Consider the following 144179-nt stretch of genomic DNA (forward strand, 5'->3'; position numbering starts at 1 on the left):
CATCGCAAATTTGAACCATATTCTGTTGTAGTCACTGTCACCTAAATGCTTACAATTTTCCATATCAAACCATTGTTACTCTCTTTTCCTCAGAACCCGATCCAGTGTGCCAGCCTCGTTGGAACTTCTATGTAATGATACAAGACAAAAACTCACCAGATACATTGCAAGAAATCCACAGCTCTAAACCCTTAGCACTATGAATATCCCAATTTGTGTTCAGAAGTTGAAGTATCCCTGGGATAGTTATCCGATTATTACTCTTAATCAATGATGCAAACTGTGTACATATTTGTTCTGCTATTTCTGATTGTTCTTTCGGGGCTGTAATACGTTCCCAGTAAATTGGCTGCCCCTTTGACATCTCAAATTTGTTCACACAAATCCTTGTTTGAGGATCTTTCCAAGATGTTATCTCTCCTTATTGCAGTAGTTGATTCCTTAGTCTACAGAGGCACATGACCACACTTTCCACACACTCCTCGGTCTCCCTTAAAGATCCTTTTCCTCTAAAAGATTGAGATGACAGTCTAGCCTTCCTTCAACCATATTTCTGTGATGATAACAACATTACATTTCCGAGTGTAAATCCATGCCTTTAACTCATCAGTCTTAACTACTACACTCCTAGCATTGAAGACTATCCAGCATTACCTTACTTATTGGCTTTTAACACAGTTAAATTCACTCTGATTTTCAACTTTTGTTATAACATGAAGTGTCGCTATTTCATCAATATTTCGTGTTCTTTCCCTCTACTGGACAAGTTTTAGAAGTTGCTCGGATATTAAGAAATAACTGACAACCTCTTTATGTGGTCCTGTACCCTCCATTCCTGTTTAAATCTATTGCTGTCAAAATGTCTCTTAAATGTTGCCATTGTATCAACATTCACCCACTCTTCTGGCAGCACAGTCAAGGCCCTTACCACGCTCTGTGGAAAAGCGTGGCTCTGAAAACTCCCTTGTCTTAAACCCCTTTTACATTAAATCTATCTCCCAGAGAAGTCGACAGTTTTAATATGGGGGAAAAAAATCTCTGTCTCTCCCTTCCTCTCACAATTTTGTAACCTTTTATCAGGACACTCTTCATCTTTTGACATTCAAATGAAAAACAAAGTAGTAGGCACTCACAGAATTATAAGCACGCGTGGCTACAGATTTCACTCATGCAACAAAATAGCAGTTTATTTCACACGATGAATGAAGCTTTTTTTTAAAAAAATGCATTGAACACAGTTTGTAAGCTTCAAAGTCCATCGCAGAGCAAAACTCGATCTATTCCCTAACACCATCATTGTACTATTGAAGAAAATCAGAACACAGTATCTTTCCCTGTCCAGTTGGATAGTTTGACTTAACACCTTCTTTTCATTTTCTGTCCTACGAGCTGGGAACTTTTTTCGCTTGATTACATGCAAAGTTGAGAACTTAAGCTTCCTCAGTCTTCAATAATTCTGACCAAAAAACTTGGTTTCTGCAATTTTCACAACCGACACACTTTCTCCTGGGTATTGATTAGCTTGACCGCTCTGACAGCTGCCGTGTTTCCACAGAGGCTGTATTTGGTCTGACCTCAAAGAGGTTTCATTCAGACTGAATCTGTGAAAGGTTTTAAACTGAATGAATAATTACATAGCTCCTTATCACTTCCTTTACCCTCTGGAAAAATCCAGTGCATAAATAGACCCCTGAGGTTCCTTGCTGTTACGCATTCTCTGACAGATACAACTTACAAGGCCTGCTTCGAGGAAAGGCTGAACTACGTCAATTCTATGCATTTCCGAAAAATAGAACGACATCTTTGTGATTATTGAAGCAGTGATTATCACGGAGATCATGAAGTAAATACACCTGAGTAATTTCACATGTTGAGCAAGCAGAAGCATGTGGTACGCGGCGGATTAGAAACCAACAGAACTTATCATTCTGCTTTTAAAATAAAATTTAACACAGACACACACACACACGCACACACACACACACACACACACACACACACACACACATATATGGAAATAAAGAACAAAAAGCAAAATAACATGACAGATTGATCAAGATAAATTTGTTAAGGGAATTTGGGTCTATCAGGCATTGATATGCTCATTTGCTCATGGCCCAATGAGTAATATTCAGACAATTGAAAGCGAATAAAAAGAAATAGAATCGTCTAAAAGTAAAGTCACTCTCATCAACAGACATATTAATTTCATTAGTTTCATGTGCACTTTTCTCTTCTTTACTGCTTCAGTTAAATTATTTTTTAAACTACTAGTGATCTTTGCCCGTTACTATCTGTGATCTTTTACAGTCTGTTAATAAATATACGTACAGTTATCAGTATCCTAAAATTCAGGATTAAAGCTTAGCACTGCTTACAGGCGTGTAGCAATTTGCCTCGCGCTCAATGGCAAATGGAAGTAAAAAAATGGCATTTAGCTAGTTTGGCTTTTGCTTCAGTTGTTACTAACTTGGGGTCGCCTGGCTGAAGGTCATCTTTATAACCACATTGCTGACTTTTATGCTATTTAATGATTAATCTTTACTCGAAGTATGCAGTGCAAAGAGATGAACATTGTTGCTCCTGGTAATGTGCGATGTTAATCATAGAAAAGATTGGAAGTCATGAAACAAGAATCACATTGCAGCAGTAGCAAAACGGTAACCCAAACATCATGTTAGAATGAAACCTTAACATCGGAATTTTGAAGGAATTAAACAGTACTTTTTTTGTGTGTGCTGACTGGTAATCTTACATTTCATTCAATGGAATGAAGCGAAGACTGCCCAATCAGCATATTCTGATTATCAATTGGTGCATAATAGTTGCATAGAAAGGGGTCCTGCTTGTTTATCCACACACATGTACAAATACATATATGGAAATAAAGAACAAAAAGCAAAATAACATGACAGATTGATCAAGATAAATTTGTTAAGGGAATTTGGGTCTATCAGGCATTGATATGCTCGTTCGCTCACGGTACAATGAGTAAAATATTCAGACGATTGAAAGCGACTTAAAAGAAATGGAATTATCTAAAAGTCATTCTAATCAACGAACATATTAATTTCATTGGTTTCATGTGTACTTTTCTCTTCTTTATTGCTTCAGTTAAGTCATTATTTTAAACTACTAGTGATCTTTGCCCCTTGCTATCTGTGATCTTTGACAGTCTGTTAATAAATATACGTACAGTTATCAGTACCCTAAAATTCAGGATTAAAGCTTAGCACTGCTTACAGGCATGTAGCAATTTGCCTCACGCTCAATGGCAAATGGAAGTAAAAAAATGGCATTTAGCCAGTTTGGCTTTTGTTTCAGTTGTTACTAACTTGGGGTCGCCTGGCTGAAGGTCATCTTTATAACCACATTGCTGACTTTTATGCTATTTAATGATTAATCTTTACTCGAAGTATGCAGTGCAAAGAGATGAACGTTGTTGCTTCTTATAATGTGAGAAAAGACTAGAATTCATGAAGCAAGAACCACATTGCAGCAGTAACATTTATCAGTCAAAACAATAATCCAAACATCAGGTCAGATGTTAGAATGAAACCTTTACATTGGGATTTTGAGGGAATTAAGTATTACTTTAATGTGTGCTGACTGGTATTCTTACATTTCATTCAATGGAATGAAGCGAAGACTGCCCAATCAGCATATTCTGATTATCAGTTGGTGCATAATAGTTGCAAAGAAAGGGGTCCTGCTTGTTTATCAGTGGTAGTGTCCCTCCCCTACGACTAGTTGGTCTGGGTTCAATTCTTACGTGTTACCGAGGTGTGTAATGCCATCTATGAACAGGTTGTTGAGAAAAATGAGTTAAACAAGCTGTAAACAAAAGTTGCAGCCATCGAGCAAATAGTCAAGCTATGAAGATGCCACATAAAAAGGCATTTTATTTTTTGCTAACGTTAATGCAATGCAAACAGAAAGGCAGTGGAATCCAATTGCATTTGTCAGAGTTGAGGTGGCCCTTGGCTTCCAGTACCTAAAGTTGCTTCTTTGATAACTAGGATTACAGAAATCCTAATAAAGGATGGCATTTGTTACATATTAACAAAGCAGTGTGAGTTAGGGTGTTGAATGTTCTACCCATATGCTCTAAAAGAACATGACTGCGCAATGGCAGACAGACTGTGTACCATGTGCATGTGCAGGCAGCCTAAGAGAGTTGTGTGGAGGAAATAGCAATCTAGGTCTCCACTCAAATCTTCTGGCAACAAGGTTCCAAATTACTCAATAGTGAAAAACAAAATGAATTAAATGAATTCTCATTAACCTTTTTTGAAAAGAAATTGAGGATAATAATGAGCATGGTCGAATTTTGTGAAACTATCTCAATAATGTCCCTAAATGAAATACATCTGCAAACCTTACTTGCTGTTGCCAATATATCACTAGCGACAAAAATGATGAGACTGCATCTGTTGTGTCAAACATCTACAAAGTCGAATGAAAATAATTAAACAAAATGGATCAAGTGTCATCAACCGAGGCACCCGGATCTACACTGATAATCCTTCATTATCGAGGTCCAGGACATTTGTTAATATCGGGAGACCTGTCTCACAGACTCTTACTGAATAGCCTGCTACATCCATTAACTCTGAATCCTATCTGACAGCCTTCTTAGCAGAACCCACCATTCCTGAGTATGTTTATGCCCAGTAACAGGACTTACCCTCCAGAGGTGATGCCAACCCACTGTACAATCAGGAATCAGGTGCCCAGCGAATCCTCTTTGTCAACTTGGAGACCTATGAAATCTCACGGGCAAGGAAGCCTTTGCTGACTACCTGCCCAAACCCCAATCCATATTTTTCTGTGTTGTTAACCAGCTGGAGGAAGGGCTGGGGGTTATTGGAAGGGACTCAACACCCATCAGCAGACGTAGTTAGGGTAGCACTGCAATGGAACGATCTGTCCAGTTTCCAGGCTGTACAAGATTTTTCATTGGAGAAAAGGAGGAGGAGAGGGGACCCAACTGAGGTATACAAGATAATGAGAGGCATAGATAGAGTGATAGCCAGAGACTATTTCCCAGGGCAGAAATGGCTAACACGAGAGGTCATAGTTTTAAGCTGGTTGGAGGAAAGTATAGAGGGGATGTCAGAGGCGGGTTCTTTACACAGAGAGTTGTGAGAGCATGGAATGCGTTGCCAGCAGCAGTTGTGGAAGCAAGGTCATTGGGCTCATTTAAGAGACTGCTGGACATGCATATGGTCACAGAAATTTGAGGGTGCATACATGAGGATCAATGGTTGGCATAACATTGTGGGCTGAAGGGCCTGTTCTGTGCTGTACTGTTCTATGTTCTATGTTCTATGTTCTAAGATAACAGTGGAATTTGTTGAGTGTCGAGAATCAAGAAGATGAAATTGAGTTGACTCAGCACTCAACAGTTTAGCTGCCAATGAGACATTCTGGACAGTATTTGGAGGTGTGGAGAGTGGTACAGTCCTTGTTAAGATGGCAGCAAGTATTCATATTGACCATCCACTCTGGAAAGTAGTGCTCCCACCATGATAACTTGACCATACTTACAATAGAATCCATCAACTTGAGACTAGAGAGTGAGCAAGCAGACGTCGAGAGACTATAATGTGGATAAACTGAGATGTTATTCACTTTGCTTGGGAAAAAAATGAATCAGCAGAGTATTTATGAAATGATGACAAATTAGAAAATGTAGATGTCGTAAATTCTTCTTGTTTAGAACTCACAGGAAGCTGGTTTGCCAGGTTGAGCAATGAATTAGAAAGTCAAAATTAGGTTCTCCTTTCTTGATTCTCCTTCAGATTTGAGAACTGAAGCAAAGAAATCATGCTTCAATTTTATAAAACACCGCTGGAGCCACATCACGAATGCTATGTGCAGTGTTACTCCCCTTATCTCGGAAAGAACACACTTGCCAAAGAGGGAATGAGCTGAACCATGCCGATTCCTGGGATGGCGGAATGATCTTATTACGTGGGATCAAGGAGACGGAGTCTCTATTGTTTGGAAAGTTCAGAAGAATGTGAGGCGATCTCATATAAATTTACCAAGTTGGGAGTAGTGCAAAGAGTGTAGAAGGTATGTTTTGGCAGTCTTTGTGGTCCACAACTAGGGAAAGAGCCTCACAATGAAATGCAAGCGACTTATCATTGAGCTGAACACACATAGACGGCGGTGAACCTTTAAAATTCTCTCTTCCAGAAATCTGTAGAACCTGTGTCATTAAATAAGTCCAAGAGAGATTATTTTCCTGTGACAGGGCATACGGAGCTGCGAAGGTGCTCCAGAAGAGGACTGACCAATGTCCTGCACAACCTCAACAAATCATGAGGGGCACAGATAAGGTGAATGGACAATGTATTTTTCCCAGGGTGGGGGCGTCCAAAACTATGGAATATCGATATGAGGTGGGAAGGGAAAAGTTCTAAAGAGAACTGATGGGCTTGATAGTGGCTCAGTGGTTAGCACTGCTACCTTACAGCACCATGGTCCTGGGTCCTGGGTTCGATTCCACCCTCAGGCAACTGTCTCTGTGGAATTTGCACATTCTCCCCGTGTCTGTGTGGGTTTCCTTCAGGTGCTTCAGTTTCCTCCCACAGTTTAAAGATGTGCAGGTTAGGTGAATTGGCCATGTTAAGTTGCCAATAATGTTCAGGGAGGAGTGGGTTGTAGGGGGAATGGGCCTGGGTGTGATGCTATGTGAGTCTGTCTGGAAGAGTTGGGCCAAAGAGCCTGTATCCACGCTGTAGGGATTCTATGAACCATGAATTGTCTGTGTGGAGTTATTGCATTCTCCTGATGGATTTCCTCCACGTGCTCTGGTTTCCTCCCACAGTCCAAAGATATGCACGTTGGGTGAACTGACCATGCTAAGTTGCCCATACTCTCCAGGAATATGCGTAGGGTGGATCAGCCATGGGAAATGCAGGTTTACAGGGATAGGGAATGGGAATGTCAATTGGAGGGATGCTTTTTGGAGGATTGTTGTGGACTTGAAGGGCCAAATGGCTAGTTCCCCTACTGCAAGGATTCTTTGATTCACAAAGAGGGTGGGATGGATATGGAAAGAGCTGCAGAGGATGTGGGGGTGTCTGGCATAACTTCGTAATTTTAAAGACATTTGGACAGGTACATGAATAGGAAAGATTTAGAGGATTTGTGAACCAAAAGCAGAGAAATGTGACCAGTTCAATTTGGGAAACTTGTTTGGCATGGATTAATTTGGCAAAAGGATTTGTTTCCACGCTGTACAATTCTGTGAACTTTATCAACGAGTGATCTGTTTCTGACCTCCGTAAAGACATTGCAGGCCCGAAGGGCTGAATGGCCTACTTTTGCTCCTTTGTTACCCACCAGGCTTACTGACTGCCTCTTTATCACTGTTTTGTAGTCTTCTGTTGATTTTGTTTTGACACAAATGCAAATCCCAGTTTGCTATTTGTACATTTTTTAAAAAATGCGATGCTATCCTTAACTTATCTAGTTAGTTCGAACCCTCATTGGGTTATATTAATGTAATTAACTATAAAACATCTACTATCGGTTCTGTCTTTCAAACTGTCTTTTGTGTTAAATTCCTTTCCCAATCTAACTTATCTTACTCCATCATTGTTCCTTTGTAATTACACTCGATAAGGATTAGTATCGTTATTTCTAAAACTCATTTCTCGCCCTGGAACTGAATGCTAAATTTGAACCATTTTACAGTGACTGCATTCGGGTCTGTTTCATGGCACAATCATTTACTAAATGTATCTTATTGCTCAGTACTAGATACAAAGTAGCCTGATTCCCGCATCAGAGGGACGTAGGTAATTTTCTCTGCTCTGTTTGCTGTGTTGGAAATTGAGATGATTAAAATGGCGCCAGTGATTTTCATAATGTACTTCTGTTCCATAGAATCAATGCTTAATTTGTGTTATATTGAGGTGTGTAAGATCCAGATAAATCTCAGAATCAGGAAGCGGGTGTTGCAGAGTTAACTGATCTGGTTAAAGGTCATCTTTGTGACCGCATTGTTACATGTGCTGTTTAAGCCACGGGAAATGGTGAGAGGGGATAGTTTAGAAGAAATCAGAAACTTCAACGTAAGGTAAGTCCTGGATTGTGTTCAGCCGAGTTACTTTGCTTAAATATACGTTGTAGAGGCAGTAATGTTTATTAATGCTGCCATTCTCAAAATGTGGCAGGCTCAGGTGTTTATCGTACACTTGAATCGAGAATTATTGAGATTTATTTTACAAGAAAGTGCATTGATGATATAACCGAATAACAGGTGAAGGGGGGCCAAGATGGATTCAAGATTATGGTGTGAATTTTTGAAAATAATTCACTCACGCATAAAACGACCGAAGCACCCGGACACTTATGGGAGACAGGACACGTTCCTCTTCCAACCGGGTTTTGTCAACCCTGTAGCGCTAGAATGTCATTTGGGACGCCTGAAATACACATTGTTTCCTCTTCTAAGGTGTACAGTAACTTGGGGGGGAAAATGTCTAGGCCCGATGTCTAAGTTCTTCAAATGTTTTTTTTTATCGGTCTTCCTTTTCATTAGCACATCATCCAGGTAAATACCGATCTGGTGTAGCTATTGTAAAATGCTCTCCATTGTCCGCTGGAAAGCGCGCAGGGCGATCATACTCTCATAAAAGTGACCTCTGTAAAGACAGGCAGAGACTCGGAATCAGCAAAGTAAATCAGCATTTGAGAACTTCGTTCAAGTGTTGGTGCAGGGCGAGGGTGTCCAGGACTCACTCCGGAGTTTGAACTCTTTCCAAATACAACGGTAAGAAAGTACTTATTTTATACCATTACACAAACAGGCTGAGGCAATTCTGAAACGATATGAATTACTACCCACATCTAGCATGAGTAGTAAATCTAACAACACCATACAGTTTACTGTCAGTGGTATGTGGCTCCTACATTACCACGTTGGCTGGGTATTGTCCATTGAAACTTTAATCAAAAATACACATAGTCATTCATCATGCCTAGATTTCACCCCTTGCCACGACCATCTGCAGACACATACGCACACATGCATATAGTCTCTCTCTCTCTCTCTCTCACACACACACACACAGACACACACACACACACACACACACACACACACACACACACACACACACAGAGTTGGGGACTGTAAATATTACACACATTTGTGGGTTTTGCTGGCAGTTAGTCCCTCATGCAATATTTGAGAATATTGAATCACATTCTTTGAACGTTGGAAGGTTTCACTTTCAGTGAAAACAAACGATGCGATATTGAAGGGAATAGGCAGGGTGAATGACAATGAGATGTTCAAACTCTTTGAGTAGCTGAAGTTGTGATAAACTCAATCATACAGTATAAAATTGGAAGAGGTATTTTTCAAAACAATGGATGCTGGGTCTTGGAAAATGCTCAAGGCTTTGCAGTGTTTATGTATCTGAACGGAAAATTAGTCAAATAATTTGGGAAATGGAGCTTGATAAGATAATAATATCAGCTATGGCCTTTCTGAATAGAACATAGAACATAGAACATTACAGAACAGTACAGGCCCTTCGGCCCTCGATGTTGTGCCGACCTGTCAAACTGATCTCAAGCCCATCTAACCTACACTATTCCATGGATGTCCATATGCTTGTCCACTCTCTTGATCTTGATGTGGCAGATTGAAAAACCAATGTTGTGAGGCGAATGGGAAAAGAATACATACTGATGTTGTGGGAGAAACTAAATTAATGGAACATTGATTTCGAACACAATGATACACCAGTAACATTTGGGAAATGCTCGGTATATTAATATGTGAATACCATCTTTGAGATCTCGTTTTATACTTTACAGTAATCAAAAGAACGAAGAGCGAAATTAAAGCTTTCTTCTGACTCACGTTAGTAGTACATTCGTACAGAGGAACAACAGCAGCTCCTGGGACTTCATACAGTGAAAAAGGTAAATCACTTTTATGATGAAGTAAATGGGGTATACTTCAAACCATCCAAAACTGCATATGATCAAAATCATGAACATGATTGCAATGCTATGAAATCTCTTTTCTTAATAAAAGATTCTATCTTTAAACTAATTTGGACAGCATGTCTTTTCATCCCGAGTGCATTGTTTGCAGAAACTAATATACAAGCGAAAATCTCCACTACTGAGTTTCTCATTATCTAATTCAGTTTTAAAATATGTGGGCTGTAAACCAGATTAAAATTTCTATGTAAATCTCTTTTTTTTGCTTTGATGTCAAATTTCTGTACAAGTGTTTAATGATGCATGACCTTCATAGTAAGAAGATATGTGCCTGTCTCTACATGCGTGTGATTATGTTTGGGAAATTTATGTGGTGAAAGCATTTGAGCACCGTCTATGTGTATGGATGTTTCTACGAATGTCATGGTTTTCTCAATACCACAGATTTGATTCTTACAAATTTTGTTCTGAAATGTGAAGGAACGTATGCCTCATAATCCATACATGAACGTGTACATCAGCTGGAAAGTGACTCTGAGCCACTACATAAAATCAAGACACTGATCTCAGCCAAAACCCTGAACAAATTGAAAGAAAAAATGAACGAGTCTGAAATAAATGCAAAATTAAATAAACTACGTGGATGACGACTGATCGAAGTATGTTCCTTTTTTTAACAGGACATGAAGTTGTTGAAGGAAAGGATGAAGGAGACATCACTTTATTCATCGCTGCCATATTAATTTTATTAATTTGCATTCGTTACTATTTAAAGTCAAGTACAAATCACAGACCAACTTCTGAAAATCAGCCATTCCAACGTTCGTCGCAAGGTAATAGTCCTGAAGGGACAAGCTATGAAATAAAAGCAGCATTACCCTTTCGCAACCTGTTTACGGTCATAAGCAGCCTTTAGGTAATGAATTGACACCTTAAATATGGTCAATTTTGAGTACTTGTCGTATAATTATTCCCAAATTCTCCTTTGCTCTTTCATTTTTCAGAAGCTATCGACTTTTGTCTCAAAACAAATGAGGCACCCAGTTAGATTTTTGTATTCTTTTCAAGTTACATATAAAGACAAGTCAGTGTTGACTGGCTTTGTTTCGTACATCTTTTCTATTCGATATTAGTGAAAAAGAAGCAGAGCATGTTTTAGCTTTGAAGTTGCACTTTTACGAATTGTGAACTTCTTCAAGCCAAATGACATTTTGCAAACATTTTTGTTAGCAGCTTCTGAAGAACTGAAGCGCCTTTGAGTGATTCGAATACAGGCGAGAAAGATATTGTGACGGCTAAAGTGATAAAGTGTAGATTGCTGAACATCCTTTTACCGTTCAAAGAAAAAAGCTTAGACGCTGATTAGATTTGTTTTAAAAAATAATGACGACAGTCAGCAGACGAAGTTTTACAAACAAAAATACAATGAATGCGCTGGAATTGTGATGCATAAGAAAAATTACGGCTGGATTGATTACTTACTATTGTTTCAGAAACTATCGAAAGTCGAAATTTTCACGAAATTACGAACGAAACCTATTGATGTGTTATGACTAATTTTCGATAAATGTGAGCAATGACACGTAAAGTTTGTAATTCAATTCCTTGGATTTCTTTCTTCACTCTAACCAGGGAATGGGAGCAGGAATGAAAATTGTAGGAATGCCAATCAATTTGAAATGTTCAGGCTGCATATGCAGAAAAAAAACCACAGAGGCTGATAATTGGGGCATACGCTCACACGTAATTATGCAGTGATTCCCTTCTGCTCTCAATATCACACACATTTGAGGGCTATGCGTTGTGCTGCCTATTACTCACATGAGAAACGTTGGAGAACATTGAGTCACATCCATTGAATGTCGGGAGGTTCCAACTTCAGTCGTACTAAAATAACATGATTCTGCAGGGAATAGACTAGGTGAATGATAATAAGACGTTTAAACTATTTAAGGAAGCTGGAATTGAGTTAAATATGAGGATGCAATGTAATATTTTCTTTGAGAATATAGGATTTTCATTTCCAGCGTAAAGTGGATTTTCTGTCATGGAATACGTTCAGGGTTTTCTGAAGAAGGGTCCTGACCAGAAACGTCAGCTTTCCTGCTTCTCTGATGCTGCTTGGCCTGTTGTGTTCATCCAGCTCTACACCTTGTTATCTCAGGGCTTTGCTGAGTTCACTTATCTGAACAGAAAACTAGTCAAGCGATTTGGGAAATGGAGGTTCAGAAAACAATAATGTCAGCAATGGTCGTTTTGAGTAGTCCTGTCTTGATTTTGATCTGACAGATGTAAAATCCATGCTAAGAGGCCAGCGGTAGTAAAATGCAAACTGACATTGAGCGAGAAACAAAATCAATGGGATTTCATACGCTAGTAACATTTGAAAAAATGCTGAGCTTATAAATATTTGAATGCAAATGTTCATGTCATGCTCTATAATTTACAGACATCAAAAGAATGAGGTGGCTAATTACATCTGCCCTCTGGTTCGCGTTTATGACATCGTTTGAGCGAAGAACAGAAATTGATGTTGCAACCGCAAACGATGAGAAAGGTAAAATCTCTCTTTTGAAAAAAGACCTAGATGAGATATTTCACAAGCTACACACTACTGCAAGAATTCAGAATCATGAGGGTGACTCCAATGATAAGCAATACCTTTTCATCCTGGATTCTTACTTTAAGTCAACACACCTCTTCACCCCGTGTGTTTTTGCTTATGGAAACTGACATTCACAGAAATGTTTCTCACATCCGAAATTGTCGTTGCATTATTCAATTTTAAAGTATGTAGAATGTGAACCAGATTAAAATTTACTTCAAAATTTCATGCAACTTTGGGATTTGATATTAGATTTTACTTTCACATGTTTAACACTTTTTCTTCATCAAAAGTAAAAACGTTTGTGCCTCTCTCTACATTTGCGGGTTGTCCTTTCGTTAGGAACGTTGCATGTTGAAGATATATGAAAACAGTCTCTGTGTGTATGGCTATTGTGTGAACTCCATGGTTTTCTCGATTTGCTTTCTGCAAATGCTGTTCTGAAATGTAAAGGGACATATTCCTCCAGATCCATCAATGATTGTGTATAATAGAAGGAACAGGATTCTGACGCACTAAATCGAAACTGGAATCTGAGCATGCTCATTTCTCGGCGCGGCGGGGAGGGGGGGGGGGGATGAATCAGTCTGAATTAATTGCAAAATTAAAATGAATAAGACGAATGGCGGCTGATGGATGAATGTCCCAATTTTTTTTTTAAACAGGACATGAAGCTACTGCAGGAATGAATGTAGCAAACATTTTCTTGATTGTTATCATCGTACCTTCCATTCAAGGAAATATTCTCCTTAATTTTCGTCACTACGCAAAGCAAAAAGAAAATCAGAGAAACAGTTCTGAAGAAGGGTCTTTCAAGCAATCGACGTCAAGAAATGAAGTTGAAGGTACCAGCAGTGAAATAACAGCAGCATTACCCTTTCTCAACCCGTTTACAGTCATTAGCAGCCCTTCCACAAATGACTGGAACGTCAAAGGTCCATTCTGAGTATATATGGTAGAATTATTCCCGAACGCTCCATTGCTCTCCTGTTTGACACAAGGTATATATTTTTGCCTCATGACAAATCCAGTGTTTTTTTTTCTCATTAAATTTACACATAAAGGCAACGAAGAGTTGCTTACCTTTTTTCAGCAAACAATTTCCATTCTATGCGAGTGAGAAAGTAGCACAATATGAATTCACTTTGAAGTTGTAATTTTATGAGGCCGTAAGTAATTTTACAAACATATATGTTGACAGCTTCCGAGGTAAGGACTGAAACAGCTTTGAGTGTTTTGAGTACAGGCGTAAAAAAAATCCAGAAGGTAAGTGTCAAAATACAAATTTCTGAAAATCTTTAGACATTCCAAAAAAAAGACCAATTAGCGCATTTTTCGTAACAAAGATGACAGTCCGCATGCTACTTTCTGGGGGGGGGGGGGGGGGGAAGTATTGCAATTAGTTCGCTGCAACCGTAAGAAAAAGTACAAACTTTCCGAACTCATTGCAGACAAAGTATTCGGGAACCATTGAAATTAGAAACTTTTAAGTCAGTGTTGTCAAATTTTTTGCGGTGGGATGACTAATTTTGGACACGTGAGCAATGACTGCTGGGCCACAAAAAGTCTGAAATTCAATTCCTTCGTGTTTATTCTTCACTTTCTAACCAGAGAATGAGAGCAGGAAAGAAAGAAGTCACAGTGAAAATCAATTTCATATGTTCAGGCTAAATATGCAAAAAAAACCCTCATGATTTGGAAAAGATACAAAGAACAGTAAAAAGACTTAAAGTAGCCTATATAAGAGCGAGTAAAGAATATTGTGATAGAAATGTGCTGCAGATATCAAAATGATAAGAAGGGAGAAGTGGCAGCAGCTTTTCACTAAATGCTATTTATTTTGGGTTCCATGGTTATCAGTTTTTATTCACATTATTTTAAGCTATTTATAAAGTTTGAGATAATAGTGAGGGAAGGTTTGAAGGGTAGTGGGAGTGGAATCATCAATAAATGAAAGAGTTGAAAGTTTTAAAAGGACCGAGCAATCTCAGTGTGAAGGTACCATCATCACTGTCCTGCTGTCAGAGTTAGGAGCATTGGCGGGTGGTAGTGTGACCAGAGGGTAATTACACCTCAGACAGGGGGACAGTTTGTGAAAGTGAGCCCTGCAATTGTAATCTGTGCTGGTGGAAGAATTGAATGTTAGTATCAACAACTGGTCTCCAATCCACCTGAGGTAACTCATTATATCAGATATTAATTTGATAGATTGGCCAGGTGGTCATAATTTTAGGGAGAAAAAGAAATCAAAATCATAAGCATAAATTGCCGGAAAAGCTAAGCAGGTCTGCCTGCATCTCTAGAGTGTTATCAGAGCTAACATTTTAAGTTGAGCGATCCTTCCCCAGAACTGAACAAGCAAATTACTTTGCAAAGACCAAAAGGGATGTAGGGTTATGTATTCTGTTTTCCACAATGTTCAAGGAAGGACTGTATGAGATCGGGTGAATAAATGTACATCTCATAGGCAGCAGAATATTATGCATGCCAACAGATAGAACAGTCTTTGTTCAGTGAAATGATCACTTTGTAGTACTGGACGATGAGTTAATAATGAATACAGTGTTTGCAAAATTAACAAGGCACTGGATATTGTGGTATAGTTAAAAAAGAATCATGTATAAGTGATGAGAAAACATACTTAGAAAATCATCTAAACGGCAAGTGTACAATTATATATGATTAAATGAATTCGCAACATTCAGGAGTAAAAAAAAGACCTGTTTAAATTGCTTTGCCTCAATATTCAGAGCCAAAGGTGCTGTTTTGTGAAATATTAATGACCTCCTTCCCACCTTTAATCATTATTTTACGACAAAGAATGGCCAAACTGAAGAAGTAGACAAAATTGCAGAATTTAACAACACATTTGGAGAGGCGTGTGTGCAAGAAATGTTCAGAGGGTTTTGGGTCAAACGCAGGCGAATAGGACTGGTTTAATTATTGAAACACTTTGTAGAGAAGTGTCTGTTTCTGCGCGTTATGGCTGCATGACTCCAGCTGTTAATGAAGGGTCAGGTCGATGTAACAATTTATTATTTCCCTTTCTAACGCCATGTGAGAAAATCTCATTGACGATACTTCATTTTATACATTGCATATAAATTTGAGTAAAGCTTTGCTTTGGTCTGATCCGGCATCAGGTCGTCAAATGTCAAATACAGAGGATACGAACAATGTGACAGAAAAGATCAAAAATTATCACACTGACAGGAGAGCAAGTACAACAAATATTGCCTGCTTTTTTTCATAAAATATGATTTACTGTTGGGTTTCATGGCAGTCAGTTTTTATTCCCATTATTTTTAAGTTATCTACGTAATGTCGAAAGTGCTGGACTGAACTTGGTCATTTGAAAGCTGTGTTGAAAATTGAAAAAGAAAGTCTTGTTAGTTTATACCGAGGGAGAATTTTTTTTTTTGTCTGGTTGAGCCACTTCAATGGGACAGTGCCAAGTGTAGCAGAGCCTGAATGGTGTGAGTTCATACGTAAGGGATGTCTTGAAGGAAGCTGGTATAATCAGTAAGTGACTGGATTTTGACTGTTTTACAGAGACCAAGGTAAGGTAAAGTAGCCACAGTCCTCCTCCGTCAGCTGAGAGCATTGCCTGGTTGTAGTCTGACCAGAGGGTCATTGTACCTTAAGCAAAGTGAGAGTCTGAAATAGAGAGCCTTTCATTGGTAAACCGAGTTGGTGGAAGAATTGGTTGCCAAGCCACTTGAGCTGTCTATTTACATCACACATCCAATTGATTGATAGGTCATGTTGTCACAAAGTCATGGATAAGATTTGGTGAAATAAATCAGAAATTGCTAGCAAAGCTCAGGAGGTCTTGACGCATCTGTGGAGAGAAATCAGAGTTAATGTTTCCTGTTGACTGACCCTTCCTCAAAAGTGAACGAACACAGGGCATTGGTAACTTAAGCATAGAATAAAGGAGTGCATAGTCATGTTAGAATTCTATAAAGTAACAATGGACCATTGTGTTCTTATCTCAGCAATGTGAATACATGTTTCTTTCATAGGCAGCAGAATATTATGCATGCAAATAGATTTGACAGTATTTATTAAGTGAGATGTCCGTCCTTTAATTTTGGACGATGAAATTACATCTAAATACGATGCTTGAAAAACTTTCACGGCACCAATTATTGCAGAATAAAAGAAATACATCACCTCAGTGTGATTCGAATACATAGAAAGAAGATAATCTGAAAGTTGGGCATACAATAATAATTTACTTAACAGCTTCTCAAGGTTCAGAAAAAATAAACCCTTTTTCTGAGTAGTAATTTTTTTAAGGAAAACATTCAGCACAGATTGTTGTTCAAAAAACCCAATGTGATGGGCGTGCTTGAAGCTTAAGGCAAGAGGAAGTATCACAAGCTACGCTTATTGTTTACAAATGCTTAAACAAAGAACTAAAATAATATGTTTGTAACAACCAGTTAACTGGATCCACTGATATGTGGTCATAATTTTCAATATATATATACTCATAGTTGCAATAACATGAATAGTCTGCAACTCAATTCCTTTAAGTTCATTCTTCCCTTTCAAACTAGAGAATGAATTCAGGATAAATAAAGTTCAGAATGGCAAGCAATTTCACATTTTTATACTGCGTTAGCGCTTCATTTCAAAGTTTCCTCCATCACAAATGCAATTTACAGTCCTTTGGTGCAAAGAAACACAAGTGTGTTCGCTAAAATTAGGACTGACACTCCCTGTCCCAGTCGAGTGCTGGAATCTAGGAACAGGCTCAGGCCATTGAGCCTGTTGAGAATGTCATTTAGCTTTGAAGCTGCAATTTTATGATTATTGCAATTCTTCAGACATAATTTTGCAAACATACATGTTAACAGGTTCCGAAATAAGAACTGAAACACCTTTGAGTGATTAAAATACTGGTGTAAAAAGTAGTCTGGAAGGTAAGTATCAACATATAAATTGCTGAAAATCTTCTCAAAATTCCAAAAAAACCCCTCCAATCAGAGCATTTCTTACAATAAAACAAAGATACCTGTCAGCGCATAATTTTCTGCAAAAAGTTAATTCGTTTGTAAAGCAAAATAAAAATACCGCCTGAATAAGTTGCTTAAAAGTATTTCAGTGACTATTGAGACTTCTGCGACATTGTTAACTAAAGGTATTATTAACTAAATCTACTGAAGTAGGATGACTAATTTTGGATGAATGTGAGCAATGACTGCAGGGACATTTTAAGTTTGTAATTCAATTCCTTGGATTTCTTTCTTCACTCTAACAAGGGAACATAGACAATAGAATGATAAGGCGCTGAATAGGCCCTTCGGCCCTCGATGTTGCGCTGTCCTGTGAACTAATCTAAACCCCTCCCCCTACGCTATCCCATCATTATCCATATGTTTATCCAAGGACTGTTTAAATGACCCAAATGTGGCTGAGTTAACTACATTGGCAGGCAGGGCGTTCCACGCCCTTACCACACTCTGAGGCAAAAAACCTGCCTCTGAAATCTGTCTTAAATCTATCACCCCTCAATTTGCAGCTATGCCACCTTGTACAAGCTGAAGTCATCATCCTCGGAAAAAGACTCTCACTGTCCACCCTATCTAATCTTCTGATCATCTTGTATGTCTCTATTAAATCCCCTCTTAACCTCCTTCTCTCCAATGAGAACAGACCCAAGTCCCTCAGCCTTTCTTCATAGGTCCTGCCCGACAGACAGGCCAACATCCTGGTAAATCTCCTCTGCACCTTTTCCAATGCTTCCACATCCTTCCTGTAATGGGGCGACCAGAACTGCACGCAACATTCCAAGTGAGGCCGCACGAGCGTTTTATACATTTGCAGCATGAATGGGAGCAAGAATGAAAATTGTAGGAATGCCAATCAATTTGAAATGTTCAGGCTGCGTATGCAGAAAAAAACCCACAAAGGCTGGTAATTGGGACATACGCTCACATGTAATTCTGGAGAGATTTCCTTCTGCTCTCGATATCACACAGATTTGGGGCCTACGCATTGTGTTGCCTGTTACTCCCTTGAGAAACGTTGGAGAACATTGAGTCGCATTCATTGAATGTTGGGAGGTCCCTCTGTCAGTCGTTCTAAAACTACATGATTCTGCAGGGAATAGGCTAGTTGAATGATAATAAGACGTTAAAACCATTCAGGGAAGCTGGAGTTGCGATAAGCACGACGATGCGGTATAAAGTTTTCTTTGAGAATATAGAATTTTCATTCCCAGCGTAAAGTGGATTTTCTGTCATGGAATACATTCAGGGTTTTCTGAAGAAGGGTCCTGACCAGAAACGTCAGCTTTCCTGCTTCTCTGATGCTGCTTGGCCTGTTGTGTTCATCCAGCTCTACACCTTGTTATCTCAGGGCTTTGCTGTGTTCACTTATCTGAACAGAAAACTAGTCAAGCGATTTGGGAAATGGAGCTTCAGAAAACAATAATGTCAGCAATGGTCTTTTTGAGTAGTCCTGTCTTGATTTTGATCTGACAGATGTAAAATCCATGCTAAGAGGCCAGAGGTCGTAAAATGTAAGCTGACATTGAGCGAGAAACAAAATCAATGAAATTTCATACGCCAGTAACATTTGAAAAAATGCTGAGCTTATAAATATTTGAATGCAAATGTTCATGTCATGCTCTATAATTTACAGAGATCAAAAGAATGATGCGGCTAATTACAACTGCCCTCTGGTTCGCGTTTACGACATTGTTAGAGCGAGGAACAGAAATGGATGTTGCAACCGCAAACGATGAGAAAGGTAAAATCTCTCTTTTGAAAAAAGACCTAGATGAGATATTTCACAAGCTACACACTACTGCAAGAATTCAGAATCATGAGGGTGACTCCAATGATAAGCAATATCTTTTTATCCTGGATTCTTACTTTAAGTCAACACATCTCTTCACCCCGTATGTTTTTGCTTATGGAAACTGACATTCACATAAACGTTTCTCACATCCGAAATTGTCGTTGCATTATTCAATTTTAAAGTATGTAGAATGTGAACCAGATTAAAATTTACTTCAAAATTTCATGCAACTTTGGGATTTGATATTAGATTTTACTTTCACATGTTTAACACTTTTTCTTCATCAAAAGTAAAAACGTTTGTGCCTCTCTCTACATTTGCGGGTTGTCCTTTCGTTAGGAACGATGCATGTTGAAGATATATGAAAACAGTCTCTGTGTGTATGGCTATTGTGTGAACTCCATGGTTTTCTCGATTTGCTTTCTGCAAATGCTGTTCTGAAATGTAAAGGGACATATTCCTCCAGATCCATCAATGATTGTGTATAATAGAAGGAACAGGATTCTGACGCACTAAATCGAACCTGGAATCTGAGCATGCTCATTTCTCGGGGCGGCGGGGGGGTGGGGGGGGGGATGAATCAGTCTGAATTAATTGCAAAATTAAAATGAATAAGACGAATGGCGGCTGATGGACGAATGTCCCAATTTTTTTTTAACAGGACATGAAGCTACTGCAGGAATGAATACAGCAAACATCATTTTCTTGATTGTTATCATCGTACCTTCCATTCAAGGAAATATTCTCCTTAATTTTCGTCACTACGCAAAGCAAAACGAAAATCAGAGAAACGTTTCTGAAGAAGGGTCTTTCAAGCAATCGTCGTCAAGAAATAATGCTGAAGGTACAAGCAGTGAAATAACAGCAGCATTACCCTTTCTCAACCCGTTTACAGTCATTAGCAGCCCTTCCACAAATGACTGGAACGTCAAAGGGGTTCCATTTTGAGTATATGTGATAGAATTATTCCACAACGCTCCATTGCTCTTCTGTTTGACAGAAGGTATCTATTTTTGCCTCATGACAAATCCAGTGATTTTTTCTCATTAAATTTACACATAAAGGCAACGAAGAGTTGCTTACCTTTTTTTTAGCAAACAATTTCCATTCTATGCGAGTGAGAAAGTAGCACAATATGAATTCACTTTGAAGTTGTAATTTTATGAGGCTGTAAGTAATTTTACAAATATATATGTTGACAGCTTCCGGGGTAAGGACTGAAACAGCTTTGAGTGTTCTGAATACAGGCGTAAAAAATAATCCAGAAGGTAAGTGTCAAAATTTAAATTGCTGAAAATCTTTAGACATTCCAAAAAAAAGTACAATTAGCGCATTTTTCGAAACAAAGATGACAGCATGCTAGTTTCTGGGAGAAAAAAAGTATTGCTATTAGTTCGCTGCAACCGTAAGAAAAAATGCAAACTTTCCGAACTCATTGCTGACAAAGACTTCGGGAACCATTGAAATTAGAAACTTTTAAGTCAGTGTTGTCAAAATGTTTGCGGTGGGATGACTAATTTTGGACACGTGAGCAATGACTGCTGGGCCACAAAAAGTCTGAAATTCAATTCCTTCGTGTTTATTCTTCACTTTCTAACCAGAGAATGAGAGCTGGAAAGAAAGAAGTCACAGTGAAAATCAATTTCATACGTTCAGGCTAAATATTCAAAAAAAGCCTCATGATTTGGGAAAGATACAAAGAACAGTAAAAAGACTTAAAGTAGCCTATATAAGAGCGAGTAATGAGTATTGTGATAGAAATGTGCCGCAGATATGAAAATGATAAGAAGGGAGAAGTGGCAGCAGCTTTTCACTGAATGCTATTTATTGTGGGTTCCATGGTAATCAGTTTTTATTCACATTATTTTAAGCTATTTATAAAGTTTGAGATAATACAGTGAGGGAATGTTTGAAGTGTTGTGGGAGTGGAATCATCAATAAATGAAAGAGTTGAAAGTTTTAAAAGGACCGAGCAATCTCAGTGTGAAGGTACCATCATCACTGTTCTGCTGTCAGAGTTAGCAGCATTGGCGGGTGGTAGTGTGACCAGAGGGTAATTACACCTCAGACAGGGGGAGAGTTTGTGAAAGTGAGCCCTGCAATTGTAATCTGTGCTGGTCGAAGAATTGAATGTTAGTATCAATAACTGGTCTCCAATCCACCTGAGGTAACTCATTATATCAGATCTTAATTTGATAGATTGGCCAGGTGGTCATAATTTTAGGGAGAAAAAGAAATCAAAATCATAAACAGAAATTACTGGAAAAGCTTAGCAGGTCTGCCTGCATCTCTAGAGTGTTATCAGAGCTAACATTTTAAGTTGAGCGATCCTTCCCCAGAACTGAACAAGCAAATTACTTTGCAAAGACCAAAAGTGATGTAGCGTAACGTATTCTGTTTTCCGCAATGTTCAAGGAAGGACTGTATGTGATCGGGTGAATAAATGTACATCTCATAGGCAGCAGAATATTATGCATGCCAACAGATAGAACAGTCTTTGTTCAGTGAAATGATCACTTTGTAGTACTGGACGATGAATTAATACTGAACACAGTGTTTGCAAAATTAACAAGGCATTGGATATTGTGGTAAAAGTAAGAAAGGAATCATGTATAAGTAATGAGAAAACATACTTAGAAGATCATCTAAAAGGCAAGTGTGCAATTATAAATGATTAAATGAATTCTCAACACTCAAGAGTAAAAACAAAACAGACCTGTTTAAATTGCTTTGCCTCAATATTCACAGCCAAAGGTGCTGTTTTGTAAAATATTAATGACCTCCTTCCCACCTTTAATCATTATAGAGACAAAGATTGGCCAAACTGAAGAAGTAGACAAAATTGCAGAATTTAACAACAGACTTGGAGAGGTGTATGAACAAGAAATGTTCAGAGGGTTTTGGGTCAAGCGCATGCGAATAGGATTGGTTTAGTTTGTGAAACAGGTTGGACAGAAGTGTCTGTTTCTGCGCGTTATGGTTGCATGACTCCAGCTGTTAATGAAGGGTCAGGTCGATGTAACAATTTATTATTTCCCTTTCTAACGCCATGTGAGAAAATCTCATTGACGCTACTTCATTTTATACATTGCATATAAATTTGAGTAAAGCTTCGTTTTGGTCTGATCCAGCATCAGGTCGTCAAATGTCAAATACAGAGGATACGAACAACGTGACAGAAAAGATCAAAAATGATCACAATGTCAGGAGAGGAAGTATAACAAATATTGCCTGTTTTTTTCACAAAATATGATTTACTGTTGGGTTCCATGTCAACCAGTTTTTATTCCCATTATTTTAAAGTTATCTACGAGTTTTAAAGTTATCTATTATGAGCAATGACTGCAGGGTCATGTTAAGTTTTTAATTCAATTCCTTGGATTTCTTTCTTCACTCTAACAAGGGAACATAGACAATAGAACAATACAGCGCAGAACAGGCCCTTCGGCCCTCGATGTTGCGCTGACATGTGAACTAATCTAAACCCCTCCCCCTACGCTATCCCATCATTATCCATATGTTTATCCAAGGACTGTTTAAATGACCCAAATGTGGCTGAGTTAACTACATTGGCAGGCAGGGCGTTCCACGCCGTTACCACTCTCTGATGCAAAAACCTGCCTCTGAAATTTGTCTTAAATCTATCACCCCTCAATTTGCAGCTATGCCACCTTGTACAAGCTGAAGTCATCATCCTCGGAAAAAGACTCTCACTGTCCACCCTATCTAATCATCTGATCATCTTGTATTTCTGTATTAAATCCCCTCTTAGGTTCCTTCTCTCCAATGAGAACAGACCCAAATCCCTCAGCCTTTCTTCATAGGGCCTGCCCGACAGACAGGCCAACATCCTGGTAAATCTCCTCTGCACCTTTTCCAATGCTTCCACATCCTTCCCGTAATGGGGCGACCAGAACTGCACGCAATATTCCAAGTGAGGCCGCACGAGCGTTTTGTACAGTTGCAGCATGAATGGGAGCAAGAATGAAAATTGTAGGAATGCCAATCAATTTGAAATGTTCAGGCAGCATATGCAGAAAAAAGACCACAAATGCTGGTAATTGGGACATACGCTCTCATGTAATTATGGAGAGATTTCCTTCTGCTCTCGATATCACACAGTTTTGGGTCCTACGCTTTGTGCTGCCTATTACTCACATGAGAAACGTTGGAGAACATTGAGTCGCATTCATTGAATGTCGGGAGGTTCCACCATCAGTCGTTCTAAAACTACATGATTCTGCAGGGGTTAGACTAGTTGAATGATAATAAGACATTAAAACCATCCAGGGAAGCTGGAGTTGCGATAAGCACGACGATGCGATATAACGTTTTCTTTGAGAATATAGAATTTTCATTCCCAGCGTAAAGTGGATCTTCTGTCCTGGAATACGTTCAGGGTTTTCTGAAGAAGGATCCTGACCAGAAACGTCAGCTTTCCTGCTTCTCTGATGCTGCTTGGCCTGTTGTGTTCATCCAGCTCTACACCTTGTTATCTCAGGGCTTTGCTGTGTTCACTTATCTGAACAGAAAACTAGTCAAGCGATTTGGAAGATGGAGCTTCAGAAAACAATAATGTCAGCAATGGTCTTTTTGAGTAGTCCTGTCTTGATTTTGATCTGACAGATGTAAAATCCATGCTAAGAGGCTCGTGGTATTAAAATGCAAACTGACATTGAGCGAGAAACAAAATCAATGGAATTTCATACGCCAGTAACATTTGAAAAAATGCTGAGCTTATAAATATTTCAATGCAAATGTTCATGTCATGCTCTATAATTTACAGAGATCAAAAGAATGATGTGGCTAATTACAATTGATCTCTGCTTCGTGTTTGCAACATTGGTATGTCTCGGAACACAAATGGATGTTGCAACCGCAAACAATGAGAAAGGTAAAATCTCTCTTTTGAAAAAAGACCTAGATGAGATATTTCACAAGCTACACACTACTGCAAGAATTCAGAATCATGAGGGTGACTCCAATGATAAGCAATATCTTTTTATCCTGGATTCTTACTTTAAGTCAACACATCTCTTCACCCCGTATGTTTTTGCTTATGGAAACTGACATTCACATAAACGTTTCTCACATCCGAAATTGTCGTTGCATTATTCAATTTTAAAGTATGTAGAATGTGAACCAGATTAAAATTTACTTCAAAATTTCATGCAACTTTGGGATTTGATATTATATTTTACTTTCACATGTTTAACACTTTTTCTTCATCAAAAGTAAAAACGTTTGTGCCTCTCTCTACATTTGCGGGTTGTCCTTTCGTTAGGAACGTTGCATGTTGAAGATATATGAAAACAGTCTCTGTGTGTATGGCTATTTGTGTGAACTCCATGGTTTTCTCGATTTGCTTTCTGCAAATGCTGTTCTGAAATGTAAAGGGACATATTCCTCCAGATCCATCATTGATTGTGTATAATAGAAGGAACAGGATTCTGACGCACTAAATCGAACCTGGAATCTGAGCATGCTCATTTCTCGGGGCGGCGGGGCGGGGGGGTGGGGGGTCGAGATGAATCAGTCTGAATTAATTGCAAAATTAAAATGAATAAGACGAATGGCAGCTGATGGATGAATGTCCCAATTTTTTTTAAACAGGACATGAAGCTACTGCAGGAATGAATGTAGCAAACATTTTCTTGATTGTTATCATCGTACCTTCCATTCAAGGAAATATTCTCCTTAATTTTCGTCACTATGCAAAGCAAAAAGAAAAGCAGAGAAACGTTTCTGAAGAAGGGTCTTTCAAGCAATCGTCGTCTAGAAATGATGCTGAAGGTACAAGCAGTGAAATAACAGCACCATTACCCTTTCTCGACCCGTTTACAGTCATTAGCAGCCCTTCCACAACTAACTGGAACGTCAAAGGCGGTCCATTTTGAGTATATGTGATAGAATTATTCCGCAAAGCTCCATAGCTCACCTGTTTGACAGAAGGTATATATTTTTGCCTCATGACAAATCCAGTGACTTTTTCTCATTAAATTTACACATAAAGGCAACGAAGAGTTGCTTACCTTTTTTTTAGCAAACAATTTCCATTCTATGCGAGTGAGAAAGTAGCACAATATGAATTCACTTTGAAGTTGTAATTTTATGAGGCCGTAAGTAATTTTACAAATATATATGTTGACAGCTTTCGAGGTAAGGACTGAAACAGCTTTGAGTGTTCTGAATACAGGCGTAAAAAATAATCCAGAAGGTAAGTGTCAAAATTTAAATTGCTGAAAATCTTTCGACATTCCAAAAAAAAGTCCAATTAGCGCATTTTTCGAAACAAAGATGACAGCATGCTAGTTTCTGGGAGAAAAAATGTATTGCGATTAGTTCGCTGCAACCGTAAGAAAAAATGCAAACTTTCCGAACTCACTGCAGACAAAGTCTTCGGGAACCATTGAAATTAGAAACTTTTAAGTCAGTGTTGTCAAATTTTTTGCGGTGGGATGACTAATTTTGGACACGTGACCAATGACTGCTGGGCCACATATAGTCTGAAAATCAATTCCTTTGAGTTTATTCTTCACTTTAGAACATAGAAAATAGAACAGAACAGCACAGAACAGGCCCTTCAGCCCACAATGTTGTGCCGACCATTGATCCTCATGTATGCACCCTCAAATTTCTGTGACCATATGCATGTCCAGCAGTCTCTTAAATGAGCCCAATGACCATGCTTCCACAACTGCTGCTGGCATCGCATTCCATGCTCTCACAACTCTCTGTGTAAAGAACCGGCCTCTGACATCCCCTCTATACTTTCCTCCAACCAGCTTAAAACTATGACCCCCCCGTGTTAGCCCTTTCTGCCCTGGGAAATAGTCTCTGGCTATCAACTCTATCTATGCCTCTCATTCTCTTGTATACCTCAATTAGGTCCCCTCTCCTCCTCCTTTTCTCCAATGAAAAGAGGCCGATCTCAGTCAACCTCTCTTCATAAGATGAGCCCTCCAGTCCAGGCAGCATCCTGGTAAACCTCCTCTGAACCCTCTCCAAAGCATCCACATCTTTCTTATAATAGGGCGAGCAGAACTGGACGCAGTATTCCAAGTGCAGTCTAACCAAAGTTTTATAGAGCTGCAACAAGATCTCACGACTCTTAAACGCAATCCCCCTGTTAATGAAAGCCAAAACACCATATGCTTTCTTAACAACCCTGTCCACTTGGGTGGCCATTTTAAGGGATCTATGTATCTGCACACCAAGATCCCTCTGTTCCTCCACACTGCCAAGAATCCTATCCTTAATCCTGTACTCAGCTTTCAAATTCGACCTTCCAAAATGCATCACCTCGCATTTATCCAGGTTGAACTCCATCTGCCACCTCTCAGCCCATCTCTGCATCCTGTCAATGTCCCGCTGCAGCTTACAACAGCCCTCTATACTGTCAACGACACCTCCAACTTTCGTGTCGTCTGCAAACTTGCTGACCCATCCTTCAATCCCCTCATCCAAGTCATTAATAAAAATTACAAACAGTAGAGGCCCAAGGACAGAGCCCTGTGGAGCCCCACTCACCACTGACTTCCAGGCAGAATATTTTCCTTCTACTACCACTCGCTGTCTTCTATTGGCGAGACAATTCTGTATCCAGGCAGCTAGGTTCCCCTGCATCCCATTCCTCCTGACCTTCTGAATGAGCCTACCATGGGGAACCTTATCAAATGCCTCACTGAAGTCCACTTTCTAACCAGAGAATGAGAGCAGGAAAGAAAGAAGTAACAGTGAAAAACAGTTTCGTATGTTCAGGCTAAATATGCAATAAAAATTCTCATGATTGGGAAAAGACACAAAGAACAGTAAAAAGACATAAAGTAGCCAATATAAGAGCGAGTAAAGAATATTGTGATAGAAATGTGCTGCAGATATCAAAATGATAAGAAGTGATAAGTGGCAGCTGCTTTTCACTAAATGCTATTTATTGTGGGTTCAATGGTAATCAGTTTTTATTCACATTATTTTAAGCTATTTATAAAGTTTGAGACAACACGTGAGGGAATGTTTGAAGGGTAGTGGGAGTGGAATGATCAATAAATGAAAGAGTTGAAAGTTTTAAAAGGACCGAGCAATCTCAGTGTGAAGGTAGCATCATCACTGTTCTGCTGTCAGAGTTAGGAGCATTGGCGGGTGGTAGTGTGACCAGAGGGTAATTACACCTCAGACAGGTGGAGAGTTTGTGAAAGTGAGCCCTGCAATTGTAATCTGTGCTGGTGGAAGAATTGAATGTTAGTATCAATAACTGGTCTCCAATCTACCTGAGGTAACTCATTATATCAGATATTAATCTGATACATTGGCCAGGGTGTCATAATTTCATGGAGAAAAAGAAATCAAACTCAGAAGCAGAAATTGCTGGAAAAGCTCAGCAGGTCTGTTTGCATCTCTGGAGTGTTATCAGAGCTAACCGTTTAAGTTGAGCGATCCTTCCTCAGAACTGAGCTTGCAAATGACTTTGCAAAGACCAAAAGGGATGTAAGGTTATGTATTCTGTTTTCCACAATGTTCAAGGAAGGGCTGTATGAGATCGGGTGAATAAATGTACATCTCATAGGCAGCAGAACATTGTGCATGCCAACATATAGAACAGTCTTTGTTCAGTGAAATGATCACTTTGCAGTACTGGGCAATGAATTAATAATGAATACAGTGTTTGCAAAATTATCAAGGCACTGGATATTGTGGTAAAAGTAAGAAAGGAATCATGTATAAGTGATGAGAAAACATACTTAGAAAATCATCTAAAAGGCAAGTGTACAATTATAAATCATGAAATGAATTCTCAACACTCAGGAGTAAAAAAAAAGACCTATTTAAATTGCTTTGCCTCAATTTCAGAGCCAAAGGTGCTGTTTTGTGAAATATTAATGACCTCCTTCCCACCTTTAATCATTATAGAGACAAAGATTGGCCAAACTGAAGAAGTAGACAAAATTGCAGAACTTAAAAACACATTTGGAGATGTGTATGAACAAGAAATGTTCAGGGGGTTTTGAGTCAAATGCAGGCGAATAGGATTGGTTTAGTTTGTGAAACAGGTTGGACAGAAATGTCTGTTTCTGCGCGGTATGGCTGCATGACTCCAGCTGTTAATGAAGGGTCAGGTCGATGTAACAATTTATTATTTCCCTTTCTAACGCCATGTGAGAAAATCTCATTGACGATACTTCATTTTATACATTGCATATAAATTTGAGTAAAGCCTTGTTTTGGTCTGATCCAGCATCAGGTCGTCAAATGTCAAATACAGAGGATACGAACAACGTGACAGAAAAGATCAAAAATGATCACAATGTCAGGAGAGCAAGTACAACAAATATTGCCTGTTTTTCTCACAAAATATGATTTACTGTTGGGTTCCATGTCAATCAGTTTTAATTCCCATTATTTTTAAGTTATCTACGTAATGTCGAAAGTGCTGGACTGAATTGACTAATTTGAAAGCTGTGTTGAAAATTGAAAAAGAAGTCCGAATGTTGTGAGATCATAATATATGGGATGCCTTGAAGGACGCTGGTATAATCAGTATGTGACTGGATTTTGACAATTTTACAGAGCAAAGCTCAGGAGGTCTTGAGGCATCTGTGGAGAGAAATCAGAGTTAATGTTTCCTGTTGACTGACGCTTCATCAAAACTGAAGAATCACCAGACATTGATAACTTAAGCATAGAATAAAAGGAGTGCATAGTCATGTTAGAATTCTATAAAGTAATGATGGACCGTTGTGTTCTTATCTCAGCAATGTGAATATATGTTTATTTTATAGGCAGCAGAATATTATGCATGCAAATAGATTTGACAGTGTTCATCCTTTAATTCTGGACAGTGAAATAACATCTAAATATGATGCTTGAAAAACTTTCTTGGCACCAATTATTGTGGAAAGAAAGAAATAAATGACCTTTGTGTGATGTGAATACATAGAAAGAAAATAATCTGAAAGTTAGGTATACAATATGAATTTACTTAACAGCTTCTCAAGGTTCAGAAAAAAATAAACCATCTTTCCGAGTGGCAAATTTTCTTTTTAGGAAAACAGTCAGCACAGATTGTTGTTCAAAAAATCCAATGTGACGGGCGTGCTCGAAGCCTAAGGCAAGAGGAAGATTTACAATCTGGGCTTATTGTTTACTAATGCTTCAATAAAGAATTAAAATAAGACGTTTGTAACAAACAGTTAACTAGATCCACTGATACCTGGTCATAATTTTCAATATATATACTCATAGTTGCAATAACATGAATAGTCTGCAATTCAATTCCTTTGAGTTCATTCTTCCCTTTCAAACTAGAGAATGAATTCAGGATAAATAAAGTTCAGAACAGCAAACAATTTCACATTTTTATACTGCATTAGCGCTTCATTTCAATGTTTCCTCCATCACAAATGCAATTTACAGTCCTTTGGGGCAAAGACATACAAGTGTGATCGCTAAAATGCAGACTGACACTCCCTGTCCCAGTTGAGTGCTGGAACCTAGGAACAGGCTCAGGCCAGTGAGCCTGTTGAGAATGCCATTTAGCTTTGAAACTGCAATTTTATGATTTTTGCAATTCTTCAGACATAATTTTGCAAACATATGTGTTAACAGGTTTCGAAATAAGAACTGAAACACCTTTGAGCGATTTGAATACTGGTGTAAAAAGTAGTCTGGAAGGTAAGTATTAACATATAAAATGCTGAAAATCTTCTCAAATTTCCAAAAACAAAGACTCCAATCAGAGCATTTCTTTAAAAAAAAGACATCTGTCAGCACATTATTTTCTGCAAAATGTTAACTGGATTTTAAGGAAAAATAAAAATACTGCCTGATTATGTTGGTTGCAAACATTTCAGTAACTACTGGTGTTTCTGTGACATTGTTAGCTAGAGGTACTATCAACTAAATCTACTGAAGTAGGATGACTAATTTTGGATAAACATAAGCAATGACTGCAGGAACATGTACAGTTTGTAATTCAATTCCTTTTCATTTATTTTCATTTTCTAATGAAAGAGTGAGAAAAGGCAAAAATGTCATGATGGAAATCACGTCCAAATTTAATTCTACATGTGCAAAAATATCATAAATCCTCATGACTGGGAAAAGATGGAAATTTCAGCAAATAGCTGCAAATTAGTTTATAGGAGCTGCTAAAAGAGATTACAAAAGAGATATTGCCAGGGATATGAAAATAATGAGAAATTTTATAGTTACATAAAGCAAGGTGAGGATCAATGATTGTTCATTGAACACTGAATGTACGTTCGTTGCAATGACTTTGGTGAAAAGGAAGACCTGTTGAAATTACTTTGTCTCAGTTTTTTCAGTTGAATGATGTCAATTATTGAAGTATTAATTATCTTCCCCGTTTTTGTCATTCATGGAATCAAGAGTTTGTCTAAGTAATCAGTGTGAAACTGAAGTTGTAGAGGCAGGTACAAGTACAATATTTCAAACAGCAGGTTAGTCGATGTTTTGGGTAAGAACAAAGGCATCTGCGAGTATTGGTCCAGGATTCTCCGAAGGTTAACTTGCAGGTAGAGTCCATGATTAAGAAAGCGAATGTAATGATATTGTTTATCTCAAGAGGGTTGGAATATAGAAGCAGCGATGTGCTCCTGAGACTTAATAAAGCTCCAGTTAGGCCCCATTTAGAATACTGTGTCCAATTTTGGGCCCCACACCTCAGGAAGGGCATGCTAGCCCTGGAGCCTGTCCAGCAGAGATTAACACGGATGATCCCTGGAATGGTAGGTTTAATGTACGATGAACGGCGAAGGATCCTGGGATTGTACTCATTAGAGTTTAGAAGGTTGAGGGGAGATCTAATAGAAACTTACAAGACAATGTATGGCTTAGAAGGGGTGGACACTGGAAAGTTGTTTTCGTTAGGTGGGGAGACTAGAACCCGTGGGAGCAGCCTTAAAATTGGCGGGAGAAAATTTAAAATGGAAATGAGGAGACATTTCTTCAGCCAGAGTGGTGGGCTTGTGCAATTCATTGCCATGGAGTGCAGTGGAGGCCGGGACGTTAAATGCCTTCAAGGCAGAGATCAATAAATTCTTGATCTCACAAGGAATCAAGGGCAACGGGGGGAGAGCAGGGAAGTGGAGTTGAAATGCCCATCAGCCATGATTTAAATGGCAGAGTGGACTCGATGGGCCAAATGGCCTTACTTCCACTCCTATGTCTTATGGTCTTATGGACCGGCCAGGACCCCGAAACGTTCATTTTCCTCATCGTCTGATGCTGCTTGGCCTGCTGTGTTCCTCCAGCTCCACATGTGTTAACTCTGACTTCAGCATCTGCAGTTCCTGGTATCTTCAACATTTAAAAGACATCTGTTGAGTTTCACGAAGAGGGCTGATTTAGAGGAATATGGGCCAAATGCATGCAAATGGGACTGGTTTAATTTATGAAACGAGTTGGACCATAAAGTCTGTTTCTGTGCTATATGACTCTACGACTTTAGCTGTTAATCGAATGTCAGGTCTGTGTAGCATTTTATTTCCCCCCATTGAATGCAATGTAAGAAAGTATCATGAGGGTACCTCATTTTATACACTCAATATAAATTTGAGTGAAGCTTTGTGATCTGACTCACCAACAGTTCATGAAATCTAAGTCCAGAGGATTCAAGGCAATGTGACAGGAAAGCTCAAAGGGAGTCTCAGGGACAGGAAGTGAAAGATAACAATGAATGTTTATTTTACTAAAATATGACTTACCATTCGATTCGATGGCAATACGTTTTCATTTCCATTACTATGAACATATTTACATGGTGTTGGAAGTGTTGGATAGAATTCAGAACATTGAAAACAGAACAGAAATATCATGTCAGTTGATACTGAATGAGAAAGTTTTTATCTGCAGGACTTGGTTGAGCCACTTCAACAGAACAATTACAATGGAACAAAGATAGAATGGTTTGAGATAATACATTGAGCACAGTTTTGCAAGGTGGTGCAATTATCAATAAATGACTGTATTTTGAAACTTTTACTGATAATGAGCAGTCTTGGTGTAAAGAGAAAGTCACCACAGTCCTGCTCTTGCGGTTGAGAGCATTGACTGGAGATAATTTGACCAGATGGCCATTAAACTTCGATGAAGGGAGAGGTTTACAAAGAGAGACCTGCAACGGTAACCTGAGTTACTGGAAGAATTGCATGTGGCATCACTAACTGGTCATGAATCCACCTGAGCTAACTGCTTATGTCACGCTTTCATTTGATTAGATGGATCAGTCAGGGAGAAGATTTGAAGAAATAAAATAGAAATTTCAAGCTCAGAAGGTCTGGGAGCATTTGTGGAGAGTAATTAGTGTTAATATTTCCAGCAGACATGATTTTGATATCGGAAGCCAAAAACAAAAGTGTGTGCAGGGTCATGTCAGAATTTGAAAAAGTACAGATGCATTGATGTATTTTGTTCACCGCAGTATGCAAGGATTCGACTGTATGAGACAGGGTGTCTACACCGATATTTTGAGGCAGCAGAATGTTATGCATGCAAATAGATAGGACAGTCTTTATTTAGTTACATGTTCACTTTTTAGTGCTGAATGATGAATTTGATAACTAAATATGATATGTGCAGAAGTATCAATGTAACAGATATTGTGGACAAAGTAAGAAATGAGTAATCTTTGAGTGATTCGAATACATGCATAGAAAATACTCTGAAAAGTAAGTTTATAAAATATTAAGTACCTTCTCAGCATTCATAAGAATCAACCTTTTATTTTACTGAATATGAAGTTTATTTTTAAAACAAAAAGTATAGTCAGCAGAGAATGTTGTTCAAAAATACAATGTTATGAGTCTGCTCAAATTGTACGGCAAAAGTAAACGGTCATAGGTGGGCTCATTGCTTACAAATGTTTCAGTGAATAATTGAAACAAGAAATTTGTTACAAAATTGTTAACTTGATCTATTTACATCTGGTCATTAATTTTCAATATATATTCATAATTCCAGGAACATAGTCTGCCATTCAATTCCTTTGAGTTCATGCCTCACTTTCAAACCTGAGATGAGTTCAGGATAAAATAAAGTTCAGTACCATAACCAATTTCCCATGTTTATACTATATAAGCAGTTTTTCAAAGTTTCATATTTCACGAATAGAGTTTACAGTCCTGTGAGAACAAGAAGAAATACAAGTGTGGTAGCCAAAGTGCAGACTGATGCTCCCTGACTCAGTTGAGTGTTGGAACCTTGGAACAGCCATTGAGCCTGTTGAGAATGTGATTTATCTTTGATGTCTTAGATTTATGGTTTGTGCAATTATTCAGACTGAAATTAATTTTGCATTCATATATGTTAACAGCTTCAGAAGTAAGAACTGAAATGCCTCTGAATGAATTGAACACAGATGTAAAAAGTATTCTGGAAGGTAAGTGTCAAAATCTAAATTGCTGAATATTGTCTTGACATTCAAAAAAAACCAACATTCAATAGAATGTTATAAAACAAAATGGCAGTCAGCAGAGTATGTTCGCAAATATGTAGCGTGGTTAGTGTGCTGGAATTATGAGGTGAAATAAAAATAGTTGCTGTTTCTATTGCTCACTAATTCTCCAGAAACTATTGAAACCTGAATGCTTTAATACATTAAACAAAATGAATTGACATGTGATGACTAATTTTGGATAAATATAAGAAATAACCGTATGGAGTTATATAATTTGAAATTCAATTCCTTCAAGTTCATTCTTCACATTCTAATCAGAGAATCCATACAGGAAAGAAAAATACCTGATGAGCAATCAATTTTAAGTGTAAGCTGCACATGCAAAAAAAAACCCAGATTGTAATGATTGGGAGAAGATACAATTATCAGAAAACAGCCCTGAAGCAGCTGATAAGAGCTACGAAAAGGCATTATAAAATGAAACTTTCCAGGGAGATCAAAATGAATGTGAAATGTCATTGTTACATAAAGCAAGGTCAGGAACAATATTGGCCATTGAAGACTGAAAGGGGGACATTGTCAACGGCAATGGCTGGCCTGTTGAATACATTGTTTCAGTATTTCCTGTTGAAAAAAATTGACGCATTCTGAGACAAACATCGACTTTGCCTGGAGGACCATCAACTCGGTGAAAGGTGCTTTCTTGTTTGCTCGAAGCTTGTTTGTCTTTGAGGGCAAGTGGTTGGCCCTGAGTGTTGCAGACTGTCACATTTCAAAGTCCAGGGCTACACAACTAAGGGATGCACTAAGCCTTGGGGAAGCTATTACCAAGTTGCAATAGGGAAAGGCCACTGTCTGAGGTGTTTTAGCTGAAGTTTAAGGGGTCTGTTCAGTTACCTGACCATCCCTGGAGGCTTAAATACATGCAAGTTTAGTCTTGTTGGAAAAAGAAATCCCTTTGTAGTTGGATAGAGGCAAACTCCAATGCTTGTTTGTTTCTCCATGCGCTATTTGCAGAACTGAACTGCTTTAGTTACTACATATGTATATAATGATATTTTTATGAATGTGCAATTTTCCACTCCACAGGACTGTCTTCCACATCAAGGGAATTCTTAACGTTTATGGTCAGAGTGTTTACAATGTGGTCCTCTATTTTCTTTAACATCCTTGGACAGAAACCACCAGGTTTCTTTAATTCTATTAATTTCCTCATTACATATGTTTTATATCAGTTTTTCTTTGAGTCCCTGTTCTTGATACACAATTAATTTCCACAGGACCTCCAGCAAGCTATCCTCCTCTTCTCCTGTAAACTGAGAATATCCCCATGTCCAGTCATCAGCTGGCCAATACTATTCCAGACTATCCGCTTTACTGTGTATCACAATTTCTTAATCATTTTGATAGCCCTGGAAAGCTTCCTTTCATAATTCCTTTTATCAGCTCTTGGAAGATGCTTCGTGGTCTTTTGCTGTTCTTTGCATATGTCCAATTTGGCAGGATCAATGCTTTTTTTTTGTTTTTGCATTTTTGGAAGCCATTTCTCTTAGTTTTTACATGGCCCCTTTTCTTCTTAGTTGTCCATGGCTGCTCTTAATCTATCGAGCTGTGTTTATCTTTCCCTTGCAAAGGGATGAACAAACTGGCTTTGTACTGCATTAAGTAAATATTGACATGCAGGTAATTCTTGATGGAAAACCAACTCATGGTGAGAACGTAATATGGATAATTGAGAGGTTTTGCACAATATTAACATCTTTGGAAATAAATACATTGCCAAGTTAGTCAGGCAAAAGGGAAATGGCGAACTGTGAGAAAGAGCACACAATAGAAAATTCGCCCCTTCATAACTTCTGCAGAATTTCTAAGGAAGGTGTTGCAGAGCATGAAACTTTGTCACAGGACATATTTAAATTTGATGAGAGAACAGTGTTGAATGGACTTTTAATTATTAAAGGTCACAAGGCACAACGGCCTGGTGAACTGTACCCAGGCATATTGAATGAAGTGAGAGTGAAAGTTTGGCAATGGCCATTTTTTTTCAGTCTTTGGTGAGATGCAGCAAGTTCCAGAAGACTGAACCATAATACACTTTACAGTCTTGTTCAAAAAAAATGTAATTATAAGCCCAGCAATTACCAACTGGGGTTTTGGGCTACTAGCCCACTAAGATTACCACTATACTATACTTCACCAGGCTTTTATGACACAACTGGAATAAATCAGATGATCACGGCAACATTAGTATCACAACAATAAATAGAGGTACAAAGGTAACTGCAGTGTGTCTCTTTTTGTATGACATTTCTGTAGTTTATTTGTTGCCATTTTGATCATAGTATTGCTCTGTTAAATAATACTGTATGAATGGTAATGGTAAACTTGTTGGTGTTTCCATTAAAGGTAAAAAACAGCAGCACAAGCTTTACCTTCGCAAAATGAATGAGAAGATAACAATGTCAGGAGATTATGGAAGAACTTTGAGATTTACACTGAGTGAAAGATACACCAAAGTAACAATTATTGCTTCATTGAGTGAGCAGGAACAAATAGACAATGCACTGAAGATCAGGAGTATGGCAGGTGAAGAATTCTGGAGGAAAACTGAACAAAATCATCCAGAAGAAATACCATTAGATGGTTTATTGAGAAAACATTGCAGTCAGACAGTAGTCTCTGGGACAACCATCATCATTGGACCCTCAGGTTTTGGGAAAAGTACCACAATGCAGAAAATAATACATGGTTGGGCAGAAGGCAAAATGTACCAAGACATTACTACAATCTTACCATTTAAAGTTCAGCAATTGAATTCTATAGATGGTACAATATGCTTAAACAACCTGATAGAATATTTCTTTCCTCATTTCACAAACTGCTTAGAACTCTTGTGGAAAGAACCAGAGAAAATATTGTTCATATTCGATGACTTGGATATTTTCCAGAAAACCACTGATTTCACCAATTTGGCAAGCTACAATGATCACGAATATCAATATTTAGGGCCAGAACATTTCTGTAATATATCCCACATTGTGTGTTGTCTTTTAAAAGGGCAATTACTGAAAGGCTGCTCAGTGTTGGCGACAAGTTCCCCATGGAAACTGCAGACATTTGCAAACATTGGATCAAATCGAGCTCTTGATATCCTGGGGTTCAGTGCAGACACAATGAGACAATATTTTCAATGCTGCTTTGCAGGTGAACAGTTTGCTTTGGATGTTCTAAATTATATCGAGCATGACGAGATGTTTTACACACTGTGCCATAATCCTCGCTTCTGCTCAGTTCTGTGTTCAATGCTGGAAGTACAGCAGAATCAAGGAGCCTTGATGCCAACAGCCACAACTAATACAAGGGTGCTCTTCACTTATGTCGCTTGTCTTTTCAGGAAATTTTATTATGAGGATGTCATTACTCATTTTATGCTTCTGAGATTGGGTAGTTTGGCCTACTGGGGAGTTTGCAACAAAACCATTGTGTTTAAAAAAGGCCAATTCAAACAGCACAAGCTCCCTTTTTCTAATTGGATCTCTGCGTTTATGATGGAAATTCAAGACAATAACGATGTTGGCTATGTGTTCAATCATGCCATTTTGAAGGATTTTGTAGCTGCACTTTTTAAATGTCAAAGTACACCAGTAGACCAAGTGAAAAAAACACTTACTGAATGGGACAACTGCAATGACGACAGATTTAAGTTTGTTTCACGCTTTTTCATTGGACTCTCATCACCAAATTTAACAAAACAGATTGGGTTTTATTGGGACGAACTACCTTCTGAAACAGCCTCAAATGTATCAGACTGGCTGAAAGAAAAATGTAACAGTTGTGTGCAGAACTTGGAAGGTGAGAGAAATCAAAGAAGACTGCTTGAAATATTGTACAGTCTTCATGAATGTGGAGATGCAGTACTGATGAAAGATGTCTTAACTCCAGTGAAGACAATAAGATTCACAAAGTGCCCTCTAAAAACGTTTGACTGTATGATTCTATCTAAAACATTAATGATGGTTCAGGAGATTGAGAAGCTGGATCTGGACAGTTGTGGTATAGATGATGAGGGCATCCACCAGCTGGAGCAAGTGCTGCATAAATGTGAAGTACTCAGGTAATGCAATACATTTGTTTAATTAAATTATCATGTGTTGGAGCAGTCTCTGGGGTAATAGTTATAAATGGCCTCTGTTAGATTAATCAAGGAGAGGGTTTTGTCATACCATTCATAGAAGCATGATAGCATTATCCAGAAACAAACCATCAGTATAACACCACCTCGTGTGATTGACCATTAGTAAACTGATTTTAACACTACCAAATTTGAATCTGAGACACTCTTAAAATACCATCTGATTCATTAAAGTAGTTACTGAAATAGTCTTCTCTCAGACACATGAATCATATTTAAAGAGCTCAAGAGGCTGAAAATAAACAGTATTTGTAAGATGTATAGAAGTGATGTCAAGGTGTACAATGTTAGGGCCATTTTCCTGGAAATGGGATGAGAATAGTTTGACAGTTATTTGTGACATAGTTTAATCCACAAATGTCATGATTAGAAAATAGCACCTAATGCCATGAATAGAAAGTGATTGCCTTATTGGTCACGTTTGAACAGTTGTAGGAACAGGAGTGGGCCATTCAATGGTTGATCTGTGGCCGGCCTAACTCCGTACACCTACCCTTGGCCCTTAATTGATAATATGCTTGCTCAACAAAAATTGATCAATTTCAGATTTTAAAAAATGTAGCATCTGCTGCTTTTTGTGAACGAGAATTCCCAACATATACTACCCTTAGTGTGTAAAAGTGCTTTCTAACATCTCGGCTGAATGGTCTGGCCCTAATTCTCAGACTATGTCTCTACTTCTAGAATTCGCAACTGGTAGAAATTGCTTCCTAGAATTCTTTCTTCCTGAACACTAAACTCTTGGTCATTAATATGAATGCAGAGAATCAGGATTCCTAATAAAATCCCTGATACCATAAGCAACAGATCAGGATCGCCTGCTATTCTCTCTTACTTTTCCATCAGTTTTGAAGATTCTTCTGAGGTTTCAATGTCAATAAATTTGTTCAGCTGTTTAATTTTATGACTCATTATGCATCTCATTTATTATAAAATAAGGCAAATTCTAGCTCCAAATGCATTGACTTACACTGAGATTAACAATCTGTGGTCTTTGAGGGTCTGTAATATACTCATATCAAATAGATACAAGCCAGAAAACAAAATGTAATTACATAATATTTCTTTATGCCATGTTTCTCCAGACCATCAGGAACAAAACAGACTGATAAACATTTCCAATCTTACTCATTTCTCCCTGTGATGCTTTTTTTTTTGCTCTTTATTAGTCTCAACAAGAATAAATTGAGTGATTTAGGAGCGGAATATCTTTGTGCCATTCTGAAGAAGGAACATTGTAAAATACGGACATTGTCGTAAGTAATGATGTTTAAAATATCCAGCAACAGAATTTACTTATCCACACAAATTTTAAGTTCCATGTTAGTAATTATCAGCAAACGTTATTCTTCCATTTCTATTGTTCTGGAATAATTTAGATATAAAGACTGCGCATAAAATAATTGTTACAATTAACTTGGAATTTTGATGAGACTGTCTGCAAGTTGGCATTTCTTGTGACCTTTGCCTTTCTGTAGGTGTGTTCTGTTACCCGTGTGTACACACACACACACACACACACACACACACACACACTAGACATATAAATAAAATAGAATCAATACAGTTTAAAACCCAACAATCTCATTGGAAAAGCTAATCCCTGCTCACTGTGAAAAAATTGTGCTGTTTAAGCTGGAGATCAGCAACGATGATCTCAATGGTGATCATACTAACAGGCAGACAGATAAATCTATTCATGCATTGCCCCACTTCATTCTGAATAGCACACAAATGAAATAAATCAATTGAGTCTGTTATTTAAATGTTCTCCTTCTATGGTCTCCTTCTACAACTTATTTGTGTTGATTTGCAGAAGAAACACAGACAAAATGATTTTTAGGAAATGTACCACCTCTGACTGAAGTAACTGAAGGACAACAGATGTTTTTGAGGCCTAGTGGAAAGGCCTAGATACTTTTCTCACACATCTCAGCCAACTCTAACAGTTTTTCACCAAGACACAGAGCCGACTGGCTTAAAATTTATTTCTGCTCCTTCGCTGGCAAATGATCAGTCCCCTGGAACTCTCTTACAAATAGTTACCTTACAAAATGTAACTAGGTCAGATTGGGATATCTGTTCACCATGGATTAGTTTCTGTGCTGTATGATTCTACATCACAATTAGGACATCTTAGCTGTATACTGGCCAGTGGGGTCTGTCTCTCATGGATAAATGCAATATCTTTTAAAACTGCGGTAAAAACAAACTCTTAAAAGTACGTGATATTGTTACCCATTGTCAAACGCAGAAGCTGCTCCTTATTGGTAATTATTGTGATTTATTTTTCAGATTGTTACACAATCAATTTTCGGAGGAAGGACTGAAACGTTTGAAGTCGATTTGTGCATTGTCTGATTTAACTTTAATACAGAATGAAGGAGACTGAATAAATCCTTTTCTAATAATTTGGTCTATAATGTGGGGTTATGATCATTTGAATCAGTTCCTGTATGTAACTGCATTTAGGGACTCATACCAGAGACTGGAATAGCCCATGTGTCAAAGGAATAGATAAGAAACTAACCCTCTCTCCATGTCCTTGCTCAATCCTGGACCCCAAAGTGTCCTGACAGTCATAGAGATATACAGCATGGAAACAGATCTTTCTGTCCAACTCTTCTATCCTGATCAGATATCATGAAAAATCTAGATTAGATTAGGTTCCCTACAGAGTGGAAACAGGCCCTTCGGCCCAACAAGTCCACACTGCTCCTTGGAGTGTCTCACCCAGACCCATCCCCCTATAACCCACACACCCCTGAACACTATGGGCAATTTAGCACGGCCGATCCAACTAGCCTGCACATCCTTGGACTGCGGGAGGAAACCCACGCAGACACGGGGAGAATGTGAAAACTCCGCACAGACAGTTACCCAAGGCTGGAACTGAACCCGGCTCCCTAGCGCTGAGGCTGCAGTGCTAACCACTGAGCCACCGTGCCACCCAATTTGCCAGCATTTAGCCCATATACCTCTTCACTTTTCCTATTCACATACTCTTTTTAAATGTTGTAATTATACCAGGAGCTCCCCCCACCCCTACTTCCTCTGGCAGCTCATTCCATACACGTACCACCCTCTGCATTAAAGAAATTGCCCCTTTAGTCTCTTTCAAAATTTTCCCCTCTCACCTTACACCTAGGCCTTGTAGTTTTGGACTCCCCTACCCGAGGAAAGACCTTGTCTATTTACCCTATCTATGTCCATAATGATTTTATAAACCTCTATGAGGTCACCTCTCAGCCTCCAAAGCTCCAGGGAAAATAGCCCCAGTATATTAAACTTCTCCATGTAACTCATCCCTCCAACTGTGGAAACATCATTGTATCTCTTTGTTGAAGCCTTTCAAGTTTCACATCATCTTTTCTTTCGCATGGAGACCAGAACTGTACACAGTGTCCCAATAGTGGCCTAACCAATGTCCTGTACAGCTGCAACATGACCTCCCAACTCCTATACTCAATGTGTTGACCTATCATACCAAATGCTGCCTTCAATATCCTATCCACCTGCAAATCTACCTTCAAGGAACTTTGAACCTGCAGTCCAAATTCTTTTTTTAAAATTTAGGAACATTCCCCAGGACCTTACCATTAAGTGTATAAGTCCTGTTCTGATTTGCCTTTCCAAAATTCAGCACCTCACATTTATATAAATTCAACTCCATCCACCAGTTGAGGTCATTGGCTCATCTAATCAAGACCCTGTTGTATTCTGAGGTAACCTTCTCTGCTGTCCACTACACCTGCAACTTCAGTGTCATCTGCAAACTTACTAACAATACACCTACGTTCACATTTAATTCATTTATATAAGCAAAAAAAAATGGCACAATACCAACCCTTGTGGCATATCGCTAGTCAGTGGCCTCCAGTCTGAAAAGCAACTCTCCACTACATCTGCCTCCTACCTTCGAGCCAGTTCTGTATCCAAATAGATAGTTCTCCCTGCATTTCATGTGATATAACCCTGCTAACCAATCTCACATGAGGAGCCTTGTCTTACTGAAGTCCACATAGATCACGTCAAATGCTATGGCCTCAGCAATCCTATTCATTACGTCTTCAAAAATCTCAATCAAGTTGATGAGACATAATTTCCCATGCACAAAGCCAGGTTGATTATCCCTAATCAGTCCTCGCCTTTCCAAATATATGAAAATCTTGTCTATCAAATTCATCAAATCAGTTGAACCTCTTATAAATGTTGATGAACTATATGCACTGTTCAATAATCCACCTGCTGAGAATTGTGCAGCATACCATCATCTTGGTGTTCACATGTTAGTGCACTACCGTTCATTCAGGAAGCATGGGATTAACATCCAAATCATGTCACATTTTCATTCTACAGCCCACTGTAACTCTGATTTGTCTGCTGTCAGCTCAGAAGCTCAGGCACACTTTACATTTTTTTTTAGCCCTTCGTAATCTGGTGGAATGACATTCAGTACTAGAATTTTACCGCGTGACATTATTAGAGCAGCCGCTGCTGGTAATCTTCCACAGTACAACAGAGCCACAGGGAAATCTTCTGGGGCAGCAGTTGTGTCGCTATCTCAGATTTCTGCAGGTTTCTTGGAATTATGAGCTACAACACTGAAACGTACTTTCCCAGAGCCTAAGCTGTGTCTAATAGATAAGGAAAGCATCTATTTAAAAACAGCAGCAATAAAAATAAAAAAAAATATGCCAACAGAGTGATATGTGTCACTTCCTTGCTTTTATATTCTATGCCACTATTTATAAATCAAAAGGACTACCGAAGAAGGAGCCATCAATTTTTGTCAGCTTGGATCCACAGGTTAAGGGCAGATTTGTGCCACAGCAACACAGTCAGCTACTTCAAAAGTAATTAATGTGACTGTTCATGGTGAAGCACTCAAAGTTTAAGTATAAATGTCAGGATTTATTAAATCAAAGAAGTATTTTGATGTCTCATGTATATGTAGCTATATCACTGCATTCAGTATATTGGTCTTCGAGTCATTGTACAACTATTTCTAGGGAACCACAGGACAATAGTAGTGGACCAGCATGGTTCTCTGTCGTGTATCCACAGGGCACCAGCTTTAATCAGCTCACATGACAGCATTTCATGTTAATGAGCTTGTTCTCCTCATATCCAAGAAGTGCAGTCACATCGACCGATAGCGTAGTACGTTGCTAGCACTAATGGAGAATGGAAACCTTCAATAATTGTTTTGCACCAGTAGAATAGAATTAACAATGTCAGATGTGATTTATACCAGCAGTGGGACAACAGCAGAATACTTAGATATAACATGAGTTCAAGTGCCACTTGTACTGGAGGGGTACACTGATCCCTATTCCAAGCATAAATTGCTGAGAGCCAGAATTGGTCACCTCATGCTTAAGTGTAGAATATTACTAATTAGAGGGCCTCAGTTATCATTTGTTTTGTGCGATTGGGTTAGTTAGGCATTTGGTAGGATTTACATCACTGCCTCAGCTGAAACTGTCAACTCACGTAGAATGTGGGGTCTCCAAGTTGTAATGATTAGGCTTGACTTAGCTGTTGTCAAGAGTCCTATAGGGACAGGTTTAGCCACAGTGCAGGGTGATTTAATTTTCTGTATAAACACTATTGTAATATTCCCACCTACAGAGAGATGTATTAAATATAACAACTTAAGTCAACGTGTTGCATTGTCATATCATCTACTTTTAGATTATATATCTAATTTTAAATGATCAACTCTCTGAAGGATTGAAGCATCTATAAAACAGGTTTCTCCATCATCCCATTCATGCATCAACAAGTGTAATAGAGCTAAAATAGAATTATGCTCTCCCAAAAATAGGACAGTTAGTTATTCAATTGATATAAACAATTTACTACCAAATTCTCATTACCTTTGATATTACTAGTGAATATTTCTAACTTATTGTTGTTAGTATCCATTTAACGTTTATGAATCGATACTTTTAACAAGTTATTTGAATGATTGCGTTTCTCTATTGTTTAAAAACAGCCAACTTGATGATAATTGTAGCTCTTTCCAAGGGAATCTGTGGCCTTTCCAAGTATATCTCATAGCCATGTTGGTCATGGCAACAGTAGATCTATTTGTGATGGTCATCAATGTGATATTATATCATATATTCAGCTTTCATTTTCCATTTTCAATATTGGCCCTCACTAACATTTATAAGTTAATTTTCTATTCAACCACTGTCATTATCCATTTGTCCATCTGGACTCCTGCCAGCTTTTCATTTGACAGGTTTGTAATTATCTTCTTAAAAAGTTTAGAACTAGCCATTGCACTAGGAGAACTTCAATCACCATTATAACAACACTCTCTGTCATGACTGGGTAATGAAAATTCCATTTCACTTTGCATTTGAAGCTCAGAAAATCATCAAAAAGGTGCATTGGGGTAACAGGACAAGTGAAGGCTTCTACTTCTTACCAGTAAGGGCAGCCTACACCTGGTTTCATGTTGCCTGAGCTATTTGGCTTCCTCTTACAGTCACAACACTGCTTAACTCTGACCATCAAACATATCCAGGTCGGCAGCAAAGTCCACAGTAGACTGAGGGGTACGCATGGGAAAAGTCATCAAGACGCAGAGATGGAGAAACAAGAAAGTTCCATTAGGTCTGGCAGCATCTGAGAAAGAGAAAACAGAGTTAACACTTCAGGTCCAGCAACCCTTCCACAGAACCGATGGTAATGGGGAAAAAAAAATGTTGGTTTGTAGACAGAAATTAGGGAGAAGGGTGTGGAAGGGAATAAACGATAGGATAAAAAAATGGAGCATGAAGGGAGAGAAGAGCAGTTGAATAGACAGAGGAGTTTATAACGATCTGGCTAGGAGGGTGAATAGTTGTTAAAGGGGACAGTTAGTGACAAATAATAGTTAGTGTGCATTGGAGGCTCTGTGATCACAAGGCCTGGTGGGTGGGGTAGGGGCTAGGACATGGGGGAGTTCAGGCCCGAAAATTACTGCACTCGACATTGCATGAGTCAGGCTGCGGGGTCTACAAGCAGAAAATTGTCTGACAGAGATAACAAAGCGTGGGGCTGGATGAACACAGCAGGCCAAGCAGCATCTCAGGGGCACAGAAGCTGACGTTTCGGGCCTAGACCCTTCATCAGAAAAGGGCTCCTCTGATGCTGAGAGATAATGGGAACTGCAGATGCTGGAGAATCCAAGATAACAAAGCGTGGAGCTGGATGAACACAGCAGGCCAGGGAGCATCTCAGGAGCACAAAAGCTGACGTTTCGGGCCTAGACCCTTCATCAGAGAGGGGGATGGGGAGAGGGAACTGGAATAAATAGGAAGAGAGGGGGAGGTGGACCGAAGTTGGAGAAAAGAAGATAGGTGGAGAGGAGAGTATAGGTGGGGAGGTAGGGAGGGGATAGGTCAGTCCAGGGAAGACGGACAGGTCAAGGAGGTGAGATGAGGTTAGTAGGTAGGAAATGGATGTGCAGCTTAAGGTGGGAGGAGGGGATAGATGAGAGGAAGAGCAGGCTAGGGAAGCAGGGACGAGCTGGGCTGGTTTTGGGATGCAGTGGGGGGAGGGGGCGAGCTGGGCTGGTTTTGGGATGCAGTGGGGGGAGGGGGCGAGCTGGGCTGGTTTTGGGATGCAGTGGGGGGGAGGGGACGAGCTGGGCTGGTTTTGGGATGCAGTGGGGGGAGGGGGCGAGCTGGGCTGGTTTTGGGATGCAGTGGGGGAGGGGACAAGCTGCGCTGGTTATGGGATACAGTGGAGGGGAGATTCCAGAACCCTCTCTCCATCCCCCTTTTCTGATGAGGGGTCTGGAACCGAAACGTCAGCTTTTGTGCTCCTGAGATGCTGCTGGGCCTGCTGTGTTCATCCAGCCTCACGTTTTATTATCTTAGATTCTCCAGCATCTGCAGTCCCCATCATCTCTGATCACAAATTGTCTGACACCTCGGTCCACCAATCAGTGCAGAGCAGCCCGCTGCCTTGGCAGTGACTCAGGTCACGTGCTGTGGAAGTGGGGGGCCCATCCCCGAGTGGCCCGGATCCTCGGCCTCCCCGCCCATCAATGACTGCGCGTGCGCACAGACGCCAGCATGTTTAGTTCCACTCAGCATTTATAGCCGACCTAGATGGAAGGGATTTCTTGCTCTGCAGGCGGTTCCGGCCTTGGGTCTAAGGCAAGCTCAAACTTTATTCTGCCTCTCTCTTTTCCCACAAAGAGCCGCGCTCGGTCCTTACCGCCCATGAGTAAATGCGCTGAAGGCACTTCTTCGCCCATGTTCAACGCCGCGCAGACGCGTTTGCTTGCACCTCCCGCGCCCGACGCCGCGCAGGCGCGTTTGCTTGCACTTCCGCGCCCGACGCCGCGCAGGCGCGTTTGCTTGCACTTCCGCACCCGACGCCGCGCAGACGCGTTTGCTTGCACCTCCCGCGCCCGACGCCGCGCAGGCGCGTTTGCTTGCACCTCCCGCGCCCGACGCCGCGCAGACGCGTTTGCTTGCACCTCCCGCGCCCGACGCCGCGCAGACGCGTTTGCTTGCACCTCCTCGTGCCCGACGCCGCGCAGACGCATTGGAAACAAAACCCGCATGCGCGTTGAACCTCTGTCGCCCCCCCGCTCTCGCGCAGGCGCGTTAACACTGTCAGCGTGGGACTCTCGTATTTTTAAAATTCATGAATAATATGACAGTGTCTCTGGCTCGACAGCATTTATGGCCCGTCCCTAATTGCCCAGAAGGCAGTTAAGGGTCAACCAACATTGCTGTGGGTCTGGAGTCATATATGTAGGCCAGACCAGGTAAGGATGGCAGTTTCCTCCCCTGAAGGGCATTAGTGAACCAGATGGGTATTTTCCTTATAACTGGCAGCCGATTCATGGTCTTCGTTAGGTTCTTAATTCCAGATGTTTATTGAATTCAAAATCTGCTATGGCGGAATTCAAACCCAGGTCCCCAGAACATTACTTCAATCTCTGGGTTAAAAGTCCACCGACCATACCACTAGGCCATCCCCTCCCCATCAAGTGGTCTGCTGAAGTTTTTTTACATTTGTACTTTTCTTTATATTTCAGTTGAAGTATTTCCATGTTAAAACTCATCACGTTCTGTTAACCCCAGCATCTGAATAATGTTGGCTCAGATTTACGTTGCTCAGTTTGTGCCCATACTCTCACTCCCCACCAGCAGGTCGACACCGCACAGTATCATTTAATGAACTCACTCCACAAGGTATAGGAGCAGATGAGGCCTATCAAGTCTGTTCTGCCATTCAATCATGGCTGTATATTAGTGTGGAGAGAGGGGCTTCATGGCTTTCCAACCTGTGTAATCCCTTTTGGCTCCTCAATAATTTCTGGGTTACAATTTCACGTTCAACTTCCACTTTCCTTTTCTAGACAGCTGGTCATCCTGTAGTTGGAAATTGGCTAGCAGCAGGTGGTGGTCAGAGAAGAAAAGTGACCTAATGCCTGTGAATCAGACCAAGAAAATATGGGATACAAACAGGAAATCCACCCTTGAATGGGTCGACCCACATCTGGCCACGGCCAGATGTATCTACACTGTGCACCATCTGCAGGTGTGCAGAAAACATTGTGCAGCTTGTTGACTTAATCGTATCCATCTGGAATCTGGAGCCACTCCAGACTATACATCCACATCAGTGATGTAGTTGAACGGTCCAGCCAGAATGACAAGCCTGGACATTACCAGCAGCAGTGAGATTTATTGCAGAATGGCCAGCCGCTCACCCTTACCACCGGGGCATACATGTGAATTAGTCTTAGGGGAGCATTTCTATACATAACTCTCACTATTGGGAGGTGACTGCCCAGCATCAACTTAACCTCCAGAAGTTGTGAAGTTGCCTCCTCTCAGCAGAATACCCTAGGTGAAGGAATGGCAATTGTTTTCCCCCTGGCCTGGTCAAAGGTCTGTGGGACCATAAATTGGCCATTTCCTGTAGTGGCTGAGGCAGGTTATCCCATACTTTAGCAGAAGCAGAACATCTGCTTTGACATTGGCCCAGGTAAATAAAATGGAAACACATCACGTAGTAGCTTTAATGCTATGAATGTTAATACTGGCAATTTTAACAGCCATTTTAAGAGTTTACAGAATTAGACAATGTCCATTCACCCACGGTCTTGTTACTGTATCCTTGTGGTGTCACTGAAATGTTGGATACTCTCTGCACTGAGGTAGCCATTCTGTTTTTCCCTGGAATATTTCCCTGCTTTGGAAACGGTGTGGTAGGCTCGGTGTGCTGTTCCTAGTGGTGAGGCAGTGGTGCCCCTGAAGCACAACTCCCGGAAGGGCGTGTACGGGGTAAGCTTGCCCTTCTCGGAAGTGTGGTCCCAGCATGGCTATGCGTTTTGGAATGACTAATGTTTAAATGTTTTGTTTTATTTCTTTATTTTCCTACTTAATAACAGTAAGGTCTGTAATGGTGAACGCTTAGCTTTCTTTCTTTCTATGCTAGACTAAGAATGACTTTAACTTTTAAGGCTGAGCTTTATATCTGTCTGCCTTGTTCTTAAGATTTTGCACCTAGGCACTTGAACCTAAGATGACACCATGTCTAACAACACTGTACAATTTTTTGCTGCACTCTTGTTGTTAAGTACGCACGACAATAAAGTCTAAATCTAAATATAAAACCCTTGATCCCCCCCCACCCCCCCACCCCCCCCCGCTCCCAGTAGTCAAGAACCCACCTATCTTTGTCTTAAGTATGCTCAATGACCTGGCCTCCACAGAGTTCTGCAACAATGAGTTCCACAGATTCACCACTCTCTGGGTGAAGAAATTCTTCTTCAACTAAGCTCTGAAGGGTCATCCCTTCACTCTAATGCTTTGCCCTTGGATTGTAGTCTTTTCTATTAGGGGAAACATCTTGTCCACATCTACTCTGTCCAGGCCTCTCGGTAATTTAGAAGTTTCAATCCCATCCCACTTCATTCTCCTCAAGTCAAAATACAGACCCAGAGTCCTCAAATGACAAGCCCTTCATTACCATGCCCATTTTTATGAACATCCATTGATCCCTGTCTAATGCTAGCATTTCCTTCGTTAGCTATGAGGCGCAAAACAGCTTACATTACTTCAAATGCAATCTCGTAAAAGCTGTATATAGCTTCAGCATCTTTGCTGTTGTATTTGAGCCCAATGAATGCTAAGATTACATTTGCCTTCCTAACTTACACATGAATCCAAATGTTAACCTCCGAGCATGCTGAACTTGGAGTCCTCGTACCCTTTGAGCTTTCGATTTCTGAAGCTTTTCCCCACATGCAGAATAGCCAAGCGTCTGTTTTTTTTCCCCCATTGAAGTGCACAACCTTATGCTTTCCGACATATCTGCGATATGCAGTGGAATTTCTTCAGCTGTCCCATTATCCGTGTTAATCTATTGGATAGGTCTTACTGACTGTTTCTATTCCTAATCTCTTAATTGTCCAAGCTCAGATTTTCCTCCTTATTCTATTTTCCTCAATTAACCGGTATCAATGTGTTTCACCCTCCAGCCACTGTTTTAAAGTCGGTTTCTTGTAGGAATAAGTGGCAATGCCTTGCAGATTTTAAAATTATTCCCTCACACGACTGGCCGTGTTAACTATTTCATGCCATCCTGTTTGTCAGATAGATGAGTATGATTGAGACCTGTATTTCAGTGCGATATTTGCCCTCCTTTGAACTAGTCTTTTTTTCCCTGATTTCTAACATATTTTTGTCCGCTATGCCATGAAATCTTGACTCATGTCATTCCTGTTAAAGCAACCCATGACTGAAGTGGCCCTCAGTTGATACAAATGACTGTAGGAGATTTTTAGCTGAAACAAAGGAACCACATTAGCTATCCTCAAGTCATCTAGCACTTTTAGAGATCTCCTCCCTTGCCTCTCCTAGCAGCATGGGATACATCTGAACAGGCTGTGTCTTAACGACCTTTGAAACATTTAATACCTCCTCCTTATTGAGTAACATGTTCTAGAATCTCACCATCTAAACTAAAATCCCCAGCAATGTGTCTTTCTCCTCTCTGAATACAGATGAACAACATATAATTAAATCAAAACCTTCCCCATGTCCTTTGGTTTTCATGCACTGATTGTAACTCTTGGCATCTTAGACCCCATTGTTTCGTTGATAATCCACGCTCTTAATATACTTAGAAAATGCCTTGAGGTTTTCCTTAATCCTGTCTGACACAGATAATCTGTGTCTCTTCTTTACTCTCCCCCTTCCTTTTTAAGCAACTCTGTGCACTCCCTATACTCCTGAAGGGCCTGTCCTTTTATTATAACGCTCTACAGCCGATATATGCTTCCCGCCACTGTTTCATCAGACTGTCTTTCTGAAAATCCTTTGGTATTCAGGGTCCTCTGGGTTTGCTGCTCTTGCCCTTAACTGTTAGAAGAACACACTGGTCCTGAACTCTCTACTCTGCTACTTTTAAAAGACTCCCAATTTCCAAACGTATAGTTGGCTGCAAGAAGCTGCTCCCAGTCAGTATTTGCCAGATCCTTTCTAACTGTGTTGAACTTGTACCTCCTCCTCTGCTTCCCTCTGACCAACCATCACCTGCCACCACCCCCCCCGCACCACCAAGTTTAGACACTTTGCTTTTGCACTATCTATGTTTACTTTGAAACTTAAGAGTTCAGTTCACTATCCCCATAAAGCTCAACCAATGACACCTGAAGAATTTGACTGGCTTAATTTCCCAGGACTTGTTGAACTGTCCCATCTCCAGTGCAACTATCTAGCTAGTGGTACTGTTGGATGTGCTTTAAAAATTGCACCCCATCTGATCCTTTAACATTAAGGCTTTCCCAATTCATGTTTGTAAGGTTAGAATCCCCTAAGACAATAACTCTGAGTCCCTCAAATATTTTGGTGATTTGCCTACATCTCTGCTCCTCTGTCTCCCTCTAACTGTTGGGAGACCTGTAGTAGAAGCCCAGCAAAGTAATCATGCCTTTTCTATTTCTAAGTTCTACCCAGATGGTCTCATTCCCCTCTCTGATGAAGGGTCTAGGCCCGAAACATCAGCTTCTGTGCTCCTGAGATGCTGCTTGGCCTGCTGTGTTCATCCAGCTTCACACTTTGTTATCTTGGATTCTCCAGCATCTGCAGTTCCCATTGTCTCTGGCCTCATTCAAAGAGCCTTCTGAGACATCTTCCCGCTTTACTGCAGTGATAGGCTTCTTTATCAATAATGTAATCCCCTCAAATCTGTTACTTCCATTCCCCCCTCCATCCCATAACGCCTGAAACTTCTATAGCCTGGAATGTTGAGCTGCTGGACATGTCCTTTATTCAGCCGTGCCTCAGTGATTGCAACAATGCCATATTCCGAAGTGCTGACCAATTCTGTAAGTTCGACTGATTCACCAGAAAGCTTATTGCATTCAAATAGAAAGGAGGTCCAGAATACAAAATTGTATGTGCTTTTGTCATACTCCTGTCTTCTCTTTCTCTAGGGCTGTCCTAGTATTCCCTTGAAATCTGACTGAACCTTATTCACTATGTGATTGTATAATTTTCTAAGCGTTTGGATGATGAGTGCCTTGTTCACATTTGAACAGAAGCTCTATCCGGGCTACAAAAGTGTGTGAGCACAATCACAACACTGACAGTGCCTCCAGGGTGAGCAATGGAATGGTCTTTTCGGCAGAGGAAAGATTGCCAAGACTAGCTTTGGCAGGTTCTTTACATTGGCAGTTCAGCAAGAGCAGGAATCTGAAGAATTGGACATATTCCTCTAATGAATCCAGCAGCAAAAAGTCAGTCTGAGTTTGACAGGGGAGAAAGATTGGGAACGGTCACTTCCTCATTAAATAATCCAAACCTGTGATGACTGCCGACCCATGTAATCCTTGCCCTCTAACTCAGTGGTGAGAGTGTGAGTCAGGGGGCAGCCGGGAAGGTGAGGTTTCCTGATAACAAACTTGCCTAATAAAAGAGCAGAGTGAAGGCTGAGCAGGAGTAACTGTAGACACCAGAGACTGCAGGGTAAGTGGACTAATATATTAGGGCAGTGGCTAAACCTGAAACACTACATGTGTAATGTCTCCCACCCATCCTCCTCCTCTAACAAAAAAAAATAAGATTCTGTGGAGGGTAGGTAAGGTAATCTTTATTTTTTTTTAATCTCTGGCAATCTGTAATGGAGGGGATGAAAGCTAAGGCACTTGCATGCTCCTCTTGTAGGATGTGGGAGGTAATGGTCCCTACTAGTGTTCCTTCTGATTTCACCTGTGAGAAGTGCGCCCGACTCCAGCTTCTCACAGACCATGTTAGGGAACTGGAACTGGAGCTGGATGAATTATGGATTCATGAATTATGAATTTGGGAGGCTGAGAGGGTGATAGATAAGAGTTATAGGGAAGGTGGCACACCCAAGTTATAGGAGAAAGGTAGCTGGGAGATCTTTGAGAGGGAAAGGATGCAGATAGTGCAGGGATCCCGTGTGGCCATTCCCCTCAATAATAAAGTATACCATTTTGGATATTGTTGACAGCGGGTGCACGGGGAATGACCTACCAAGGGAAAGCCATAGCGGCCAGGTCTCTGCGCTGAGTCTGGCTCTGTGGCTCAAAGGGAATGGGGGAGAATAGGAGAGCGATTGTAGTAGGTGATTCAATGGTTGGGAAACAGACAGAAGATTCTGTGGTCCTGAGTGAGACCCTTGGATGGTACGTTGCCTCTGGGTGCCAGGGTCAGAGATATCTCAGTTCGAGTCACGAGGATTCTTAAGAGGGAGGGTGAGCAGCTAGAAGTTGTGGTACACTCTCTGGTCACAAAGACATAACTAGGAAAAGGGATGAGAAATTGAAAAGTAGATATAGGCAGCACGAGAAAAGTAGTAATCTCAGGATTACTATCAGTACCACAGGCTAGTGAGGCTAGGAATAGAGGGCAAGTGCAGCTGAACATGTGGCTACAGAGCTGGTGTAGGAGGGAGGGCTTCAGATGTGTGGATCTTTGGGATACATTCTGGGAAGGTGGGAACTGTACAAGAATGACGGGTTACACCTGAACTGGAGGGGCACCAATATCCTGGGCACAAGGTCTGCTGGAGCTCTTCAGGAGGGTGTAAAACAGTTTGGTAGGAGGATGGGAACCGGAGCTATGGATCAGAGGATGTGATAGCTGGTGTACAGGCAGATGCAGCATGCAGAGAGTCTGCGAGGAAGGATAGGCAGTTGATAGGGAAAAATTTCAGTCAGTATGACATGTTGAAGTATGTCTATTTTAATGCAAGAAGTGTCAGAAATAACGGTGACGAACTTAGAGCATGGATTAGTATTTGGACCTACAATGTTGTGACCATTACAGAGACTTGGATAACACAGGGGCGGGGAATGGTTGTTGGATTTTCTGGGGTTTAGAAGTTTCAAAATGAATAGGCAGGTAAAAGAGGTGGGGGAGTGGCATTGCTGTTCAGGGATGGTATTACAGCTACAGAAAGTGAGGTCGTCGAGAATGGTTTGTCGACTGAGTCACTATGGGTGGAAGTCGGAAACAGGAAAGGAACAGAAACTTTATTGGGAGTTTTCTATAGACCTCCCCAATAACAACAGAGACACTGAAGGACAGATTGGGAGGTGGATTTTGGAAAGGTGCAGAAGAAATAGGGTTGTTGTCATGTGTGCCTTTAACTTCCCTAATACAAATTGGAACCTCCTCAGTGCAAATCGTTTGGATGGAGCAGATTGTGCCAGGTGTGCCCAGGGAGGATTTCTGTTGTAATATGGAGATAGGCCTAGAGGGGAGGCCATATTAATTTTGGTGCTTGGCAATGAGCCAGTCCAGGAGCCAGATCTCTTGGTGGGCGAGTATTTCAATGATAATGATCACAACTCCCTGATCTTTACTATACTCATGGCGAGGGATAGGAGTAGATGATATGGGAAAGTATTTAATTGGGCAAGGGGAAATAATAATGCTGTTAGGCAAGAACTTCAGAGTAAAAATTGGGAACATAATGTTCTCAGAGAAGTGCAGAGGCTGTTGAGGGCACACTTGCTATGAGTGTTGGATAGGTTTGCCTCACTAATATATAGAATCCCTACAGTAAGGAAACTGGCCCTTTGGCCCAACAAGTCCGCACCGAACCTCAGAGCATGCCACCTCGATCCATCCCTCTTTAACCCACCTAATTACACCTCCCTGAACACTATGGGCAATTCAGCATGGCCAGTCCATCTACCCTACACATCTTTGGACTGTGGGAGGAAACCAGAGCACCTGGAGGAAACCCACGCAGACACGGGGAGAATGTACACACTCCACACAGACCTGAGGCTGGAATTGAACCCGGTCCCCTGGCGCTGTGAGGCAGCAGTGCTGATCCCTGTGCCACCGTGTCACCACTGAGGCAAGGAAGGGATGGTAAGGTGAAGGAACCTTGGGTGCCATGACATGTGGAACATTGAGTCAGGAGGAAGGAGGAAGCTGACTTAAGGTTCAGGAAGCAAGCATTGGACAGAGCTCCAAAAGGCTGCAAGATAGACAGGAAGGAACTGAAGAACGGCCTTAGGAGAGCTAGAAGGGGGTATGAAAAAGCCTTGGAGGATTAAGGAAAACCCAAAGGCATTCTCTCCTTATGTGAGGAACAGGAGGATGGCTAGAGTGAGGGGAGAGCCAAACAGGGATAGCAGAGGGAAATTGTGTGTGGAGTCAGAGGAGTTAGGGGAGGTCCACAATTAATACCTTGCCTTAGTATTCATCAGTGAGAGGGACCTTGACATTTGTGAGGACAGCATGAAACAGGCTGCTATGCTCAAATGTTGATGTTAGGCAGTAGGTTGTCCTAGAAATTTTGAAAACATGAGGATAGTTAAGTCCCCTGGGCCAGATGGTATATACACAGGATTTATACGGGAATCAAGGGAAGTCCTTGTTGCCCCCTTGGCAATGATTTTTGCATCCTTGCTGCCCATTTGATTAGTAACAGATGATTGGAGTGTGGCAAACGTTACTCGCTTGTTCAAGAAAGGCAATGGGAAAATTATAGGAATTATGAACCAATCAGCCTTACTTTTGTGGTGAGAAAATTATTGGAGAGGATGCTGAGAGAACGTATTTATGATTATTTGGAAAAGCATGGTTTGATTAGAAATAGTCAGCATGACTTTGTGAGGGGCAGGTCATGCCTCACAAGCCTTTTTGAATTCTTTGATGTGCAAAGCTCATCGATGAAGGTTGAGCAGTGGATGTGCTGTACATGGACTTTAGCAAGACATTTGATAAGCCTCCCCACAGTAGGCTCATTCAGAAAGTAAGGAGGCATGGGAGTCATTGAAATGTGGCTGTCTGGATACAGAATTGGCTGTCCAACAGGGGACAGAGGGTGGGAGTTGATGGAAATTATTCAGCCTGGAGATCGATGACCAGTGGTGTTCCACAGGGATCTGTTCTGGGACTTCTGCTCTTTGTGATCTTTATAAATGACTTGGATGAGGAAGTGGAAGGGTGAGTTAATAAGTTTGGTATAGTTGGAGGCAGTATGGAGAACTGTTGTAGGTTGCAGCAGGACATTGACAGGATGCAGAGCTGGGCCAAGAAGTGGCAGATAGAATTCAACATGGAAAAGTGTGAAGTAATGCATTTTGGAATATCAAATTTGAATGCAGAACACAGAGTTAATGGCAGGATTCTTGGCAGTGTGGAGGAACAGAGGGATCTTTGGGTCCACATCCATAGCTCTCTCAAAGTTGCCACCCAAGTTGATAGGGTTGTTAAGTAGGCTTATCGTATGTTGGCGTTCATTTGCAGGGGAATTGAGTGTAAGAGTCTCGAGGTTATGCTGCAGCTCTCTAAAACCCTGGTTAGACCACACTTGGATTATTGTGTTCAGTTCTGGTCACCTTATGAAAGGAAGAATATGGAAGGTTTAGAGAGGGTGCAGAGGAGATTTACCAGCATGCTGCCAGTACTCGAGGGCCGGTCTTATGAAGAATGGTTGAGGGAGCTAGGGTTTTCTTCATTGGAGTGAAGAAGGATGGGAGGTGCCTTGACAGAGGTGTACAAAATGATGAGAGGCGTAGGTAGAGTGGATACCCAGAGAGTTTTTCCGAGGGCGAAAATAACAATTATGAAGGGGCATAGTTTTAAGGTGATTGGAGGAAGTTATAGTGGAGATGTCAGAGATAGGTTCTTTGTGCAAAGAGTCATGGGTGCATGGAATGTGCTGCCGGCAGTGGTCGTGAAGTAAGATATTGAGGTTCACAAGGGAGAAGTATTAGAAATCCTACAGAGTGTGAAGATAGATAAGTCTACTGGAATTTATCCTAGGATCCTCTGGGAAGCCAGGGAGGAGATTGCTGAGCCTTTGGCATTGATCTTTAACTCATCATTGTCTACAGGAATAGTGCCAGATGACTGGAGGATAGCAAATGTAGTTCCCCTGTTCAAGAAGGAGAGTAGAGACAACCCTGGTAATTATAGACCAGTGAGCCTTACTTCAGTTGTTGGTAAAGTGTTGGAAAAGGTTATAAGGGATAGGATTGAAAATCATCTAGAAAAGAATAATTTGATTAGGGATAGTCAGCATGGCTTTGTGAAGGGTAGGTCGTGTGTCACAAACCTTTTATTGAGTTCTTTGAGAAGGTGACCAAACAGGTAGATGAGAGTAAACTGGTTGATGTGGTGTATATGGATTTCAGCAAGGTGTCCGGTAAGGTTCCCCACAGTAGCCTATTGTACAAAATGCGGAGGAACGGGATTGTGGGAGATATAGCAGTTTGGATCAGAAATTGGCTTGCTGAAAGAAGACAGAGGGTGGTGGTTGATGGGAAATGTTCATCCTGTAGACCAGTTACTAGTGGTGTACCGCAAGGGTCGGTGTTGGGTCCACTGCTGTTTGTCATTTTTATAAATCACCTGGATGAGGGCATAGAAGGATGGGTTAGTAAATTTGCAGACGACACCAAGGTCAGTGGAGTTGTGGATAGTGAAGAAGGAAGTTGTAGGTTACAGAGAGACCTAGATAAGCCGCAGAGCTGGGCTGAAAGGTGGCAAATGGAGTTTAATGCAGACAAGTGTGAGGTGATGCACTTTGGTAGGAGTAACTGGAATGCAAAGTACTGGGCTAATGTTAAGATTCTTGGTAGTGTAGATGAGCAGAGAGATCTCGGTGTCCATGTACACAGATCCTTGAAAGTTGCCACCCAGGTTGACAGGGTTGTTAAGAAGGTATGCAGTGCTTTAGCTTTTATTAATAGAGGGATCGAGTTCTGGAACGAAGAGGTTATGCTGCAGCTGTACAAAACTCTGGTGCGGCTGCACTTGGAGTATTGCGTACAGTTCTGGTCACCGCAGGATAAGAAGAATGTGGAAGCTGTGGAAAGGGTGCAAAGGAGATTTACTAGGATGTTGCCTGGTATGGAGGGAAGGTCTTACAAGGAAAGGCTGAGGGACTTGAGGCTGTTTTCGTTAGAGAGAAGAAGGTTGAGAGATGACTTAATTGAGACATATAAAATAATCAGAGGGTTAGATAGGGTGGATAGGAAGAGCCTTTTTCCTTGGATGGTGATGGCGAGCACAAGGGGGCGTAGCTTTATATTGAGGGGTGAAAGATATAGGACAGATGTCAGAGGTGGTTTCTTTCCTCAGAGTAGTAAGGGAATGGAATGCTTTGCCTGCAACGGTAGTAGATTCGCCAACTTTAGGTACATTTAAGTCATTATTGGATAAGCATATGGATGTATGTGGAATAGTGTAGGTTAGATGGGCTTGAGATCGGTATGACAGGTCGGCACAACATCGAGGGCCGAAGGGCCTGTACTGTGCTGTAATGTTCTATGTTCTAAACACACAAGTATGTTTCCACACGTTCACAATATTTCATTAATTCTTCCACCAGTGCCATACTGTCTGACTGTTGGAATGTCAGGTTTCTTTTCTTTCATCAGTGTTGATTTTCAGCCTGTACCTTATCTTGTCTTGAGCCATTGCGATCAGCAATAATCGTAAAACTGACTATTTGCCAGAGACAGGCAGAAGAAAAAAAAGGAGAAACACAGAGGCTGAAATGTGTTTGTTGTCAGGACTGTGGGAACTCAGAACTTTTGCAATATTGTAATTGCAAAGGAGAAACCACTTTTCAACCTACGATGTGTACGATTTTCAAACTGATGTGCTGATACTATCTTACACCAGGCAACAAGGGAGCACGAGGCATATAGTTCTGTTCTGATGAAGGGTCACCGGATCTGAAATGTTACCCCTGACTTCTCTCAAGAGATGCTTTAAGGCCTGATGAGTTTTTTTTTCAGCCAATTTACTACTTTTGTTTCTGCCTACTGTTTGATTTAAAATTTGGCAGTTGTGTTCTGATGCAGATAGTAGGATGTGTTGTTCGTAAAGTACAAAATAGAAGGTAACACACACAATTTCAATTTATTGATTGTGCTTTGCACACAGATTACAATCAGAGTGAATACCATATGTAATATTGAGAATCAAGTTTGGGTGGCATGATGGCTCTGTGGATAGCGCTAGCATAAGGGGCACCGATTCAATTGTAACCTTAGGAGACTGCGCATATTCCACACAGACATTCTGTGTGGGTTTGCTCCGGTCTCTTACCACAATCCAAAGATGTGAGGGTTAGGTAAGTTAGCCATGCTAAATTGCCGGTAGTGTCCATGGCTGTTTAGGTTAGGTTGGTTAGACATGGGGAAATATGCAGGGGTAGGGGAATGAGTCGGAGTGTGGTGCTCTTCAGAGGGGTAGTGTGGACTTGTTGGACTGACCGGCCTGTTTCAGCATTGTTGGATTCGATGATGATGAGGTTAGCCATTTAGTAAATTGTTTACAACTTCATTATCAATAATGAAATTTCTTAAAAGGAATGGATACATTTGCATCTGAGGTTTATTTCATAACTCATGTTGGGTGATGTTTTACACTCTGTACTGAATCAACTCTCCACTTGCTCCTGATTTCTGTCGCCTTCAGACCAATGAAATTACACGTTCATGTACCATGCAGAATATGATTTCCAATGTTAAGTATATTTAAGCGTTTTATATATTCTGGTGTGTTCAGGCTTTGGCTCGGGCACCATGACTTAACGTTTGGGAGATGTGTGTGCTCTGAACGTTTCTGGAAATGAGAATATGATTATTTACTTTACCTTAAAACAGGAAAGAAAATTAATTGCAATTTCATGCATTGTAATAACCAATTCATTATCAATCAAGGAATGTTTCAATAAAATGTTCACACATTCCCAGATGGACCAGATTTACAAATGTAAAAGAACGGCCCGCCTCTTCCTGACACTAGAACGCATTTATTTCTGCATTTTCCATCTGCTCTTCTAAAAGGTCAAATTGTGAAGTTGTTAATGTAAAATGGCAGACAGCAGGTTCATTCAATGGGAAGCTCATATTGGTGTTACACAAAGGAGAAGATTCCGAAACTAGCTGCATGTCAGGAATTAAAGGGAGTGAGGAAGTCAAGAAAATAAAGCAAAAATAAAATATTCAGGAATCTGTTACTCAAGAGTTTGAGAAATCTGCTCGTTTTCAGTTTGGGGTCCTGTGTGGTCTGTCTCTGGGTCTTTAAAGAAATGGATAGTGATATTCCTCAAAAATTGATTCCATTAGATTTGGGAATTGGAAACTTTGGATTTTGCAGCAGAAAGTGACAAGCTGTGAATCTTAATATCTGTGAGGGAGAACATGTTAGAAACTGACTTCAAAGACGTTATCTTATGACAGAAAGCGTAGAGGTAACGGTGCAGAGTCAACACTATTTTGTAAAAGAGAAATTTTATTCAACCAATTCATTGGAATTATATGAGGAAGTCATGTGATGTACTTAGATATGTGCAAGGTATTTAATTGCATATCCATGAAATTTTTAGCAGAAAATAAAAGATCAGGGCGTAAGAGTAACATTGGTATGGTTGGAAAATTTGCCTATTAAGCAGACAATAATTATAAGTGGGTCATTTACTCATAGCAAGGTAAAATTGGAGGTTAGCCACTGATATTGAAGCTTGGAGCTCAATAGTTTACAATTTATCTGTGTGATTTGGAGGAAAGTACTGAACCTGCTTTTGCTAATGACACCAAAACATGGAGGAATGTAACTGGGGAAAAGGAGATAAGAATGGTACATAAATAACTTAACCAGCCACCAGATATGAAGAAATAAAACAAAGTATGGGAAAATGTAAAGCTGTTGCTTTGGGAAGGGAAAATGTAAAGTTGTTGCTTTGGGAAGGGAGAATAGAAAAAATATACAGTAATATACTTGGACAGTGAGAGATTTTGTTTCTGAGTTGCAGAAAGTAATGACTAATACAGTGCATGCATTTAAAAGGCTTAGATTTGCAAAAAAAAACAAGTGATTATGCAAGCTTTTGTAATTTCATTCTTTTCTGTGATATAAATTCTGCTCCTTTAATTTTTAAGCTATTAATTCTCCTTTTATCAATTTATTTATCCCACAGTCAACCTACACCTTTTCACCATATACATATTTTCCTGTATATGGATGTTTTCATGAATTTATCAGTACCTCCATAAGCATTATGGATAATGCACTCAGGTTAGACAATCATCTATTGGTTTAATCACAAGTATATTAATCCGGCAACTTTTTTTTTTCCCCTGGTAATCCGAGTTTGAATCCTGGCATGGCAGACAGTGGAAATTAAATTAAACAAACAATAATATGGAAATATGAGTCTAATGATGATCATAACGCCATTTCTGATTGACAGAGGAGAAGCTCATCTGCTTCACCGATGCCTTTTATGGAAGGAAGTCTGCTGTCCTTACCTCATCTGGTCTACCTGTTACTCCAGACCAACTGCATTGTAGTTGACGCTTAACTGGGCAATTAGGGATGGGAGATAAATGCTGGCTCAACCTGTGATGCCCACTTCCTATATATGGATAATTAAAAGAAACTTTCCGAGAGCAATAGGTCATGGATCCAACCAGGGAACAAGCTATCTTGGCAAGTAAAAACGACCTCCGAAGAAAAGATCCTCAAGAAGTGATCATATCATGACCCAATTTAATATTCACTTTGACAGTGAGAAGCTTGGTGTGGAAACATTGGTGTTTAACTTACATAAAGGTAATAGCAACGAAATAAGGATAAGTGTCGGCTAGAGTGAAGTGGGTGGATACATTGGCAGGAATAAAATATGAAGCAACCAATGGCGGACATTTTAAGGAGGTGATTCATGATTCTCTACAAAAATGCAACTCTATAAGGAGGAAAGATTCTAAGAGAGAGATGAACAAACAGTGGTGAACTAAGGAAATTAAAGAGTGTATTAAGCTGAGAGGAAAAGCATATAAGAAAGCAAAAGTTGGTAATCGTCCCAAATACTGGAATAAGTTCAAATAAGCCATCAAAGGAGGACAAAAGAAAGGCTGAACAGAAAGAAAATAAGTTATGCGTGCAAGCTAGTGTGGAAAATAAAAACTGACACTAAGAGCTAGAATCCTAAAAGATGCAGCTATGAAGATAGCAGAGGCATTGATTGTAATTTTCCAAAAATACTTTGACTCTTGAAGTAACAGATGATTACAATAGAGCTAATGGGAACTGCAGATGCTGGAGAATCCAAGATAACGCAGATGATTACAATAGATTAAGTTGTGTGCAAAAGAAGTTGGCAAATGGAGTATACTATGGGAAAATGTGATTTTTGAAGGGATATTGAAACAACAGAATGTTATTTGAATAAAGAAAAAAAATGTAGAAAGCTGCAACATAAGGGGACTTGGGGGTAATTGTACATGAAACATAGAAAGGTAGCGCGGTGCAGCAAATAATCAGGATGTTGGCCTTTGTTTTAAGAGGATTAGAGTATAAGAGTAGGGAAGTTTTACTGCAACTTTACAAGGTAGTGGTAATGTGACACCTCTATTCAAAAAGGGACAGATACAAAAAAGTGGGTAACTCTAGACTGGTTAGAAAAAAATATCTATTGTTTGAAAAACACTGAAATCAATTATTTAGGAAGTAAGGGCAGAATATTTGAAGAATCATGATCTGCTCAAGCAGAGTCAGTACGGCTTCAAGGAAGGGAAATCCTGGCTAACTAATTTATTGGAATTTTTTGAGGAAATCTCAACCAGAGTAGACAAAGGGGATCTGAGACAGATAGTGTTGTATTTGACTTCCAGAAGGCATTTAGCAGGGTATGTCCCAAAAGGTTAAGTTATCGGATACGGCCCACTGTGTTGGATGGAGTATGTTGATGTGGATAGAGAAATTGGCAGCAAACAACAAATGGTGACGAGGGGTTCTTTTTCAGTTTGGCATCCTGTAGGGTTTCAGAGGGACCACTGCTGGGACTGCAATAATCTACAATATATATTAATAATTTGGAGTATGGAAGTGAATGTACCGCTGTCAAATTTTCAGATGAAATAAAAAAGAACTAGCTGGAAGGTCAGGATGTGAATGGAGTGCAAACAGTTTAGAGAGATAGTAATGGATGAAGTTGTGGGCAAAAATTGGCAAATGGAGAAGACTGGGAGAAAACGTGATTTTTCTTTGAAGGGAGAATGAAATAACAAAGTTATTTGAATAAAAAAAATGTAGAAAGCTGCTGCTCAAGGGGACTTGGGGTAATCGTACGTGAAATATAGAAAGCTAACACACAAGGTGCAGCAAATAATCAGGAATGTTGGCCTTTATTTTAAAAGGGTTAGAGTATGAGTAGGGAAGTTTTACTGCAACTTTACAAGGTAGTGGTAAGACCACATACAGAGCCCTTTGAGCAGTTTTGTTCCCCTTACCGAAAGAAGGATATTATATTGTTGTAAGCAGCACATAGGAGGTTCAGTGGGATGATTCCTGGTATGGAGGCATTGTCTTATGAGCACAGATTTAACAAGTTGTGAATTGACTCACTGGAGTTTTGATGACTGAGTGTGATCTCATTGAAACATGTCAGATATTTAAAGTACTTGACAGAGCAAGTGCTGAGAAGATGTTTTCCTCAAAGGAGAATCTAGAATCAGGGATCCTAGTCTCAGAATAAAGGAGTACCAATTTAAGAATTAAGTGAGGAGGAATTTCCCTGTCAGAGGGTTGTCAGTCTTTGGAACTCCTTTTCACAGTGAGTTGTGGGGCACAGTCTTTCGCTATATTTAAGATTGAAGTAGATTCTTGATCAATTAGGAAATCAAGGCTGATTGGGAAGTTGCAAGAAAATGAATTTCATGAGTACTGGATCTGCGGTGAACCCTTTGAATGGTGGATTAGTCCTATTCTTACTTTATATTTTCTGATGGTGTATGGTTATCTACTTGCACTCTCTCAATCTTGTTTGGAATATATTAGATACAAAAGAACAATCAACTGGAATGTTCCTTTTCTTAATTAATTACTTTTGAGAGAACATCATTTTAAAAGGATGTGAAACATGACTGCACTATACATCATACAACATTTTCATTTGTCTGGGGGCTTTTAATATTGATGCTTGTAACCTATCAAGTAATACATGATTCCAATGTAAGATGAATGAGATCAAAACCAAGGACTTCACATATTTGAAGATTGACACGGTGTATATACCAGCAAGATCATACCATGCTTGAGTAGATCATTCCGTATTTTACTCAGTGTGGGCGCCTCAGCACTCAGCTTCAAACATGTTTCCCACATTTTCCTCATTGCTTCAATTCCATTCACTGTTACTTTATCAAGAATCAACTGGAAAACGTCGCTCTTGCTCATTTCATGTATCAGCTTCCTCATGTGCTAGGAACACAGTGCAAGATGAGTTAAAACCAATATCAAGAGATGCGGTACCAAAAAGAAAACAAACAAACAGCTGTGGACGCTGGAAATATGAAATAAAAACAGAAATAGCTAGTGAAATTCTACAGGTTTGGTTGCATCTATGGAGAGAAATCAGAATCCGCATTTTGGATCCAGTGACTCTTTTTTTCAGAAGGGTTATGAAGAAGTGAGTTCTGGGAAGATTTGTAGCTCAGGTTGAGTTTCTGGATGTGAGTTTGCTCGCTGAGCTGGAAGGTTAGTATTCAGATGTTTCGTCACCATTCTAGGTAACATCATCAGTGAGCCTCTGGTGAAGTGCTGGTGTTATGTTCCGCTTTCCATTTATCTGAATTCTCGTGCGTGTCTCTGTTTGGCTTGTCCTACGATGGATGTGTTGTCCCAATCAAAGTGGTGTCCTTCCTCATCTGTATGTAAGGATACTAGTGATAGTGGGTCACGTCTTTTTGTGGCTAGTTGATGTTCATGTATCCTGGTGGCTAGCTTTCTGCCTGTTTGTCCAACGTAGTGTTTGTCACAGCTCTCGCAAGGTATTTTGTAGATGACATTTGTTTTGCTTGTTGTCTGCATAGGGTCTTTTAAGTTCATAAGCTGCTATTTTAGTGTATTGGTGGGTTTGTGGGCTACCGTGATACCAAGTAGTCTGGCGGTCATTTCGGAAATGTTTTTGATGTAGGGGAGAGTGGTTATGGTTTCTGGGCCCGTTTTGTCTGTTTGTTTGGGTTTGTTGCTGAGGAATCGGCGGACTGTGTTCATAGGGTACCCATTCTTTTTGAATATGCTGTATAGGTACCTAAGACCTCTTGGTATCACGGTAGCCCACAAACCCACCAACACACTAAAATAGCAGCTCATGAACTTAAAATACCCTATGCAGACGACAAGCAAAATGAATGTCATCTACAAAATACCTTGCAAGAGCTGTGACAAACACTGTTTGACAAACAGGCAGAAAGCTAGCCACCAGGATACATGAACATCAACTAGCCACAAAAAGACATGACCCACAATCACTAGTATCCTTACATACAGATGAGGAAGGACAACACATCCATCGTAGGACAAGCCAAACAGAGACACGCACGAGAATTCCTAGAAGCATGGCATTCCAACCGGAACTCCATCAACAAACACATTGGCTCCAAATCAATCTACCATTCTCTGAGAAAAGAACAGGAAATGACATCACCAACGCAGGAAATGACATTTCCAACCCAAGGAAACCTGACCAGATAAATAGAAAGCGGGACATAACACCAGCACTTCACCGGAGGCTCACTGATGAAGTTACCTAGAATGGTGATGAAATGTCTGAAAACTAACCTTCCAGTTCAGCAAGCAAACTCACATCCAGTTATGAAGAAGGCTCACTCGATCTGAAATTGTAACTCTCTTTCTCTCCACAGATGCTGTGAGAACTGCTGATTTTCTCGGGCTGTTTTCTGTTTTTCTTCCAAAAAAAAAGCGAAATAAGACAAGCTTGCCCCTCATTGCCACATTTTGTCCAAATAAACTGCAATAAAACAGTAGACACATTTTGCAATGCTGCCGTTGGCAGTTTGCCACTTTTGCTAATGCTATACATGCCATTTAAATAATTTTAACAAATCAGGATTTTGCTTCATTTTCATTGTCCATTTTAGATTTTCAGCAATGGGGTGATTCCTTGTTTTATCTCTGGAGATGTAAGTTCCAAATTTGAATGTCATATTGAAGGATTGATCTCCTAGCAGTCCATAGTATATAATTTTTTTCAGCCTGGCACAGAATGATATAGCACAGATGAAATCTAATATGTCAAGTGATGTCTTACAATTCAGTAATATTGGAATAGAAGACAGACAGGTTGTTAAAGAGGCCAGTATCTGCTATTGCTCTGAAAATAAAGCTTACAACATGTTAACAGGCATCGTCTCTCCTACTCCATTGTATTCATCCATAAATATTGGCTTTCCATCCATCAACAAATAAATTTTTAAATTCAGTATTTGAGCTCAAGCCCCTCTGTGGTTTTTACATACTATCACTGCATTGTGATTAATTATGACAATATGTTCCTGAACTATCGTAAATATCTGAACAGGTTATACATTATCTTTCTTTCAACCTGGCAGCAGTAGTAGTACCTGGTGAATAGTCGCTAGGTTTTATGAGACTCAATCCAAATGTATGCGCCTTTTGAATAATTTCTCCTCCATAACTGAAAGCTTGAAGCTAGTAACTTTGATAAAGAGTCATTCACCTATCACCTTGCTAAAAATTCTCTGTATAAGCATCCATTTTTTTCTTGCTCCGTGTTGTGCTGTGATTTGATATGTTAATTAACATACAATGCAACTTTGTTCACTAAGTTTCAGTGGACTTGAAATCCAGGCACAAAATGACAACCACAGATTGAATCTGAAAATGTTTCTGGTTTCAGATCAAAATCATTAATTCAAACAATGCCAAGAATTCAACTAACCTCGCTTTCCTTGTCAGAAATTAATTGTTTACTAAGTAAAGCCACCACGAGTTGTGGTCCAAATTCCTCGACTGCATCTTCCAGACTGTTTCTATAGTATTTTGTGATAACTTGGAAATCATTCTCTGAGCCATTCCTCAGAAATTCATTTAGGTTAGCCTCATCAACTATAAAGCACAGAAAAAAAATGAGAAAAATAGTTATATCACAACATATTGGAAATTCTTTCTTAACGTGATTACTTCTTAATTGTGTCAAATAGCATTTGGACCAGATAAATAACTGTCAAAGACCCAAATCCATTAGAGGCAATGTAGCAACTGCTCTGTGCTATTCAATGACTTTACCATTACTGAACCAAATGCCTTCCCCCACCACTACCTCCCCTTCATTTTTGGGTTGCCCTCAACCAGAAATGCAACTGGACTCATCATACATGTACAGTCGCTACAAGCGAAGGTTAGTGGCTAGGAATACAACTGTGAGAAATTTACCTCCTGACTCTAAAAAAGGCTGCTCGCAATCTGTCCGGCACAAGTCAGGATTGTGGTGGAATGACCCACAATTGCTGGGATGGGTGCATCTCCAGCAACGCTCAAGAAGCTTTGTCCACCCGGGACAAAACAAACTTCTTGGTGGGCGCTACATCGACAAATCTTCATCATTTCCGCCAACACTCAGCAGTAGCATTTTGTATTATCTATTAGATGCATTGTAGAATTGAAACAAAGATTCTGAGACAGCACCTTCTACACCAATCACCGTTTCCATCTAGAAGGGCCGGAACATGGTTGGGAACATCACCACCTGTAAATTCCCCTCCAAACTACTCATCGTCCTGACCCGGCAATATATCATTCTTCCTTCACTACTGCTGATACAAACTTCTGGAGTCCCCGCCCCCAGGGCGTTATAGCTCTATCTACAGCAGGTGGGCTGCAGCAGTTCAAGAAGGAAGTTCACCCCCACCTTCTTCAGGGCAACTAGGCACGAGTAATAAGTGCCGGCCCAGCCAGTGACATCCACATCCCACGAAAACGATAAAAATAAACGGTTTGGTTTTCTTTTTTCGTTCTCTGGCCTGGTGAACATTCTAAGCTAGCTTCTTCAGCCCAATTTTCAATGAACACTGAAATTATTAATCAGAGGACAAACCCAACTTCATTACGATTTTGAAATGATACAGGAGTTATGGCGTCAAACTTCTGTTCTGCAGACAATCTTGGATATATTATCAGATGGTTAGCATACTTTTCCAACTTTCAAGAGTAATTCTTTCTCTGTCAGCTGCAGTGTACTGGAGACGTATGGCTAAGAAACCTACAGCAGCTGACTGATGATGGAGGTCCAGGAGGGATTTGCAAACACAAGGATGCACATTTATCGAATCCAAGTGTTGCCGACTGGAGCCAATGTACGTCAGTGAGCCCAGGTAGTGATAGGGAAATGGGACCTACTTGCAAAATTGCCACGTCTAGATTTAAAAGATGCACACACAGAGGCACTCAGATACATATTCGACTAACCATTTCAGTTGTGGTCTATCTGCTGAGACCCTCACTGAGGAAAAAACAACATTCACTGCTCAGTCATCTTGTGTCGGAAAGTGGGGCGTGTTGGACTGGGTTAATTCCGGATCGATGTCTTGGTGCTGAGAGTGGGATTACTGGTTGCTGATATCCCACAGATTTTTGTTTTAAAGAGTTGTGTGAAACACTGCACACTGTATTTGTGTCAGTGTTGACGGTGCTGTGAATGTCGAAGGATGCTGTGTGAATGTGTCCGGTGCTGTGAATGTCCCTCCCTCTTCCCGAATCTTTTGATATATGTACAGATTACATACAGATTCTGTATGAAAAAGCAAGATCATACCTTTCTTTATTAAATCATTCCGTATTTCATTCAGCTTTGGGGTCACACCCTTTGTATTTACACATATTTCCCACATCATCTTCACTGCTTCAAATCCTGTCACTCTTACTTGATCGAAAATGAATGTTGAAGCTTCGTTCTTGCATTTTTCTTTTAACAGCTTCCTTGCATGCTGGAAACACATCAGGAGATGAATCAAAACCAATACCATGCAATGTACCAAGGAGCATACTTACAACGTAAGACTATTTTGCCAATAATTCATACGTTTTGCCCAATTCAAATGCAATAATGCAGGAGATACATCTTGCAATGTGCCCTTTTACATTTTGCCACTTTCGCTAATTCTTCATGTGTACAAACATTTCAGATCTGTGCAATTGGATGGTTTCCTCCTCTATTTCAGGAGGTGAAAATTCCATAGAATATAGAACATAGACCAATGCAGCACAGAACAGGCCCTTTGGCCCTTGATATTGCGCTGACCTGTGAACTAATCTAAGCCCCTCCCCCTACACTATCCCGTCATTATCCATATGCTTATCCAAGGACCGTTTAAATGCCCCTACTGTGGCTGAGTTAACTACATTGGCAGGCAGGGTGTTCCATGCCGTTACCACTCTGAGTAAAGAACCTGCCTCTGACATCTGTCTAAAATCTATCACCCCTCAATTTATAGCTATGCCCCCTTGTACAAGCTGAAGTCATCATCCTCGGAAAAAGACTCTCACTGTCCACCCTATCTAATCCTCAGATCATTTTGTATGTCTCTATTAGATCCCCTCTTAGCCTCATTCTCTGTAATGAGAAAAGACCCAAGTCCCTCAGCCTTTCTTCATAGGGCCTGCACTCCAGACCAAGCAACATCCATATTTAAATGTCATATTTAAAGGGATAGGTAGAATGTAGTAATTGACTTACAAAATGGCATACTAGTCAATGAATGGAACAAGAGAACCAAAGGATACATTAACCAACAAGTGGCAATATTTTTTTAATGAACAAAGTTTGTACATCGTCATAAACAATGACAAACAGTTTATCAAATGCAAGCAGCATTTTCAGTAAACTAACTCCACTGAGGCCAATTACCCGCCAAAAAGTCACCCTTTATTTACACGTGGATAGTAAAATTGACACTGGTCTGGCTCCCTCAGAGTCAGTTCTTAGAGCAAGCAGAACCTTTGACACATCTTTTCATATTTGCCAGCCAGAGCTCACTGATTGGAGCAGGTTAACAGCTTCCATCAGGAACTCATATTCTCCATGAGGTCCACCTGGTGGACTTTGTTGCAATCATGACAATCAGGCCATGTATGCTCTATTTGTTTATTTATTCATGTGATGTGGGCATTACTGGCTGAGCCAACGTTTAGTAACTTCCCTAAATGCTCCAGAGGGCAGTTAAGAGTCAAGCATGTTGCTTTGACTCTGGGCATAATTTTACATAATGTGTCAAATTATATCTTCCAATTCATTCAGAAGTGGCAGACATGTCACACAAACTGTTAGAAAGTCCAGTGTCAACTACTTCTCTGAAGAGAGAGTTTAGAACATGTTCACCCACAGCATCCTTGCTACTTCAATATATTCATTGATGAAAATTGGGTTTCCGTCCGTGAAAACAATCAGATTTTGAAATTCAAACTATGAGTTCAAGCCCCTCATTGACCTTCACAAACTATCATTGCATCTTGCTTCATTGTGACAATGACTCAACCATCCTAAATATCTGATCTGGTTACACGTTGCCTTTAAATCAACTTAGCAGCACCCAAAGTTGCACTAGCAGAATGTAATCGCTGAAGTCTTGTAAGTCTTTATCGAAATATATCCATTTTTAAACAATTTTCTCTTCATAACTGAAAGCTTAAAGATAGTAACTGAGACAAAGAGTCATTCACATGTCAACATTCTAAGTGTTCTCTGCCAAAGTGTCCATTTATTTCTCTATTTGTGCTCTGTTGTGGTTTGGTGCACTAATGAACATAGAATGCAACTTTGCTCACTAGGTTTCAGTGGGCTTGAAATCAAGGCACAAAATGACAATCACCAAATTGAATCTGAAAAATGTTTCTGTTTTCTGATCAAAATAGTTAATTCAAACAATACCAAGATTCCAACATACCTCGCAATCTTTCTGAGAAATTAGTTGTTTACTAAGTAAAGCCAGCACAAGCTGTTGACCAAACTCTTCGACTGCACCTTTCAGTTTCTCTTTGAACTGTGTTGTGATAACTTGGAGATCCTTCTCTGAGACCATCCTCAGAAATTCTTGCAGCTTAACCTCATCATCTACAAAGCAAAGAGAGAGGTGAATAAATATATAATTTTCAGTACAATATATTTTGGGAATTCTTTCTTAAAGTGATCTCAGAGAGACAATTACAAAACTTTTGATTATCTTTTCCCCCGCTGACCTCACGGAATTTCTGACTTTGGTACTTCAGACCAAATTCCCACGACCATTGAAATGAGTACTTTGATGACAGACTCAACTTTGTTTAAGGTATATTTTACTTATATTTTCATATAAATGATTTGCATGAGAATATAGGCAACATGGTAAGTAAGTGTGCGAATGATAATGAAATGTAGTATGAAATATAGTAAACAGTGAAGAAGGCTATCTAAGATTACAAAGGGATCTTGATCAATTAGACCAATGCACTGAAGAGCAGCACATGGAGTTTAATTTAGATAAATTGGAGTTATTGCGTTTTGCTAAGATAAACAAGGGCATCACTTACAAAGTTACTGATAGGGCAGTAATGAGTGTTGTAGAACAGAAAGATCAATGGGTTCAGGTGCATCGTTCCTTGAAAGTTGTGACACAGGTTGCAAAGGTGGTGAGGAAACATTTGACATGCTTGCCTTCATTGCTCAGACCATTGGATACAGAGATGGGGCGTCATGTTGTGATTGCACAGGACATTGGTGAGGCTACCTTTGGAGTACTCTGGTACAGCTCTTGCCGCCCTGCTACAGAAATGATGTTATTAAATTTTAGAGGGATCAGAAACATTTAACAAGCATGTTAATGGGCTGGGGTGGGGTGTGCTGTTTGAATTACAAGGAGAGGCTGGATGAGTTGTGACTTTATTCATTGGAGCATGGGAGATCGAGGCTTGCCTTTATAGAGGCTTATAAAATTTTGAGGAGCGTGATAAGGTGGATAGTAAAGATCGTTTCCTAAGTGTTGGGAAGTTCAATACTAGAGGGCTTAACTTTAAGGTGACAGGAGAAAGATTGAAAAGAGACTTGTGGGCAACTTTTTCACACATAGCATGGTTCGTATGTGGAATGAATCACCAGAGTAAGTGGCAGATGCAGGTACAGCTACAACATTAAAAAGACACTAGGGTGAGTACATGAGAGATATGGGCCATATGGACACAAATGGGAGTAAGTTATTTTGGGAAAGTTGATCGGCATGGTGGAGTTGGACTGAAAAGTTGTTTCCATTCTGTGAGACCCTATGACTTATCTTCACTGTGACTTTAAAATGATACAGCGAGATATAACACCAAAATGTTTGTACAGCACACAGTCTCAGATACGCTATCGGATTATTAGCGTTTTTTTTCAAGTCCACTTCCAAAAATTAATTGATTCCCTGATCCCTTGTCTGTATTGGACATGTACTGTGAAGAAATCTAAAACAACTGACTGATAAGGGGATGGAACAGTTTGAAGAAAAGGGAGGGGGAGGCCAGGGATGTATTTGTAAACATGAAGATACAGAATCATCAAATTCAGGTATTGTTGACCAGGGAGCCAAATCATATTAGTGAGCCCAGGCAGTGACGGGAAAACGTGGCCTAGTGTAAGGTTTTATAAGGGACAGGAAACTGACTGTGGGAATGAACAGGCCATTTTTCAGGTTGACAGACTGGCATAAGTGGGTGCCACGTGAGTGTTGGAAAAAACACAAAAGTGACATGTCATGTCAGTGACTGCACTACATGAGGGTTTTCTTGTTCTGATCATTTTAGAGAGTTTTAATACGGAACGAGTCTTGTTTGTCCAAAAAAAAAACAAATCAACATCCCAATGGAACTAATATTTTACACGAGAAAACCACAATGGTAAATTTTTAAACAGGATTATGTGTAACCTTTTTTTCTTGAGACAAATGAGTGAGGTGTGAATTGCACATGTCTAAATTCCTACCTGTAATCCTAGCCACCTCAGATAGGGAGGAATCTGCAAATCATGTCAAACAGCATGAAGAAATTGGTAGAGATTTCATGGATTTAATTTAAATCCTTCTCAATATATTAATTAAAACACAAAGTGTCATCTCACCTGACATATGCTCGCTGCTATCACCTGCTCCAGGTCTTTTTGTTTTCCTTGCCTGGTGGAAATCTTTGCTCATACTGTCCTGGGACATGCTGGTATTTTCAGGAGGAATCTTTGTGTTATCCTGTTCCTTCTGAGGTGTTGTATTTGAAAACAATTCAGTCATATCTTTAACATATCCATCTCTACTTTGCAGCAATTCACTCTGGGATGGTTTCTGAGGTGATTGGATGTTTGCACCACCCTGTATGTCCCTATTGCGAGGTAAACCTCCCGAGAATGTTGTCCTGTTTCTGAAGTCCTCTCTGCAAGTCGAGGCCATGTCGTCACCATACAAAGCAGAACTTTTCTCTAAAAGAAATCAAATGTAAAGCAAAGCAATGAAAACAAGCATAGCACATTTCTCTTGCTTTGGGCTTGTGGGGATTCTGCATCATGTAAACCATTTTTTAATCACTTGGTACTTTCTATGTTGCCCACTTTTAAACCCCTCCTTGTCGAGTGCACGTCCTGTGCCGTGCAAACTGCATGCCTTACTCTGTCCAAATTTCTTTTTTCTTTCGCATTTTGATCCACATGTCATTGCTTACAAGGTTCTTGCTGTCCTGCTTCCAATGAATGCTTTTCAGTGTACTTAGGTGCAGTTTACAATAAAACATATTAACTTGGCATTTTGTGCCATGTGTACTTACAATTATTTCAAGTATTCACTTGCCCCTAACTTAATTATAAGGAGATATTTAATTAGACATTTTTCATAGCTCAAATCTAGACCCGAAAATCTATTTGTGATAATGGGAACTGCAGATGCTGGAGAATCCAAGACAATAAAATGTGAGGCTGGATGAACACAGCAGGCCCAGCAGCATCTCAGGAGCACAAAAGCTGATGTTTCAGGCCTAGACCCTTCATCAGAGAGCTCTCTGATGAAGGGTCTAGGCCCAAAACGTCAGCTTTAGTGCTCCTGAGATGCTGCTGGGCCTGCTGTGTTCATCCAGCTCCATACTTTATTATCCCGAAAATCTATTTCCCAGTTTGTAGCTTGAAAGCATTTTGCATACTTTAGAAGAATTTCATGTTGTAAAATTTTATGTCGCAATATTTTACACGGAATGCACATAGAGTTAGATCCACCAAGATTCTGGTATTAGTCTGTTACTGTGTATTGACACTGAGACACACATGAGCTGTACAGCAGCAGATGGGGTTGAATAATTCCCTGTTCCCCAGGCTGTACTGGACATGCTCAGTTGCTGACACTGAGACACACACGATTTGTGTAGCAACAAATGGAAGTAAATCATTCTCTGTAACCTGCAGTGAATTGGACCCGTACAGAGGATCACACTGAAACACACACGAGCTGTGCAGCAGCAGGTCAGAGTGAGTCATTCTCTGTTCCTGGCTCTGTAGAATGGAAATGTGCAATGAAGAGACCTAAAACAGCTGAGTGATCATGAAATGGAACAGTTTCAAGGAAATGGAGGAGTAAAGCCAGGGCGAAATTTGCAAACACAAGGATTCAGATGTATCACATCCCAGTGTTGTTGAACTGGGAGCCAATGGATATAATTGAGCCCTTGTAGTGATGAGGAAATGGGATGTATTGCGAGGATTGATAAGGGACAGTGAACCGACTGTGGGAACAAGCAGGACGTTTTCAAGCTGACTACAGGGTATTACTGGATCCCAGAAGAGTGGTAGAAATATACAGAAAGGCACATATCAGGCCAGTAACTGTGTTATAAGGATAAAACATTGTTTTAAATAGGTCAGAGAGTTTTAACCTTGAAAAAGACTTGCCTTATACATAAAGCAAATGAAAATCTCAAATGGAACTTAACACAGTATGGAGCTGTAGGAACACAACAGGTCAAGCAGCATCAGAAGAGCAGAAAAGATGTTGTTTCGAGTTGGGAACCTTCTTCAGAAATGAAGGGTCCCGACCCGAACCGCCAGCCTTCCAAGTCATCTGATGCTGCCTGGCCTGCTGTGTTCTTTCAGCTCCACACTGTGTTATCTCTGACTCCAGCATCAACAGCTCGTGCTATTCCAAATAGAACATGTATTTTATACAAGAAAGCTGTAGTGGTTAATTTTGAATCAGGAATGCGCATAACCTTCTCCAGACAAACAAGTGAAATGTAAATTGTGAAAGCCATAAAATTGTGCTCTTAATTATTTCACACAGTGACAAATGGAACCATAACCGGATGAATTGCTGAATTCAGTTTAAAACATTCTCGAAATATTAATTAAAAACAAAGTCTCATCTCCCTGAGCATATGTTCACAACTCTTGCTTGCTCGAGTATCATTTGTTTTCCCTGCCTGGTGTTGTTGATCTAGGAGCCAATCTACAATTATGAGTCCAGGTAGTGATAGGAAAACGGAACTTGGTGTGAGCATTTATAGGGGACAGAAAATTGACATTGAGAACAAACAGTTCATTTTCAGGTTGACAGGTTGGCATTACTGGGTGCCACAAGATAGATGGATATATACAAAAGGTTGCATGTCAAGACAGTGATTGCATTATAGGTGTTAGACTTTGTTCTGAATATGTATGAGTGATTTAACCTAGAATCATGTTTTTCTTTAACGTAAGAGCAAATCAATGCCGATGGTGGAACAAATGTTGTACCTGAGGAAGGTGCAATGTTCAATTCTGAATCAGAACTGTTGGTAAACGTTTGCTGCTATAAATAAGTGGTTTAAATTGCAAATTTCAGATAATGTTTAGATACCTCATCACAACATTAACAGTATCAGTAGGGAGGAATCACAAATAAAATCAAAGACAATGAACACTTTGATGGAGGAACCCTGGATTTAAATTCATCCTTCTTCATGTGTTAAATAAAAAAGAAAGCCTTAACTCACTGGGCATGTGTTCACTGCTGCCACTTGCTCCGTGTCCCATTGTATTCTGTACCTTATGGCAATCTTTGTTCATTCTGTCTGGGAACATGTTGTCATTGGGATTGCTGATTGAAATTTTCTCCTCTTTCTGATGCCCAGCTGGTCTGGGATTCCCTATGAGAGGACTGATACTTGCTGCAGGATTGTTCACACGGTCTCGATCATTGTGAGGTGTTGTGTTTGAAAACAATGGGATTGTAGCCTTAACATGTCCCTGCTTACAACACTGCAGTTCATCCTCGAAAGTTTTCTGAGGCGATTGGATGTTTACAGCATCCTCCCTCTCCTTGTTACGAGGTAAAATTTCCACGACTGTGATCACATTTCTGAATTCGTCGCACGAGTTCCGGTTCATGACATCTCCATAACTACTGAACATTTCTTCAGATAGAAATTAAATATAGAAAGAAAAAAAATTACAAAACGTCGAATACTTTTCTTGTTTTAGAGTTAAATGGGCTGGACTCAATGCATGGTATTTTTCAATACCTTGACACTCTATGTTGTCCAATGTCAAATACCCTCAGGTGTTTGGTATTCTCGAACATTATTATAACAAGATAAACAATTAAACATTTTAAAAAGTTCAATATGAGACCTGAAAATCAATTCCCCAGTTAAATCTTTACAGCATTTTGCATGCTTTGGATGATTACGGTCTCCCAACATTAATGTCACTTAATTTTACCTGGAATATGAGGAGAGTCAGAACCCACAAGATTCTTGTATTACTGTGTTACTGTATATTTACATTGAGACACAGATGAGCTGCACTGCAGCAGATGGGAGTAAGTCATTCTCATTTGATTGCAGTATACTGGACATTGAAACACCCTGGCACTGAGACACATGTGATCTCTAGAGCAGCAGAAAGGGGTGAATGATACAGTTTTATCTGCAGGGTACTGGACATGTACAGATGAGGACGCTGAGCCAAACTTGAGCTTTACAGCAGCAGATAGAATGAATCATTTTCTGTTCCCTGAAGTGTTCTAGACACGTACAGTGAAGAAACAATAAACAGCTGACTGATGAAGGGTTGGAAATGTTTGAATGAAATGAAGGGGTAGGTCCAGGGAGCGATTTTCTAACACAAAATTTATCAAATCCAGATGCTGTTGATCTGGGAACCAATGCACACCCATGATCCCAGTGATGGGAAAACGGAACTTGGAATGAATGCTGTTAATAGTCAGAAAGCGGTTCATTTTCATGTTGTTAGGTTGGTACTACTGGGCACCACAAGAATGATGGGAATATAAAAAAAATTGTAAGTGAAATCAGCGATTGGATCATAGGTGTGATACATCATTCTGGATATGTCAAATTGGTTTAGCATGGAATCTTTTTTTTCTTAAATGCCAAAGCAAATCAGCACCTGAGGTGGAAGAAATGTCAGAAATGAGAAGGTTGCAATGCTCAATTCTGAATCAGAATTGTTTGCAACTGTTTGTTGAAACAAATGAGTAAAGTGCAAATTATAAATGTCGGAGAATGTCTAGAATCTGATCACAACATTAACAGTATCAGTAGGGGAGGAATTGCACATAAAGTCAAAGAAAATGAACACTTTGATGGAGGTTCCTGGATTTAAATTAAATCCTTCTCCATATATTAATGAAACAGAAAGTCTCAACTCACTGGACGCGTGTTCACTGCTATCATCTGCTCCAGGTCCGTTTGTATTCACTGCCTGTTGGAAATCATTGTTCATTCTGTCTGGAAGCACATTGTCACTTGGACAGCTGATAGAAATGTTCTCCTCTTGCTGAAGACCAGTTGGTCTGGGATTCCTGATAAAAGGACTAGTACTTGGAGAGGGATACTTCACATTATCCAGATCCTCCTGTGGTGTTGTATTTAAGAACAATGGGATTATCTCTTTAACATATCCCTCTTTACAACACTTCAAATCATCCTCGAATGGCTTCTGAGGTGATTGGATGCATACAGCATCGTCCTTTTCCTTGATACCATGTGAAATTTCTGAGACTTCAGGCATGTTTCTGAATTCCTCACTCGAGTTCCGGTCCATGATGCCTCCATTCAGACCCGAAATTTCTTCATTAGGAAAGCAAATGTAAAAAAAATTACAAAGCTTCGAACACTTTTCTTGCTGTGATATTTAAATGAGCTGTACACAATGTATTACATTTTTTTCAATAATTTGATACTCTGAGTTATCCACTTTAAAGTGCCTTAGTGTTCGCTGATTTTGAACATTATTGTAGCAAGATAATAAATTAAACATTTTAAACAGTTGAATATTAGACCTGAATTCCACAGTCAGTATCTGTACAGGATTTTTTGAACGCTTTAGATGATTACGGTCTCCCAACATTAATGTCACTCAATTTTATCCGGAATATAGATATAGTCAAAAACTGCAAGGTTCCTATACTACACTGTTACTGTATATTTACATTGAGATACACATGAGCTGCACTGCAGCAGATGGGAGTGAGTCATTCTCTGTTCCCTGCAACATACTGGGCATGGAAAGAGGCTAACACTGTGACACACATGAGATCTACAGCAGCAGATGGGGGTGAATATTTTCTTTTATTTACAGGGTACCGTACATGTTCAGAAGCTAACATTGAGACAAACATGAGCTGTACAGCAGCAGATGAAGTGTTCTGGACATGTACAGCAAAGAAACTCCAATCAACTAACTAATGAAGGGATGGAAAAGTTTGAATGAAATGGAGCGGTGAGGCCGGGGTGGGGGTTGGGGGGGGATTTGCAAACACGAGAATGGCACATTCTCAAATCCAGGTTCTGTTTATCTGGGAGCCAATGTACGACCGTCAGCACAGGTAGTGCTGGGAAAACAGCTTGGTGTGAACGTTCATAAGGGACGGAAAACTGAAGGTGGGGGAAAAAAAGTTCATTTTCAGGTTGACAGGCTGTTATTACTGGGTGTCATAAGTCTGATCGAAATACACAAAATATTGGATGGCAAGTCAGTGACTGCATTATAGATGTGACATGTTGTTCTGAGTACGTGCGAGCGCTTTAATATGGAATCATTTTTGAACCTGGAAACAAATCCTCACCCCAAATGGAATGAATGTATTACACAAGAAGGCTGTGATGCTCAATTCTGAATCAGAGTTGTTTGTAATTGTTTGTTGAGACAAATGAGTGAAGTGTAAATTGTAAATGTCAGAGAATGACTAGATTCCTGATCATAATGTTATCAGTAGGGAGTAATCGCAAATAAAGCCAAAGAGAATGGCCACTTTGGTGGAGGATCCCTGCACTTAAATTAAGTCCTTCTCAAGATATTAATTAATTAATCACGAAGTGCCAGCTCACCGTGGACTTGCTCATTACTGTCGCCTGCTCCACTGGGACTGCTGGTAAAAATGGTCCCCTCTTTCGGTAGGCTGTTTAATTTGGGACTCTCGATGAAGTGGCGAGGACCTGCAGGGGTATTCTTCACATTGTCTAGATCCTTTTGAGGCGTTGCATTTTCGAACAATGGGATTGTATTTTTAACATGTCCCTCGCTGGGTAATTCATCCTCGGATAGTTTCTGTGGTGACCGAATGTTTACACTTTCCTGCGTCTCCTCATTGTGAGGTAAACTTTTAGGGTCTGTCGTCATGTTATTGAATTTCTTCCAGTTCGGTTCCATGACATCTCCGCGCAGATCAGCATCTTCTTCAGAAACAAATCAAATGTAAAAAGGAAACAAAAATTAAAAGAATGTTTAGCATACTTCTCCTGCTTTGGGTTTAAGTGAGCCTGACACAATGCGTACATTTAAATAAAGAAAAACTTCCTGTTTTATCTTTTAATTTTGCTTCAGGCCTTTACTTTTCACTCCCATTTTTACAATGAAGTTATTAATTAGCAGTTAAGGAGGGGCAATAAAAGCTAATCCAGCCAGAGATGCCTACTTCCCAAGAATGAACAAAGAAAACCCATATCCATTCTATAAAATAAAGGTAGTCTCACCAGATTCTCCATGAGCTCCTTTTGGGTGGGGATGTAGAGCTGTATCTGCATTTGCTTCATGCGTGGGCTTAGTGTCATTGCAGATGTTATTACGGAGCATGGCTTCAGGGGAAGCATTTTCTTCTTTCTTCTATTTGGGCAAGATTACAATTTGTTAGCAAGGGAATGATGATCTCTGATTTATTCTGCATCATCAATGCAGTACATCATTTAACGGCGACACGGTGGCTAGTGTTGCTGCCTCGTAGTGCCACAGACCTACGTGCGATTCCAGCCTCGGTTGACTGTCTGTGCGGAGTTTACAAATTGTCTCTGACTGCATAGGTTTCCTCCGGGTGCTCTGGTTTTCTACCGCAGCCCAAAGATGGGTAGGCTAAGTGCTTTCACCATGCTAAAATGTCCCCATAGTATCCAGGGATGTGCAGGCTAGGTGGATCAGGACCAGGATAACAACAGGGATAGGGTGAATGAGTGGGTCTGGTTGAAATGTTCTTCTGAGGATCGCTGCAGAATTGATGGGATGATTGCCCTCTGTTCCAAATGTAAAGATTCAATGATTCTAAATTACCCATTTGACAAACACCAGATGATTAATACCAGTGGTACTTCTCTTTGACTGAAACAACCATTGACTGTCAAATTAAATGGATGCATCCTTCCTAAATACTTGCCTCAACCCCTTGTATCATTGGAATGAGAGACAAGAATAAGATTTCACATATCTGATCTGGTAGTTGAGTTTAGGAGTCTTCAGGAATCCCTGAATAATAAAACGAGGTACAAGACATGTAACTGGTGCATAGAAATGTAGAGAGCACAGTTATATCAAATGTGTCTGCATAATTTTTATTCTTAATAGATGTGAGGAGCGATGTCCTGGAGTAAAGTAGGGAACAGCAAGGCACAGAGTGGCTTACAGCATTGAGAGAACTGAAGGCTGACCAGAGAGTAAAATTCAGTGCAATGGTTTGAGTCCTTAGAGGCAGGGATGCCGAAATGGCATGCAATGCAGAGGGAGCGTGACAAATCCAAGAGATGAAGTTATCAGGAGACGGCAGAGCCACTTGCTATGTTAATTAGATGTAAGATCTATTGCCACGTGGACAGCTGTTCAGACAATCAGAATGGAGCTTTTTATTCTTACATCACACAGAATACAACTGGAGCTTGTTTCAGTTACCTTAGGCATGAAATATCGGGATTTAATGTGACAACACTGGAGAATCAGGTCCACGAAAATGACACTCAAGCACTGGTATGACAGAGACATGAGTGATGACAGAATTGGATTATTTGTTGCTGCTGAACATGGAAGGGTATGTACTGGCAGCATCTGTCGGTATTAGATGCAATATCTACATCTTTTGAGAGCTAGCCACATTATTCTGGGGTGAAAATAATCTATAGTTTTCGGTTATAAGATACGTGAGACTGGGAATTTAATGAGTGGATGACTGAATGAATGATCTTTATTGTCGCGTGTATTTTATAGTGGGAAACACGGTGAAATACAGTGAAAAGCATTTCTACTACTGCCACGGCCCAACAGCATTTTCAGTATTCTTAAAAACAATAAAGGAAAGATGCAGCTAATATGTCCATCAGTCCTGAGCCAGCTCATCATAAACAAGGCATTCACAACCATCTCTCCTCCACATATTTCCTGACATCTGCAATGGACCTCACCAACCTTGAAACTGCCACTTTTCGGGCACCATTTGTTGCCAATGGGTCTATTCTCTTGTACCACCACTTCTCCAGCATCTGTGCCGGACCTGCTAATGTCTTTTCTGCTGCTCGGTACACCTCATCGATGTGGTCGTGAGCCACTTCTGTCACCGCTTCCCTGCTGCCAGCACAAGACCCCACAAAAGACGTGCCACCCATTACTGCTGGGCCTACCTTGTCAATATTGCATCGCTGACTTAGCAGCAGCTGACTACGATGGGAGACTTTGTGTTCACCCTGAGAAAAGGGGCGGCACGGTGGCTCAGTGGTTAGCACTGTCGCCTCACAGAGCCAGGGACCCAAGTTCAATTCCCGCCTCGGGCTACTGTCTGTGTGGAGTTTGCACATTCTCCCCGTGGGGTCTGCGTGGGTTTCCTCCGGGTGCTCTGGTTCCCTCCCAAAGTCCAAAGATGTGCAGGCTAGGTGGATTGGCCGTGCTAAATTGCCCACAGTGTTCAGGGGTGTGTGGGTTATGGGGGGATGGGTCTGGGCGGGATGCTTCAAGGGGCGGTGTGGAATTGTTGGACTGAAGGGCCTGTTTCCACACGATAGGGAATCTAATCTAATCTAAACAAAGTTAGGAAAGGGCTCGTTTGAGTTCACACTGGGTTCAGACTTGCTGCTGCAACGGATTCTACACTGTTCTCAGCCACGTCTGGCCAGGCGCACTCACTGCTGTCAGTGCATTAAGATCGGGACAGGAGGTGAGTAAAGGGAAAAAAAAAGAACCCAGGAAAAGAGAAAAGAAAAAGCCGTCGTAGTAACGTTGTCCTGTTTCAGGAGGCCCAATCCCCTGTCATCTTAATGAGGATATTGTGTGGGGAATGCGTTAGGTCAGTAAAAAAAAAAATTGTTATAGATCCATAGAGTTCTAGAATCGTAGAATCTTGACATTGCAGAAATATGCCATTCGGCCCATCGAGTCTGCAACTCCCTTTGAAAGGCATCCCACCTGGACCCAACAGCTCCGTATCGCAGAAACTGCATTGGTATTTCCATCATGTTTAACCCCACCTAATTAACACATCCGTGCACACTAAGGGACACTGTTTAGTTTGGATAACTCAACTAAGCTGCATATTTTTGCAGCACAGAGAAAGGCCTTTTTTCCCATTGCATCTGTGCTGGTCAGAAACAGCCAACCAAGGTTTCTAATCCTACTTCCAAGCACTTCTTCCATATTCTTGTCTGTCTTGGCTTACCTTCTCAAATAAAATGCCACATTGTCATAGGCTTAATTTCTAAGAAATTTGTTACAACTTGATGACCCTATAAATACAATGAACAATATATTTCTGGTTGAGTTAACCATCAGATAAGACGCATTTCTGACAAACGAACCTCAAATTCCATCGGAATGAATGGAGTGGGATCGAATAAATTTGCACCAACATCATCCACGTCGTCATCCCTAACTACAAATGGACTGTCCTGCTGTAACACTGCATCTCTCGATTGTTGAATGTCAGCTACGGTGGACACGTTTGCTGTGTCTCCAACATTAGTGCCCTCTAGAAAATGCAAAAAAAATTGTACTCAGATCGTTTCAACGTAAAATGTATTGAAAAAATTCATACAGCCATGGCTTTGAACGGCTTGAACATGTTCATAAAATTCATAACTGCTTCCCCTACGATGGAAAGTAAAGAAAACCTATGTATATGTACTTGTAGATTGATTTTTCTGCTTTCTATGCTCCTGTCATACACAATCTTTTTAATTTCATGACTTGGTCATCCATTTTTGTTATTGCTGGAAACATGGTTTCATGTCATTGTATTGACATCAGGTTACTAAAAGTAAATCATTGACTTATCTCAAGTGTACACAAGGGTGTATAATCTAAACCAAAAGTGATAACCGAATTCAGTGAGATAAATATTGATTCATGGCAGACGACTGCAAGTGTATATTCAGATCAAGGTTTAACTGTACAAAAAAGATCTCTGGAGTCTCCTGCCTTCTATTCCTACAGGATTCCTTGCAGTTACCTCATGAGAAGAGTTTTCTCTACAATGGTGGAAGACAAGGTTTCTATATCTACCTGTGCTCATCTATCACCAGTCCACCTATCTTCCCCAGCCCGACCCCCTCTCCCTCGATTTATTTCAGAGACTCCTTCTCCTCCCCTATTTCTGAAGAAGGATGCCAACCTGAAACGTAAGCTTTCCTGCTCCTCTGATGCTGCTTTGCCCACTTCCTTCCTCCAGCTCCACAATGTGTTATCTCAGGCTCCAGACTGTGCAGTTCTTACTATCTCTGAGTGATTTTTATACCTTGTTCACTTGTGCTGATAGTCGAGTCATTAATACATATTTTCAGTACAAATTAGAATTATTGGCAGTGTGTGAACTGACTCTCTTAAATGTTAACTGTCATCTGACTATTTTGATTTGACCATGGGTTTACTTCCAGCTTCAATCTAAATCTAAATCTGTAACCCTAACCCTATCTGTCACCCGACACACTTTATAAACTGCCACTCTTCCTCTTCATCCTCCACCTTGCTACTTTATTCAATTACCTGCTATATCTGGTCGATTTACCAATGATGTATCTGCCAATCTGACAATAATACATCTGCCCCCATAACCCTCGGCCAGCTGCCACTCTAAACTATCCATTTGCTAGTTGACATTTACCAACTCTGGAACATTCAATTCCAACGATTCCTCCCCTGCACATTCTTCTTCACCTATGCCCACTCAGACCTGTACCTGGTGTGTCATGTGCTAATCCATTTGAGATAACATCTCTCAGCATGTAGACCCAAGAAGCATTCACTCAATCAGCAGCTTCCACGAGTCAGGTATATTGAAAATGTGCACCGGTAGGAGCTGACTTCTGTGCAATTATTATTTTTTCGACACTACCAGAGAGGTGCTGGCCAGATGGTTTGCAATTCAGATTGGTGTCAACAGTCTGAGTTCAATTCCTGTATTGGTTGAGGTCGATATAAAGGACAGTCCTTCTCACCTGAAGCCTGGTGACCCTCAGGTTCAACCACCAAGTCATCTCTCTCTGAGTGTAATGAGGGAGCAGCCCTATGCTCCAGGTGCATTGAGTTGACCTTTACCAAAGAGGTCTGCTATTGTGGTTAGGCTCATCTTCTATGAAGGGGAACATTAGTAGGGAACATTTTGTCTGATGTGTATCACAGATATGGTTTTGAAAACTGAGGGGAATAAGGTTACCGAGGTTGTTTAGACAAAATATACACACAGCTGGAAATATGATTTCAGCTGATAACAAGAACTCACCAGGTATACCTGTACTCTTGTCATTTTGATAACCTGTTCCTTCTTTCAGTCCTGGATGGATCTCCTCAGTCATGGTAGGCATCAGGCTGATGTTCTCATTGGAACTATTGCCACTGAGTGGAGTTTCCTTATGTCCATTTTCATTTTCGTGCTAAGTCAAGCAAATTATGATTAGATATTGTATGGCTAAGCTTTCTGTTTCCTGAACTTGTTCAGCTTTGCAAGTCCCCACCCAGTTCAGCCAATGACAATGAATCCCTGTGATGACGTTTGGACAGGTGATGAAGAAAGAAACCAGGCTACTGATCAAAACAACAAAAACATGCATCATAGAGGTTAAACCGTCACTTAAAAGTGATGTCTAAAACTGTGCACAGTTCATCAAATTGCACCTAGTCTTTAACAAAAAAAAACAAAAGAACTGCAGATGCTGTAAATCAAGAGCAAAAACAAAGTTGCTGGAAAATGCTCCTAATTCTAACATTTCCTGAATATTCATTTGCTGCCACCTCTACTTTCAGGGATGACACCCAAGCAGGACCACACCTCCCTGCCACGGTAGCTAAAGAAGCGTGTTTTTGATGTTTCTGCACATCAGATGCAGTAGTGGTTCAGGAGTTTAGGTCTTCTGCCTGTTTATGTTCTTTTCTGCCACATCGCTACTGTGCCATTTGGTGTTATGTCTCAATATGTGATTATACTTCATGAACATATTGTTGCTAGTTTGAAATCACCCTTCATTCCTTGTGTCAGAGCTAATGAAGTGTGCAGTGATTTTATTCTGTGGAATTTTCTGAATTATCCATTGCACTGCTGTCCTTTTTTGATATAGGAGAACATAACCAGGCAGAGAAGCATTTATAGATACTGGGAACTGCAGATGCTGGAGAATCCAAGATAACAAAGTGTGGAGCTGGATGAACACAGCAGGCCAAGCAGCATCTCAGGAGCACAGAAGCTGATGTTTTGGACCTTCATCAGAATTGGCCTGCTGTGTTCATCCAGCTTCACACTTTGTTATCAGAGAAGTACTTATAAGCCACTTGGACATAGCACTGAGTATATTGTAGTTGATTGGTTAAATGTTACTTTTACCCCTCAGCGCATGCACAGCTGTCTTCAAGAGTGAAAAACTTTCTTTTTTTCAGCTCAATGAGCCGAATGAACTCTTTATGGCCTGGAGGGATTCAATGATTCTACTCCAAAGAAGATTTCAACAATGTAGAACGTAACTTCCAAATTTCCACGCTTACTTACTTGGCCGTTATTGAAAACATCCCTTGCACTCCTCAATGGATTTAAGTGGAACCCTCCTTAGGAATAATTGGTTCAGAATCCACTGTCATTGGAATTGGACAAAGTAACAATTGGTATGTACATCTAATGTTACAGCTGGCAGTGGAGATATTCAACACTCCCTGAACTACGAAAGCAGGAGTTTTGATGTCATCAATGCACACAGATGCAAAGGGCTTGATATGTACTATTTCCACTGCATCAGACTAATTCTCCTTCTTAATGATTAAGAAGGAAGACTCACTTGTCCATATCGAGAAGGATGAACTACCAGAGGCAGGTGAAGACCAATTGACAACATTAAGGGGCCTGGAAGCTGGGATTGATTGTTTCCAAAGCAAAATATATCACTGCAGTGAGACTTACTTGTACTGTGTTTATAAAAGGAAAGAAATGGTTAGAATGTGTAAAATATTATTGTCCGAGCATAAACACTCTCACTCCATATGATTTGGGAACAAAGTAAGATAAATTTGTGGTAAAAGTACCTCCAACTCTCCCTGAATAAGTGAATTCTGTTGAGGCTGATTTGGACACATACTGTCCACAGTTTCATCACTAATTTCAGATGGACTGCTCTGTTGGATCTCTGTACCTTCGGGCTGCTTGGTGCCAGCCACTGTAGACACAATCTGGGAATCTCCAACATTATTGTTCGCTATAAATTCAATGTAAAGAAAACTGAAATTAGTTAGCTGCAGGAGACAATATTCCATTCATCAACATTTTGAGTTGCATGAAAATGTTCATAAATGTAACTTTCAGAACACTATGAATGAAAGCCAAATGAACTATGGTCATGGTATACATGAGGAATTCTCTACTTTCTTTCTGTCCTCCAAATGGTTTTTGTCTCCACATCCAAATCCATTTCTAACTTTATAATCTGCTTATCCTATTTTCAGACAACGTAACGTGTATGTTGGTGGCATGGAAATCTCTCCTTGTGTCTGGATGTAACCTTTGATTCAACATAAAGCTATGAACTGATAAACACTCATAGTGTGTGGGGAAGGTGAAATGCAATTGCTTAAATGATCACTCATGGTAGCTGCCTCAATCCAGACATCTGCGGAACATTGTCCAGTCTGATGTCTGTCCTGCAAGAATCCTTCAGTAGCCATGCCCGTGCTACACAGGAGAGGAACAAATCAGAAGTGTTGTAGCTGGCTGTCTTTTGGCCTGTGACGCTTGATTTACTCAGGCTGAAGCTCAGACTCTGAAATGGTGTGCATGGGATTGAAGAAGCTGGTAGTATGTGTCTGATTGAATAGTGGGATAGATTAGAGGGGCTCAAAGGTCTATTCCTTTTCTGATGATACATTTCATACTAAAGAAACAGTGCTCCAGTTTGCAGCTGTTGGAAATCCATCAATCCTCTTCTGCCACCGTAGACACAGTTGGGTAATTATCCCAACCAGATTTGACAACTGCCCTTCGATCATCTGCTATCCTACCTTCCACACCTTGTTGACCTACTCACGTGCTCACTTGCAACAGTACACAGACAGTCACATGAAACACTGGACCCTCAGCCAGTTGCCTTTCAGCCTCTCAGGAACTTCTCGGTGAGTGGGTTACGATGAACTAACATTTTGCGTGGGCTTGGAGGTGTTGGCAGGTCTGCACAGGGTCGGTCAGGCACTTGCTGACTGTTTGTTTGCATTGTGCCAGATCTTCCCAAAATGTTTCCTCCCAGAAAATTGAAGTACGATTAGTCTGGAAGTGTCTGTCTGATCAGTGATGGAAATATGTCTTAGGATCCAGGCCTGTGAGACTCATGTCAGTCGGAGGGAAAATATTAGAAAAGATTCACAGGGACAAAGTCTATATGTATTCAGAATCAAATAGACATATTAGCAGCAGCCAGCATGGTTTTGTACAGGAGTGGTCATGTCTCATGAACTTCATCAAGTTTTCTGAGGAAGTGATGAAGATGATTGATAAGGAAAAATTGTCTGATGTTGTCCACATGGACTTTAGTAAAGCCTATGACAAGGTTCCTCACGCAGACTGGTACAAAAGAGGAAATCACACTGTATGAGGCATGAGCTGGCAAGGTGGACTCAGAATTGGCTCAAAGAAGGCAGATAATAGCGGTGGAAGGATGCTTTACACGAGGCAGTCTTGTGACTAGTGCTGCTCCACAGGGAACAGTGCTGGGACCTTTACTGTCATGGTGTACATAAATGATTTGAAGGAAAATGTAGTCGGCCTAATTAGTAATTCTTTTACTAATAATTGCAGGTAATACAAAGATTGCGGATTTGCTGATAGTGAGGAGGATTGTCAGAGGTTATAGCAGGATATAGATAATTTAGAGGCATACACAAAAAGAAATAGCAGGTGGAGTTTAATCTGGGCAAATGTGAGGAGATGGATTTAGGAAGGTCACCTACAGGTGGAGATTATACAGTGAACTTCAGAACTCTTAAGAGTACTCATATGCTGAGGGTTTCTGGGTAGGAAGTCCACACATCACTGAAGGTGGCAGTGTAGGTACATAAAGTAGCAAAAACAGCCTATGGGATGTTTTACCTCTTTTGAAGGGACATTGAGTATAAGGGTAGACAAATTATGCTGCAGATTTATGGAATATTAGCCACACTTGGAATATTGCACACAGTTCTAGTTGATGTACTGCTTGAAGAATGTGAATGCCTTGGAGAGGGCACCAGAAAGGTTTAACATATTGTTGCACAGTGTGGGCATTTTAGCTATGCAGGAAGGTTGTACAGACTGTGTTTGTTTTTACAGGAATGCAGGAGATTGAAGGACAACCTAGTGGAAGTTAATAAGATTGTGAATAACATGATAGAGTGGAGGGTATGACTTTTTTCCTCCCAAGGACAGAGGGGTCAATTACAATGGAACACTGTTTCAATGTGCAGGGGGCAATTTCAAAAGAGAGGTACGAGATATATTTTTGACTCAAAGGGTGGTGAGTGCCTATATGCTGCCGGAGGATGTGGTGGAAGCAAACACAATAGCAGCATTCGAGAAACACCTGGATGAATGTATGTATGAAAAGGGAGTAGAGGGATACAGATCCCATAAGTTAAGGCAGTTTTAGTATGGAAGGGCAAAGTATGTCCACGCAGGCTTGGAAGGATGAAGGGCCTACTCCTGTGCTCTGCTATTCTTTGTTCACTTTGTTCTTAATAGATTTCCAGTAGATGATGCACGTAGGATTGAACACAAGCCTGCCCTGACCTTAGGGAGAGATAGAGAGAGAGAGAGAGAGAGAGAGAGAGAGAGAGATGGGGGGGAGGGGGGCGCATGGAGAAAACTGGTGGTGGCTTCACCTGAGAGTCACCATGTCTCGGGTGAGGGAGGGGTTGGAAGGGTTCAACCTTCATAATGACCTCAGTCGATGCTCAATCGGCTCAATATTCTCTCCAATTGTCTGGATGAGCTCAGCTCCACCAACACTTAATAAGGTTGACACCATCCAGGACAGTCCAACCTCCTGACTGGCACCACATCCACATGTGTCCGTACCCTCCACGACCGACAGTGAGTAGCAATGGTGTGTACCATCTACAAGATGCGCTGCAGAAATTCATAGAGGCCCCTCACACAGCATGCTCAAAACCCATGAGAAGGATATGAGTCTCAGATTCACGGGAATTCCACCCACTGAAAGTTCTCTTCCAAGTCACTCACCATCACAATGTGGAAATTTATAACCATTCCTTTACTGGTGCTGGGTCAAAATCCTGAAATTACCATCCTAAAGGCATTGTGGGTCAACCTTTCACAGTTGGACGCCACTGGTTCAAGAGATTGCTTACTACCACTTTCTGAAAGGCAACCAGGGACATGCAATAAATGCTGGCCCAGCCAGCGATGCCCACGTATCAGGAGTGAATAAAATAAAAGATGATTGAACTCACCAGATGTACACTCGTGTTGATGGTGTTGATTTTCTTGTAAACAGGGATTTTCATCATGAGTCAATTTGTGTATTGAGTCCTTTCTGTCAGTATCAGCACTGGGCAGAATTTCCTTTGGTGCATTTTGATCTTGATCCTAAATATGACAAAGCCAAGATTAGATGTTAGATAGCTGAGTCCCCGGGTTTTTGAATTCACCGAGCTCCACATTCCCATCCCCAGCCACTGCAGCAATAATGCTTTGAGAACTATAGGGTTGATTTACCAGAGGTAAGTTGAAAAAAATATTATTCAACCATTCATCACAACAAAGGCATAATAGTAAAGTGTTTCTGGTGCCAGAATTGCAAAAAAAAATCATTAAATTTGGTGCAGTGCCTAATTTGTGGAACAAAAATGCACACCTTTTCCTCATTCTGCTATTAGAACATTCATAAAGCCTACCATTTAAATCATGTTCATATTGTTTCAAATCAAGCTGCATTTACAGTGTGAGAGCACATCCGTGCAGAAATTTCCTGCCTTCCTGTTATCGACATCTATAATGTTCCTTTTCACATCCACTGTTCCATACAGGAAAATTAAACCTCTGCTCTTCCTCCATTTGTCTAAAGTGGTTATCACTGTTAGCACTGTCGCCTCACAGAGCCAGGGACCCAAGTTCAATTCCCGCCTCGGGCTACTGTCTGTGTGGAGTTTGCACATTCTCCCCGTGGGGTCTGCGTGGGTTTCCTCCGGGTGCTCTGGTTCCCTCCCAAAGTCCAAAGATGTGCAGGCTAGGTGGATTGGCCGTGCTAAATTGCCCACAGTGTTCAGGGGTGTGTGGGTTATGGGGGGATGGGTCTGGGCGGGATGCTTCAAGGGGCGGTGTGGACTTGTTGGACTGAAGGGCCTGTTTCCACACGATAGGGAATCTAATCTAATCTAAACAAAGTTAGGAAAGGGCTCGTTTGAGTTCACACTGGGTTCAGACTTGCTGCTGCAACGGATTCTACACTGTTCTCAGCCACGTCTGGCCAGGCGCACTCACTGCTGTCAGTGCATTAAGATCGGGACAGGAGGTGAGTAAAGGGAAAAAAAAAGAACCCAGGAAAAGAGAAAAGAAAAAGCCGTCGTAGTAACGTTGTCCTGTTTCAGGAGGCCCAATCCCCTGTCATCTTAATGAGGATATTGTGTGGGGAATGCGTTAGGTCAGTAAAAAAAAAAATTGTTATAGATCCATAGAGTTCTAGAATCGTAGAATCTTGACATTGCAGAAATATGCCATTCGGCCCATCGAGTCTGCAACTCCCTTTGAAAGGCATCCCACCTGGACCCAACAGCTCCGTATCGCAGAAACTGCATTGGTATTTCCATCATGTTTAACCCCACCTAATTAACACATCCGTGCACACTAAGGGACACTGTTTAGTTTGGATAACTCAACTAAGCTGCATATTTTTGCAGCACAGAGAAAGGCCTTTTTTCCCATTGCATCTGTGCTGGTCAGAAACAGCCAACCAAGGTTTCTAATCCTACTTCCAAGCACTTCTTCCATATTCTTGTCTGTCTTGGCTTACCTTCTCAAATAAAATGCCACATTGTCATAGGCTTAATTTCTAAGAAATTTGTTACAACTTGATGACCCTATAAATACAATGAACAATATATTTCTGGTTGAGTTAACCATCAGATAAGACGCATTTCTGACAAACGAACCTCAAATTCCATCGGAATGAATGGAGTGGGATCGAATAAATTTGCACCAACATCATCCACGTCGTCATCCCTAACTACAAATGGACTGTCCTGCTGTAACACTGCATCTCTCGATTGTTGAATGTCAGCTACGGTGGACACGTTTGCTGTGTCTCCAACATTAGTGCCCTCTAGAAAATGCAAAAAAAATTGTACTCAGATCGTTTCAACGTAAAATGTATTGAAAAAATTCATACAGCCATGGCTTTGAACGGCTTGAACATGTTCATAAAATTCATAACTGCTTCCCCTACGATGGAAAGTAAAGAAAACCTATGTATATGTACTTGTAGATTGATTTTTCTGCTTTCTATGCTCCTGTCATACACAATCTTTTTAATTTCATGACTTGGTCATCCATTTTTGTTATTGCTGGAAACATGGTTTCATGTCATTGTATTGACATCAGGTTACTAAAAGTAAATCATTGACTTATCTCAAGTGTACACAAGGGTGTATAATCTAAACCAAAAGTGATAACCGAATTCAGTGAGATAAATATTGATTCATGGCAGACGACTGCAAGTGTATATTCAGATCAAGGTTTAACTGTACAAAAAAGATCTCTGGAGTCTCCTGCCTTCTATTCCTACAGGATTCCTTGCAGTTACCTCATGAGAAGAGTTTTCTCTACAATGGTGGAAGACAAGGTTTCTATATCTACCTGTGCTCATCTATCATCAGTCCACCTATCTTCCCCAGCCCGACCCCCTCTCCCTCGATTTATTTCAGAGACTCCTTCTCCTCCCCTATTTCTGAAGAAGGATGCCAACCTGAAACGTAAGCTTTCCTGCTCCTCTGATGCTGCTTTGCCCACTTCCTTCCTCCAGCTCCACAATGTGTTATCTCAGGCTCCAGACTGTGCAGTTCTTACTATCTCTGAGTGATTTTTATACCTTGTTCACTTGTGCTGATAGTCGAGTCATCAATACATATTTTCAGTACAAATTAGAATTATTGGCAGTGTGTGAACTGACTCTCTTAAATGTTAACTGTCATCTGACTATTTTGATTTGACCATGGGTTTACTTCCAGCTTCAATCTAAATCTAAATCTGTAACCCTAACCCTATCTGTCACCCGACACACTTTATAAACTGCCACTCTTCCTCTTCATCCTCCACCTTGCTACTTTATTCAATTACCTGCTATATCTGGTCGATTTACCAATGATGTATCTGCCAATCTGACAATAATACATCTGCCCCCATAACCCTCGGCCAGCTGCCACTCTAAACTATCCATTTGCTAGTTGACATTTACCAACTCTGGAACATTCAATTCCAACGATTCCTCCCCTGCACATTCTTCTTCACCTATGCCCACTCAGACCTGTACCTGGTGTGTCATGTGCTAATCCATTTGAGATAACATCTCTCAGCATGTAGACCCAAGAAGCATTCACTCAATCAGCAGCTTCCACGAGTCAGGTATGTTGAAAATGTGCACCGGTAGGAGCTGACTTCTGTGCAATTATTATTTTTTCGACACTACCAGAGAGGTGCTGGCCAGATGGTTTGCAATTCAGATTGGTGTCAACAGTCTGAGTTCAATTCCTGTATTGGTTGAGGTCGATATAAAGGACAGTCCTTCTCACCTGAAGCCTGGTGACCCTCAGGTTCAACCACCAAGTCATCTCTCTCTGAGTGTAATGAGGGAGCAGCCCTATGCTCCAGGTGCATTGAGTTGACCTTTACCAAAGAGGTCTGCTATTGTGGTTAGGCTCATCTTCTATGAAGGGGAACATTAGTAGGGAACATTTTGTCTGATGTGTATCACAGATATGGTTTTGAAAACTGAGGGGAATAAGGTTACCGAGGTTGTTTAGACAAAATATACACACAGCTGGAAATATGATTTCAGCTGATAACAAGAACTCACCAGGTATACCTGTACTCTTGTCATTTTGATAACCTGTTCCTTCTTTCAGTCCTGGATGGATCTCCTCAGTCATGGTAGGCGTCAGGCTGATGTTCTCATTGGAACTATTGCCACTGAGTGGAGTTTCCTTATGTCCATTTTCATTTTCGTGCTAAGTCAAGCAAATTATGATTAGATATTGTATGGCTAAGCTTTCTGTTTCCTGAACTTGTTCAGCTTTGCAAGTCCCCACCCAGTTCAGCCAATGACAATGAATCCCTGTGATGACGTTTGGACAGGTGATGAAGAAAGAAACCAGGCTACTGATCAAAACAACAAAAACATGCATCATAGAGGTTAAACCGTCACTTAAAAGTGATGTCTAAAACTGTGCACAGTTCATCAAATTGCACCTAGTCTTTAACAAAAAAAAACAAAAGAACTGCAGATGCTGTAAATCAAGAGCAAAAACAAAGTTGCTGGAAAATGCTCCTAATTCTAACATTTCCTGAATATTCATTTGCTGCCACCTCTACTTTCAGGGATGACACCCAAGCAGGACCACACCTCCCTGCCACGGTAGCTAAAGAAGCGTGTTTTTGATGTTTCTGCACATCAGATGCAGTAGTGGTTCAGGAGTTTAGGTCTTCTGCCTGTTTATGTTCTTTTCTGCCACATCGCTACTGTGCCATTTGGTGTTATGTCTCAATATGTGATTATACTTCATGAACATATTGTTGCTAGTTTGAAATCACCCTTCATTCCTTGTGTCAGAGCTAATGAAGTGTGCAGTGATTTTATTCTGTGGAATTTTCTGAATTATCCATTGCACTGCTGTCCTTTTTTGATATAGGAGAACATAACCAGGCAGAGAAGCATTTATAGATACTGGGAACTGCAGATGCTGGAGAATCCAAGATAACAAAGTGTGGAGCTGGATGAACACAGCAGGCCAAGCAGCATCTCAGGAGCACAGAAGCTGATGTTTTGGACCTTCATCAGAATTGGCCTGCTGTGTTCATCCAGCTTCACACTTTGTTATCAGAGAAGTACTTATAAGCCACTTGGACATAGCACTGAGTATATTGTAGTTGATTGGTTAAATGTTACTTTTACCCCTCAGCGCATGCACAGCTGTCTTCAAGAGTGAAAAACTTTCTTTTTTTCAGCTCAATGAGCCGAATGAACTCTTTATGGCCTGGAGGGATTCAATGATTCTACTCCAAAGAAGATTTCAACAATGTAGAACGTAACTTCCAAATTTCCACGCTTACTTACTTGGCCGTTATTGAAAACATCCCTTGCACTCCTCAATGGATTTAAGTGGAACCCTCCTTAGGAATAATTGGTTCAGAATCCACTGTCATTGGAATTGGACAAAGTAACAATTGGTATGTACATCTAATGTTACAGCTGGCAGTGGAGATATTCAACACTCCCTGAACTACGAAAGCAGGAGTTTTGATGTCATCAATGCACACAGATGCAAAGGGCTTGATATGTACTATTTCCACTGCATCAGACTAATTCTCCTTCTTAATGATTAAGAAGGAAGACTCACTTGTCCATATCGAGAAGGATGAACTACCAGAGGCAGGTGAAGACCAATTGACAACATTAAGGGGCCTGGAAGCTGGGATTGATTGTTTCCAAAGCAAAATATATCACTGCAGTGAGACTTACTTGTACTGTGTTTATAAAAGGAAAGAAATGGTTAGAATGTGTAAAATATTATTGTCCGAGCATAAACACTCTCACTCCATATGATTTGGGAACAAAGTAAGATAAATTTGTGGTAAAAGTACCTCCAACTCTCCCTGAATAAGTGAATTCTGTTGAGGCTGATTTGGACACATACTGTCCACAGTTTCATCACTAATTTCAGATGGACTGCTCTGTTGGATCTCTGTACCTTCGGGCTGCTTGGTGCCAGCCACTGTAGACACAATCTGGGAATCTCCAACATTATTGTTCGCTATAAATTCAATGTAAAGAAAACTGAAATTAGTTAGCTGCAGGAGACAATATTCCATTCATCAACATTTTGAGTTGCATGAAAATGTTCATAAATGTAACTTTCAGAACACTATGAATGAAAGCCAAATGAACTATGGTCATGGTATACATGAGGAATTCTCTACTTTCTTTCTGTCCTCCAAATGGTTTTTGTCTCCACATCCAAATCCATTTCTAACTTTATAATCTGCTTATCCTATTTTCAGACAACGTAACGTGTATGTTGGTGGCATGGAAATCTCTCCTTGTGTCTGGATGTAACCTTTGATTCAACATAAAGCTATGAACTGATAAACACTCATAGTGTGTGGGGAAGGTGAAATGCAATTGCTTAAATGATCACTCATGGTAGCTGCCTCAATCCAGACATCTGCGGAACATTGTCCAGTCTGATGTCTGTCCTGCAAGAATCCTTCAGTAGCCATGCCCGTGCTACACAGGAGAGGAACAAATCAGAAGTGTTGTAGCTGGCTGTCTTTTGGCCTGTGACGCTTGATTTACTCAGGCTGAAGCTCAGACTCTGAAATGGTGTGCATGGGATTGAAGAAGCTGGTAGTATGTGTCTGATTGAATAGTGGGATAGATTAGAGGGGCTCAAAGGTCTATTCCTTTTCTGATGATACATTTCATACTAAAGAAACAGTGCTCCAGTTTGCAGCTGTTGGAAATCCATCAATCCTCTTCTGCCACCGTAGACACAGTTGGGTAATTATCCCAACCAGATTTGACAACTGCCCTTCGATCATCTGCTATCCTACCTTCCACACCTTGTTGACCTACTCACGTGCTCACTTGCAACAGTACACAGACAGTCACATGAAACACTGGACCCTCAGCCAGTTGCCTTTCAGCCTCTCAGGAACTTCTCGGTGAGTGGGTTACGATGAACTAACATTTTGCGTGGGCTTGGAGGTGTTGGCAGGTCTGCACAGGGTCGGTCAGGCACTTGCTGACTGTTTGTTTGCATTGTGCCAGATCTTCCCAAAATGTTTCCTCCCAGAAAATTGAAGTACGATTAGTCTGGAAGTGTCTGTCTGATCAGTGATGGAAATATGTCTTAGGATCCAGGCCTGTGAGACTCATGTCAGTCGGAGGGAAAATATTAGAAAAGATTCACAGGGACAAAGTCTATATGTATTCAGAATCAAATAGACATATTAGCAGCAGCCAGCATGGTTTTGTACAGGAGTGGTCATGTCTCATGAACTTCATCAAGTTTTCTGAGGAAGTGATGAAGATGATTGATAAGGAAAAATTGTCTGATGTTGTCCACATAGACTTTAGTAAAGCCTATGACAAGGTTCCTCACGCAGACTGGTACAAAAGAGGAAATCACACTGTATGAGGCATGAGCTGGCAAGGTGGACTCAGAATTGGCTCAAAGAAGGCAGATAATAGCGGTGGAAGGATGCTTTACACGAGGCAGTCTTGTGACTAGTGCTGCTCCACAGGGAACAGTGCTGGGACCTTTACTGTCATGGTGTACATAAATGATTTGAAGGAAAATGTAGTCGGCCTAATTAGTAATTCTTTTACTAATAATTGCAGGTAATACAAAGATTGCGGATTTGCTGATAGTGAGGAGGATTGTCAGAGGTTATAGCAGGATATAGATAATTTAGAGGCATACACAAAAAGAAATAGCAGGTGGAGTTTAATCTGGGCAAATGTGAGGAGATGGATTTAGGAAGGTCACCTACAGGTGGAGATTATACAGTGAACTTCAGAACTCTTAAGAGTACTCATATGCTGAGGGTTTCTGGGTAGGAAGTCCACACATCACTGAAGGTGGCAGTGTAGGTACATAAAGTAGCAAAAACAGCCTATGGGATGTTTTACCTCTTTTGAAGGGACATTGAGTATAAGGGTAGACAAATTATGCTGCAGATTTATGGAATATTAGCCACACTTGGAATATTGCACACAGTTCTAGTTGATGTACTGCTTGAAGAATGTGAATGCCTTGGAGAGGGCACCAGAAAGGTTTAACATATTGTTGCACAGTGTGGGCATTTTAGCTATGCAGGAAGGTTGTACAGACTGTGTTTGTTTTTACAGGAATGCAGGAGATTGAAGGACAACCTAGTGGAAGTTAATAAGATTGTGAATAACATGATAGAGTGGAGAGTATGACTTTTTTCCTCCCAAGGACAGAGGGGTCAATTACAATGGAACACTGTTTCAATGTGCAGGGGGCAATTTCAAAAGAGAGGTACGAGATATATTTTTGACTCAAAGGGTGGTGAGTGCCTATATGCTGCCGGAGGATGTGGTGGAAGCAAACACAATAGCAGCATTCGAGAAACACCTGGATGAATGTATGTATGAAAAGGGAGTAGAGGGATACAGATCCCATAAGTTAAGGCAGTTTTAGTATGGAAGGGCAAAGTATGTCCACGCAGGCTTGGAAGGATGAAGGGCCTACTCCTGTGCTCTGCTATTCTTTGTTCACTTTGTTCTTAATAGATTTCCAGTAGATGATGCACGTAGGATTGAACACAAGCCTGCCCTGACCTTAGGGAGAGATAGAGAGAGAGAGAGAGAGAGAGAGAGAGAGAGATGGGGGGGAGGGGGGCGCATGGAGAAAACTGGTGGTGGCTTCACCTGAGAGTCACCATGTCTCGGGTGAGGGAGGGGTTGGAAGGGTTCAACCTTCATAATGACCTCAGTCGATGCTCAATCGGCTCAATATTCTCTCCAATTGTCTGGATGAGCTCAGCTCCACCAACACTTAATAAGGTTGACACCATCCAGGACAGTCCAACCTCCTGACTGGCACCACATCCACATGTGTCCGTACCCTCCACGACCGACAGTGAGTAGCAATGGTGTGTACCATCTACAAGATGCGCTGCAGAAATTCATAGAGGCCCCTCACACAGCATGCTCAAAACCCATGAGAAGGATATGAGTCTCAGATTCACGGGAATTCCACCCACTGAAAGTTCTCTTCCAAGTCACTCACCATCACAATGTGGAAATTTATAACCATTCCTTTACTGGTGCTGGGTCAAAATCCTGAAATTACCATCCTAAAGGCATTGTGGGTCAACCTTTCACAGTTGGACGCCACTGGTTCAAGAGATTGCTTACTACCACTTTCTGAAAGGCAACCAGGGACATGCAATAAATGCTGGCCCAGCCAGCGATGCCCACGTATCAGGAGTGAATAAAATAAAAGATGATTGAACTCACCAGATGTACACTCGTGTTGATGGTGTTGATTTTCTTGTAAACAGGGATTTTCATCATGAGTCAATTTGTGTATTGAGTCCTTTCTGTCAGTATCAGCACTGGGCAGAATTTCCTTTGGTGCATTTTGATCTTGATCCTAAATATGACAAAGCCAAGATTAGATGTTAGATAGCTGAGTCCCCGGGTTTTTGAATTCACCGAGCTCCACATTCCCATCCCCAGCCACTGCAGCAATAATGCTTTGAGAACTATAGGGTTGATTTACCAGAGGTAAGTTGAAAAAAATATTATTCAACCATTCATCACAACAAAGGCATAATAGTAAAGTGTTTCTGGTGCCAGAATTGCAAAAAAAAATCATTAAATTTGGTGCAGTGCCTAATTTGTGGAACAAAAATGCACACCTTCTCCTCATTCTGCTATTAGAACATTCATAAAGCCTACCATTTAAATCATGTTCATATTGTTTCAAATCAAGCTGCATTTACAGTGTGAGAGCACATCCGTGCAGAAATTTCCTGCCTTCCTGTTATCGACATCTATAATGTTCCTTTTCACATCCACTGTTCCATACAGGAAAATTAAACCTCTGCTCTTCCTCCATTTGTCTAAAGTGGTTATCACTGTTAGCACTGTCGCCTCACAGAGCCAGGGACCCAAGTTCAATTCCCGCCTCGGGCTACTGTCTGTGTGGAGTTTGCACATTCTCCCCGTGGGGTCTGCGTGGGTTTCCTCCGGGTGCTCTGGTTCCCTCCCAAAGTCCAAAGATGTGCAGGCTAGGTGGATTGGCCATGCTAAATTGCCCACAGTGTTCAGGGGTGTGTGGGTTATGGGGGGATGGGTCTGGGCGGGATGCTTCAAGGGGCGGTGTGGACTTGTTGGACTGAAGGGCCTGTTTCCACACGATAGGGAATCTAATCTAATCTAAACAAAGTTAGGAAAGGGCTCGTTTGAGTTCACACTGGGTTCAGACTTGCTGCTGCAACGGATTCTACACTGTTCTCAGCCACGTCTGGCCAGGCGCACTCACTGCTGTCAGCGCATTAAGATCGGGACAGGAGATGAGTAAAGGGAAAAAAAAAGAACCCAGGAAAAGAGAAAAGAAAAAGCCGTCGTAGTAACGTTGTCCTGTTTCAGGAGGCCCAATCCCCTGTCATCTTAATGAGGATATTGTGTGGGGAATGCGTTAGGTCAGTAAAAAAAAAAATTGTTATAGATCCATAGAGTTCTAGAATCGTAGAATCTTGACATTGCAGAAATATGCCATTCGGCCCATCGAGTCTGCAACTCCCTTTGAAAGGCATCCCACCTGGACCCAACAGCTCCGTATCGCAGAAACTGCATTGGTATTTCCATCATGTTTAACCCCACCTAATTAACACATCCGTGCACACTAAGGGACACTGTTTAGTTTGGATAACTCAACTAAGCTGCATATTTTTGCAGCACAGAGAAAGGCCTTTTTTCCCATTGCATCTGTGCTGGTCAGAAACAGCCAACCAAGGTTTCTAATCCTACTTCCAAGCACTTCTTCCATATTCTTGTCTGTCTTGGCTTACCTTCTCAAATAAAATGCCACATTGTCATAGGCTTAATTTCTAAGAAATTTGTTACAACTTGATGACCCTATAAATACAATGAACAATATATTTCTGGTTGAGTTAACCATCAGATAAGACGCATTTCTGACAAACGAACCTCAAATTCCATCGGAATGAATGGAGTGGGATCGAATAAATTTGCACCAACATCATCCACGTCGTCATCCCTAACTACAAATGGACTGTCCTGCTGTAACACTGCATCTCTCGATTGTTGAATGTCAGCTACGGTGGACACGTTTGCTGTGTCTCCAACATTAGTGCCCTCTAGAAAATGCAAAAAAAATTGTACTCAGATCGTTTCAACGTAAAATGTATTGAAAAAATTCATACAGCCATGGCTTTGAACGGCTTGAACATGTTCATAAAATTCATAACTGCTTCCCCTACGATGGAAAGTAAAGAAAACCTATGTATATGTACTTGTAGATTGATTTTTCTGCTTTCTATGCTCCTGTCATACACAATCTTTTTAATTTCATGACTTGGTCATCCATTTTTGTTATTGCTGGAAACATGGTTTCATGTCATTGTATTGACATCAGGTTACTAAAAGTAAATCATTGACTTATCTCAAGTGTACACAAGGGTGTATAATCTAAACCAAAAGTGATAACCGAATTCAGTGAGATAAATATTGATTCATGGCAGACGACTGCAAGTGTATATTCAGATCAAGGTTTAACTGTACAAAAAAGATCTCTGGAGTCTCCTGCCTTCTATTCCTACAGGATTCCTTGCAGTTACCTCATGAGAAGAGTTTTCTCTACAATGGTGGAAGACAAGGTTTCTATATCTACCTGTGCTCATCTATCATCAGTCCACCTATCTTCCCCAGCCCGACCCCCTCTCCCTCGATTTATTTCAGAGACTCCTTCTCCTCCCCTATTTCTGAAGAAGGATGCCAACCTGAAACGTAAGCTTTCCTGCTCCTCTGATGCTGCTTTGCCCACTTCCTTCCTCCAGCTCCACAATGTGTTATCTCAGGCTCCAGACTGTGCAGTTCTTACTATCTCTGAGTGATTTTTATACCTTGTTCACTTGTGCTGATAGTCGAGTCATCAATACATATTTTCAGTACAAATTAGAATTATTGGCAGTGTGTGAACTGACTCTCTTAAATGTTAACTGTCATCTGACTATTTTGATTTGACCATGGGTTTACTTCCAGCTTCAATCTAAATCTAAATCTGTAACCCTAACCCTATCTGTCACCCGACACACTTTATAAACTGCCACTCTTCCTCTTCATCCTCCACCTTGCTACTTTATTCAATTACCTGCTATATCTGGTCGATTTACCAATGATGTATCTGCCAATCTGACAATAATACATCTGCCCCCATAACCCTCGGCCAGCTGCCACTCTAAACTATCCATTTGCTAGTTGACATTTACCAACTCTGGAACATTCAATTCCAACGATTCCTCCCCTGCACATTCTTCTTCACCTATGCCCACTCAGACCTGTACCTGGTGTGTCATGTGCTAATCCATTTGAGATAACATCTCTCAGCATGTAGACCCAAGAAGCATTCACTCAATCAGCAGCTTCCACGAGTCAGGTATGTTGAAAATGTGCACCGGTAGGAGCTGACTTCTGTGCAATTATTATTTTTTCGACACTACCAGAGAGGTGCTGGCCAGATGGTTTGCAATTCAGATTGGTGTCAACAGTCTGAGTTCAATTCCTGTATTGGTTGAGGTCGATATAAAGGACAGTCCTTCTCACCTGAAGCCTGGTGACCCTCAGGTTCAACCACCAAGTCATCTCTCTCTGAGTGTAATGAGGGAGCAGCCCTATGCTCCAGGTGCATTGAGTTGACCTTTACCAAAGAGGTCTGCTATTGTGGTTAGGCTCATCTTCTATGAAGGGGAACATTAGTAGGGAACATTTTGTCTGATGTGTATCACAGATATGGTTTTGAAAACTGAGGGGAATAAGGTTACCGAGGTTGTTTAGACAAAATATACACACAGCTGGAAATATGATTTCAGCTGATAACAAGAACTCACCAGGTATACCTGTACTCTTGTCATTTTGATAACCTGTTCCTTCTTTCAGTCCTGGATGGATCTCCTCAGTCATGGTAGGCGTCAGGCTGATGTTCTCATTGGAACTATTGCCACTGAGTGGAGTTTCCTTATGTCCATTTTCATTTTCGTGCTAAGTCAAGCAAATTATGATTAGATATTGTATGGCTAAGCTTTCTGTTTCCTGAACTTGTTCAGCTTTGCAAGTCCCCACCCTGTTCAGCCAATGACAATGAATCCCTGTGATGACGTTTGGACAGGTGATGAAGAAAGAAACCAGGCTACTGATCAAAACAACAAAAACATGCATCATAGAGGTTAAACCGTCACTTAAAAGTGATGTCTAAAACTGTGCACAGTTCATCAAATTGCACCTAGTCTTTAACAAAAAAAAACAAAAGAACTGCAGATGCTGTAAATCAAGAGCAAAAACAAAGTTGCTGGAAAATGCTCCTAATTCTAACATTTCCTGAATATTCATTTGCTGCCACCTCTACTTTCAGGGATGACACCCAAGCAGGACCACACCTCCCTGCCACGGTAGCTAAAGAAGCGTGTTTTTGATGTTTCTGCACATCAGATGCAGTAGTGGTTCAGGAGTTTAGGTCTTCTGCCTGTTTATGTTCTTTTCTGCCACATCGCTACTGTGCCATTTGGTGTTATGTCTCAATATGTGATTATACTTCATGAACATATTGTTGCTAGTTTGAAATCACCCTTCATTCCTTGTGTCAGAGCTAATGAAGTGTGCAGTGATTTTATTCTGTGGAATTTTCTGAATTATCCATTGCACTGCTGTCCTTTTTTGATATAGGAGAACATAACCAGGCAGAGAAGCATTTATAGATACTGGGAACTGCAGATGCTGGAGAATCCAAGATAACAAAGTGTGGAGCTGGATGAACACAGCAGGCCAAGCAGCATCTCAGGAGCACAGAAGCTGATGTTTTGGACCTTCATCAGAATTGGCCTGCTGTGTTCATCCAGCTTCACACTTTGTTATCAGAGAAGTACTTATAAGCCACTTGGACATAGCACTGAGTATATTGTAGTTGATTGGTTAAATGTTACTTTTACCCCTCAGCGCATGCACAGCTGTCTTCAAGAGTGAAAAACTTTCTTTTTTTCAGCTCAATGAGCCGAATGAACTCTTTATGGCCTGGAGGGATTCAATGATTCTACTCCAAAGAAGATTTCAACAATGTAGAACGTAACTTCCAAATTTCCACGCTTACTTACTTGGCCGTTATTGAAAACATCCCTTGCACTCCTCAATGGATTTAAGTGGAACCCTCCTTAGGAATAATTGGTTCAGAATCCACTGTCATTGGAATTGGACAAAGTAACAATTGGTATGTACATCTAATGTTACAGCTGGCAGTGGAGATATTCAACACTCCCTGAACTACGAAAGCAGGAGTTTTGATGTCATCAATGCACACAGATGCAAAGGGCTTGATATGTACTATTTCCACTGCATCAGACTAATTCTCCTTCTTAATGATTAAGAAGGAAGACTCACTTGTCCATATCGAGAAGGATGAACTACCAGAGGCAGGTGAAGACCAATTGACAACATTAAGGGGCCTGGAAGCTGGGATTGATTGTTTCCAAAGCAAAATATATCACTGCAGTGAGACTTACTTGTACTGTGTTTATAAAAGGAAAGAAATGGTTAGAATGTGTAAAATATTATTGTCCGAGCATAAACACTCTCACTCCATATGATTTGGGAACAAAGTAAGATAAATTTGTGGTAAAAGTACCTCCAACTCTCCCTGAATAAGTGAATTCTGTTGAGGCTGATTTGGACACATACTGTCCACAGTTTCATCACTAATTTCAGATGGACTGCTCTGTTGGATCTCTGTACCTTCGGGCTGCTTGGTGCCAGCCACTGTAGACACAATCTGGGAATCTCCAACATTATTGTTCGCTATAAATTCAATGTAAAGAAAACTGAAATTAGTTAGCTGCAGGAGACAATATTCCATTCATCAACATTTTGAGTTGCATGAAAATGTTCATAAATGTAACTTTCAGAACACTATGAATGAAAGCCAAATGAACTATGGTCATGGTATACATGAGGAATTCTCTACTTTCTTTCTGTCCTCCAAATGGTTTTTGTCTCCACATCCAAATCCATTTCTAACTTTATAATCTGCTTATCCTATTTTCAGACAACGTAACGTGTATGTTGGTGGCATGGAAATCTCTCCTTGTGTCTGGATGTAACCTTTGATTCAACATAAAGCTATGAACTGATAAACACTCATAGTGTGTGGGGAAGGTGAAATGCAATTGCTTAAATGATCACTCATGGTAGCTGCCTCAATCCAGACATCTGCGGAACATTGTCCAGTCTGATGTCTGTCCTGCAAGAATCCTTCAGTAGCCATGCCCGTGCTACACAGGAGAGGAACAAATCAGAAGTGTTGTAGCTGGCTGTCTTTTGGCCTGTGACGCTTGATTTACTCAGGCTGAAGCTCAGACTCTGAAATGGTGTGCATGGGATTGAAGAAGCTGGTAGTATGTGTCTGATTGAATAGTGGGATAGATTAGAGGGGCTCAAAGGTCTATTCCTTTTCTGATGATACATTTCATACTAAAGAAACAGTGCTCCAGTTTGCAGCTGTTGGAAATCCATCAATCCTCTTCTGCCACCGTAGACACAGTTGGGTAATTATCCCAACCAGATTTGACAACTGCCCTTCGATCATCTGCTATCCTACCTTCCACACCTTGTTGACCTACTCACGTGCTCACTTGCAACAGTACACAGACAGTCACATGAAACACTGGACCCTCAGCCAGTTGCCTTTCAGCCTCTCAGGAACTTCTCGGTGAGTGGGTTACGATGAACTAACATTTTGCGTGGGCTTGGAGGTGTTGGCAGGTCTGCACAGGGTCGGTCAGGCACTTGCTGACTGTTTGTTTGCATTGTGCCAGATCTTCCCAAAATGTTTCCTCCCAGAAAATTGAAGTACGATTAGTCTGGAAGTGTCTGTCTGATCAGTGATGGAAATATGTCTTAGGATCCAGGCCTGTGAGACTCATGTCAGTCGGAGGGAAAATATTAGAAAAGATTCACAGGGACAAAGTCTATATGTATTCAGAATCAAATAGACATATTAGCAGCAGCCAGCATGGTTTTGTACAGGAGTGGTCATGTCTCATGAACTTCATCAAGTTTTCTGAGGAAGTGATGAAGATGATTGATAAGGAAAAATTGTCTGATGTTGTCCACATGGACTTTAGTAAAGCCTATGACAAGGTTCCTCACGCAGACTGGTACAAAAGAGGAAATCACACTGTATGAGGCATGAGCTGGCAAGGTGGACTCAGAATTGGCTCAAAGAAGGCAGATAATAGCGGTGGAAGGATGCTTTACACGAGGCAGTCTTGTGACTAGTGCTGCTCCACAGGGAACAGTGCTGGGACCTTTACTGTCATGGTGTACATAAATGATTTGAAGGAAAATGTAGTCGGCCTAATTAGTAATTCTTTTACTAATAATTGCAGGTAATACAAAGATTGCGGATTTGCTGATAGTGAGGAGGATTGTCAGAGGTTATAGCAGGATATAGATAATTTAGAGGCATACACAAAAAGAAATAGCAGGTGGAGTTTAATCTGGGCAAATGTGAGGAGATGGATTTAGGAAGGTCACCTACAGGTGGAGATTATACAGTGAACTTCAGAACTCTTAAGAGTACTCATATGCTGAGGGTTTCTGGGTAGGAAGTCCACACATCACTGAAGGTGGCAGTGTAGGTACATAAAGTAGCAAAAACAGCCTATGGGATGTTTTACCTCTTTTGAAGGGACATTGAGTATAAGGGTAGACAAATTATGCTGCAGATTTATGGAATATTAGCCACACTTGGAATATTGCACACAGTTCTAGTTGATGTACTGCTTGAAGAATGTGAATGCTTGGAGAGGGCACCAGAAAGGTTTAACATATTGTTGCACAGTGTGGGCATTTTAGCTATGCAGGAAGGTTGTACAGACTGTGTTTGTTTTTACAGGAATGCAGGAGATTGAAGGACAACCTAGTGGAAGTTAATAAGATTGTGAATAACATGATAGAGTGGAGAGTATGACTTTTTTCCTCCCAAGGACAGAGGGGTCAATTACAATGGAACACTGTTTCAATGTGCAGGGGGCAATTTCAAAAGAGAGGTACGAGATATATTTTTGACTCAAAGGGTGGTGAGTGCCTATATGCTGCCGGAGGATGTGGTGGAAGCAAACACAATAGCAGCATTCGAGAAACACCTGGATGAATGTATGTATGAAAAGGGAGTAGAGGGATACAGATCCCATAAGTTAAGGCAGTTTTAGTATGGAAGGGCAAAGTATGTCCACGCAGGCTTGGAAGGATGAAGGGCCTACTCCTGTGCTCTGCTATTCTTTGTTCACTTTGTTCTTAATAGATTTCCAGTAGATGATGCACGTAGGATTGAACACAAGCCTGCCCTGACCTTAGGGAGAGATAGAGAGAGAGAGAGAGAGAGAGAGAGAGAGATGGGGGGGAGGGGGGCGCATGGAGAAAACTGGTGGTGGCTTCACCTGAGAGTCACCATGTCTCGGGTGAGGGAGGGGTTGGAAGGGTTCAACCTTCATAATGACCTCAGTCGATGCTCAATCGGCTCAATATTCTCTCCAATTGTCTGGATGAGCTCAGCTCCACCAACACTTAATAAGGTTGACACCATCCAGGACAGTCCAACCTCCTGACTGGCACCACATCCACATGTGTCCGTACCCTCCACGACCGACAGTGAGTAGCAATGGTGTGTACCATCTACAAGATGCGCTGCAGAAATTCATAGAGGCCCCTCACACAGCATGCTCAAAACCCATGAGAAGGATATGAGTCTCAGATTCACGGGAATTCCACCCACTGAAAGTTCTCTTCCAAGTCACTCACCATCACAATGTGGAAATTTATAACCATTCCTTTACTGGTGCTGGGTCAAAATCCTGAAATTACCATCCTAAAGGCATTGTGGGTCAACCTTTCACAGTTGGACGCCACTGGTTCAAGAGATTGCTTACTACCACTTTCTGAAAGGCAACCAGGGACATGCAATAAATGCTGGCCCAGCCAGCGATGCCCACGTATCAGGAGTGAATAAAATAAAAGATGATTGAACTCACCAGATGTACACTCGTGTTGATGGTGTTGATTTTCTTGTAAACAGGGATTTTCATCATGAGTCAATTTGTGTATTGAGTCCTTTCTGTCAGTATCAGCACTGGGCAGAATTTCCTTTGGTGCATTTTGATCTTGATCCTAAATATGACAAAGCCAAGATTAGATGTTAGATAGCTGAGTCCCCGGGTTTTTGAATTCACCGAGCTCCACATTCCCATCCCCAGCCACTGCAGCAATAATGCTTTGAGAACTATAGGGTTGATTTACCAGAGGTAAGTTGAAAAAAATATTATTCAACCATTCATCACAACAAAGGCATAATAGTAAAGTGTTTCTGGTGCCAGAATTGCAAAAAAAAATCATTAAATTTGGTGCAGTGCCTAATTTGTGGAACAAAAATGCACACCTTCTCCTCATTCTGCTATTAGAACATTCATAAAGCCTACCATTTAAATCATGTTCATATTGTTTCAAATCAAGCTGCATTTACAGTGTGAGAGCACATCCGTGCAGAAATTTCCTGCCTTCCTGTTATCGACATCTATAATGTTCCTTTTCACATCCACTGTTCCATACAGGAAAATTAAACCTCTGCTCTTCCTCCATTTGTCTAAAGTGGTTATCCTCAGATTTTCCACTATATCAAAAGACCTTGCCCTCTTCTTGAGCCGAATGGAACTCGTTAGCTTCTTTTCTGACTTCTGCTCAGAAACCATTCTCCTGCCAAGTTGTTCATCAACAACCTTAAGGGGAAGTGATGGCTTAGTGGTTTTATTGCTGGAACATTTGTACAAAGACCCAGGTTCAAATCCTGCCACGGCAGATGTTAGAATTGGAATTCAACATAGAATTTAATAATGACCATGAATTGATTGCTGAGGGGGTGGGGTGGGTTGGGGGTAATCCATCTGGCTAACTAATGTCCTTTAAGAATGAAACTACCATCCTTACCTGGCCAATGGAACTCTAGATCCATAGCAACGTGATTGACTCTTAACTGCCCTTGGGCAATAAATTCTGGCCCATCCAGTAATTCCTTCATCCATGAATTTGTTTTAAAAAAACACACTGGGGCTATGGTCTTGCTGCATATTCCCAATTCACGTGTACAAATAATAAAATGTTGAATGTTGTGTGATAAGTATTGTGCCTGATTCCTTGAATAATTATGATCAGATAATCCATATGGCACCTCATTAAAGTTAGTGATGGTAGTGAAACATACAAATGCAACATTCTTGCATTTCCCTTGTGTTCTCCAACAGCATGACCACTGATTTGACTGAACGCCCAGAGGAACAAAGGGATTATGGAATGCTTGGCACAGCTCCCTGAAGGTTGCAGTACACGTTAACAGCGAGTTTAAGGAGGTGGATGGGACATTTACCTTTCTCAGACAAGAATAGATTATAAAAGCTGGGGTGGTATCTTAGAGCTGTACAGAAATTTGCTTGGGCCATAGCTGGAAACTTTGTACAGTTCTGGTCTCCAAATTACAGGAAGAATGCAATTGTTCTTCAGTGTTTGCAGTTGGGATTCACCAGGATGTTGCCTGGGATGGAGGATTCTGGTGATGCAGAGAGGCTGTATAACCACGGGCTGTCTTCCTTGGAGCAGAAAAGGTTGAGGGGGTGCCTGATAGAGGTGTATAAGATTATGAAGAGCACAGACATGATGGATAGGAAGCAGCTGTTCCCCATTTTTGCAGGGGAAATAACAAGAGGGATTTTTTAAAAGTGAAAAGCAAGAGATTTAGAAGGGATTTGAGGAAAAATGTTTTCACCCAGAGGGCAGCGGGGGTCTGGAGTGCATTACCCTGGGAGGGTCATTGGGGTGGGAAACTTCACAACCTTTAATAAGTATTTGGAAGAGCACTTGAAATGGCAGAACATTCAAGACAATGGGCCTGGTGAGGGAACATGGGCTAGTGTAGACAGTACAGAAATGGTGGTTTGAAGGGTATCTTCTGTACTGTGTGACTACATGATACACTAAAACTGTTTATGATTTTACTTTAGGCCCACAGATACTGGTGGTGGAGGATGCATTCACTACTGTTGAGGATCTTGAAGTTTGAAGCCCTGACTCCATGTCACCGTCTGTCGTGCTCATCTCTCCTACTTGCTATAAACCTCCATCATTCTCTAGCACATGACATCCAAAAAAGTTCTTTATACATTGGCATAAAAATACGTATTTATGTGCCAACAAATGTTGCATAATTACAGTCGACAAGTGGCTCAAAAGAATTTGATGCTCTTCTGCAATTCCATGATTGTGCATTAATCTGAAAGACATTAAAATAATGATAATTATCTATAAATGGATTATTTAGTTTTCAAACAGGATTTAGTTCTCTGGATTGTTAATTGCTTTAAAATTGATTTAATAGTTAATATTATTATTATTAGCTAATTAATTAATAAATTGTCTTAAAAATTACCTGATTTCTTTGAGGTTACGTTTATATTTGAAGAGATGGTACAATGAGGAGATACATTTATCAGTCAGTCTGTTTGTTAGTACCTCATCCTGATTATCATCACTCAAATCCAGCTCTACCAATGAACCATTTGCTCTGAGTGCAGAGATGAGATCTTCCACACGATCATCTGTGAGTTTGTTTGATTTTAACCTATACCATTAAAATATAAACTAAGTTTTAATAAAGCAAACTTACACTCAGGCACAGAGACATCACACGCAGGTAAACACAAAGACAAACACACATAGTCACAGCAACACACACACATACACACAAACACTCGTGCACACGCACTTTTTTTGTGGTTGTTTTTGTGTTTGGTCATTGGAGGAGAAATTTGTTCATGGTTTAAACGTATCTACTGCCTTACTAAATTTCATCCTAACATATTTGGAAGCATATAATTTGATCACAAATAACACAGTAATCTGAAGTCCTTCTAAAGATGGATAAGTGCATTTATCAATATTTTAAATACAACTACTCACTCCAGCATCTGTATTTTGCAATTTTGTTTCTTCAGAGCTGCAGACAACAAATTAATTTCAGAAACTCCGAAGTCGTTCCTGTTAAGTCTAAGAGCCAGTAACATGATTAAGAAAATGAACAACACTGCAAAAATTGGAACATGATAAATTATTTATGGTATTTAACAGAAGCCAGTTGGGAAACAGAAGAATGAAGGTAGCATTGGTATCTCAAATGCAATTCAATCTTTTGTGATAAAGTGTTACAATGTAATATGCAGTGACCATTCTAACATGTATTTCCTTAAAGTAGATCTCTCTTAGCCTTCTAAAAGGAATCGGACAATAGATATTTACAAGTTTGTATGCAAAATAGACATGGAGTGGTTTATGTTCATTATTGGACATAGTAAATTCTGAGTGTAAATCATGGCAGATATCTTGCACAGGTCAATTCTGTTTAAGTTGGAATCACAGACTGTCACACTTTCTTTAAATATGCACTTAATACACATGCAAAGAAAATGCTATTTTTGAAAGTCATATCTCTAATGACCGGAGGATATAATGAAACATCAAATGTGTGTATGAACATGTGAAATAATCATTCCCCTTTATTTTTCTTTGCTTTAGGTCTTTCACTACTTTTTTGTCTCTGAAATAATGCTGGAAACTGTAATCTCAGTTTTCAGAACACTTTTCACAACACCAAATCAAACTAATCTGCTTCTCTGAATTAAGCTCAGATATATTGTTATTCATTTGCCCAAGCAGATCCAATCAACAAATAGGACATATTCCAAAGGCTAACAACACCAAATCTCAAAATTGAAGTCCATCTCATGTCTGCCCTCAAGTCTGAATTTGGTGGTTGTTTCTGATGGACACTTCCCTCTGATTTTCTGATAAAGAACTGCTCAGAGAATCCTGAAAAGAAGAAACAGAGCAACGCAGAGTTGGTGGAAGGTTCAAGTGGGAGGAAATCCGAAATTGATTTCAGCTTCTTGATAGATTTGAGCTTGCTGCAGTTTCCTTTTTAGTAGGTGACAACATGGAGCCTGAATGATAGTGAATGATGAGTGAAGGGACACCTGGGTCAGTGATTCAAGTAAATGGATAGGTGTGGACTCAGAGTTTGAGGTTACGTAAGGGGGAGGTGACGGTACTATCGCTAGACAATTAATGGGTGGACAAGTAATGTCCCTGGAATCTGAGTTTGAATCCCACTGTGGCATATGGTGGAGTTTGAACTCAATACGAATCTGAACTTAGCAGTGTCATGATGTGCATGAAAAAAAAATTGAGGGGGAAGAAATCCATCTGTGTCACTGATGTCCTCAGGGATATTCACACCTGGTTTGGCCAACACGTGACCCCAGAGCTACAGCAATATGGTTGACTCTTAATTAGGGATAGACAATGAATGTTGACCCAGCCAATCATGTTGATGTCCCGTGGAAGAATTTTTTTTTAAAAAAGTAAGCAGACATGTTAATGTGTTCTGACACACCATTCAGCATATACTAGCTAAACCACTAACATGGCAAGATAGGATGGCTATTGTTCAGTGAACTTCCTACGTTGGTTGGTTTAATAGGTGAGCTTGTGGGTTAATTGGGTGGTTGGCAAAGTGGATGAAGTAAAATGCTAGTTGATAAGAGGAAGTAACAAGTTGCATATGTTGATGATATGTGTGTCATTGGATCACCAAATTTGGGGAAGGTAGATATCTAAAATTTGGTTGTATATGAAGGTGAGAAGCTTTTGTAGGCAGTTATGGGAGGTGAGTGGCTAAACATGTTGGGAATGTTAACTCAGCTAAAGGGGGGCATTTAGTATCTCACTAAGACAGAGCGCTTATTTGAATAAGATGTTCTAGCAGTAGCTTCCAAAATGAGGAATGGACTGGGCGGAGTCGACAGTGCTCCCAGTTGTCAAGGATAGGTATCAAGAAAACACAGTTTAGTTTGTTTTTACGAAAGTCTCTTTTCATCTCACGAATACTAATGATGTGGAATGCACTGTCTTAAAATGGGGTGGAGACAGTTTGTGTGTGGCATTAAATTGCGTATTGGATGATTTTTTTAAAAAGAAACATGCAGGGGGTTGGGATGAAAGCAAGGCATTGACACAAAGTTAAAATGCTCAGAGAGCCAGGAGAACACAATGGGCCAAATGGCCTCCTTTGGCTCTGAATTCAATTCTGTGATTCTCTTCCAAAAGGTGATCCAGGTCTGATTGCTGGTTGTTGGATTCTGTTCTGTAGGTTTTACTGAATCTGTGAAAGGTTAGTTTTCACCTCTGTGAAATGAAATCGGATAGCTAAATGGATGCATTGCCAGCCAATGCTTATCGTTGAGTTTCCCTGTAACCTTTGATTCCCGGACTGATTAAGAACCTATTTTTCTCAGCATTAAATATTCACAAGGACTCTTCGCTCACCCACAACTGCTGACCTCACCGCCCCCACCTATCCGCTGTCTGTGACGAGTTCAAAGACTCACAACATTCTGAGAGAAATTCCTCCTCAACACAGACCTAAATTGATTTCCCCTTTATTGAGAGACTATGTCCATTGATTCCAAACTCTCCCATGAGGGGAATATTCTCTCAGCATTTACACAGTGAATCTCCTTAAGAAGTCTGCGTGTGCCTGAGTTATCAGCTCATTCACTATCTACCAGCACAATCCCATCTATTATCGTTCTGTTAAACACATCTGTGAACTGAGATACTATTCTAACCAATTTTCACTTTTCTACTTCAGCAATAATATTGTACATTATACTGAAAAAAAAACTCAGAGAATTACCTGAGTATTTTACATTTGGGCAGCACAGGCCCTAGTTGATAAAGACCTTCAGCTTGTATTTCACAAGCTGAGAGATTCAGCTCTTCTATCTGTTCCACGTGTAGAAATGAGATGGAGAGTGCCGCGCAATCAGACGGTTTCAGCCGAAGCTGGTTGAAAGTGATTGACTGCAGTGGGAGGAATGTGCCACTTGTCAGTTGTTTGTCTTGAAATTCAACAAAACAGTGCATCAGATGTAAGAAGACTCTTTGGCTTTGCAAATTTTCTGTATTTTTAATACATTTTTTAATATTGTCCTTGAGCCAAACAGACACAAGGTGAGTTGCTTCAGGAGGGAAGTTGCCCAAAAACGTATCAAGCTGACTGGTCGAATTCTGCGATAGCAGGCCGATGAGGAAACGTGAAAATATCTCGAATCGGTTGTCACTGCAGGTGAACCCTTCATAAAGCAATTGGACCAGACATTTTTCTGGCGTAGCCAGACTTTTGCCAAGTGCAGCAATGAAGTCCTGCAAAACAGAGTGACTGAAGGCATATGTAACATTGCATGAATCTCCAATCTCCATGATAAAGGAAGAGATGAGATTGGAAGCCTCAAGCTCTTGTTGATTGAACTGGTCTGAATCAAACACAGCAGCTTTTTTGCAAATTCCTTTCCAGGCCAACTCGCCTAGTTTTAACATTGCAGCACGAGCAGTACCCTCACCATAACCACATCTTGCTAACAGTTTTGTTACATAGGCAGAAAACACATCTGTGTTGGTTGGGATCAACAGTGGCCCGTCTTCTTCTCGTTCTCCCAGGCCTGTCTCTAATAAGGAGGAGAGAACGGAGCAGTACAGAGGGTTATAGCACATGGTGTACAATGTCTCATTCCACTGAATCGATTCCATTACATCCGTGGCTAACTGTTCATCTCCAAAATGTCGGCGAAAATATTGTTTTATACTCTCTGAGGTGAACCCCAGGATTTCTCCTCTTAGATTTATTTTTGTCTTTGTTAAATTCCCCATTTTCCAAGGCCGGCTTGTGACCAGCACTGAGCAACCATGCAGCAAATATCCCTCGATTAGGCAGCGCACAATATCGGAAACACAATGTAGGGATTCAGCATCGAAACATTGATTTTGTGGGTTTTTGCATCTGTCCAAATCGGTAAGATCCATGCCACTGTCAAACTGGTCTATATCATCGAATATGAACAATATGCTTCCAGGGTCTTCCCATGCATTTTTCAATGATTTTACGAGGTAAGGGTAGGAATTCAAGATGAGGGTATTTAAATTTGTCTTAACTTTTATTAAGTTTAATGCTGGTATATTTAATTGAAACACAAATTTAAACTCTTGATACATTCTCCCTGCAGCCCAATCATGGATTATTTTCTGTACCAAAGTGCTCTTTCCAATTCCTGCAGCTCCAAACACAACAGTTGTTCCGAACTTGTCTCTTTCAGAGCCACTTCTCAGCAACTGATCAACCCGAACTTGATGCATATTCTTGATACTTTCTCTTTGCACCTTTTCACGTTCTTTCCCTCTGGAATTTAGTTCATTTTCTACCAACCCAGGGTCACGTATTGGAGCAACAATCATTGTATCTATGAATGCCTCCTCAAGTGAGTCTACCTCGCTCTTGTATCTTCCTGAAGTTGTTGTGAATCTCAACATCATAGTCTGTTTTCGAAGGTTCTCCCTGTGTTGAAGCTCTGGTCCTTTAATTCAAAAGAAAACATTTATTTCCACAGTTCTTCTAATTTAGGAGCAAAATATCTCATGGAACTTTACGCCGAGGAACCTCATAGCCGATATCTTGTTTTGCAGTTGGAGTGGGTCTTCAACTTTAAATTTTGTGCAATTGGTTAGACAGTCATCACAACAACATTGTCAAATCTTATGCATAATATATTTGAAATTTGTCAATGAGTCTTTGGGAGCAAATTGAGCTTTCCCTATGAACCTTTAAATTATTAAGGGTCGGGGAAATTGCAGTGTGCTATAGGGCTGCCCTTACCTTAAATTTACACTTTAATCCGCATGTCACCACACATCATGTGAGGAGAGTAGTTGAGAAGAAGAGCCCTGCATGTTAGCCTCAGCCAGTATAGGAGTGGAACCCATGAGGCTAGTGTCACTCAGAATCACAATCCAGTCAACTGAGCTAGCTAAACCCCACAGAATCAAGTTAGAAATCTTAAAAGATAAGTGGCAATGTGCGTTGTGTTTTGATAGTGAGATAGCCTGTGGCACCACCAGGGGTAAATAAACTCCTTGCCTAGTATATTCCATAATCAAATAACAACATCAAACCAGGGACACTCATTTTTATGGATGAGGCTCCTTTCCAGATTGCACAGACGCCTTCACCCGAATCCAAATTTCCTCCCCCTTGACACTTTCCTCTGGCCTTTTACCAGCATTCAATTTCTTCATCAAGAACTGTTATGGCATCAGCCACCTCCATTTCTCTATCCCTCTGATGCATCCAAACCTAACTCCTGCTGAACTGACAGCATTCCGTGTTCCCAGATCCAATGTTGATTTTGTAATTAAGCCTGCTGATAAATGTGATGTGCTGTTGTCTGGTGGAGGCTGAGCACCAGTTCTCAGATACCACCTCCAACATCCCCCGTACCCCACAAACTAATATCAGACAATTGTATCCATGACTGTCACCAACTGGTCTGATCTGGGGATCTTCTGTGATGGCCTCCCAAATCATAGTTTCCCAACCCTGAGCATCTACTCAAAAACCTTCGATCCAGCTTCTAATACCTTCTCAAAATTCACAGGATTGCCTGGGCAGACCCATTGTTTCTGCTTTCTCCTGCCTCACAGTATTCATTTCTTTCTACCTTGGCTCGACGTTTACTTCTCTTCACCAGTCCCTCCCTACTTACATGTATGATTCTTCTGAGTCTTTCCATCAGTTTCACAGTTTCCAGTTTGTGGCCTCCAGCTGCCTCCTCTTTACCAAGGACATGCAATCCCTTTACACACCCACCCTCCATCAGGATGGTCTCAGGGCTCTCCATGTCTTCCCCTATGCACCACCTCTGTCCTCAACTTGGCAGAGCTCATTCTTGTTTTGAACAACTTTCTCCTTTAACTCCTTACACTGTCTTCACTTTAAAAGTGTGGCTATTGGTACCTGCATGGATCCCAATAAAACGTTGTTAGAGACCTACTTCGGCTCCCACATCGACTATTTGTCCAGTACGTTAATGATATCATCAGTGCTAATTCCCTGTCTCGTCTGCATTTTCTAAAAATCAATTTTGCTTCCAATTTTCACCCTTTCCTCACCTTGACTTGGTCCATCTCTGACTCTGTCCTTCCCTTCCCCGACATCACACTTTCAATTTTCAGGCATAGGTTATCCCCCGGTATCCAGCTGACTCATACAGTTACCTTGTTTATCCATCCTTACACCCTGCTTCCAGTAAAGACTCTGTCCCATTATTCCAGATTTTACGTATCTGTCACATCTGCTCCAATGATGCCACCTTCCTAAAGGGTGCCTCCGAAATGTCCACATTTTTCCTCAGCCAAGGATTCCCCAGCACTGTCACCTGTGTTCAGCCTTAATTCCCTTAATTCAGTCCTCATCCCCTCTCTTCCTTCCCACAACAGCAAGAGTTTCCCTCTGGTCACCACGTACCACTCCACCGCATCTACATCCAAATGATCATTGCCCTCCATTTCTGACAGCCCCAGCAGACGCCACCACAGGACACACATTCCGTCATTCCATCATCAAGCTTCTGCAGGCACTATTCCCTCCAAGATACTCTGGCACACTCCTTCTTCACTCCCAACACCTCCGCACATCCCACAGCACCTCACCCTGTGATTGCAAGTGTAACACCAACCTATTTACTTCCTTTCTTTTCATAATCCAAGGCCCCAGACACACTTTCCACCTGCGCTTCACTCAATCTAGTCCACTGCATTTGCTGCTCACAATGTCGTCTCCTTACATTGGGGAGGTGAAACACAGAGTGGGTGAATGTATTGCAGAACACATTTGTTTTGTCTGTAATGATGACCCTGACCCGCCAGTTGCCCGCCACGCCAACACAGCACAATGTCCCCAGGCCAATAGCGCTGCCCTGGGCTTGCTGTAGTTTTCCCTCGAAGCTCAGTGCATGCTGGAAGAATAGTGCCTCATTTCATTCTTCAGAGCTCAACACTGAGTTTAATAATTTTAGAGCCCGAACGCTTCCTTCCATGCCCTTTATCCATCCCTACAACCTTGGTCATGGTATGGGCTGCATTCAGCATAGCCAACTCATTTGTACTAACTAATGATTCCCACTATAACAAAGTGTGAAGCTGGATGAACACAGCAGGCCAAGCAGCATCTTAGGAGCACAAAAGCTGATGTTTCAGGCCTACACCCTTCATCTTGAAAATGTAGTCGGCCTAATTAGTAATTCTTTTACTAATAATTGCAGGTAATACAAAGATTGCGGATTTGCTGATAGTGAGGAGGATTGTCAGAGGTTATAGCAGGATATAGATAATTTAGAGGCATACACAAAAAGAAATAGCAGGTGGAGTTTAATCTGGGCAAATGTGAGGAGATGGATTTAGGAAGGTCACCTACAGGTGGAGATTATACAGTGAACTTCAGAACTCTTAAGAGTACTCATATGCTGAGGGTTTCTGGGTAGGAAGTCCACACATCACTGAAGGTGGCAGTGTAGGTACATAAAGTAGCAAAAACAGCCTATGGGATGTTTTACCTCTTTTGAAGGGACATTGAGTATAAGGGTAGACAAATTATGCTGCAGATTTATGGAATATTAGCCACACTTGGAATATTGCACACAGTTCTAGTTGATGTACTGCTTGAAGAATGTGAATGCTTGGAGAGGGCACCAGAAAGGTTTAACATATTGTTGCACAGTGTGGGCATTTTAGCTATGCAGGAAGGTTGTACAGACTGTGTTTGTTTTTACAGGAATGCAGGAGATTGAAGGACAACCTAGTGGAAGTTAATAAGATTGTGAATAACATGATAGAGTGGAGAGTATGACTTTTTTCCTCCCAAGGACAGAGGGGTCAATTACAATGGAACACTGTTTCAATGTGCAGGGGGCAATTTCAAAAGAGAGGTACGAGATATATTTTTGACTCAAAGGGTGGTGAGTGCCTATATGCTGCCGGAGGATGTGGTGGAAGCAAACACAATAGCAGCATTCGAGAAACACCTGGATGAATGTATGTATGAAAAGGGAGTAGAGGGATACAGATCCCATAAGTTAAGGCAGTTTTAGTATGGAAGGGCAAAGTATGTCCACGCAGGCTTGGAAGGATGAAGGGCCTACTCCTGTGCTCTGCTATTCTTTGTTCACTTTGTTCTTAATAGATTTCCAGTAGATGATGCACGTAGGATTGAACACAAGCCTGCCCTGACCTTAGGGAGAGATAGAGAGAGAGAGAGAGAGAGAGAGAGATGGGGGGGAGGGGGGCGCATGGAGAAAACTGGTGGTGGCTTCACCTGAGAGTCACCATGTCTCGGGTGAGGGAGGGGTTGGAAGGGTTCAACCTTCATAATGACCTCAGTCGATGCTCAATCGGCTCAATATTCTCTCCAATTGTCTGGATGAGCTCAGCTCCACCAACACTTAATAAGGTTGACACCATCCAGGACAGTCCAACCTCCTGACTGGCACCACATCCACATGTGTCCGTACCCTCCACGACCGACAGTGAGTAGCAATGGTGTGTACCATCTACAAGATGCGCTGCAGAAATTCATAGAGGCCCCTCACACAGCATGCTCAAAACCCATGAGAAGGATATGAGTCTCAGATTCACGGGAATTCCACCCACTGAAAGTTCTCTTCCAAGTCACTCACCATCACAATGTGGAAATTTATAACCATTCCTTTACTGGTGCTGGGTCAAAATCCTGAAATTACCATCCTAAAGGCATTGTGGGTCAACCTTTCACAGTTGGACGCCACTGGTTCAAGAGATTGCTTACTACCACTTTCTGAAAGGCAACCAGGGACATGCAATAAATGCTGGCCCAGCCAGCGATGCCCACGTATCAGGAGTGAATAAAATAAAAGATGATTGAACTCACCAGATGTACACTCGTGTTGATGGTGTTGATTTTCTTGTAAACAGGGATTTTCATCATGAGTCAATTTGTGTATTGAGTCCTTTCTGTCAGTATCAGCACTGGGCAGAATTTCCTTTGGTGCATTTTGATCTTGATCCTAAATATGACAAAGCCAAGATTAGATGTTAGATAGCTGAGTCCCCGGGTTTTTGAATTCACCGAGCTCCACATTCCCATCCCCAGCCACTGCAGCAATAATGCTTTGAGAACTATAGGGTTGATTTACCAGAGGTAAGTTGAAAAAAATATTATTCAACCATTCATCACAACAAAGGCATAATAGTAAAGTGTTTCTGGTGCCAGAATTGCAAAAAAAAATCATTAAATTTGGTGCAGTGCCTAATTTGTGGAACAAAAATGCACACCTTCTCCTCATTCTGCTATTAGAACATTCATAAAGCCTACCATTTAAATCATGTTCATATTGTTTCAAATCAAGCTGCATTTACAGTGTGAGAGCACATCCGTGCAGAAATTTCCTGCCTTCCTGTTATCGACATCTATAATGTTCCTTTTCACATCCACTGTTCCATACAGGAAAATTAAACCTCTGCTCTTCCTCCATTTGTCTAAAGTGGTTATCCTCAGATTTTCCACTATATCAAAAGACCTTGCCCTCTTCTTGAGCCGAATGGAACTCGTTAGCTTCTTTTCTGACTTCTGCTCAGAAACCATTCTCCTGCCAAGTTGTTCATCAACAACCTTAAGGGGAAGTGATGGCTTAGTGGTTTTATTGCTGGAACATTTGTACAAAGACCCAGGTTCAAATCCTGCCACGGCAGATGTTAGAATTGGAATTCAACATAGAATTTAATAATGACCATGAATTGATTGCTGAGGGGGTGGGGTGGGTTGGGGGTAATCCATCTGGCTAACTAATGTCCTTTAAGAATGAAACTACCATCCTTACCTGGCCAATGGAACTCTAGATCCATAGCAACGTGATTGACTCTTAACTGCCCTTGGGCAATAAATTCTGGCCCATCCAGTAATTCCTTCATCCATGAATTTGTTTTAAAAAAACACACTGGGGCTATGGTCTTGCTGCATATTCCCAATTCACGTGTACAAATAATAAAATGTTGAATGTTGTGTGATAAGTATTGTGCCTGATTCCTTGAATAATTATGATCAGATAATCCATATGGCACCTCATTAAAGTTAGTGATGGTAGTGAAACATACAAATGCAACATTCTTGCATTTCCCTTGTGTTCTCCAACAGCATGACCACTGATTTGACTGAACGCCCAGAGGAACAAAGGGATTATGGAATGCTTGGCACAGCTCCCTGAAGGTTGCAGTACACGTTAACAGCGAGTTTAAGGAGGTGGATGGGACATTTACCTTTCTCAGACAAGAATAGATTATAAAAGCTGGGGTGGTATCTTAGAGCTGTACAGAAATTTGCTTGGGCCATAGCTGGAAACTTTGTACAGTTCTGGTCTCCAAATTACAGGAAGAATGCAATTGTTCTTCAGTGTTTGCAGTTGGGATTCACCAGGATGTTGCCTGGGATGGAGGATTCTGGTGATGCAGAGAGGCTGTATAACCACGGGCTGTCTTCCTTGGAGCAGAAAAGGTTGAGGGGGTGCCTGATAGAGGTGTATAAGATTATGAAGAGCACAGACATGATGGATAGGAAGCAGCTGTTCCCCATTTTTGCAGGGGAAATAACAAGAGGGATTTTTTAAAAGTGAAAAGCAAGAGATTTAGAAGGGATTTGAGGAAAAATGTTTTCACCCAGAGGGCAGCGGGGGTCTGGAGTGCATTACCCTGGGAGGGTCATTGGGGTGGGAAACTTCACAACCTTTAATAAGTATTTGGAAGAGCACTTGAAATGGCAGAACATTCAAGACAATGGGCCTGGTGAGGGAACATGGGCTAGTGTAGACAGTACAGAAATGGTGGTTTGAAGGGTATCTTCTGTACTGTGTGACTACATGATACACTAAAACTGTTTATGATTTTACTTTAGGCCCACAGATACTGGTGGTGGAGGATGCATTCACTACTGTTGAGGATCTTGAAGTTTGAAGCCCTGACTCCATGTCACCGTCTGTCGTGCTCATCTCTCCTACTTGCTATAAACCTCCATCATTCTCTAGCACATGACATCCAAAAAAGTTCTTTATACATTGGCATAAAAATACGTATTTATGTGCCAACAAATGTTGCATAATTACAGTCGACAAGTGGCTCAAAAGAATTTGATGCTCTTCTGCAATTCCATGATTGTGCATTAATCTGAAAGACATTAAAATAATGATAATTATCTATAAATGGATTATTTAGTTTTCAAACAGGATTTAGTTCTCTGGATTGTTAATTGCTTTAAAATTGATTTAATAGTTAATATTATTATTATTAGCTAATTAATTAATAAATTGTCTTAAAAATTACCTGATTTCTTTGAGGTTACGTTTATATTTGAAGAGATGGTACAATGAGGAGATACATTTATCAGTCAGTCTGTTTGTTAGTACCTCATCCTGATTATCATCACTCAAATCCAGCTCTACCAATGAACCATTTGCTCTGAGTGCAGAGATGAGATCTTCCACACGATCATCTGTGAGTTTGTTTGATTTTAACCTATACCATTAAAATATAAACTAAGTTTTAATAAAGCAAACTTACACTCAGGCACAGAGACATCACACGCAGGTAAACACAAAGACAAACACACATAGTCACAGCAACACACACACATACACACAAACACTCGTGCACACGCACTTTTTTTGTGGTTGTTTTTGTGTTTGGTCATTGGAGGAGAAATTTGTTCATGGTTTAAACGTATCTACTGCCTTACTAAATTTCATCCTAACATATTTGGAAGCATATAATTTGATCACAAATAACACAGTAATCTGAAGTCCTTCTAAAGATGGATAAGTGCATTTATCAATATTTTAAATACAACTACTCACTCCAGCATCTGTATTTTGCAATTTTGTTTCTTCAGAGCTGCAGACAACAAATTAATTTCAGAAACTCCGAAGTCGTTCCTGTTAAGTCTAAGAGCCAGTAACATGATTAAGAAAATGAACAACACTGCAAAAATTGGAACATGATAAATTATTTATGGTATTTAACAGAAGCCAGTTGGGAAACAGAAGAATGAAGGTAGCATTGGTATCTCAAATGCAATTCAATCTTTTGTGATAAAGTGTTACAATGTAATATGCAGTGACCATTCTAACATGTATTTCCTTAAAGTAGATCTCTCTTAGCCTTCTAAAAGGAATCGGACAATAGATATTTACAAGTTTGTATGCAAAATAGACATGGAGTGGTTTATGTTCATTATTGGACATAGTAAATTCTGAGTGTAAATCATGGCAGATATCTTGCACAGGTCAATTCTGTTTAAGTTGGAATCACAGACTGTCACACTTTCTTTAAATATGCACTTAATACACATGCAAAGAAAATGCTATTTTTGAAAGTCATATCTCTAATGACCGGAGGATATAATGAAACATCAAATGTGTGTATGAACATGTGAAATAATCATTCCCCTTTATTTTTCTTTGCTTTAGGTCTTTCACTACTTTTTTGTCTCTGAAATAATGCTGGAAACTGTAATCTCAGTTTTCAGAACACTTTTCACAACACCAAATCAAACTAATCTGCTTCTCTGAATTAAGCTCAGATATATTGTTATTCATTTGCCCAAGCAGATCCAATCAACAAATAGGACATATTCCAAAGGCTAACAACACCAAATCTCAAAATTGAAGTCCATCTCATGTCTGCCCTCAAGTCTGAATTTGGTGGTTGTTTCTGATGGACACTTCCCTCTGATTTTCTGATAAAGAACTGCTCAGAGAATCCTGAAAAGAAGAAACAGAGCAACGCAGAGTTGGTGGAAGGTTCAAGTGGGAGGAAATCCGAAATTGATTTCAGCTTCTTGATAGATTTGAGCTTGCTGCAGTTTCCTTTTTAGTAGGTGACAACATGGAGCCTGAATGATAGTGAATGATGAGTGAAGGGACACCTGGGTCAGTGATTCAAGTAAATGGATAGGTGTGGACTCAGAGTTTGAGGTTACGTAAGGGGGAGGTGACGGTACTATCGCTAGACAATTAATGGGTGGACAAGTAATGTCCCTGGAATCTGAGTTTGAATCCCACTGTGGCATATGGTGGAGTTTGAACTCAATACGAATCTGAACTTAGCAGTGTCATGATGTGCATGAAAAAAAAATTGAGGGGGAAGAAATCCATCTGTGTCACTGATGTCCTCAGGGATATTCACACCTGGTTTGGCCAACACGTGACCCCAGAGCTACAGCAATATGGTTGACTCTTAATTAGGGATAGACAATGAATGTTGACCCAGCCAATCATGTTGATGTCCCGTGGAAGAATTTTTTTTTAAAAAAGTAAGCAGACATGTTAATGTGTTCTGACACACCATTCAGCATATACTAGCTAAACCACTAACATGGCAAGATAGGATGGCTATTGTTCAGTGAACTTCCTACGTTGGTTGGTTTAATAGGTGAGCTTGTGGGTTAATTGGGTGGTTGGCAAAGTGGATGAAGTAAAATGCTAGTTGATAAGAGGAAGTAACAAGTTGCATATGTTGATGATATGTGTGTCATTGGATCACCAAATTTGGGGAAGGTAGATATCTAAAATTTGGTTGTATATGAAGGTGAGAAGCTTTTGTAGGCAGTTATGGGAGGTGAGTGGCTAAACATGTTGGGAATGTTAACTCAGCTAAAGGGGGGCATTTAGTATCTCACTAAGACAGAGCGCTTATTTGAATAAGATGTTCTAGCAGTAGCTTCCAAAATGAGGAATGGACTGGGCGGAGTCGACAGTGCTCCCAGTTGTCAAGGATAGGTATCAAGAAAACACAGTTTAGTTTGTTTTTACGAAAGTCTCTTTTCATCTCACGAATACTAATGATGTGGAATGCACTGTCTTAAAATGGGGTGGAGACAGTTTGTGTGTGGCATTAAATTGCGTATTGGATGATTTTTTTAAAAAGAAACATGCAGGGGGTTGGGATGAAAGCAAGGCATTGACACAAAGTTAAAATGCTCAGAGAGCCAGGAGAACACAATGGGCCAAATGGCCTCCTTTGGCTCTGAATTCAATTCTGTGATTCTCTTCCAAAAGGTGATCCAGGTCTGATTGCTGGTTGTTGGATTCTGTTCTGTAGGTTTTACTGAATCTGTGAAAGGTTAGTTTTCACCTCTGTGAAATGAAATCGGATAGCTAAATGGATGCATTGCCAGCCAATGCTTATCGTTGAGTTTCCCTGTAACCTTTGATTCCCGGACTGATTAAGAACCTATTTTTCTCAGCATTAAATATTCACAAGGACTCTTCGCTCACCCACAACTGCTGACCTCACCGCCCCCACCTATCCGCTGTCTGTGACGAGTTCAAAGACTCACAACATTCTGAGAGAAATTCCTCCTCAACACAGACCTAAATTGATTTCCCCTTTATTGAGAGACTATGTCCATTGATTCCAAACTCTCCCATGAGGGGAATATTCTCTCAGCATTTACACAGTGAATCTCCTTAAGAAGTCTGCGTGTGCCTGAGTTATCAGCTCATTCACTATCTACCAGCACAATCCCATCTATTATCGTTCTGTTAAACACATCTGTGAACTGAGATACTATTCTAACCAATTTTCACTTTTCTACTTCAGCAATAATATTGTACATTATACTGAAAAAAAAACTCAGAGAATTACCTGAGTATTTTACATTTGGGCAGCACAGGCCCTAGTTGATAAAGACCTTCAGCTTGTATTTCACAAGCTGAGAGATTCAGCTCTTCTATCTGTTCCACGTGTAGAAATGAGATGGAGAGTGCCGCGCAATCAGACGGTTTCAGCCGAAGCTGGTTGAAAGTGATTGACTGCAGTGGGAGGAATGTGCCACTTGTCAGTTGTTTGTCTTGAAATTCAACAAAACAGTGCATCAGATGTAAGAAGACTCTTTGGCTTTGCAAGTTTTCTGTATTTTTAATACATTTTTTAATATTGTCCTTGAGCCAAACAGACACAAGGTGAGTTGCTTCAGGAGGGAAGTTGCCCAAAAACGTATCAAGCTGACTGGTCGAATTCTGCGATAGCAGGCCGATGAGGAAACGTGAAAATATCTCGAATCGGTTGTCACTGCAGGTGAACCCTTCATAAAGCAATTGGACCAGACATTTTTCTGGCGTAGCCAGACTTTTGCCAAGTGCAGCAATGAAGTCCTGCAAAACAGAGTGACTGAAGGCATATGTAACATTGCATGAATCTCCAATCTCCATGATAAAGGAAGAGATGAGATTGGAAGCCTCAAGCTCTTGTTGATTGAACTGGTCTGAATCAAACACAGCAGCTTTTTTGCAAATTCCTTTCCAGGCCAACTCGCCTAGTTTTAACATTGCAGCACGAGCAGTACCCTCACCATAACCACATCTTGCTAACAGTTTTGTTACATAGGCAGAAAACACATCTGTGTTGGTTGGGATCAACAGTGGCCCGTCTTCTTCTCGTTCTCCCAGGCCTGTCTCTAATAAGGAGGAGAGAACGGAGCAGTACAGAGGGTTATAGCACATGGTGTACAATGTCTCATTCCACTGAATCGATTCCATTACATCCGTGGCTAACTGTTCATCTCCAAAATGTCGGCGAAAATATTGTTTTATACTCTCTGAGGTGAACCCCAGGATTTCTCCTCTTAGATTTATTTTTGTCTTTGTTAAATTCCCCATTTTCCAAGGCCGGCTTGTGACCAGCACTGAGCAACCATGCAGCAAATATCCCTCGATTAGGCAGCGCACAATATCGGAAACACAATGTAGGGATTCAGCATCGAAACATTGATTTTGTGGGTTTTTGCATCTGTCCAAATCGGTAAGATCCATGCCACTGTCAAACTGGTCTATATCATCGAATATGAACAATATGCTTCCAGGGTCTTCCCATGCATTTTTCAATGATTTTACGAGGTAAGGGTAGGAATTCAAGATGAGGGTATTTAAATTTGTCTTAACTTTTATTAAGTTTAATGCTGGTATATTTAATTGAAACACAAATTTAAACTCTTGATACATTCTCCCTGCAGCCCAATCATGGATTATTTTCTGTACCAAAGTGCTCTTTCCAATTCCTGCAGCTCCAAACACAACAGTTGTTCCGAACTTGTCTCTTTCAGAGCCACTTCTCAGCAACTGATCAACCCGAACTTGATGCATATTCTTGATACTTTCTCTTTGCACCTTTTCACGTTCTTTCCCTCTGGAATTTAGTTCATTTTCTACCAACCCAGGGTCACGTATTGGAGCAACAATCATTGTATCTATGAATGCCTCCTCAAGTGAGTCTACCTCGCTCTTGTATCTTCCTGAAGTTGTTGTGAATCTCAACATCATAGTCTGTTTTCGAAGGTTCTCCCTGTGTTGAAGCTCTGGTCCTTTAATTCAAAAGAAAACATTTATTTCCACAGTTCTTCTAATTTAGGAGCAAAATATCTCATGGAACTTTACGCCGAGGAACCTCATAGCCGATATCTTGTTTTGCAGTTGGAGTGGGTCTTCAACTTTAAATTTTGTGCAATTGGTTAGACAGTCATCACAACAACATTGTCAAATCTTATGCATAATATATTTGAAATTTGTCAATGAGTCTTTGGGAGCAAATTGAGCTTTCCCTATGAACCTTTAAATTATTAAGGGTCGGGGAAATTGCAGTGTGCTATAGGGCTGCCCTTACCTTAAATTTACACTTTAATCCGCATGTCACCACACATCATGTGAGGAGAGTAGTTGAGAAGAAGAGCCCTGCATGTTAGCCTCAGCCAGTATAGGAGTGGAACCCATGAGGCTAGTGTCACTCAGAATCACAATCCAGTCAACTGAGCTAGCTAAACCCCACAGAATCAAGTTAGAAATCTTAAAAGATAAGTGGCAATGTGCGTTGTGTTTTGATAGTGAGATAGCCTGTGGCACCACCAGGGGTAAATAAACTCCTTGCCTAGTATATTCCATAATCAAATAACAACATCAAACCAGGGACACTCATTTTTATGGATGAGGCTCCTTTCCAGATTGCACAGACGCCTTCACCCGAATCCAAATTTCCTCCCCCTTGACACTTTCCTCTGGCCTTTTACCAGCATTCAATTTCTTCATCAAGAACTGTTATGGCATCAGCCACCTCCATTTCTCTATCCCTCTGATGCATCCAAACCTAACTCCTGCTGAACTGACAGCATTCCGTGTTCCCAGATCCAATGTTGATTTTGTAATTAAGCCTGCTGATAAATGTGATGTGCTGTTGTCTGGTGGAGGCTGAGCACCAGTTCTCAGATACCACCTCCAACATCCCCCGTACCCCACAAACTAATATCAGACAATTGTATCCATGACTGTCACCAACTGGTCTGATCTGGGGATCTTCTGTGATGGCCTCCCAAATCATAGTTTCCCAACCCTGAGCATCTACTCAAAAACCTTCGATCCAGCTTCTAATACCTTCTCAAAATTCACAGGATTGCCTGGGCAGACCCATTGTTTCTGCTTTCTCCTGCCTCACAGTATTCATTTCTTTCTACCTTGGCTCGACGTTTACTTCTCTTCACCAGTCCCTCCCTACTTACATGTATGATTCTTCTGAGTCTTTCCATCAGTTTCACAGTTTCCAGTTTGTGGCCTCCAGCTGCCTCCTCTTTACCAAGGACATGCAATCCCTTTACACACCCACCCTCCATCAGGATGGTCTCAGGGCTCTCCATGTCTTCCCCTATGCACCACCTCTGTCCTCAACTTGGCAGAGCTCATTCTTGTTTTGAACAACTTTCTCCTTTAACTCCTTACACTGTCTTCACTTTAAAAGTGTGGCTATTGGTACCTGCATGGATCCCAATAAAACGTTGTTAGAGACCTACTTCGGCTCCCACATCGACTATTTGTCCAGTACGTTAATGATATCATCAGTGCTAATTCCCTGTCTCGTCTGCATTTTCTAAAAATCAATTTTGCTTCCAATTTTCACCCTTTCCTCACCTTGACTTGGTCCATCTCTGACTCTGTCCTTCCCTTCCCCGACATCACACTTTCAATTTTCAGGCATAGGTTATCCCCCGGTATCCAGCTGACTCATACAGTTACCTTGTTTATCCATCCTTACACCCTGCTTCCAGTAAAGACTCTGTCCCATTATTCCAGATTTTACGTATCTGTCACATCTGCTCCAATGATGCCACCTTCCTAAAGGGTGCCTCCGAAATGTCCACATTTTTCCTCAGCCAAGGATTCCCCAGCACTGTCACCTGTGTTCAGCCTTAATTCCCTTAATTCAGTCCTCATCCCCTCTCTTCCTTCCCACAACAGCAAGAGTTTCCCTCTGGTCACCACGTACCACTCCACCGCATCTACATCCAAATGATCATTGCCCTCCATTTCTGACAGCCCCAGCAGACGCCACCACAGGACACACATTCCGTCATTCCATCATCAAGCTTCTGCAGGCACTATTCCCTCCAAGATACTCTGGCACACTCCTTCTTCACTCCCAACACCTCCGCACATCCCACAGCACCTCACCCTGTGATTGCAAGTGTAACACCAACCTATTTACTTCCTTTCTTTTCATAATCCAAGGCCCCAGACACACTTTCCACCTGCGCTTCACTCAATCTAGTCCACTGCATTTGCTGCTCACAATGTCGTCTCCTTACATTGGGGAGGTGAAACACAGAGTGGGTGAATGTATTGCAGAACACATTTGTTTTGTCTGTAATGATGACCCTGACCCGCCAGTTGCCCGCCACGCCAACACAGCACAATGTCCCCAGGCCAATAGCGCTGCCCTGGGCTTGCTGTAGTTTTCCCTCGAAGCTCAGTGCATGCTGGAAGAATAGTGCCTCATTTCATTCTTCAGAGCTCAACACTGAGTTTAATAATTTTAGAGCCCGAACGCTTCCTTCCATGCCCTTTATCCATCCCTACAACCTTGGTCATGGTATGGGCTGCATTCAGCATAGCCAACTCATTTGTACTAACTAATGATTCCCACTATAACAAAGTGTGAAGCTGGATGAACACAGCAGGCCAAGCAGCATCTTAGGAGCACAAAAGCTGATGTTTCAGGCCTACACCCTTCATCTTGAAGGGTGTAGGCCCGAAACATCAGCTTTTGTGCTCCTAAGATGCTGCTTGGCCTGCTGTGTTCATCCAGCTCCATACTTTGTTATCTTGGATTCTCTAGCATCTGCAGTCCCCATCATCCATGATTCCCACTGTCAGCCTTTCCGTCCTCTTGGCTAACCATCATCCACCCCTTTGTCTGCCTGCCTGTCTTTGTCTCTCTCTAAGCTCCATCAACTCCATTTGCTCCCGGCTCTCCCAGCCCCACTCCTTTGTTCAGCATTTATGGAAATAGTTTCCTCATTGCATTCAGTTCAGAGAAAGGTCACTGGACTGAAGGTGTTATCCCTGTTTCTCTCACTTCTGTTGCTGCCAGGTCTGCTGAGTTTCTCCAGAAATTTCCATTTTGTTTTTGTTCACAGCAGTAATTCATGTTGGGCTGAACAACCCATCTCACGCCCCCCCCCCTCCCCCACTAAAAAAAGAAATAAGCAATAATCTGATAATGGCCAGAAAAAAGCAAAAGAAAATTAAATAAAGTTTTATTTTCATAATGAGGACAAAGGTACAGCTTAGGCTAGATAATAAAATGTGAGGCTGGATGAACACAGCAGGCCAAGCAGCATCTCAGGAGCACAAAAGCTGACGTTTCGGGCCTAGGCCCTTCATCAGAGAGGGGGATGGGGTGAGGGCTCTGGAATAAATAGGGAGAGAGGGGGAGGCGGACCGAAGATGGAGAGTAAAGAAGATAGGTGGAGAGAGTATAGGTGGGGAAGTAGGGAGGGGAAATGTCAGTCCAGGGAAGACGGACAGGTCAAGGAGGTGGGATGAGGTTAGTAGGTAGATGGCGGTGCGGCATGGGGTGGGAGGAAGGGATGGGTGAGAGGAAGAGCAGGTTAGGGAGGCAGAGACAGGTTGGACTGGTTTTGGGATGCAGTAGGTGGGGGGGAAGAGCTGGGCTGGTTGTGAGGTGCAGTGGGGGGAGGGGACGAACTCGGCTGGTTTAGGGATGCAGTTGGGGAAGGGGAGATTTTGAAACTGGTGAAGTCCACATTGATACCATTAGGCTGCAGGGTTCCCAGGCGGAATATGAGTTGCTGTTCCTGCAACCTTCGGGTGGCATCATTGTGGCACTGCAGGAGGCCCATGATGGACATGTCATCTAAAGAATGGGAGGGGGAGTGGAAATGGTTTTCCACTCCCCCTCCCATTCTTTAGATGACATGTCCATCATGGGCCTCCTGCAGTGCCACAATGATGCCACCCGAAGGTTGCAGGAACAGCAACTCATATTCCGCCTGGGAACCCTGCAGCCTAATGGTATCAATGTGGACTTCACCAGTTTCAAAATCTCCCCTTCCCCAACTGCATCCCTAAACCAGCCCAGTTCGTCCCCTCCCCCCACTGCACCTCACAACCAGCCCAGCTCTTCCCCCCCACCTACTGCATCCCAATACCAGTCCAACCTGTCTCTGCCTCCCTAACCTGTTCTTCCTCTCACCCATCCCTTCCTCCCACCACAAGCCACCCCCCCATCTACCTACTAACCTCATCCCACCTCCTTGACCTGTCCGTCTTCCCTGGACTGACCTATCCCCTCCCTACTTCCCCACCTATACTCTCTCCACCTATCTTCTTTACTCTCCATCTTCGGCTCGCCTCCCCCTCTCTCCCTATTTATTTCAGAGCCCTCACCCCATCCCCCTCTCTGATGAAGGGTCTAGGCCCAAAACGTCAGCTTTTGTGCTCCTGAGATGCTGCTTGGCCTGCTGTGTTCATCCAGCCTCACATTTTGTTATCTTGGAATTCTCCAGCGTCTGCAGTTCCCATTATCTCTGATACAGCTTAGGCTAACTCCTCTTGTCTTGTTCCAAACATAACCAGGGGTTCTCTCACATTCATCCACTTAGGTCACTCTAAATTGTTTTCACACCAGATTCAGAAGACGGCACTTTCATGAATACAAAGACCGTCAGCACTACACTGCTGTGGCTGTCTTAATTTGCATCCTCATCAACTGGATAGGATCTAAGCTCTAACTCCTTTGATCTCGAGCTGACTGCAATAAGAGAACCACAACTAAAACATTAGTCTCTACTTCATTATTTCAGAATACAACTTTGTTACCTTCAGCTGTTTTCAGGGCTTTTCCCTGGACTTTTGAATTGCTATCTTGTGAAGTTGTTAATGTGGTTGGATATATGAAATGGACTTAGAATTCTGCCTCTACTGTTCTATGAGTTCATAAGTGTCCATTTGTCACAACAGTGGACAGAACTCTAAACCACACTGGAAGATATATATTCTAATTTTACTTTTTGTTCCTAATCCTTGATATATTCATTTTTTTTGATAAGGAACAAATAGAGTATGTCATAAAATACAGTACGGCACAGGAACAAGTCTGTCAGCCCACTAAGTCTGCGCTGATTCTGAGCCCTGTTTAGATTTGCCAATCATTGATCATGTGTATCTATCCTTCTGTTTGCCTCATGTCCGTGTGCCTTAAACGTTGTTAACGTACCTGCTTCTATCACCTCCACTGGCAGTGCATTCCAATCACCCACAACCCTCTGTGTGAAACTTTTCCAGGCACTTGTCTCTCAAACTTTTCCCATCTCACTTTGAAACTCTGTCCTCTTGAAGTTGACCTTTCCATACTGAGAAAAGAAAACGCCTCTGACTCTCCACTCCATCTTAGCCTCTCATAAGTTTGCAGACCTGCATCAGGTTGCCCCTCAGCCTCCATCTTTCCAGTGAAAACAAACTGAGTTATCCAACCTTTCCTCATAACTACAACTGTCCAGACTGGGCAACATCCTGTTTGAACTTTTCAACACCTTTTCCAAAGCATCCATGCCCTTCCGGTGTTATGGCTACTAGGACTGCATGCCAATTTCAAAATGTCACCTGACTAAAGTTTTATACAGTTGCAACATAACTTGCCAACTTTTTATATTTGATGCACCAGCCGATGAATGTAAGCTTGTTATATGCATTTTTGACCAACTTATACAACTGTGTTGCCACGTTCAGGGATCTGTGGACCGAGTACTCGCAGATCCCTCTATATGTCAATGCACCTAAGATTTCCAAAATTTATGGTATAACTCATATCTGAATTTGATCTGCCTAAATGAGTCACCTCGAATTTGTTCGCATTAAACTCCACCTGCCATTTCTCTGACAAAGTCTGCAATCTTTTTATATCCTGCTGTATCTGCTGGCAATCCTCCTCATTATCTGCAGCTCTGTCAATTTTGGTGTCATCCACAAATTCCGAAGCAGACAACTTTAGATCATGTATACATATTATAAACAGCCAAGGCCCAAGTGCTGTTCCCTGTGGAACACCACTAGTTATTGATCTGCGTTCCGAAAATTGACCTTCCACCGTTATACTCCATCATTCATGACTAACACAGTTTTGTATCCATCTAGCCAGCTCACACTGGACCCCATGAAACTTTACCTTCTTAACCATCCTGCCATGAGGTACCTTATCAAACAATTTACTTAAGCTCCTGTGGACACCATCCACTGCCCTACTCTCATCAATCATTTTTCTTACCTCCTCAGTACCCAGTCTAGCCAGTGAGACATGACCTTCTCCGTACAACCCCTTGCTGCTGATCACTAACCATTCCATTTCCTTTCAAGTATGAATAAATCCTGTCTCTCAGTGTCTTCGACAAATGATCACTTCCTCTGCCAAAGGTGGAAAAGAAATGACATCCCTTAAAAGTCTTTGCTCCACAGCATTGAAAAATTCTTCATTAAACATTACCACTTTCAGCCACTGGGCAGCAGACTCCATAAGAAAAGAGGAATAGATGGATTGTACACATTTCTTAACTCAGACCTCAGAAACGGGCCACTGGAAAAAAATCAATGCCTGAACCAAATTTAAGTTAAACATTTAGGGAACACAGTATCGATGCTGCACTTAACTGTTGTATTTAATTCCTCGTTTAACACATTAAAATTTGAACAGGCAATTTGCAATCTGAAACAGAAAATGAGTAGATGAAGAATAAACTTATGGTTCCAATATCAATTCAGCACAAAACAAATTGTACCAGTTCTTGGGTTCTCGCTGAGTTCTTCATCTCCCAAGTCTGATAGATGATCTTTATTGATCATTTCTGCAGAGTTGTTGCCAGATGTAGCAGCACTCCCCTCTTGACTTTGATTTGACTTTTCATCCATTTTTTAGAAGCTTAAAAGACTTGTCTTCGTAGATCTATCAGTTTGAAAAATGATCAAGTCAGATTCCTTTGAGCAGATTCAATATTGAGTCTTTAATCTCTTCCAGCAAGTAATCACCACTGATCAGTTTCTAGATGTGCAATCTAGATCTCTGCCATATGTGTCTATATTTGCTCTTTCAAAACAAACTGTGTCAAATTTCCATCTTTTTTCACTTAACGGGAAATGTGTCTGTTGTTAAACTGCTCCGCTAGGCAATGATATTGACAGACACAATGTATAGATCCCCCAACTGATCACACTTTTACTGTGTCTATTATTCTAATTGCTAAAGAGGCAGAGTGTTTCTTGTGACCATTACGTTCATTCCCAATTTTGATCTCCCAGCCCTACTTTGGAAAGGGCCTTTTTCAGAAATAAAAGTTGCAAGAAGAAAATTCTGTAAAGTGAACAACATTATTTGTGGGTTTGAAGTGTGAAAAAGCACGTTCTCCTTCTGTTGTATTTGAACCTGGACGTTCAAGTCCAGTCAAGGGGACTTGGATCAGCTTTGACCCTGTTCAATGGGGAACAGTTTCAAAGGACCAAATAGCCTTAGCCATGCCCCTATTTTCAATGTTCCTTTGGAAGATTATTCAAGGATCTGCCCTCCATTCAGACAACCATCCCACTCTCCTGTCTGCTGCCAACTCCCTGACCCATTGGCAGTGATGGTCTGCTCATGAGACATTGGAATACAGACATTTCGATGACTCTTAGGATTGGAGAAGGAGGGGAAAGGGAATGGGAGTTCCCACTAGGGAGAGAAGGACAATCCTAGTCTGATGGAAGAGATGACAGCTGAGTGAGGGCAGGAGTGGTGAAGGGTTGGCATGTGGTGGGTAGTGGTATTGGTGATTGGAGTTGGTGGCATTAACTGTTAATCTGCTGGGTCCCTCCTGTAATATTTCGTTATTTCAGTTTAAATAAGAAATCTATTTTTTTCTCCCAAATTCCAGTTAAGTCTCTGAAAAATTTAAAAAGAAACATTTACTGTATAAACTATCTATAAGAAGTAACATATGAAATTCCATGAAGTTATCAGGAGGAAAGTTTAAGCTGAAACTACAAGCACAGACTGGTTTAATAGTTGTACTGTGGCGGCTCTCACTGAGGATTTGGTGTCGAGTCAGTGCAACAAGTGAAATAGTTGATCTGGAACTGTGGATGATGCAATGGGATCAGTCACAAATGCTTTCATTGGTGTTCTAAACCTCTCAGAAATAAACTGGGAAGTGAATCTGTCAAATGTCAAATGGGGAAGGGTTTCGAAGGAATATTCTTTATGAATCAGCTCGGAGTCAAAGTCGAGAAAGCATCTTGGAATTAAAAGCTACATGAATTATGGTTCAAACTGCAACGCATGTTGGATAACATTCTAAGCACCTGTGATCTGAAGGTTACTATCTCTAATTCGCCATTACGGATTGGAGAAGGTAGAGAGGGACGAATCATTTTGCAAATGTCTGTAAAACCATATTGGCAGAACATAGAAACAGAAGCGGGCCATTCAGCCCCTCAAGACTGTGCTTCCATTCAAATGATACCAAAGCTGGTCTCTGGACTTGCACCATATGCTTGGCTCATATCTGTAAACGCCTTTTCTTAACTTACCTATGTCAAATATAAAATTAACAGCTGATCCACCATCCACTACCATTGATGGAAGATTTCCAAACTTCTACCACACTTTGTGTGCAGAAGTGCTTCCTAATGTCTCTTCTGAATGCTGTGTCCCTAATTATCAATCTTTACACTCCGTTCTAGAATCGCCCAACTGTGGAAATCATTGATCATTATCTACTCTGTCTTTTTGTTACCAACTTGAAGGATTTGAGTGTGTTTTCCATTATGCTTTCAAAAAATCTACAGAAAACACACCAGTTATGTAATTTCTACCATAACCTAAGTTCTGAAGTAAAATTGTCATTCTTGGCAACTCTATTGTACTCCCTCCATGGTGAATATATCTTTATTAAGATGTGGTTCGCAGAGCTGCTCACAGTGCTCCAAATGGAGTCTAATCAGGATTTTACATAACTGCAGCATAATTTCAGTACGTTAGTCCTTCAATATTCTGGATTTAAAGGCTAGCATTCCATTAGCAGCCTTGGTTAATTTTTCTGCAGCTCTTAGAAGTTCTATGTCCTGGAACTCGCATGTCTGCTTGGACAATCACAGCTTTTAGCTTCATATCATCTAGAACCTACCCTGCTCTATCCAATTTTGGTTGAAGTACATAACCTCACACTTGTTTATATTGAGCTCCATCTGTCATAGTTTTTCCCATTCACTTGGTCTATCAATATTCCTTTGTAATTTTGTGCTGATATCTACGTTGTCTATGGTGCTGTCGAACATTGTGTCATCAGCATACCTGGAGATGACTTTCTAGACCATTATCCAAATTGGTGTTAAATTAAGTGGATAAGTGAGGCTGTAGCACAGATCTTTGTAGGATATGACTGATCACATCCCGTCAATTTCAATACCTACTCATAATCCCTACCTTCTGTCAACTAACACTCAAACAATTTCTTAGTCATGTCAGTTATATATTCAACATTTTGTGGACTTCTACCTGAGCAGTCTTCTATGTGGCGCATTATCAAAAGCCTTCTGGAAGTTCATATAAATAACATTCATATACATTCTCCGTTCCACTACTTTAGTCACCATTCAAAATAATTCAATCAGTTTTACAAAGCATGACTAATTTGCTATGAAGATGTGCTGGCTCTCCTTGATTAACTGAAAATATTTGGTGTATTCAGTGACCGCCTCTTCGAGTAATGACGTTAGACCACCTGATCTGTCATTCCCTGTTTTTCCTCTTCCACCCTTCTTAAAAAGCAGAATGACATTTACAATTTTCCAGTCCAGAGAGATGACGCCTGTATCTCGGCATGCTGAATGGACATAATCAGGGCATCGACAATGTTCTCCCCTACATCATTTAATAACCTTGGGTGGAACCCACCTTGTCCGAATTTCATGATCAGGAAGGAATAAGATTAGCAGCAGGTCTGAGCAGTGTCTCTCAAGGAGATGGTCAGACTTGAGTTTGGTTGAATTTGAGTTCAATGAATACCTTGAATTAAGGATCTAACAGTGACTGTCAATCCATTGTCGTCTGTCGGAAAAACCCATCTGCTTCCCTCATGTCCTTTAGGGAAAGAAACTGCCATCCTTTCCTGGTCTGGCCTACATATAACTCCAGACCCACAGCGATGTGGTTGACTCTGAAAAGCCCTGTGGGCAATTAGGAATGGGCAATAAATGCTGCATAGCCAGGGATGTCCGTCATACGGTGAATGAGTTTTAAAAAAGTCAAAATTCAATGACACTGCAGCTGATTGAAAAGATAGTCTGCAATGCGCTGGGATAACTCGGGGTTTGAAGTCAAACTTGAATCTTCTTTCAGAATTAGTTAAAAAAGTCAACTTTCCACAGCTATAATTGAAAGACCATAAAATTATGGACGCCCTTCATTAACCTCAAACTATTTTGTTCTCTGCAAAGGAAAGTATGAAATTTCACAGGCCGGGAGGGTTAGAAAATAGGGACATAATGATTAAACAGTAAAAAATAAGCAAAATTCACCAGATCAGCAAAAACACAGCGAAGAAGAATAAAATTCAAGTACAGGAATTTGGAAGAAAGAAATACAGATGAGTCAGTTGAGGATTCTCCTTACTTTACCAATAGGTAGTCTCCCCTCACTGCAGGTTCCTTTTTAGTTCTCTCTCATACATAGACAGAAAGATAATGAAAGAGACCACAAAACAATGATCCCGATGTTATGAGGTTGAACGAGTGCAAAGTCCTGTTACACCTATCGAGGGAGTGTCAATCAGGTGTAACTTTTCATTGTGTTTGCAAAGTATTAATGAGAGTCCATGATGATACTGAGCTCCTAATCTTGGTTTCACTGAAATAAATAACTGAACTTTATGAACAGTTAGGTCCACCATTACTTCATGAAAGCAATAAAATAAATCTGTCTTGAGATAACAATTTATTTGCTTCCTTGTGAACAAAGACAAACTAAAAAGGAGGCGTGAAAATTACTGGAAGAAGCAAAGGAGCAGATTAGTTGATGCCTGTCAATTAAATTTGTTTCTCATCTAGGCCAATCGGTAAAGAAACTGGGGATTTAGTTTCACTCTTCCATTCCTCTGGCAGAAGAGCTCCAAGGAATGGTTAAGGAATATTATTCCTCTCACTCCCGAGATACAAAGCATTGCAACCAGATCCTTCTTTGGGAGTAATGGGTTGGAACAGACAATGAACAAACCGCACTTTATGCATTATTCACAATTTTGGTTTCCATCAGAGGGCTGATTCAGTAGTGGCTGTTTGACCAAGATGTGAGAAAGCTGGAATTATTGACTCTTTTAACCCAATTACGAAATTAATTCTGAGATAATGCAAACTGCACATGCTGGAGAATCCAAGATAACAAAGTGTGAAGCTGGATGAACACAGCAGGCCAAGCAGCATGTCAGGAACACAAAAGCTGATGTTTCGGGCCTAGAGCCTTCATCAGAGAGGGGGATGGGAGAGTGTTCTGGAATAAACAGGGAGGGGGGGGAATCTCTTGTAATACCTCCCCACCTATACTCTCCTCTCCACCTATCCTCTTTTCTCTCTATCTTTGGTCCGCCTCCCCCTCTCTCCCTATTTATTCCAGAACGCTCTCCTCATCTCCCTCTCTGATGAAGGGTCTAGGCCCGAAACATCAGCTTTTGTGCTCCTGAGATGCTGCTTGGCCTGCTATGTTCATCCAGCTTCACACTTTGTTATCTTGGATTCTCCAGCATCTGCAGTTCCCATTATCTCTGATCACAATTTTACCCTCACCGTGAAGCCTCTACCAGGGATGCCTAACCTGAAGAAGTTACCCTCTTCCCTCCGGACCAACCTCAGGGTATCTCTCTCCCTCTGCAACTCTCTTGTAATACCTCCCCACCTATACTCTCCTCTCCACTTATCTTCTTTTCTTTCCATCTTTGGTCCACCTCCCCCTCTCTCCCTACTTATTCCAGAACCCGCTCCCCATCCCCCTCTCTGATGAAGGGTCTAGGCCCGAAACGTCAGGTTTTGTCCTCCTGAGATGCTGCTTGGCCTGCTGTGTTCATCCAGCTTCACACTTTGTTACCTACGAAATTAATTCTGTCTGTTTCAAGCACACAGTAATATCAATAGATCCAGCGTAAAATAGACTGAATTTTAATGTGACATTGGACTGGTTTAAACTTTGAGTGTGGTATGTAGAACATAGAACATTCAAATACATATCTGATCCTTTCTCTCCCCTGGCTTTTTTTTATTCAATTGTGTGATGTGGGCATCGCTGGCTAGCCAGCATTTCTTGCCCACCCCTAGTTGCCTTGAGAAGGTGGTGGTGGGATGCCTTCTTGAACCACTGCAGTCCTCCAGCTGTGGAATCACCCACAATGCTATTAGGGAGGGAATTCCAAGAATTGAACTAGCAACAGTGCTGCAGTTGATGGCGCACAGCGCCTCATGGATACGCAGTCTTCAGTTGCTAGCTCTGTGAGAAGTGTGTCCCATTTAGCATGGTGATAGTGCCACACAGCACGATGGCTACTGGGAGGCCTATCGCAATGATTACATCTTTCTTAGTGATGAGCTCCAACCATGTGGCTATGCTGATTGAGCCCTCTAAGGTGTCCTTTGTCAGTGCAGCGAGAGCATTCCCCTTAATCGGTAATGCAACACCTCCACCCATTTTTACTCCAATTTCCATCACAACTGAAGCATCAAAACCCTGGAAAATTGAGCTGTCAGTCATACCCTTTCCTCAACAAGCTTTCTGTAATGGCTACTGCATCATAGTTCCATGCGCTAATCCAGGCTCTAAGCTCATCTCTTTTACCTGTTGTATTCTTTGCATTCAATTAAATAGACTTCAGATCACCAGTGCCACTATGTACATGACCCTGCCTATTCATCCTAATAGATGTAATTGATTTAGCCCCTCTATTGCCTTCAATATCTCCACCTGCTGACCTCCCACTCTGATTTAACCCTCACCACACCACACCCCACTGGCACACACACTAATTTAAACCCTTCCACGTGGTATTAGTAAAGCTCCCTGACAGGGTATTGGTGCCCCTTCAGTTTGGAAGCAATCCATTCTTCTTGTACAGGTCGCTCCTGCCCTGGAAGAGATCTCAATGTCCCAGATATCTGAGTTCCTCCTCCCTACACTGGCTCTTTAGTCAAGCATTCAACTGTATTATCTTCATATTTCTAGTCACACTAACATGGAGCACAGAAAGTACTCGCAAGATCAGAATCCTACATTTTGATGTACGGGTGTGGAATTTTGTCCTTCTGCCTGTTTATGAAGTTATTGAATTTAATCAGTCATAGCACAGACATACTTATCAAAGTTCATATACTTTTGGACTGTACGATGAACGTTTGCATGCAACAAATTAATGATTACTCTGTAGTATGTTGCTGCAAACTTCCAAACTTTAATAACTGCTTGGGAATTGAAAGAATCAGCAATAACTCATTTTGGAATAAACTTTCCTGAAGTGAAAGGGACAAGGAGAAACTCTTATAAAGGAATTAAAATAAATATACCAATTAACCCTCCCTGAGAAAAAGGAGTTGATGCTCTATGAACAAACTTTTTCCCAGGAGGGAGGTGGCAACACCTGCTTGTAACATGTTGCCTCATAACAAGTGGGTAAGGAAGGTCACCTGCAGAAGTCCTGAGGCAAATGGGTTAATAGCAGGGTAGGCTGTGCTTTGAACAGGCAGCTAACGTAGAACATAACAAAGAACAGGGAAGCTAGTCCTGATAAGAAAGCAAGCTACAGGCTTGACGACTCTAGAAGAGAAATTATTGGGCATGTGCGGATCTAAAGAGTCATTAATGATACTGCATCACAAAATTCACAAGGCAAAAAAGCCAGCAAGAATTCAACTTCAGGATTCTTCAGCAACAGCAACCCAGAGAGCAACGCTGCACAAGGATTGAACCCTGGACATTTCCAGAGACAGACAATTTTGTTTGTAACTGTACCTAAATTACACCATTAATTCAGTAACAGTCAAATTATTTTGTGAGGCTTAACTTGTTTACACGAGAGGTTTTATTTTGTTTGCTGAATGCAATAAAGTTCAAATCATTGTGTTAATACTTGACTGTCTGTGAGAATTCTTAATATGTAGTTGAATTAATGGTAGCTTGTGGTAATTTACACACAGCAACAGTAATGGAACCTAATTATAGTATCTTTAAGTCATCGAATATGCACAAATGGTACACCATATTTGCATGCCATTTGAACAAACCTGGAATCCCAAACACTTCATTAATGTTCTGGTGAAGGGTTACTGGATTCTAAACATTGACTCTAATTTCTCTCCACAGATGCTGCCAGACTGGCTAAGTTTTTCCAACAAATTCTGTTTTTGTTTCTGATTTTCAGCAGCAGCAGTGCTTTCGGTTTTTACTTTATAAACATTAATAGGCTGATTAATAACACAAAATTGGAAGCCATCAGCATTTAATCATTCAAGTGCAATGATATAATAATACTTGTCACAGAAAAATAGATTTAACGTTGTGTCCTTATGTGACACAGAAGGCAATTCTTTCAAAGATCAAAATCTGGAAAGATGCTTTGGAGAAGTGCAGTGTGAATACACACATTTTTTTCAGTTGTTTATGTTCCTTATATAAGTCTTCTCACCAGTATTTTTTTCCGTTTTACACTGACTGCATCCTTCACATTTCGTTGAAGCTAGCATTCCCCCAGTTACCAGCTCCTACTTGAGATTGCTCCCTGCTTTTCTCTATTAAATAGAAAAAAAAGGAAATAGAAAGAGGAGTTGGCCTATTCGGCCTTTCCAGCCTATGCCCCGTGGCTGATCAACTGAACATACCGTCTTCCAGCTTTCTCAACAGATGAGGGTGCCCATTTTTTGAGCATCTGACTTAGAATGCTCATAATTATGAGTGCAATCTCATTGCTTGGGATACCAAGTCAAGATTGAAATGCGAGGGTTGTGAGTGTTTGCCATAAAAAGCTACGGGCCAGACTCGTGCATATTTCAAATTGAGGGAGTTAGAAGCTTGATTGGTCAGGCAATCAAAGGTTATGAGGAAAGTACAGGAAAGCAGACGTGAGGAAGGTCATGGATAATGGCAAATGCAGATGCTGGAGAATCCAAGCTAACAAGGTGTGGAGCTGAATGAACACAGCAGGCCAACTGGCATCTCAGGAGCACAAAAGCTGATGTTTCAGGCCTAGGCCCTTCATCAGAAAAGTGAGGAAAGTCAGACCATTCATGATTCCATTCAAAAGCAAAGCATGTTCGAAGGGCCGAAAGGCTGGCTCCCATTCCCATTTCTTATGGTCTTACAGCCTCCTCTCAATTCCCTCCAGTTGCCCCATAGCCTTGCATGGCTTGGCATTACATGTGTGAATCTATCATCATCCAGGCAGTGAGTTCTAGATTCCCACCATGCTCTTGGTGGAAATAAAATGTGTTTCCTAACTTTACTTCTAAACATCCTGCTCCTTACTTTAAATCTATACTCCCCGGTCTATTATCCTTCCATCAAAGAGACTTGCTTCTTTTATCTGCCTTGTCTATGCCTTTTGTAATTTGATCCTTAGACGCCTTAAACATCCACACCACTTCCATCTAGGAGGACCAAAGCAACAGAGGTATGAGAACACCACCCTTTTCCCGTTCAGCTGCTCGCATCTTGAGTTGTAAATGTATCCTTCCGTGTCACATAGTGGCAGAGCCCACATCATACGAACTGCAGATTGTTATGAAACAGCCCACCAACACAATGAACAAAGAACAGTTCAGCATAGGAACAGGTTCTTCCACCCTCCCAAGCCTGAATGGAAACATTTTACCCTTCCAGACGAAAACTACCTTCACTTACAGGATACACATCTCTCTATCTCCTTCCCGTTCATGTACTCATCCAAGTGCTTCCTGAATGCTGCTATTGTATATGGTTCCACCACCTCTTCCAGTAGTGCATTTCAACATCTGGAATTAAGAACCCAATGATGACCATGAATCGATTTTCAGCATCTGGTTCATCTGGTTCAATAATGTGCTTCAGGGAAGCAAACTCCTTCCCTCATCTGGCCCACGTGTGACTCCACACCCACAGCAACGTGTTTGACTGTGAACTGCCATTTGGGCAATTAGGGATGGCATAAATGCTCTCTGGTGAGCAGTACCCTCATCCCTTGAATAAATAAAGAAAAAAAATTAGTGAATATCTTACCTCGCTCACTTCTTTTAAACTTCACTCCCTCTTGCACCTTGAACTTTTGTCCCCATGTAATTTACCCCTCTACCCTTGGGAAAATCCTTATACTTTTTTCGCTGTATGCGTGTCATTCACAATCTTATAAACTTTTTATCATGCCACTTGTCAACCTCCTGCATTCCAGTGAAAACAAACCCAGTCTATTCAAACTTTCTTCATAGTTAAATTTCCCCCATACCATGAAACAACCTAATGAAACTGTTCTGTACCCTTGCAAAAACACTCACATTAGGTGACCAGAACTAGACATAATATTCTGAGTGTGGCTGAACTAAATTGCTATCAAGCTGCAGCATAACTTGCCCATTCTTATACTTAGTGCTTTTGACAATGAAGACAAACATGCCATAAACCTTTTTTACTACCTTATACACCTGTGCTGCCTCCTTCGGTGATCTGTGCACTTTCACACCCAGATCCCTTTGTGTTAGAATATTCCTCAGTGTTCTACCATTCATCTTTTCTAGAGCAACTAGAGATGTGAAATAAACATTGGCCCAGATCCTACAAATCAGTAAAGGAATACATCATGATCGCACATACTCAATGCAAATCTACATGTCCAGTGTAAATGTATGGTCAAAGTATGCTCATTTAAACATGAATCAAGGAAATTTTAGTTCACTTATACTCAATGTTTAAACAATCTTATAATCAATGCCCAAGGAGATATCACTATTGTCTTGAAATCTTCCTTGAATTTCCTCTGAGTAACTGGACATATGCACATATTTGGAGATGAGTTGAAATACTTCAACTTAGCTCCAAATTCTGTGGCATTATTTCCAGGAGCTGTGTAGTCACCCCCATAATGAATGGTGTTGGTCATTCTAGTCATTAGGAAGCTCACAGCAGTCATCTTCCAGAGCAATATAACGCTGTCCAGTGAGGAGCAAAACAATGGATTTCAATAAATATGAAGCTGGAAAAATACTGCCAGCCAGACAGCATCTGAGAAACAAGGAAGTTTAAAGATGTGGAGTTTAGGTGGATTGGTCATGCTAAAAGCCCATAGCATTCAGGGATGTGTAGGTATTATCTGTGGGAAATGTAGACTTACACGGATAGGGTGTGGGGATGGTTCTGTCTGGGATGATCCTCTGAGGTTCATTGTGGACCCATTGGGCCAAATGACCTGTTTCCATACTGTCAGCAGCCTGTGATTTGATGATTCTAAGTCAATGTTTCTGTTGAAAGGTCACCAATTTGTTTGTTTTCTGCACACAAATTGTCATAAAGATGCATTCTAATTGAGATCATTGTTCAATGACTATAAGTAAATACCTCTTTTGACGTAACCAGATTGAATCTCTGGAGTTTTAATTTGTGTATGAATATTGGTTTTCTGTCATTTCTTCTCCTGTGCACTGCTTGGAGTCTTTCAGCTTATAACTAATTCATCTTTTTTCTTAGGAAAATGGGGCATTGGTTTCATTTGCAGATAAAGGAAATACACCCTACGATTCTTGT

The 144179-nt window shown here is 40.9% G+C and overlaps 4 protein-coding genes across 5 annotated transcripts; 1 reads left to right on the forward strand and 3 right to left on the reverse strand.

The window, feature by feature from the left end:
* Positions 1-7981: 7981 nt before the first annotated feature.
* Positions 7982-25293, forward strand: LOC125449490 (uncharacterized). The gene is made up of 11 exons (XM_059642775.1): positions 7982-8095; positions 8561-8791; positions 9847-9954; positions 10659-10811; positions 12428-12535; positions 13249-13428; positions 19238-19345; positions 20058-20240; positions 20599-20664; positions 24183-24290; positions 25010-25293. Exons 5-11 carry the CDS (start codon positions 12439-12441, stop codon positions 25291-25293), a joined length of 1026 nt encoding a protein of 341 aa, XP_059498758.1. The 5' UTR covers positions 7982-8095; positions 8561-8791; positions 9847-9954; positions 10659-10811; positions 12428-12438.
* A 33162-nt stretch (positions 25294-58455) lies between these two features.
* Positions 58456-89635, reverse strand: LOC125449506 (uncharacterized). 2 transcript variants are annotated; one of them, XM_048525317.2, is made up of 14 exons: positions 89491-89635; positions 86083-86252; positions 84299-84449; positions 82380-82549; positions 79311-79440; positions 78666-79010; positions 76986-77405; positions 75306-75725; positions 72427-72774; positions 70247-70413; positions 68119-68290; positions 66247-66413; positions 63572-63743; positions 58456-59102 (listed from the first exon to the last, which is right to left on the reverse strand). In XM_048525317.2, exons 2-14 carry the CDS (start codon positions 86131-86133, stop codon positions 59068-59070), a joined length of 2748 nt encoding a protein of 915 aa, XP_048381274.2. In that variant the 5' UTR covers positions 86134-86252; positions 89491-89635; the 3' UTR covers positions 58456-59067. The 2 variants fall into 2 exon arrangements, with proteins under 2 accessions (XP_048381274.2, XP_048381275.2); XM_048525318.2 differs by having other exon boundaries at positions 78666-79013.
* On the reverse strand, positions 86485-114572 carry LOC132207364 (NLR family CARD domain-containing protein 3-like). Its single transcript, XM_059642776.1, has 13 exons — positions 112864-114572; positions 109543-109734; positions 109326-109386; positions 107102-107237; positions 103699-103868; positions 101915-102065; positions 99996-100165; positions 98298-98433; positions 94892-95061; positions 93108-93258; positions 91189-91358; positions 89491-89626; positions 86485-86555 (listed from the first exon to the last, which is right to left on the reverse strand). The coding sequence occupies exons 1-13, from the start codon at positions 114534-114536 to the stop codon at positions 86485-86487; spliced, it is 3387 nt and encodes a 1128-aa protein (XP_059498759.1). The 5' UTR covers positions 114537-114572.
* Positions 114573-117700: 3128 nt separating this feature from the next.
* LOC132207365 (NACHT, LRR and PYD domains-containing protein 12-like) lies at positions 117701-137109 on the reverse strand. The gene is made up of 8 exons (XM_059642777.1): positions 137060-137109; positions 133189-133352; positions 124722-126435; positions 121931-122017; positions 121401-121592; positions 121184-121244; positions 118960-119095; positions 117701-117732 (listed from the first exon to the last, which is right to left on the reverse strand). Exons 2-8 carry the CDS (start codon positions 133316-133318, stop codon positions 117701-117703), a joined length of 2352 nt encoding a protein of 783 aa, XP_059498760.1. The 5' UTR covers positions 133319-133352; positions 137060-137109.
* Between the last annotated feature and the right edge of the window lie 7070 nt (positions 137110-144179).

Source organism: Stegostoma tigrinum, chromosome 46 (genome assembly GCF_030684315.1).
Source record: "Stegostoma tigrinum isolate sSteTig4 chromosome 46, sSteTig4.hap1, whole genome shotgun sequence".
Taxonomy (NCBI): Eukaryota; Metazoa; Chordata; class Chondrichthyes; order Orectolobiformes; family Stegostomatidae; genus Stegostoma; species Stegostoma tigrinum.

Coding starts and splice junctions, on each gene's coding strand:
- LOC125449490 (XM_059642775.1), top strand. CDS start 12,439: ATGAGGTGGCTAATTACATCTGCCCTCTGGTTCGCGTTTATGACATCG. Junction 20,665..24,182: donor CGTAAAAAATAATCCAGAAG/GTAAGTGTCAAA, acceptor TATAATTTACAG/AGATCAAAAGAATGATGTGG. Junction 24,291..25,009: donor AACCGCAAACAATGAGAAAG/GTAAAATCTCTC, acceptor TTTTTTAAACAG/GACATGAAGCTACTGCAGGA.
- LOC125449506 (XM_048525318.2), bottom strand. CDS start 86,133: ATGTGTCCAAATCAGCCTCAACAGAATTCACTTATTCAGGGAGAGTTG. Junction 79,441..82,379: donor TCATTCCGATGGAATTTGAG/GTTCGTTTGTCA, acceptor TTGCCCAAATAG/AAGAAAGAAGAAAATGCTTC. Junction 63,744..66,246: donor TTTCTGACAAGGAAAGCGAG/GTTAGTTGAATT, acceptor CTGTGTTCCTAG/CACATGAGGAAGCTGATACA.
- LOC132207365 (XM_059642777.1), bottom strand. CDS start 133,318: ATGGATGAAAAGTCAAATCAAAGTCAAGAGGGGAGTGCTGCTACATCT. Junction 126,436..133,188: donor CAGCGAGAACCCAAGAACTG/GTACAATTTGTT, acceptor TTTGAATTAAAG/GACCAGAGCTTCAACACAGG. Junction 117,733..118,959: donor TCAACACGAGTGTACATCTG/GTGAGTTCAATC, acceptor GCCCTCTCCAAG/CATTCACATTCTTCAAGCAG.
- LOC132207364 (XM_059642776.1), bottom strand. CDS start 114,536: ATGATGTTGAGATTCACAACAACTTCAGGAAGATACAAGAGCGAGGTA. Junction 109,735..112,863: donor CCCAAATGTAAAATACTCAG/GTAATTCTCTGA, acceptor TTAATGGTATAG/GTTAAAATCAAACAAACTCA. Junction 103,869..107,101: donor TCAACACGAGTGTACATCTG/GTGAGTTCAATC, acceptor TTGAATTTATAG/CGAACAATAATGTTGGAGAT.